We start from the raw sequence: 144,179 nt of genomic DNA, 5'->3' as shown, positions 1-144,179 counted from the left end.
AGATATTGTCACCTTAGTAAGAATTATTTCATGTTTGAGTTGTTTTTAATTTCTAATATAGCCTTTTAGCAAGAATTTTTATTTCATTCTTTAACAAAATCACAGTGATGTGATCTGTTTTCTACTGTCACTGATCATCTCAGAATTTGGTTTGAACTGAGCAATACTTCTCTGACTACAAACCACAGCATGTAGAGTTGATTCCACTTGCTCAAGACGACTGATGAGATTTACAATATAACCTATGACAGGAAACAAAATGGCTCTTACTTGAAAAGCAGCCCTTAAATCTTCTCTTATAAAGTTACAAAACCTTCCAATATCACCATTTACATGAAAAGCCATACCACTTCTTTTCATTTGTAAACAAATCTATCTAGGAAAAGGCAACAGACCTCATTTCAGGGAACATTTGCTATTTGAAAAAGTTGGAAAATAGAAAAGATGGCAGAATTGCCGTGTTTGCTTCTTAACGTCGCTGCGCTTCTCCAGAATAAACTGGGAATAAGGATTATGGCTGTGTTGCGCCTGTAAATAGTAAGAGATTACAGAGCCTATCAGTTTGCTTGTGTGAAGAGAAACTGATCTGAAGCTGTGTTCAGGAACTGGAGAGCAGCACTCTCCTGCGGTTTTCTCTGTAGGTGGTTGGGACCGAAATAGAGCCACGGTTCCACTCTTATCGAAAGCAGAAACGAGAGTATTTCAGTGGATTCTATGCCCAGCCTTAATCTCCTGTGGGGAAATGCAACTCTCTTTGCCCACCCACAAACACAAACACGCATACACACACACACACACACACCCCAACGTGCACCCAGAGATAGTGGCATACATGTTCACCTCTCCAGACAGACACTTGCCTCTCTCACTCTGTGGGTGTAAAGTTTTCTCTCTGCAGCCGACTCTCCTGAGAAATAAACACGCTTGCTCGCGCGTGTGCACACGTGCTCCGTATCGCGCCTCCCAGATGCTGAAACGGCTCCAGCGTGGCGAGCCAGCCAGGTTGGATAAGCCTCTCTGAAAGCTGTGGACAAGGAGAGAAGAATCAACATTGTCCGCAGCACATGTCCCCCCCAACACCCCTCATCTCCACAAATGCAGGCTTGCAGCCTGTCAGAGATAGGACCAATTCCCAGTGTTTTCAATTACATGTGAGAAGGAGCTGGGAATTATTGAGCTGCCTTTCGGAAGGACAGAAAAATGTTAAGCGTGGCTATGGAGTTTCTATTAAGCTGTGCCTGATATGAGGGCTGGGAATTCATAGGGATCAATACGACTACTTTCTGCTTCCGTAAAGCTCTACGCGCTTTACAGATGGGTTTACTCGCAGCTGCCGTAGTAAAGTTCAGCACCTAGCAAACATATTCATTCCCCATCATTTTTGTTTGTTTTGTTTACATTTTGTCATGTTATAACCACAAACTTTACAGTATTTTACTGAGATTAAATGTGGTAGACAAATTTGGTATCATGTAGATACAAATACAAATACATTTGTTAGTAACCAAACTAACTTACAAACCGTGCCTCATTTTCCTTCAACTTTATAATTATGTTCTACTTTGTGTTTGTTCATCACATAAATATCCAAATAGTGTTTGAAATGCTACATCAGTTAACTTCTACTGGCGACATTTCTGAGGATTGGCTAACCAACTTGTGCTCTCTCGGTTAAACTTGCCCTTTAACTCGGGCAAGTTAAAGACCAAACGCGCCATCGTGTTGTGACCATCTGAGAGGTTTTACTGCACATGCAGGGAGATTAGTTGGGAGGGCATAGCCGTCATCAAGGCCAGAGATCACCACAGACTTCACCGGGAGCTGAGCAGTGTGTTGAGTTAGGTACGGCATGATCTGTCTTGTTTAACAATGAAAAGCAGATCGATCACACAGTTGAGGCAACTCCTTTAAAGGTCAGCTGGCCATTGATTGCTCAAGTTTCTAGCTACCTTTGACTGAGCAAGAGATAGAGACTCAGTTCATGCAGATATAGTGGTGTAGGTTTGAATCATTTGATCAAATGGTATGAAGAGCCATTTTCTCAAATGACCTAGTCCAGGGGTCTTCAAGTCCAGGCCTTACGACTTGCTGGTGTCCTGGAACTTTTAGATGTGTCCCTGGTCCCACACACGTCAATCGAATGGCTGGATTTCCTCCTCAGTGCAGTCAAGTTCTCCAGCGTTCTTCTAATGACCTGATCAATTCACCCAGGTGTGCCGAAGCACAGACACATCTGAAACCTGCCCTTAAGGTCTTGATTTGACAATCCCTGATCTAGTCTGTTGAGGTAGTGTACACAGTAAGGAGAAAGGGGTCTCAGTGCCTCTTTTCGCCTAGGGGGAACCCTGTGGCGATGTGTTTAGCTGCAGAAGTATAACCAAGATAGAATGCATTGAACGACTGACCAGAGACCCACAATCCAAACCAGGAGACCCTTTGATGCCCATGCTAGAGAATGTCTGAAGGTCTAAAAGTTGTCTTTGCTCATGAGAATGAATGAATGCCACTGTCTTCTGGCTGCTGTCAAGTGAAGAGCAGATGGGAAATGTATCAAACGAACAGTCATGAGGCGACGATGAATGGAAGGGAGTTTTGTTGAGATGCTTATCACGTTGTGTCGCACTCAAAGGAGAACGGAGAACTGAGAAGGGAGTGAAACGGAGTTACCACAGGGAGGGAGAGAGAGAACGGGAACAGGATGCAAAATTGGGAATGCAAGTAGAGTGGAATTCCCATGAACAAATCCTGCTTTCCCACTAGGCTAATTAAACTTTGACTGTAAGCGAGGCTTAATTACATCATCCAATTAGAGTGCTGGTTTGAATCTGCCCTTGGTGGTAATGAGCCTAAGTCAGAGGGAGCAAACAGACCCAGAAATGAGAAGGACTCTATTACAAAGCTGGATTCAAAGCAGAAAATGACAACGCGAATATGGACACATAACAATTTTTGGTAACACTTTATTTGACGGGTTGTGAATAAGACTGTCATGACACCGTCATAAACATGACATAACGCCTGCATTGACATGAATAAGTCTTCATGAATATTTATGATTGTTGTCATAAAGTGTCATTCGGTGAATCATGACACTTTTAATACAAAGTTGACATTATTCAAAATGTCTTTGTTATGACAACTTGACAATAACCAAGAAATCATGATCTGACATAAATTTGTTATAAAAGTATTATTGATTAAACTTTAGCTTTAATAACATAAAGCTACATAATTTTTGAAGTTGAATCAGTAATACTTTTATAACAAATTTAAATTTAAATATTAAAAGTGTCATGATTTACCGAATGACATTTTATGACAACAGTCATAAATATTCATGAAGATTTACTCATGTTTATGACAGGTGTCATGACAGTCTTATTCACAACCCGTCAAATAAAGTGTTACCCAATTTTTTCCCCAAAAAACTAATAAAGTGCCATTTACTGCAGCACACGTTTCCAATAAGCCTATTCATCCAACAACAAGTTCTGCTCATTACATCTTCCATGCCGTCTCCATATTTCACTTGATGAGTTTGCTCTACCTCCGCATGACCTCACTTTGCCTTTCTCTCGCCAACCTCACGCTACTTATCAGTCGTAGGACGTTGTAGACGCTGTATCAGTTTTACTCTGACAAGATCACAGCTTTGGGGGAGCTCCTCAATAATTCATCAGATGACATACCATAGAGACAACCCGCAAATGCTCTCTTTAGGTCGACGAGTGAGTGCACGAGATAGGGTGATAAATGAGGGCTGACCCCGGAGCGCTGAGCCCTCCAGTCCAGTGTGATCCCGCTCAATGAGTTTGAGTGTCAGTTATTTGTCAGTGTGATGCTTGGCAAGGAAACAGCCCCAGGTTTAATAAATGGGTTCCCCAGTTTGGATGTTTGGCGATGATCTCTGCATAGCAGGTTTCAGAAATGGTTCTCCTCCTCTGATCTTGGATGTCAAATCCAAACCTGCGACACAGACCTGATGTTTCAATCGCAGAATTTAGCCAAGAGAAATAGAACTTAAGTAACCAAACGTAATCAATGTGAAATCACCATGAATTAATGAAAAACGCTGTGTGTATTTGACAAATTCACAATAATTGTTTTCACACGGTTCTTGTTTTCAACCCTGATTCTGCCCTCCTGACGGAAAGAAGCAACAGTAAAAGTCCAAAATGAATATATAATGTAGAGTACTGACCAAAACGGCCCGTAGCTCATATTCCATCTGTGAAATTGTACAAAGTCAAAACATTTTCTGTCTAGATTCCTGAAAAATAACTTCCATTTGTAGTCAAAGCTCAAGCTGTAATTACTGAAAACAAAACTCTTGACTGATCTGTATTCAGCCACATGTGTGTGTATTGTCTATGTTTAGATAAAAAAAAAACGTGCAGGAAACGATCCCAGAACTCATTTAAGCTATAATTAAATCCAAATCCACATCTGTAGAGGGAGAATTGCTTCTTTTTTTCTTTTTCTTTTTTTTTTCTCCTTGCGTCGCTGCTTTCCCAGCGGGAAGTCCTCTCACTCACCCTTCAGACTACCAGGGAATGTGTTTGCATTTCTCTCTAAGAACAGAGAACGCAGACTGTCCAGAGCTCCTAATTTTAGTCATTTCTCTTTTAATTAGTTTCAGATCTCTTTAATTTTTCAACGGTGAATTAGCTTTACAGTTTCTCGCTTTAAAACAAGAAAAAACAAGTTTGACGGGGGGGAATCAGCTAACAGGAGACACTGGATCCTTTTTATAAGACTGAAAAACAGAGCAGAGATAAAGACAGAATAGTGGAGAAATGGTAAATTATGATGTCTTCAAATCGGGCTGAGATTCTCTCTGCAGGTCTGACATGTTTCTCACTGTGAAATCAAATCCGCCCAGGTTTATAGAGGCAATCCAGTGGCTCAAACGCTATAGGGGCTGACAGGTGAATTTCATTCCCGCAAATATGTAACACCCTGCAAAACACTATATAAAGTCAGGGGCATTATTTAGTAGTTGTTGTTGTTGATGTTGCTGTTTTTTGTTTTTGTCTAAATAAATCCCTTTTTTCTGAGAGTGACAGCTGCAAATGCAGACAGCTTATGGAACCCTCACGTCTGGTCATAATTGCTCCTATTATGGTATCGTTCCACAGCAAGCGAAGTATCGGGCTCGGACATGCTGCTGGATAGCCCATCTGATCATCTAATCAAAGCCGAGTTACAGAATGCTCAGCCTCCAAACACCCCCCCCCCCCACCCCCCCGCTTTTTTTTTTTTCTTTTTATCTAAATATTTCAAACGCGTGCGAGCAGCGCGTCGTTATCTGCAGCACGAATGTTTTCAAGCGAGGGACATTAATGCATCAGAGTCCGTCTAGGCTGGTCTCATTTTGTGTAAATAAAGATGGTAGGTGAGTCACGCTGGGCGTTCAGGCGGTGCGGCATGAGAGTAGAGATGAAAAGGGAAAAAAAAGTTTCATCATGTGGCCTAAACGTGAACCCACGGCCTCAGCAGCTTAAATCAGTGGAGTCGAGCTCAATAAATCAGACAGAATATCTGATACTCACTCACTTCTAGGCCTAAATGACAGAAACAAGCAGTCACTGGATACATGAGCTGTATTTTCAATGCTGTTTAAATCAGAAATGCCATCAGGAAAACTGTTTACGTCCCGTACATACACATATATAAAAACTCTGCTCTCACTAGAGGTGTGTGACACTTCATATTTTGATATTAATCCAATTCCAAGTAAATTAAAGGTCAGAATCACTGATATCAATACCGATATGATACTTATTGAAGTATGATACATCATCAAATTTTGGACCTTTAGGCGTTTGTGTGTTTTTTTTCTTTTAATACTTTTTTATTATAATATGTTTTAAACCTGAGAGAAAATCACCAGAGGTGTGCGACGCTGTATATTTTGGTATCGATCCGATACCAAGGAAATACAAGGCCGATACTGATATTAATACTGATACGATAGTGGTTTAAAAATAACATACCATCAAACTTCTGACTTTTAGATGTTTGTTTTTATTTTTTATTACTTTTTAAGGCCAGAATTTAGATAAAGTTTATAAGTGTCTTGAAAATATTTTAATAACATTAACATGATAAACAGAGGCAATAGAAAAATAACAAATTTAAGTGCAATAAAACTATCTTATAAGAGCAAATCTAAGCACAATGGGGATTTTTTTTACAAAAGAGTTGAGAAACTACAATACAAATATAAAATAACATTTCAAGAGGGAATCTGAAACTGAAGTATCTGTCTTAGTAGCTAGTATTGATCCGATACTGCCTTGGTATCAATATTATCAATATGTGTGATTGGTCCGCTCAGATTTCACATTTCGAGTCACTACGAAGCAGCTACCCTGGTTCTTGGCAGCTTTCATTGGGAGCACATTCACAACACGTCAACCTCAGGTCAACTCTCACCTTCCTGTGAGGGTTAGCAGGAGAATCAGAGATGCATTCAGGGGACCCAAAAGGTGCACAGCCAGTAGACATTGTTGACTGGTTTAAAATACTGTGTCATCAGGCTCAAGGCAAGCAACAGGAAATGAAAAGATGGTAGACTTGATAACTGCCTTGCCCACTTTGTGGATGAGGGGTGAGATTCATTATTTTTCCAAGTAGCGCCCTGGCCTGTCAGTCTACTTAAGCTGACGCCATAAGGCCTCGAGGCTTCACCGCTGACTGAAAGCACAGCAGAGCGGTGAGACGGGTTTGACGGAACAATCTCTCACTTTCGACAATCATGTGCAGGGTCAACATTTCATAAGTTGCTAAATAATGACTGCACGCTGTGTTCTTTTTGGTTTGCACATCAGCCAGGAATAAGCTGAGGAACAACATCCCCCGTACAGCCAGAGGATTATAGTGCTGCTAAAGCCTCACAAGGTCATCCACCTGCAATGTCAGCCACTCTCACAGTGGAAGTAGGACACGGAGAGAGTGGAAGTAACTGCTCATAATGGGACTGGGCCCAAAGCAGCTGAAGCTGTAGCGAGTTGCACTTGCAGCACATCTGCCACAGATGGCGGCGTAAAGATAGCTGAGCTGGTTTCTCCTCACACATCGCTTTCTTTCTTTGTTATGAAGAATAAAAACTACCCGTTTAGGAAGTCCTCCAGAATCCTCTTGTTCCTTAAACGTGCCACCACGCTCTGCTGTCCTCCAGTCGTCACGGCGCAAGCACATCCCTCAGACACAGAGACAAAGAGTGGAGGGAGATAACCGTAGCATTGCCATGGAAACTAGACTTTAGAGCAATGGCAGCGAGAGAAAAAGTCAGAAAGTTCTAGATTTACAAAGTCCTTTTTCCTTCGCAGCTCTCGTGTTTTTAATCATGTCTGTTTTTCTTTCCGAAATGTAATGTTACATGTTTTGGTAGTCATGGTAACTCAAATGCATTGGTTCTTTGAAATTATTTGCTGAAATGTGACTAAAAGCTTTATGGGTGGGGGTGTTTGAATGTGGATGAGTTAACTAAGGGCCGTAGAGGAACTCCTACAGTCCCAGAACCCCTTTTCCTTTTTACTCATGCTCGTTTCAACCCTGAACTGCCCTTTCCAAAGCCTCACCCACAGAGTTCCACTCATTCACCCCACCAATCAAACAAAGAGCCTGAGCCATGATTTTATGCTGTTGATGTTGGCATTATCTTTGGTCATGTTTTGCTCTTACCTTCCCTTTTTTTCTCTCCCCAAAGATGTGATGTAATTTATTCCCGTCTGCCATGTTTTATGACTGTTTCGTGCTCTTTGACCCTTATATATTTGCCACTCTGACCAAAAAAAACAACTTGTATTCATTTTACTGCTTTGTGCTCTTATGCTTCCCGATATGTGTAAACAGTTATTCTGTCTGAAGGATTCACCTTTGGTGTTTGTCCTTCTTCATTTTGCGCCCAGTAATCTTTCTTTGGTGCTTATTTCACTGTGGGCATATGACAGATTAATAGAAGGAGTTAAACAAACTTTGGCTCATTACGAGCTTTTTCTAACCATTGGTGGCGGTTTTAGAGGAATGGTTTTAGTGGGGTTAGGGCTTGAAGAGTTTATGTTTTAAAAAACTGACACTTCTTTTGGAAAAGTTTTTATGCCTTTTGAACTTTTTTCACATTTTCGCACATTACAATAACAAACTTCAAAGTATTTTATTGGATATATGCCAACACAACGTTGGGATTAATTACAAAGGTGAAGGAAAAGAATGAATTGCTTAACACTTTGTGCAATTAAGAAAAACAAGGGGTAATTGTATTCAGGCCCTTTGCTTTACCTCTGAATGAAATCAAGTGTAGCCAAGTACCTCAGTGTAAATACAACTGTCTGTGAAGCCATCAAAAGACTGTTACGGGTAACTGGTAAACAAATAGAATCATAAAGACCAAGCTAAAGTCATAAATTATTTGTGTTTTTGATTAAGCTGAAAATAGAACATACTCTAAAAAAATAACTTCATGTGGAAATAGATGGCAACACCGGTACTCTGGTATGTGTGGTATAGGCATCAATAGGCATCAGTGGAAGAAATGCAAATCTGCCGGAATGAAAACTGAAAACATGAGTTCAAGGTTAGGTTGTAAAACAATATCCCAGGGTTTAATCATCTCATAAGAAGCTGGTCAAAGTGAATGGGAAAATAAATTCGGCTAAATGTAGGGTAATACTTTTAGAGGTAGCAAAAGACTTGACACTAAAGCCCCTTCTATGTTGTCAAGTCTCACTAGATAGAGACATTGACTGGCTAACGCTGCCAGGTTGGGTGTTCTTTACTATGTGGGTGTGGTCGAGACTCCGATGATGTCATTTTGCGCGACCAGTTTCTCCAAAATCTCTCAATGTGTTTGTTTGTTGTTTGTCCAGTTGATGCTGTAAGAGCACTTTCGCCACAATCGATAGAAAAGTTTGGACCTCAACGTTTTCTAATGTTTTTGTCGATTTGCACTTCGCCTTCTTGACAACTACTACTGTCTCACTGCGCACTGGTTGAGTTGTTGCTGTTTGAGGAGGAATCAATAGGCCAGTCAATGAATACAGTCTGCAACCAATAAAATTGCTTGTGCTAGGTCTGGCTTTGTCTGGATAGATCTGGGTTGAACCAACTCAAAAATCAGGGAAGAATCGCACAGTATATGGAAAGGGAGACTAATCTAGATTAAGGCTGACTGGTGAAGAATTGATTAAAGCCATGCTAGTGGAGAAGGGACTGAAGGCAGAGGGTCGGCTTCCAGGAAGACAAAAACCCTTAACATAAAACCAGAGCCACTATGGAGTGGTTTAGATCAAAGCATATTTGTATACCCAACCAAAGTCCAGATCTAACTTTGAAACTGTTATTGACTCAGTAGGGCTCAATATAAATCCACAAGAAATGTTTTTTGAAAATAAAATCAAAAAGCATGTTTCACTTTTCTTGCACTTCAGAATTATACACAACTTTGTGTTAAATCCCAACGAAACTAAAGTTTGATGTCGCAATGTAAAAAAAATGTGAAAAAGATCAAAGTCGATAAATACTTCAGCAAGGCACTAGATGTTTAACTCCCTGCAACATACTCATTTGTAGTGAGCTTTGAAAGTTACGCCTTAAAAACAAGACTTCTGCAGTGCCTTGTTTTGACAAATGAGCCATAGAAACCACCGTGCCAAGAGGGGGTGGGAGAAACGGGGAAAATATTCTCATAAAGTAACATTTGGGACAAGAAAAGGTAGAGGTCAGTGAGTAATTCAAGAACGTATGCCTTTGCATTGTAATTCATTCTAACACTAGAAAGTAGTAAAAGAGGTAAAGTGGGGTGGTTGTTTATTACTATCCGAGAACAATCTTACACAGCTTTCTTTTTGTAATTTTTTTTTTCATGCAAAAATCATGCGGCCAATTTGTTGATGTAAGTGACCTGAACCTCGTGGTTTGCTATCTTACTTAACCACTCACAGCAGAAACACCTGAGTGCTAGTGTAGGTAAGACTAGAAAGTTAGCAGATTACAACAGAATTTGTAGTGCAATAAATGTTAAATTTGTCAGTGTTGTTTGTAGCTTACTGATATATTTTGTTAGTGACGTAACACATAGGTCTGTCCAGACTAGAGAGGCAGATCAGGACAGATACTTTCTTGTATTTTGTACAACACACTGCAGCTCAGATGTAGTCAGTACAGTCTTCTTAAACAGAAAAGAATAGACAGACATAACTAACTTCATGTTAAGATGTAGAAATTTATGCTGGCTTTCCTATTTTCATTTGAACTGTTCTGTTTGATTTGAACTTAAGGCGGTGTCTATAAGGCGGTCTTTAACACTCTGTTTCTTCGTTTTCTCTTTCTTGTCCTAGGAGGTGAATTAGTGTTGCCCATTATAACGGTGGACTCCCTAGACCCCCCCTCTATTGCCACCCACTACCCAGTAATTCCCCCACCCCCCACCACCTATCGCCCTTTCCTCACCCTGCTTGAAACCACCAAAGAGTCCGTCCCCATGCCCAACGGCCGCCCCCCTTGCCCCTTGGATCAGGAGGATTGCGAGGAGACCATAGAGGTTTCGGGTTCGGGGGAGATGACAGAGACGGATGACGAGGACTATTATAAAAACTCCCCTCTGGTCACTGATAGAACTGTCCTCCCTCCTCCCCCGGCAGTCGAGGGCGGGGTCCAGAACCCCCGAGACCGCCACTTCTCTCGCAACCCCAACTCCCATCGCCCACCGCTTTCCTCCACCCCCACTGCCAACCCCGACCAGCTAGGCCCCCGCGTCAAACCGGCCGCTGGCGGCAGCAGCAGCAGTAGCAACAATATCCCCGCTGGCAAAATGAACACCCGGGATCAAGTGCTGCTGCCGCCGGCCCACCCCTCGTCAGACCCGGGCCACCGCAGAATCCCGGGAATAACATACCCCCCAAATTTCCCCCATGTTCCCACTCCAGATCCCACGTCTCCAGAGAGAGGCCTCCCCGGCGCTGTGGAGGTGCAGCAGTCCAGCAGCACCACGGGGATGGTGGTGGGCATTGTAGCGGCGGCAGCGCTCTGCATCCTTATCCTGCTCTATGCCATGTACAAGTACCGCAACCGAGACGAGGGCTCCTATCAGGTGGACCAGAGCCGCAACTACATCAGCAACTCGGCCACGCAGAGCAACGGCGCTCTGGTGAAGGAGAAACAGCCCGCCACTGCCAAGACGGTCACCAAGAACAAGAAGAACAAAGACAAGGAGTACTATGTGTGAGGAAGCGCCGCCGTCACACTCAAAGACAGACAGCAGGTGCACTTAGAGAAGGAAAGAGATGGGAGACGGAAAAAGACGGAGGGAGAGAAAGCAGCTTTGGGGTAGCGGCAATCACACACCAGCTGATTTGGTTAAAATTCAGTATTGTAAATTCAAACTACAGCAAAAACAACATAGAGGCGTCATTGTCCTTTGCACGCCCTCTTGTATTCGTTAAAATGTTAACTGATTATGGCGGAATCTGGCACACCCACTTTTAGATCTTCATAGGTACAGTGCCAACAACCCTGGAGACAATGCTGATAAATCAGTGATTCCTTGGTTTAGCATTTTAAAATCTTAAGTACTGTAAATATGCACCATGAAAGGTATTGGCCTATAATACATTTTGAGTGGGTAAAACTTGAAAAGTCATTTGCAAACACCAAAACAGAACACACATTAGCATTGTGCTAGCATTCCTGGAACAAAATTTACCGCCATCTTACAGAAATACTTAAGTCGTAATACATCTGGGAGTTAAGAAACACCTGTAGTCTCTCGCGTCTGAACGGGTCTCTCTCTCTTTTGCTCATTGGCTGGCGCTCTCTGTTTCTCTCCTTGTCTACGGTGCCTAGCAGCCGACGCAATGCGAACTCTGCCATGTTTCAAGCATGTAGTATTCATTTACGAAAAAGAGATAAACAGTTTTCCTTTCTGTGGAGTTTAAAAAAAAAAAAACGGGGAAAAAAAAATCACGATGACTGACGATCATACCGTTAAACGTAGCAACTATGTGAGATACCATCGAGCTCCAACCTAACGGATGCTAACTTGTACGTTTAGCCGCCAAAAACTCGTGGCCAAACCCATTTGGCCCATCTTTGTTCCAGCAGATATATATCGTGTGTTTCAGGACGCCACAGCGCCCCCGAGTGGGCCAGCAAAGAAACTGTCATGTTCTTACAGTTACTAATCACAGAAAAAAACTCCAGCAAACCAGATGAACTCTGTTCTATATAACTATAAATATATGTATAGACGATGCAGAAACTTATGGACCTAAAGCGTGAGCAAGTCTATAAGTAAGTTTGCTGACAGAGCACAAGGAAGATGGACTTCAGGATTTTTTTGACAACACCCAACTCCCTAATCTTGACAACCCTATCCCTCTCATGAACAGTGTGGCTGATGAAACACCCTATGGCAAGATTCAGCTGCTATCTTTTATTTCCTCCCTCCTCATTTCGGAATAAATGACAGACGTTTTAGGGTAATTCCGATTACATTTTTGCGGGAGTTCCAATGTGGGGGAGATCTATTACAGCAGAATAAAGACCACTTTTTGTCCTTCTCTTGCCTTACTGGACTGATGGCAGCCAAAGGGCAAAACTAACTTTGTGGGAGGAGTATCCACAAGAATGGCTAGTCCCTGGAAGATGTACAACTGAACTTTAGTATTCCAATTTTCAACTCTATAAAAAAAAGTAAACTGAACCATGAAAAGAAAATTCCTGAAACAAGTTTGTGAAATGTCTAAATATTTGACTCTCATCCCATTACTGAGACAGACATGTGTTTTCCCTACTATCATTCCTGTTTGAGGAAAAAAAAATGTCCTGGGATACTGAAATTTCTATGTATTTTCTTTTGGTAACTGAGCAAATGTGATTTGGGTTATAACATAGCATTCCCGATTTCCATGGAAAAATAAGATCCTCTTTTATTCTGTTTCTGTCATTGTTCATCTTTTGTTTCTTTTCCTTTTTGTGTCCTGCATCTATTCCTTCTACAGCAGATTGTCCATCTGTCAATCTTTTTCTTTTTTCCACTTGCCAGGTTCCATCGATTTTCCCCGTCATGTTCGTCTGGTTTTTCTCCTCCTTCTCCATTTCAGACATACTCCTCCCAGTATCTACCTGTTCTTTCTAAATGTTATTGTAAAGTGTTCCAGTGAGATGACTCTAAATATGTGTACATTAACAGAGGGAATACACTTGGTTATATACTTCTTACTCTGTGTCATGTGTTCTTTATATTGTCTTTTGACCCTAATTTCTGCTAGGTTTAGCCTAGGGGTGTCCTAGTCTGAGCCTGATATGTGCTTGGGGTCCTGATTAAGTTTCATCACAGTCCCAAACTGTAATTCGGGTTCAAATTTGATTCTTTTTTACTGTTCCCAGTGAGCTGAAGAAACTATTTATCTCTCCACGTCATACGACCTGCCTTTACAGAAAGGGGAGAAAGGGGACGGAGGGATGGGAGTTGTCTTATATCCAACATTGAATTAATTGATTTTACTGAGGTATCAGGTTATATATCACCACCAGCAAATTCCTATACTTCTATAACTGTGATCACTGTCAGGAAATCCCTAATTCAAACTGGTTTCCAGTTATCTGCCATTGACTTGAAACCCTTAGCTTTTGACAACTACCATGTTCTAAAGAAAAAGAAACGTCAAGTTGCATAGGTTTAGGCATCAGTGGACAAATGAACAGGAAAACTTCAGTCATGAGTCGTTTGTTGGTACCGAGGCTCACCAAGGTTTGAAAGTTATCTTCCTCCAGAAGGTTACTTTCCTTAATAACCAGGTGGTGTGGACATGTAGCTATAGCTCCTCTTGTTATGCTTGTTTTACTCAAGAAAAGGCAAAAAAATAGCTAAAGACAACAATAGCACTGGAGCTACTAAACGTACCAGCTGTTCATTCAAGTATTCACTCAACTCTGCGCTAAGAAATAACAAAAGTATGGTATTTAGGGGTGCAACAAGATCTCATTGCACGAGATCTTGCAATATTGAAACATCACAATATTTCTTGCTGAGATTACTGCGATCTTGTGAGCATTAGCCAGCTGCGGACGTCATGGCTTCGCTTGAAGAAGTTGTAACAGAAGATGCCCAAGCTACTCTTAAATCATTAGTTTGGCAGCAGTTTGACTTTCCAGGAAGAACAATAAATGGCAGCAGAGCGACAGAGAAGACACAAGCCCTGAAAGTAGTTCGGATGCCAAAAGAGGCAGAAAGCATCTCTATAACGACCGAAGGCTGGATGTGTAGGGGTATGTAAAGTTGATCAAAAGAAAGACATCAGTTTGTTGAGTTCATGGCCAAATTGATAAAAATGCAGAATAAAGGCCTTTTTGATGCATCAATTTGATCTTGAAGTTTTCTTGAGATCTCGTCCCATCTCGTTCAATTTCTCGTCTTGTGAGTTTTAGATATCGTTACACCCCTAATGGTTTTAATAACAAAACTGTAACCCAAAAGGTTATACAATTTATTTGTCTTTTGTGTGTGAATATTGTGCTACAGTGAAGCTGAGGTACTTTTTACCCAAAGTTATCACACGGTAGGAGAACGATGCCAGCCCACGCCTTGAAGAGAGACAATGCAGTAGCACTGTAAGGCTTCGGGGGACGCTTCACTGACATGGATCCATTTGTTCCTTTATAAGCCACCTCACTGATCAATAAAGGTTTTCACCTTTATCTCGCAAGGTAATATTTCTATCCCAGTGGAAGAGTTTTCTTCCTTGACGACAGCACAGCCATGAAAAGGGTAAGAGGGGTCTCTGAATGCTGTGATGACTGACGGTAATTGTATATGTTCTTCAGATTTCAGCATAGTTAACACCACCGTTATCACAACACTACATGAAGGACCATCTCTCAAAAACTATTGAATCCCTGCAGTGGAGTTTGTAGAGTCTAGTAAAATCAATACTAATGTTATTCTGAGGCCACACAGAGGCCAACCTGCTCACCTGTGAAGAGTCTCCTAGTGCTCTCACCAACTCCAGAGTTTTTTATTTTTATCGTATTTATATGCCATGTTTTATATATTTGGTGTATTTGGGGCTTAGAGACACAACCGCCTGCAGACAGCTAAAAAAGTTGGGAAACCTTGGGCAGTTTGTGAAATGGCTGCTTGAAAAGACGAGTGTTTTGTTGATGACCATCCAGAAACCACTCACTGTAGGTGGTTGTGCAGGAGGCTCCACTAATGCTTTTCGAATATGTACTGTTGTATAATTGCGAATCTGTTTGCAGCTAAATTCACGTAAGAGTGTAAACATTGAGTCGGGGGTTGGGGGGCGTGGATAATTAGATAATCTCATTATCTAAGAACAATTTTGTGCAGAAAATATAATGAACATGTTTTGGATAGGCCATAGACCTAACCTAACCTGTTCAAGGAAGCATAATAGGTCAACTTTAAAGCCGACAAAAATTGTTTTAAGAACCTGAAACGTCAAGGACCAAAGTTTTTATTATTATTATTCAGTGTTGGTATACAAAACGAACCGTTTCCTGCTTTATGTATTTCTGCTATCACACTGCGCATGATCCCTGAGGATGCGCCGTCTTCAGACCCCTGATGGAAAACGCTTAATTCTCCATATTGTCTCAGGCAGTCAATCAGCTTGATAAAGCGTGTGGAAGCTCCGGTGAAGCATGCTTCTGTTGCAAACCTTCCAAGCAGTTCTGCACATCGAGCAGCATCTCCAATCAAACACAGCAAAGGCTGCTTTAAAAGGACAGAGGTAAGTGCTCTACACTTATCACGGTGATTTACTCGCGCTGCGAACACTTCAAGGGTTTCTGCTCTCCAAATACCACTTTGTCATTCTAGGTCTTATTTGTGGAGCTATGAAATGCAAATAACATGCATTTGTATGTACTGTCTGTGCTTAGTTATAGTTTTTAAATGCAAAAAAAAAAAAAAAAAGAATCAGATGGCGGTAATATCCATCATTTGAAAATTTGTCGTTCTATGACGACAAATTTTCAGCAAAGGAAAATTTGACAAAATGTTCAGTGCAAATATCTTCGTAAACGTGAATGTGTGATGTGAAAAAAGAATACATATATTTTGATGAAGCTTGAAAAACCACCTCATCCTATCTCAAAAACCTTATCAAAAAATGTTTCTTTCTTAAAATTGGCATGTTTCCATTTATTTTTGTAATTTCAATTTGCACAATTTCACGGTTAATGGAAACTCAGCTGGTGATGTTTTTTCACTCTGCTCACAAACCATCTGTCTTTATTGTGCACATTATTCTCTTCTAAGGAATAGATCATCTCCTTTATCGTTGAGATGTAGATGAACTGTAGTCCTGACCTGGAGAGTTGGCTCCTGTGCGTTGAGCCGTCCTCTTAGTTTCTCCAGTGTAGAGTTGTGAACATTCCTCGCTACACTGGACTGCTTGTACCAAACACTGATCTGGTGTTCGGGTGTTTTGTCCTCGGGGTGAACCAGTCTGAGAGTGCTACCAGATTTAATGTCCTGGTCTATACCAAGGCCATGGCACAAAAAGACAGCAGCTGCATGTCCATTGACCATGGAAATGGACAAATTCATATTACAAAAATAAATTTGCTTAATGGAAACATGCCCATTTTTAAAATCCTCACATTTTGCCATACAAAGTTTTTGTGGTTTCCGATGCGGTTTTTCGGACGTATCCAAACACTTTTTTCGCATCACGAGTCATGTGACCAACAGCCGGATGTTTCTACAAAAACAAGAAGATGATGACAGGAAGTGGTAGGAGGATGGTGGTTGGTTTTAGTTTTTTGTGTCATTAGAACATTTTGAATCCACATCTCTTCTGTAAAATCAGCAACTACAATAAAAAATTATTTTTTTTAAATGCTGCATTTGTAGCCGCTCCCAACTTAGTAAAAGTAGCTTGTCGCTCCACCGCCTGATTAAGCCACCAACATCTTCTCTGATTGGCTGATAGATGATGAGCTCTAGCACCATGGCTGAATTATGAACATATCTCATGTAGCTGTTTACGCCTGTCGCTGCCATAACTTTTGATGGCTTATCATAATTTTTTATTCACGTGATTTTAATCTCATTACTTATTTAATGGAAACAACGCAATTGCCAAATAGTGTTTTTTAAACATTAGCAGAATATAGACAAAGATTTAAGCACATTTGTAATAGAAACACAGAAACTGCCTATTGTTGGGCCTTTTTATGACGGGTTAAACTAAAGGAAGTTGCTGTGCCAGTCTATCTATTTTAAGCGGCGTACTCAGGAGAATAAAGTCGAAACATGCAGTCGACTTTATTCAACTTCATTCCAAGGTGCTTATTAGAAAAAGCATCTCATTCCAAGAACCACATCACTGCTAAAACTAACAAGACAGCGAGGAAAATGTGCTTCCATCTTAAACTCTGTTTGTTTTGTTTGTTTGTTGGGCTGACATAAAAAGAAAGACTTCAGTCGGTGACAATCTGACATGTAAAATGTCACCAAAGTGAAAACTTAGACTTTAAAATTCCCCCGTTGCCTTTTCACTGCTATCTGCTTTCTTCCAAGAACCTGCATGAGTTCAGTCTATCCAAAGCTTTCCCAGCATTTCTGCTAGAGCACAAGTAAAAGAACGGCTAAGAAAATAAAAAAAATTAAATTTGTAGAAATAATACAGTAATCATAGTATTAAGAGGATAAAGTCTTAACGTTTAGGCCTGTTGCAATAAGCAATAAATCGCGTGATAAACTGAAACACGCTCAATAATTTCCGTGTTCATGATTTACTGTTTTTCTCTTTCTACCAACAACCAGATGACAAAAGTCTTAACCCTCCTGTTATGTTCCGGGTCAAATTGACCCATTTTAAAGTTTAAAATTTTTTTTAATAGTTGGAAGTATTTTTTTTGCATGAAACTTTTTCTATTTGTCTTAATAGGTGCACTCTACATATAAATTGAAAATTTATTAATTTTACACATTTGTACCAAGTATACATAGATACTGTTCGGGTCAATTTGACCCGGCAGTCAAGTTAAAGTGCAAGAAAATATACAAAAATTTCCATTTTTATGTTTCCTTGCAGCTGTGAACCATATTTCACCACACACACGCAAACACACACCACCACACACACACATGCACACGCCGACACACACAAGCCCACTTTCTCACCACTCTCTTTACTTCACTAGGAAACTGCGAGAAAGCAGAAAGTGTTCACACAACTTTTGACGGGAATCTTTTCTGTTCCTGTGGACAAACTCCACCCACACTGAGTGACACTCAGCAGATGTGGAGGAAAACATAAATAATCTCTGCGTGACTCATTTATCTTGATTTAAATCAGCGGGTCAATTTGACCCTGAACAGTATGTGTGTCTCAAATTCAATTATAAAGATCACCCATTGAAAAAAAAAAAAAGTGCAATATACATTTTTTTTATCAAAGATCAATTTCAAGGAAATTATAGTTTTTTTGTGTCTAGGTTTTTTTCAGTGGACATAAAAAATTGTATTTAAATGAGTAAATAAGCAGGTTGTCGTCATTGACCCTTTATTTCTGAGAAATAAAAAAACACCATTGCACAAATATTGATTGAAATGGTTAGTATTGGAGTTAATAATCAGATACAAAAATGATTTGGAGGAATTTTTTGGTTTCTGACACTATAGCATGATTAAACATTCCTTTACCATCATCAACATGTTGTAATGTCTCCCTTAAATTGGGGTGGAGAGAGTCGTTCTGTAGGAACAGCAGCATCAGAGGCTTGGGGGGGGGAAAGAGAGCAAACCGAGAAAGAAGGATGGCTGTGTGCTGGGAGGCGCTGTGTCGTCCCCAGAGACGAGAGCAGAAAGAGGAATGTTGGCAAGCTGTTCAGCATAACGAATGGCACCGCACACCATCTGCACCACGTATTGATGAACCCAGGGACTAACTTTAGTTTGGGGAGTTTTATAGCTCTTTTCTTTTTTTCTTTGCTTGGTTGTGTTTGTTTTTTTGTTTTTTCTTAAAACTTACTCAGTTTTAACAGAAACAGTTCCAAGGAGATGTACAATAATCGGCACATTTAGGGATGTAAGATATGCAAAGTTCGTCACCCCGAAGCGGAGGCGGGAGTAAAAGAAATCACACAAAAAAAGGTACACAACCCTTCTCTGCTCCTTTTTTTAGAGGGCTTTCCTCCTCATTTCATCATCCGATCTTCAATCCTGCTGCGAGTTCCATTTCCCATTTACTCACCGGCCTGTGAAATATGAGCCGCATGCATAGATCACACCACAATGAGGCCTGGCCAATATTCCCTTGCAGAAACTGATAAATGCTCCTCCTTCAAGCAGATTTTTATTTTTTGGGGGGGTTTTGTTTCCCCCTGCTCTCTCTCCTCCACATTAATCAAATCAGAAAGTGGAAGAAAGGTTTGTGGCATAATTTTCCTGCAGGCAAGAAAGTTCAGTTGGAAACACTGAGGGCAGAACTTTTGCTTTCAGAAGGAATCCGATATCTGGGGTTAGACAATCAGCGGTGATATCGTCTCAGCGGCCGCCTCGCCGTTTCGAACCGTCGGCGCCGCGCCCGGCTGCCCGGCTGTGGGTTTTGGGTGAAAAGCAGAGACGACGCATCATCTTCAGACTCAATTTGTTTATTTGACTCTTCGGCCACCAGCGGAAAGCTCAAATGAGCTGCAAGGCTTGCCTGTTTGTTTGTTTGTTGTGAGTACGTTGTTCTGGGTTTAATTGTGTGTGTGATCGTTCACCCCCAACCCCCGAGGCAGCATTCCTGACAAACGGGGGGGAGGAGGTTCCCTTAGGAACTCACATTGATACAGCTTAGGTAGCAGGGGGAGAGTTTTAGGCTACGCACGCTTACAGAAACACCATTTAAAGTAAATCCTCAGACAGCTGAAGACTGAGCTGGCATCATGCTTCAAAGTCTGCAAAGGTATTGATCCAGAACAGTGTTGGCTTCCAGACAGACAGAAACTCACTGCAATGTTTCCGACCACTAGAGATGTCATGAGCTCCTGTCGTTTTCTGCTATTGGTCCCTTTATACTGGAATTCCACAACATTTACAATCTACAGTGACGTTTCTACCATCATTCTTAAAGTGGAAAATCAACTTTTTGAGCTTTATATCATGTTATAAAGTAAACTACTCAAAAACATGCGTGGGGTGTTGCTTGAAGTCTTTCATGCATGTTTGATAAATCTTGGAATATCATTCAGGGGGTGCCTCAAAGGTTTGCTCTTGCAGTGCTCCGCCCATTTCCCCCCGAAAGCTCCGCCCATTTTCCCCAAAGCTCCGCCCATTTCCCCCCAAAGCTCCGTTGTTCTCATAACTATTTCCCCCAAGTGCCAGTCTCCACCTGGTGGAACTATTCATCAGCTGAGCTCATTATAGGAGCTGCTTCTCAGCGCAACGCTGGTAAAACGTTGTTACAGGGTTAAAAGAGGAGGCATGTTGTGATGACTTCCTTAAGGTGGAGTTTCAGAAAGAGTTGGAGTTCTTAGAGAGACGTTTAATCAAGGCATTTAATCCGGAAGTAAAATTTCTTTTCAGTCATATTTGACATATACAGCACTTTTATAACAACTAAAGTTAAAATATCTACTTGATTGTGCTGTAAAGTTACACTTCATGAGTGGAAAACACATAATAGTGACCCTTTAATAATAGCTCAGTTGTTCTCATATTGTTGCTGACTGTTGTTCTCTGTTGGAGTAATATTTCCTGATCAAGCCTTTTCTAACATCCCACACAACACAATAACTAATAAAAGTATGTATGATGTTGTATCAGCTCAATATTGCTATTTGGCCAATACTCAATGTTGCGATATCAATATCGCATCGGAAGTGAATAAGTTGCATCAAGACGACCCTAAAAAAAATGTTTGTTTTATAGTTAAAAAACTAAGAATGTACATTTAATAGGTTTTAGACAGATGTCAAACTTTTACAAGAAGTCAATAAAACTGTTTTCTTTAAGAAATATTATAGATTTATGGAAAATAAAAAAGGACAAGTAGTGTCCAGGCTGCACTAGGGTCATTCTAGAGAGAAACAAGACAAGGAGGAGTAAATTTCCACCAAAAAACTCTGAACTTTTCACAATAGTCTTTTTCTAGAAAAAAAAAAACACAACTTGTAATTTGCTGAGTTTGAAACGTCAAAAACTCAAAAAATTTGCTAGAAACAACTTAAAATTTTCTGAGATTCGAAAGATAAAAGATGTATATATATATATATAATCTCTATTTACCATATGCCATGGTAGTCTGTAACAAAAATAAATACCACGACCAAATCAGTCCTTGTCTTAGTAGAGTTTTTATCCTTACGTTTCAAAACATTTCTCAGACCTTTGTTATTTTTGTCTAAAGTTATTTGGGGACCTCAAAAGTAGCAGACCTCTGATTTATCCACTGCGACCTGACCAGTAGTAAATTTTGTTCCAACAGAAAATTATGGCACATATACACACCAGCTTGAAATGTAAACACTTTCAAAATGAATCACCTTAAAACAAGAAAACGCCAGACGTTTTGCTCGGGTGTGACAAAGGCACAGAAAGCCGAGCAGGCCATCGTCCTTCAGCGTTACAAAGCCGTAATCTACTTTTAAGTGTCCAGGCATCCAAGCTGTCATGTGCTCAGGGACGCCATCAAGGTAAAACCGCAAGAAAACGACTCGTCCGAATAAAAAATCCACAGGTAGAGCAGGGAGATTAGGCCGAGAAACAGCTGCAGGCGGTTTCTGAAAAGCTTGATGGGCAGACGGAGTGGCGTTCAGTCCTGACGGAGCGGGAGGGAGGACAGGCGCTGAACGGATAATCAGCGCCGCGGCACGGCGGATTATCAAAGGTGGAGATCATTCCAAGATGGAATTTTTCAAGAGGAGGGTGAACAGGTAAGAATTTCCCAAAGACATTCTTTCTGCAAAAGTTTAACCCATCAGCCAAACTTAACATCCTTCCATCGAAACTCAACATATCTTAAATGTTTGTGTTATGGTCCAACACAAACTGGTGCACATACATTGTTTTTGTGAACCTTTTTTTCCACCAAACAGTCTAAAAAGTGTGGTGTACAGTTGCATTCATCCCAGACTCCGCCCCCTAAGTCAATACTCAGTAGAACCGCCTCTTCCTGTGATTCAATTTTCCGAGTCTTGCTGGGTTTGCTCCTGTAGTTTTCCGTATCTGCAGACGAGAATTTTGGACAATTCTTTGCAAAATGGCTCCGACGAAGTTTGTTGACGTCAATTTTCGGGCACTGCTACAGATTCTTTTTAGGAGTGGAGGATAAGGCAAAAATACGTCAGAATTTTAATTTTTCATACAGGAAATTCATTATTTTTTATCAGTTTACCAACAAAAAAATGCATAACAGAGTGTAAAGCAAAAGATTTTTTTCAAATATCACATTGAAATAAACTGAGAAACTGAAGTGCTTTCTTATTACTGGTTGTGGTTTTGCTTTGGCAGCTATCCTGTGAACAAAATAAGTAATGCTTTAGCTAATCTTTAAAATGAACAGTGATGGTTCGAAGTGTATTGTAGTATTTGTTGTGTAAATGATTAGCCTCTGAGTGGGTTCAGGCCACCAGATTCTCCAGAGAACTGAGCATCTCTCCAAAGTTCCAGTTGGGTCCATTTATTGATTCAGAAGCGGTGAGTAAACTAGACACTTTAAGGTTTAATATTCAAGATTTAAAGCCAGGTACTGAAATGCATTTATAGCATGGCACTGTCGCAACGACCCCCACATGTGCTTTTACAAGGTTTTGGTAAAAGCACCAACCATCAGTTGGTTTCGGGAACTGACGGTCTGACGGAACAAACCCCCTCCCCCATTGTCTGACCATGCCATTTGCTGTTGGTGGGTTACATTACCGATTTGGAAGCTTTAGTCATTTTGTAAAATGCTTGTTAGCACATAAATGTTTACCCTGTTTCATGGAAGGTTTATTAATCTGAGGATGTATTCGGTTATAAAAGATTCCCTGACCTGCGTCCTGTTCAGTGTCGTTCTAACATGGACTAAAAAAGGCCAAAAACATCTGTTCTTACATGTATTTGTGGTTTCAATGTTTTGCCAGACAAAAAAGTATTTTAATTAAAAATAAAAAAGATGAACAACACCACTAAAATGAACTTACTTTGCAATATGTATGTGATTTTTTTGTGTGTGTGTGTGTGAGAAAATTCAGCACATTTATTTTTGTCTTCAGCGTAAACGTTCCCATTTTTAACGTTTGTAGTGGCAGAGAGAATATTTTTCATCACTTTATGACAGCCTTACCAACACTCTCTCCCTCCTTCCATCTTCTGTTTAATCTGTCAGGGACAAATTACAGCCTTTCAGCCTGAATGCACCGGGCATTCAGACAAGCGGAGATACTGGATGCTGTTTTCATTAGGCTTCAAAAACACCATTTGAGAGTCAGAGCACAATTCATGGTGTAGAAATGTACAGTTGTATCTAGTAATGGTTGGTAGAGGTGGGCGGATCGATCCGAAATATCAATAATATTGATACTAGTGTGCTAATATCGATATTTTAGCTTGAGATTCCCTCTTGAATTGTTTTTATTTTATTTTTGTAATGTACTTTCTCAAATCTACTGTAAAAAATATTTAGTTTCAATTAGCTCTCACGTTATTTTTTTGCGCTTTATTCGTGGAAAAAGTGCACACAAATTTGTTTTGTGTTTCTGATCATGTTAATATATTATTAAAGTAAGTTGTAGACATACGTAAAAAGAGATTGATACCAAAATACTGCAGTATCACACACCTCTAATGGTTCAAATATTCATAAAATATTTCTTTCATGTATTTTGCTGTCCTATTAAGTATAATCAGATCCCAGAATACAGTAGTCAAATGAACCAGAGGCGCTGGTAAGAAGTTACGCAGACTAACCAAACCATTCTAACTATTCTTACTTAACATTAGAAACTAAAAGGTGTCATTGCAAAATACCTTCAGAAAATTGAAACAGTAGGACTTGGATCAAAAGTTTGGGGCTTCCTCTGTGGAGCTAAATTAGGACCATAAAGTTTGAAACCACAAGAACAAATGTTTCACTGAATAGAAAAGATTTGAAACTGAAAAAGAAAGTTCAAAATTACTTTTCAGACTTTTTTAAGTTTCATATTTGTTTTTCGGTTTCCACTTTTTTTTTTTGTTGTCAATCTAAAGTGTTTTAGTTGCAAGGTTTTTGGCTCCAATTTAGCTCCATACACAGTTGCTGATTGAGGCTTGGCTTGAGTTTTTTTTTTTTTTTTTCAAATAAATTGGAAAGTAACATTTCTAACTTTTCCACAGGTACAGGCTCCAGGAACATGTTGATCCCTAATGAATGTGTGAGTGGAGTTTCTTACTGTTAATGTGATGCAGACACACAGCCGTCACAAACAGGAAATGCGAGAAGCAGGAAATGAAAAGCCGTCAGCCACGAATCCCAGGGTTTTCACCGGGCCGCGGCGCTTCGTGCCCTGGCTTTTAGAAACAGACCCATCGCTGATGTCGTTGGTTCGCATCTACCTGCTGCTCCTTCCTGTTCAAAACAGCAAATAAATAAAAAAAATAGATGCAGCCAAAAAAAAAGTTGGTGACTTTGAGCTTCCCGTTTTCAGCCAAGAATACATTACAAGTTCTGCGGCATAAATATTCAAGCGACTGATTCATAATCACAGTGTTGTGCAGCAAATCTTTGGTTATGTCACAGGTTGGACACAAGAAGCTGATTGGTGTTGATTGGTCACTGTATTAATGGAAATCTTTAAACATGCGCCCTGTTGCGTTATGATATAAATATTGCAGAGTGTTACACGGGAGCAGCTTAGTGTGCGGAGGAGGAGTTGAGCTCAGTCTGGCCAGGATGTTACATAATCTGAATTTCTCTGTCTTCATAAACTGGAAGGTTATTTTACATGGCGTGCCAGAAATGAATTTAATTTGCTTTTTGCAGCTTATTAAGGACTTGATGTGTGCGAGCTGTAAGTAAGTATTTAGGTCTTTCAGAGAGATTAGAACCAAAACCTCCTGCAACAGGGGTGTCCAAACTTTTTGTCACGTGTTGAATCAAAAGTGTTCACAGGGCAAAAAATGAACTAAAATCAATCAAATAAAGTCATCTAATATCTTTTTTTTTTTTTTTTTTTTGTAGGAAAGGATTTTATTCATTGGAAATCCAAAACGTGGAAAGGATTTTGCAGGTTTGTTGCATTAAAGTAAAAGCATCTAATTTTCCAATTCTTTTACGGTCGATTGAATAAATCTAGTTTCAGTTGCAGAGACAGGATTTGGGTGACTTTCTTTCAAAACGCTTGCTGCATTTAGCCAAATTTAACAAATAAAGTAAAAAGTGATTTGAGTATAGCAAAGCCGACTTTTCAGTGAAATCCCCTGATTAACGTAGTTCTACGTTTTGTGAAAGCCTCACAAATACCTTGTGAGTCATCTCATGTAAGTATGAGATTAATCATTTCACTCTGACTAAAAATAAAACATTTCACAAACAAATTTGTACCCTTCATGACCTGCAGTTCAAAAAAAAAAAAAAACAATCCACGGGCTACAAATGGCCCCCGCGCCTCACTTTGGACACCCCAGCTGAAGAGAGTCAACGCATGGAGCCTTTTCAGGATGAACCTGCATTCAGGAAGCATCTTAAGAGAGATAAACACTGATCTCAGATCTGCTGTTTCTCTGACTTCAGCCTCATATTTTCATTTTCCTCCCTTATTTTCATACGCCTGTTCTCTCTCGCCCCCTTTCTCTTCCCCTCTCTCTCACTCTGCTCAAGAAGCGTCACGGTGTTTAGACTAATTGACAGCGCCTCTTGGGCATGACACAAATAGAGCCACAATTTACAAGTCAAATCTGTATAAGGAGCGGAGCGTGAATGGAAGGGGGCCAGGAAGAGCTTGGAACGCAGAAGGGCGAAAAGCTGGAGCGTAAAACCGACCATAAAATGTTGAGTGGAGGCTCTAAAAACATTTCTACCGGAGCTGGGAACACATATGAGGAACCCTGCGGCTGCCACTGTATTTAATTAACAGTCCTTATCCACGCAAATGAAACCTTGGCACACTATTTTAAAGATTTATAAGCACACAAAACAGTGAATGCAAGTCCCTACAGAGATGGAGGGTGAAGTTGTAGAATCCATTTTGTTGTGATCCGGTGGTTTTCCACCCTGGACCTCAGGAACCACTTTCATGTTTTAGGAGTTTCCAGGTGATTACCAGGCCACTAACGGCTCGCCGAGCAGGAAATGAGCTGATTTGATTCGTGCTGCGACGCATGAGGGTCATTGTGGACAGAAAAAGAGTCAATTTCAGGGGGCCGGAAATTCCTAATACTTTGATGTTAATCTCAGAAATTTTCTAGAAAGAACCTTGGAAATTTCAGAGTTCCAAAAGTTAAAATTTTTCAAACCTCAAGACACTTTCAAGCTTGTTTTCTTTAGCAAATTTCTGAGACTAATCTAAAAATTTCTGAGTTTTTTTTTGCTGGAAATTCACTCTTCTTTTCTTTTGTTTTGTTTTAATTTACAATGGCTGTCAAATATTTATTCCCTGTTTGCACAACAACGTTTTCAAGTGGAAGTGGAAAGGTTTGGTTGTGCTGTTCCTTTACAGCAACAGCAAATGTTTTCTAGGACAACGGCACAGTTCGAGAGCGGGTTCCAGCAGGGCCGGCCCAAGTCTTTTTGTGGCCCTGAGCAGATTTTAATTCAGAACCAACGTTTAACGTTTAACCACCACATACTTTATCATTCCTAGGTTTTCAAAGTGGGGGGGCTGCGGTGGCACTCAGAAAGTTCTAGGCAAGATGAGGGGAAAAATGTAGTCCAACACAATTTCAAATCATAAATTGAAGTTGTTTTTATAAATGCAATCTGTTTTTCATCAGAAGTTAAAATAACTTGGAGACAGAAGATAGAAACAGTCTTCATTGTTCCACATAGGAGAAATTCAGGAAAAGATATTTTGCCATATTCATTGATATGTTACCTCAACCAATTGGGATGAAATCCAATGGTTGGCTTGATCGTCCTCTTAAAACCCGACATGCGCCTGAAGTCATCTGACCATGTCTGGACTTCGCTAAACGACAAACTCACTGCCAAACACAAATATAATTCAACAATGAATACTAAACAGCTCTCTGGAATACTCCGAGTGATTTATTCATTTAAAAGGCTTATATTCTGGCTGCTCTCTAAAAAGAATTAAAAAAATAAACCAAAGGCCTTGAACATTTCAGATTTGACTTATCAGCTGAAATCTGTATGGTGGAAATTTCTCGCTTTTCAATAAACCCACTGCAGGCGTCGCATTGTGAATTTTGTCCTTGCAAATCCTGTTTTTTTGTCTTTTTTCTGTGGAATGTAACTCCAAATTATTTTTAGAAAATCCAATTATTTGCTGATATCTTTTTTTTTTCCATAAATATAATCGAAAATATTAGAAAGAAAATGCAGCTTCAGCTGTAATGTCCAGGCGTAATATGCTACTTGACTGGCTGGCATTTGAAAAAAATACCAGCATATCTGGCAATTTGTCGGTGGAGAGAGTTCAGTCTTTGCTGATGCGAAATGAGTTTATTGAATACATTTTTACAGTATCTTGACAAATACTGACTCGTTTTCCAGACCAAAAATAACCATCACCTAATTTCCAGAACGTGTCTGGACGGTTTATTTTAAAGGTCGTAAAATATCCATCCAGAATAATAACAGAAGCCATGTTGATGTCTTCTAGACTACGTCTGTGATCCAATCACGTAAAAAGGCTCGTTTGAATTTTTCCTTCTTTTTCTGAGCACCGGTATGTTGGTTTTTTTTTTAAATTGCCTTCCCATACAATGGCAAGTATCACCTCCGTAATAATGAAAATGGCGGCAAAACAGTGCTTGTTTTTTTATAGTCATATTTGCCTGCCCATACGAAAAAAAATCATAAATGTTACGGGGAAGTGTTGCATTTTGTATTTTCTTTACCTGTTCAATCATTGCTAGGATGTTCTTTTTAGAAAGTTGTTGATTCTATCAGAAGGGTCTCAGCTTGGAGTAACCCACACACACACACACACACACACACACGTGCTCACACACATTTTATCATTAATTATGCTACTTTATCTGCTGACCGTGTTCACACTGCACTTTCCACCCTTATGCTACCTTGAAGGCAATACCCCGTCTTCAACTATCAAAGCTGATGGAGACCTAAAAGTGTGACGTTCGATCCACAAGCTGTTCTAATGAATCCCTTGCTGTAGCTATTAAAGGAGCCTTTAAAGAAGGGTGGAGGGAAATAGGCAAGATAAAGATGTGAAGAAGAACTGGAAAGTTCAGGCAAAGAAATTAAACGAAAACCAAAGTGTTGCGACGTAACCGTGCCGACTGTGGTAAATATATACATGCATAAATGCTAAGTACAGTCACGCTGTCGACAAGATGCCAAGGAAAATGCAGACACGCTTGTTTGTGATAACTTCAAACCAAAAGCATTTTAAAATATCTTCTTAAAGAAAGTTTAAAAAAAAAAACACAACTGAAGTAAAATTTAGAATGTTACTGAGTGCTGAGGGAGTTACTGTTATTGTATCTGCTAGCTTACTGCATGGATACAACAGTCTAGCTGTATAAATCACATTTCTGACACACGGGATGTGGTCAACTTTAGTAAAATATTCAATTCAGTTTATTGTCGTCTAAAAATAGATGCTAATGGTTTTGGATTTAGAAACTTTACCGCAGGTCAAGAGCTTAACTTAGCAAATATTTGCGGATTCTCTTTCGTCACAAGCTGGAGGACCCAGTTCCTCATGAACACTTCGCTTGATGACATCAGCTGACTAAGGTTACAGACACTATGTCAGAGTAAAAACCATTTATAAAACATTGTAACAAACAAATGACAAGCAATCATGGCGCACGCTACGGCGTACCTTAGCTAAACTGTAGCTCGTTTTCACTCGTTTGTGACTTTCGCGAAGTCCTCAACGTTCACTTTGCGAACCTTACAGACGGTGAAGCTCATGTCAAGTTCAGCCTTCCTGGGAATTCAGTTGGAAAAACAACAAGAGTCCAGATGTTTGCCTTCAACACAGATGGGGCTGGTTGAACATCTCTTTCATTTTTGTAATTTTCTGATGTCATCGGGTTTTTTTTTGGTGTTTTTTTTTTTTTACCAGTAACGTCAGAACAGTCAATTCCACTGTGGGTGCAGCTGGAATAACGACAGGCAGGACACCAACAACAGCTACAAGGAAAAGTTGTATTTTTATTGAATCTAAGCAAAAAAAAAATCAATTTCTTAAGACCCACAACTTCACACAGCAGTACTGCAAACACACTGCTCTCTCTTTCAGCAGCTAATCTGATGGCTGAGAATCAAAACGGTGAGCTGGTGCTTGAAGTTTAAGACTCTTTGCCAGAGAAGAGCCTTTGTGACCTTCTGTAGTTGAACAGACAAAGTAAACCACAAAAGAATTGTTTTCAAGTCGTTGCTTTTTTTTTTTTTTGCTTTAGAGGGAAACAATCTTAAAAGCAGATGGGTCCTGATACAGGCTGTGGCTAGAAAGCAGATTAGCTTTCCAAACTTAAAGCAGAGCATCTTAAAACCAGACACTGATGTTTCTGAAGAACTTTAAGTCAGTAAAGCTTCTGTATCTACAAACGGCAAAGTATTAAACAAGCCAGACAAGATCAACAAACATTATTTGATTAAATATTTGCAACAGCATCCTGGCATTCTCAGGACAGGTGGGGTATGTAGCCCTCCAACGAGTTCTGGGTCTTTCCCAAAGTCTCCTTCCTCTGGGACCTCCAGAGGGGATCAGCTGGGGGGCATTATAATCAACTGACCCCTTTCGGTGAGGAGAAACAGTGGCTCTACTTCACCTTACCTTGACTTTATCCCTAAGGCAAAGTCCAGCCACCCAGGATAGTCACATCGGACTCTTTGATTCAGGATCTCGTTCTTTCACCTATGTTTTAGGTGAGGGTCAGAGTGTGAAACACATTTGTGTTTCACACAAGAGTCTGAAGTAAGAGTCTTTCTCACGTTTCTGTTAAATATGTTTTGCACTTGTACTTCAGCTGCGTAGGAGAAAGGTGCTTGAGGTTATTTAGATGTCTTTCAGTTGCTCTTGGAAAGTTTGCCTCTGGACTTTTCTGTCTGAAATGGCTGTGTACAAAATGAACTGAGTGAATTTGTGTATAATATACAGTAGCTTAGCGAGTGTGTGTTTGTGATGGCATGGATTAATGAAAGAGTGGTTGTCAGTATAGCAAAAATATCTGACTGTAGGGTTAGAGAGGAGAAGGAAGATGATGAATGAGCAGGTAGCTGCCTCCAGACCTCTGCTGCTGGAATAAAGCCATACAAACACAACCGCATTTAGCCATCAATCTGGCTGTCTACAGATCACACTTTCCAATGCGCGCGCACACGCACACACACACAGAGTACACACACAGAGTACACACCCACAGAAAGGCTGGAAGAGAGAAAGCATGGAGAATGGGGGACAAAAGATGGAGAGATGTTAAAGGGAGGACAAACATGTTGAGAGATTGCCAAAATCAGCAGGCCTGTGAGACGGTTTGCCTTTTGATGATTGTGTGTACTCTCCGCCATCTAGCCGCAACTATTTTTGCCCAGTTACCATGACAACTGTCATTCTAGTGCTAGTGTGTGTTCAGGAAATGTAAAGCCAGCTGCTTTGCTTGCAGAAACTGCATTGTCCACACCTTTCTGGAGCACTGCCCACCCAGTTGTGACGTCCACAGCAAAGTGAACAAACCCAAACTTCCCCCAGCCTCCACCGGCGCGAGATAATCATTCATAGTTTGGGATTATTCATGGCCCCAGTTATGTGGAACAAATTAAGGACACATAGAATGACGAGGTGCTCATTAGGGCCTATTCCAGATAGGGTTCCATTATGGAGCGCTCTAATTAAACTGCTGGCGTACCGAAGCTGCATCCAGCTGACCTCACTGCCTCTGAAGACAGTTCATCTCCATCACGCAACCAGGATCCACTCATCACAACCCTGCACTCTATCTGTGCTAATTAAGAGTATGTCTATAGGATTGGAGAGCAGTTTAGTTTTGCACATTTATGCACAAGATGACAGACACGGTTACTCTAAAGAATAAAAACTGGTGCATTTCAGAAGTACATCATTTGATGTTCAATACTTACTTCTTACCAGTTTCCAGGTACAGATTTTTCATGAAACGTGGAGCGTTGGGGCATAATGGCTTTGATCTCGGTCCTGCAGAGGCTAGTGTACACGTTTATGCTTACTGACTTAATGAAGGGGTCCAGTTCAGATGTTTGTTGTGGATCTTGTGACCGGGTATGTTGTTGGGGCTGTTGCAGGAGCACAGGACATCTGATTCTCCGATAAACAAAAGAGAAGCTGGGTCCGCATTTTGGGTACAAAGTCAATGTTGTTTCCTTTACTGGTTGGACTCGACTGGTACTCTCCCTAATGATTAGGATATTCTAGGGTACTCTCCCTAATCACAAATCCTACTAGTGGAGCTCATGAACAGGACTTTGAAGTGTAGTTGTGAAGAAGAGGGTGTCTGGTACAGAAGCAGACACCCTCAACAAGCTTTGTCTTGTTGCAGATGATAGGACTAGAGCAGTTTTACCTGAGAGTTGGATATTCTGAGTCTCCACCTCAAGTATCCTTTTGGTTTGGTTCAGAAATGATTGTAACGTTAAGCAGGAGATAGTTAGACTAACTGATTGGGACCTCACCTGCACTAAAGTTGTCATTAATGTTGTGCTGATGAACAAACTGATGCAAAAAGTGAAGAAGACATCAGTGGAGGTGGTTTGGTCGTCTTATCAAGATGTCTCTTGAGCCGCCTCCTGTTGGAGGTTTTACGGGTTACGTCCCACTGAAGGAAGCTCCTGGACACACCCTGAACTCACAAGTATCACTTTCCACAGAGTGGAGACTCAGGTTACCCTGCTGGACCTTTTACCTTTGTTACCCAATCTTGGATAAGCAGAAGACAATGGGTCTTGTACACCATCTTCAACAAAAGCTTCAAGGATTATTGCAGTATTTTGACTAATTCAAAGTCCTAAAATTGGATGAGTTATAATGCAGGAACTTCTCAACAACCTTTTAACAATTTATCTGAAAGATTTCCATCCTGGAGAGTGCTATTGTGTTTCTTCTACTCTGTATGTGGAAGAAACACCTACAGAGAGGCGTTTCTCTCTAACCCCAACAAGCGCCGGTGTGTTAGTTATATACAAAGAGGTTTAACAGCTATGGCAGCACCTGCTGTCTCTATGTTTTGGCTCCACTGTGTTACATAAAAGCAGTATGAATCCTATCTGAGTATTTATGAATAGAATGAGCGCGTGCTGTGATCCAGTTAAAAACGGTCCTGTTGTTCCATTTTGGCTCAGTAAGAGGCAACAATATGCTTATCAGACTACATCAGGTGGAGAATCAGTTGGTTCGTGTTGCTTAAACTTGACTGATTCAGAGAGAACTGTCGGAGTTAAATATTGAGCATTACAAAAACCTTGTGTGGCTACAGCATATTATTTTCACAGTCAAGTTTTAACGCAGAAAAAAATACATCTGCAGCTAAACCACTTCAACAATTAGCATTATGATCAACATCAGTCAATTCGAATCTCAGCTGTAATAACTTCCATCATATAAACGCATTATATGATGGCATTTAACAAAGAAGTCACAACTGAGCAAGATAGATGACTTTCGTCTTTCGTACCTGTTATGTGTGACAGACGTCAAATTTGTCACAGTTGTATTATCTGTAATTACAGTAATTACTGTAAATGTATCTTTTGATTGGTTTTCTAAACAAATTTGGCTGTTAGAGTGTAATCTGGCAATATTCAGTTGCTCCAATGAGAGAGGGGCTTTTCCTGGTCACCAGACAGATTCCTTAACCCCTTATGGACGAGTGACGCTAATTAGCCTCATACTTATTTTGATAGTTGCCTGTTTTCCAACGTCATAAAGATGACGACAGTGAAAACGTGCATAAATCTGAACTACAATTGAAGGCTGAAATAAGATTCACATCCTTATTCGCTGTTGTCACAATACAGCTGGCAACATTTGACACTGTATTGTGTCGAATGCAGTGTTAATATGTAGTTAAACAGTGTTACAAGTTTAACTATATGTTAAACTTGTAACAAGTTTAACAGACAAGCAGCCAACCGACTAAAATCTCTTTAGGATCCTGTCTGTCAAACTGCTAATTATAATGTTCCAGTTCGTGTGCTTCAACAAATCATTGAGACTCCAAGAAAGAACACCAGAGATGAACCAGAACCTCAGGAAAATCCACTTTCCATCACCATCTCACACAACTCTGGATACCAACGTTGAGAGAATCTGATAGATTTTTCCATCAATAATGTGATTCTTAAAAAAAAGAGCTTGACGTATAGTGGACTATTTTTAAAGGCTTGGCCTTCAAGTTCTGTTCCTATACTGTATGATACTGTAACACATTGTCGTGATTAGGTTCTGTTGGACAAAAATGAAGAAAATAGCAGTAAACGTCTGATGAAGACAGCCAGAAAACCTGGAAAACCATTGATTGGGATTCTCCTTTTTCATTATTCAAGCCAATCTGGTGTCATTGCAAATATAAAGAAGCATTTCACCCTCTACGAACTAATAGAGGCTGGTTTATATGGTGGAGCAATACAGGAAGTCTGTAGTTCTGAAACTTTAAATTACTTCTGTTAGTTTATAAATCACTGAACGACTTAGCACCAAAGTACATGAACAACCTGTTGGTTTAGTATGAACCTTCCATGTTCTTGTCTTCTTTGCGTCCCTAGAACTAGAACCAAGCATGCAGAAGCAGCATGCACCAATAATCTGGAACAAACAAAACTAACCCTGCAAAACTGCCAAAACACTGGTTTCTTAAATGTAAGAGTAAAAACCAATTTGCTTAGAGTTACCTAAACAAATTGTGATAACTGTAATTACGTCAATAAACGTATTTTATGATGCCATTTAACAAAATGTTATGTTTATTGCTTGCTTCAAAATACTGCATTATATTTTATGACGTAAAGCACTTTGAACTGCTATGTTTCTGAAGTACGCCGTACTAATAAACTTGACTGGTGCTGAGAAAAATGCGCATTTGAAAGATCGGCAAAACATTAAATCTATAACCGACGTACACAAGGAGCAGCATTTAATCAATTTATGAGGCGAATAATAACAAAGAGATGAAAGATACCTGTGTCTTCTAACTAGAATATAAATAATAATAATCAGTAAATAATAATCAGTCATGTCTAAGAGTAATTGTACTGAATGATTTGTTCATTTGCATACAAAGTGTGGAAGATGGTTTGAATTTATTTGTAAATGTAAAAAGTCCAAAGCATGAGTCCTCTGAACATATAACGGTGTAATATGATGAGGGAGGAGAATTAATTGGTGGTGTTGAAGAAAAAGGTAAACACACAGGTGTGCTCATCACATATAGATATATAGAATATATACAGCCAACAGCTCTACCAATTTATTATCTCCTAAGGGGGATGAATGGACTTCCCGGATTTCATTTGGATAAGAAATGAGGCACAGCAAAGAAAACCTATCTGTCATCATTCCGGCGTGCTCAGGACAGCCTATGAATGGCTTTTAAGAACACCATTTATTACGGCTTACTCTCTCCACTCCCTCGTTCCTCTTAAAATGTTCAATTGCACCTCCACTGGTCATGAATCAAGATATGGACTCACAAATCCCAGAGGACTGAGCCTGAGGGAGAAGAATTAACCGCACCGCCGGTCCTCCGCAGTACAGAAGCTGCTGCTAATGATGTCGTTCTCTTCTGCATTTAATAGAAAAAGACTTTCTTTTGTTTTGTTAAATATATTTCTCAATTTTGCACGTTGAAAAACTGCGACGTTCTGCCTCTATAAACTTTTCTATAAACTGAACCATTTTTTTCACCGCGTTGGAGATTTGAGCTGCTGTGTTTCTAGTAGCTAAGAAGCTAGCCAGCTAGCTGGTTAATTAGCCCGCTTGTTAGCGGGCTAATCCTGGGAATCTTGGGGACTTAAAGATTCCTCACAGCCCCGAAATGTCACAACATCAGAGAATATAGTTTTTGTATACTAATACATTAATATATTATGGTCTTTCCAAGATGGAAGTGGATTTCCACCAGATTAGAAGAACCGTCTTGGTAATCATGTGAAAACCATTTTATGACCCTATAAGCCACAATGTTTTTCTAGTCATTTTAAAATCTTCTTCTGGTAATATTGTAATTTGATTCTGTTAATATTATGACTTTATTCTCATAATTTCAAAGGAAAAAGAATCTCTTAGTTTGACCCTAAAACTATAAAATTGTGTTTTATTTTTGGGACATTGTGCACTGAATCTTTTAGAATACAAATTACAATAGTCTCCATTCATATTTAATTTTTTTTTCTTTTTTATTTTTGTTGGACTTTTCAGCTTAAACCCACTTTTTTTGTTGTTGCTAATGTTTCATTTTCTTCATTATTGACATTGGCATTCTTCTATTGATCGCACTAATTGATATTCTAAGGTCCAACAAAGGTCATTTAACAGCAGATATGAATTATCTTGCCAGATTTTTTCCACTCGATTCCCATCATTGGCTAGAAAAATAGAGGCCAGTACCGTTGTTCCACAATCCTCTTCCCTCCAGCCCAAAGCAAACTGCAAAAATGAGCAAAGCAATCAGGGAAACGGTGAGAACGCTGCGATGCTTTTGAAGCTGTTATCAAAAAACTAAACTCTATTTTAGATGATTTCAATTAAACCTAAGCCTTCCACAGCCTGCTAAAAGAAACCTGCAGCATCCAGTGGGATTTCTCCCTTCAGTGTTTGTCAGGCTGAATAAGCAGCAATAGTTGCTGTCTCTGCCCATTTTCGTCACAACAATGAAGCATGTAATTGTTCTGTACACATGCTTGAAGGCCAACAGCAATATTTACCCTGCAAACCCTTCTCACTCGGAAGTCTTTCATGCATGCAGGCGCACATTTATTTATTTGGGGCTCCCTTGTTGAGGGGCCACGAAGCAGCTCAAAACTCATTTGTAACCCAGTGTTGGACCGACCCAACCGGACCGACGCCAATGTTTTAACTCAACTGTGTTGGGTTGATGGTTTGACCCAACACATTGGGTTATGGCAACTAACCAAAGGTTGGGTTAAATTGACTTGGTTAAATTGGTTAAATTGACCCACAATTGGGTTGAAACCCAACACCAGGGTTATTATTTTGGGTAAAAAAAAAGAGATTTATTTATTTTGAATTTCACTATATAAAAACAAGATTAAAAACAATCTGAATTTAAAGCTTCTTTTATTTCCACGTGATATAGAGCCAGTAGAATTCATTTACAAACGTTACAAAACATAAGTAAGTTGTTGCAAAAGTATAGACTGAAATCACTTCAACTCATTATTTGGCTACAACTCCAGAAGTATCTGTTACTACACGTTTTACATTTCATGTAAGAAGTCGGGTTTTAAAGCGAACTACAAGTAAAACTTTCAGCCATTAAACAAAAAATACTTTTTTTATCAACAGTTTAGCATTTTTGCTAAATTGTATGAGGACATGCAGGTTCTATGTTGTTGCATTTTGTCGACGCGCCACCAGGTTTGTCCCAACCTGATGGAGAGGGAAGACAGAAAAAAACAGGCCATTAGTGATGCACTTATTTAAACAGTAAACAATCTGAGCTTGATTCAGAGATGAAGGCTGGATATCAATGAAACCATCTGAACTTCCAGGTTGATGGGTCTGAAACTCTTCTCCCAAGTGTGTAAGGTGGAGCAGGGAGGAGCTGCAGGGCTACATTATCTTCTCTATCAAACAGTAACTTTTTAGTTTTTACAGTAACTAAAAAGCAATTTAGAAAACTTTTCTTCTGAGCTTCAATACCTTGAGGGAGCAAACTCGTGTTCTTGGTCTTCGTTCAGAACAAGGAGTTTGGGTTTCGCTTAATTCTCCCGAAGGTCCTGGGTGTTTAATTACAAAATCTGTCAGAAAAGACAAAAACACAAATCATACTTTAAGAACGACTGAATTCAACCTTGTAGCTGCAAATAACTTGTAATTAACCAGCGATTTCAAAAGTTCAGAGTCATTTTGATGGTCCTAGAAATAAATATAGCACTCGCTAAAATAAAATGACACATATCATTTCATTTACAAGTAAAACTAACCTAGTGCTAAATAACTTCCAGCACCAACTTTAAGTAATAATAATAATAATAATAATAATAATAATAATAATAATAATAATAATAATAATAATAATAATAAAAAATTAGCAAACATTAACATTAGATTTTGTCTGACTGAATTATTTTTGCTTTTAACTCGTTGCCAAAAATCAGCGGGAGTTTGAAAGCAACATGCCGGGAGACGGTCGTTCTCTCGGCTTAACGAGCCTTAACGATAGTAAAAATATGTATTATGTATATTTTTTTATATCATCACCTGCAACAATGGCCTAAGTAAAAAAAAAAAATTTTTAAAAACTTGGCAAAAAATTACTTTTTTTATTTAAATAAATTTATTTTTCATATCTTGATCTTGATTGGATGCCTTTGTATGAACTGAATAAGAATTTCTGAGGTGATGATTATTTTTCCAGTGAGCTTTACCCCCCATTAGCCCCCCACTTGGGGACACCACTGGCAGGCAGAGCCAAAAGGTGCGGCTAGACAGTGGAAATGTTTTAAGCGGCGGCTAATCTTGAATATTTTAGGGTTATATTCAAAATCAGACTTTTCGGAACATCTGAGATAAACTTCACACCAAGCAAGTGTGTAATTATTTTTTTCCTTCTTCTTCAAAATATCGGAGGGAATTAAAGAGATTAAATAGCACGTTTGCACGCTGCCCTTTCTTTACGCCATGATAGACGCGCTACTATGATGAGGAGCAAAGAGCACAGATTGTGTAACGATTCAGTCCTGCCTACATTTTCCTTTTGTCTGTAATTTCCATGATCTCAATCTGTCATTCAGCGCTCCTCCGTGCCGCGTGCTGCTCCGTGCTGCTGTGGGAGGGAGGAACCCGCGCGCGCGCTCTCAAAACATCATTATTCAGCCGCGCGCGCGCAGAGTCAGCTGCCTCCGACCAGAGATTCTCCACATGGGCAGAGAAAAGGGAAACACGCGCTCAACCCCCCTGACCTGACGCGGCGCTCACTCCAAACCTCCCCGCTGAATCCACGGAGACGAAAAGAGCAGACCGCAGCGAAGACAAAACAGAATAAATTAGTACACTAAAGTCTAAAATGACTATGCGGCGCACTCTCACACTGCCCCCTGGTGGATGGAGCTGAAGAAGCAGAAGTGAATGGATCTGCACGCTGATGAATAAATGCAGAGATGTCTTTTTTTTTCTTTCCTTTTTCGATTAAAAGGAGGTTTTTCTTTCAAGTTACATTGGCATTAAAATTAACAATCGCACTCCTCTGTTAGGCTTAGGTCTTCCTCCCTGAGTTTGAACTCTTTGGCTTCAGCTTTAGCTTGTTCATTGCTACAGGGAAAGGGGGGCATCTTTGCTTCCGGTGTCGATTTGCCCTCAGCCAGTCTTATCAGACACCCATTTTTTCCCACTCTGGTTCTTTCTCCTCAGAAGCTCTTAGTGTAATTTGGCTGGTGGAGCGCACATCACACCAAAATTGCCTCTTAACAGATATAAAGTCAGACGAGCTGCACCCTAAGAACTGTAGCCTGAGATTCAGTTGTGCAAAAACTGTTAACTTTATCAGATAATGGATGGATGATTTTAAGTATCATTGCATCTCGAAAGTATTCACATTTTTAACTTTTTTTTTTTTTTTTTTTTACATTTTGTTACTGAGCTGTGTATAAAGGTGATGTGAGCGGGAGTGAAACCTCAGTAAAAATCCAGTTGTTCAGTTAGGGAACAGACAGTGCTAACGGTGAAAAAACTGTTATCATAAAGACCAAGGAACAGGACAGGATGTCTTGAAGAAGTTACAAACACATATAAAACCCTTTAGCTTCTCATTCAGTCCAAGACAAAGAAGAGCATCGATAGACACGTGGAAAACACAAAACCTTCGAGTATTTTTGCTTCGTTTTTCGCACAAATATTTTAGTACACTTGAAATAAAGCAGAACTAACTTTTTTAGTCAATAACTCCCAAATATTAATGAAAAACTACTACTTCCACCAGCTGCGTTTCCATTACAAATGTGCTCAAAACTTTGCCGAAAAACCCAGTTTCGCAATCACAATTAAATACGAAACAATTAAAATCACGTGAATAATTCTGTTCACGCGATAAGTCACTAAAACAAAACGAGCAGCGCTGTCAGTCTCCTACTGCTTCCAGTTGTTTTCTTCTTCGTGGTTTTCCCCAGTAGCATCATCCTGTTGTTGGTCATGTGACTTGTGTGATGGAAAAAAAAAGTGTTTCCGTTGCAGTTTAGGACATAAACTAATTTCGATATGGCCAAAAATAAATAAAAATCACCTCATCCTAGTGCCAACCCTTTTATAGAAAAACAAGAGTTTTTTTTATTTTTAATTGGTGTGTTCACATTGAGCAAATTCATCTTTGAAATGTCAAATTGCACATTGGCACTGGCAGATTATTTCAATTATAACATGGGAAAAATGTTTGGTTATAACTCTTCATTCTTTAACTTCATTAATTTTGTGAGGAAGCCTCACAAAATTATTCGTACGGATGCAAATAGAACCCCAGGCCTCGTTTTGACTCGAAGCCAGGACGGCTTCTTTTGCTGCTTCTAATGTGCAACAGGAATAAAACTGACATTGATAGAAAACTCCTTATCAGTGAGAATAATTGAATCAAAAGGCTTCAGTTTCCCATGAAGTCAAATGAAGATACACACTGAATGATCTGGTTGTTTTGTTTTCACCCCCCATCAATGGCTTTTATTCCTTCCCTGATTTTGTAGGCCGTATTCCTAGATGGCAATGCCAGGATTCATTGGCCTCAAATAGAGGGAGATTGCTTCAGAGAGCATGATTCTCATTTTAACCCCTGGATTGGTCTCCGCAGAGTCGGGACCTGAACTCCACGGAGAATCTCCGGGTACAGACATTACACGGCCGTCTGGCTTTCTCACAAGGACTTGATTTTAGAAGATTATTGGAGGAACTGCAGAAGGCAGTCGCTTCTTCTTCAAAACGGAGGAAACGTCTGCGCTTCATACGCAAAGTCGGTGGCCAGAACAAGCTTAGAATCCCTCCAAAAAGAATCAGGATGGAAATGTTGCAACCCAAACAGTTTTCATCTACACAATAACTCCCTGAATAACCAAAATAATTTGTCTCTATTTCAGTTTTTTTTTGTTTTTTTTTTAACTGCTCAGCTGATGACATTTTAATTCTGCTGTCTCTGGCGACACCACTGCAAAAGAGACATTAAAGTCAGCAAACTCCCCACAGGAAGCCAACAGCAAGCTGGTTTTTTTTTTTTTTTTTTTTAAAAACCAATTAGAGCCTGTTGGTATAGATTTGTTAAACACAAGTTTGTAAAATCTATTCAAAGTTTCCTGCAATAAACCCTTTCCAAGAGCTTTGCAGAAATTGCTCAGTATAAACAAACCTGTGGGGTGTAAATATGGGCTCAGTGTGGCATTTGGCAACAGGTGGGCCTGTGAAACATGAAAAACAGTTTTGTAATTCTTACACATTAGGGGCGAAAAATCTAAGAAAATCAATTGGCAGATTTGTTGACACAAAATGACAAGCTTCCTAGAAATGTAGTGGAGTCAATTGTGCAATATTTAAATAGTCAAGTAAAGATAACTCAAAAAATGTGTCAGGCAACACTAAAGATTTGACCCGAGTCAGACATTTTTAAAGACAGTCAAAAGACGCATTTGATGCTGACCAAATGTGTGATTAAAGTTATCAAAACATGTTTCTAAGAACATGTTATCGCTACGTTTTCTGGCATTTAGCAAATGGAAATAATTTTAAACGAGAGACGTTTGATCCGATTGAACTTCAGACAGTTAGAAAAAAAAATGTGTTTGCATCGGGAAATGGGAAGATTATTTGTTTTACGAATTACTGAATTAAATAAGCATAATCATATAAGTATGATAATATATCATATATACAGTACAGACCACAAGTTTGGACACACCTTTCTAATTCAATGGGTTTTCTTTATTTTCATGACTATTTATAAGGCAATAAATCCCACTTATTAACCTGACAGGGCAGGTTGACCTATGAAGTGAAAACCATTTCAGGTGACGACCTCTTGAAGCTCATCAAGAAAATGCAGAGTGTGAGCAAAGCAGTAATCACAGCAAAAGGTTGATACTTTGAAGAAACTAGAATATAAGGGCTATTTTCAGTTGTTTTACACTTTTTTGTTTAGTGCATATTTCCACATGTGTTATTCATAGTTTTGATGCCTTCAGTGTGAATCTACAATGTCAATAGTCATGAAAATAAAGGAAACTCATTGAATTAAAAGGTGCGTCCAAACTTTTGGTCTGTACTGTATATATACTGTATATATATATATATATAAGTATATAAGTATGATCATATAAGTTAAACTTCATCATACTCCTTTTCAGACTCACAGTCACCAAACAAGTGATGTACAGTATTTATTTAAGTATGTATACATACTCTATATATATACATATATATGTACGGTATATATATATTTGTAAGGTATTGTATTGTATTTACAACAGTCTTTTTTATTATGTTTTGTTGGTGAAATGTCTGTTTGAAATAAAATTACCATCATCTGCTTACCCGAGGGTGAGATCTGCCATATGAAGGCTTTTCAGGTGGTTTTATTTTTAGCATTGTGTGTCAGAAATAAAAAGAGAAATTTGCAAATTACACCGTATATTGTTGTTTTGAAGCACTTCTTTTTCATGAAATGTTTAAAATTGACTCTGCGTTCCTCTGAAATTGGAAGTTGCTTTGGGTAAATCAGGTCTAGTCAATGCATCCAATGCAGCGGAGGGCGCATGAATCTGTGCTGATAGCGTGCGGCGCTGCAATGATAGCTTCATTGATTTCTACGTCGCTGCAGGCTCTCCACACCCAGAGGCTACAAACATTCATGCTCTCTCTTTCTCTCTTTTTCTCTCTCTCTTTCTCTCATTTTCTCTCTCTCTCTCTCTCTCTCTCTCTCTCTCTCTCTCTCTCTCTCTCTCTCTCTCTCTCTCTCTCTCTCTCTCTCTCGTGCTCAGATTATTCTAGACAAACGCTTTTGTTTTTCCTTCAACGTCTTCCTGCTTTATGTTCCTTCTTTCTCTGGCTCCTGATAAAATGTAATCAATTTCGGGGCCCCGTTCGGAACACTCTCCATGAGGAGCATAAACAACTAAATTACTGGAGGCGCTGATTTTTTTTATTTTATTTTTTATTTTTTTCTTACTCCCAGCTCAAGCTTCGAGTTTTACTTTTGTTTTGCCTTCGGCCTGTAATCAATTTCCAAGTAGAAAATTAATAGGGACGGAAACAATTCTCCGGCAGAGGGAGAGATAAAAAATTGCCCAAAACTTTTATCACCTCAGCAGCTTTGTGAAGTCCTGCCGCGGTTCATAAATGAAAAGACTCACATAATTTCCCAGCCCTTAAAGAAAAGCATTGAAGGTATTTTTGCATTCTGCATTATAGTTGAGGCCCCTAATGTTCTGTCTGATCATCAGCGTCCTCTTCTGGGGGATTCACGCCGATCAGCGGGGGTCCCATTAGATTGCTGAATTGCTATGAAAAACATAGCAAACCTCTGAGGCTGGGCTGAGTGAAAATCTCTGCAGGGGGTCTTTGATTTTTAACCAAGTGGTGGACTAAAAAGTCCTATCTACCCCAACTCAAATCATTTTCTTGTCAGTCATTTTAAGTTAAAATTCTAAATCTGTGGTGGCGCAGGGGGTTAGCACGCCCCACGTTTGGAGGCCTTAGTCCTTGACGAGGACGTTGCGGGTTCGACTCCCGGTCCCGATGACCTTTGCCGCATGTCTTCCCCCCTCTCCTCACCCTCCTCCCTGTCTGCCTACTGTAGAAAAAATACGAGCCACTAGCGCCGCAAAAACTCTTCGGAGAAAAAAAACTAAGTCTGTCTTTTAGTAAAATATAGTAATCAGTAATGCAATTACAACTGCAATATAATGGTTACCATGCGGCTATTTTGTTAGTTTTAACCTGATGTATTAAATTAATATCGTCAATCTATGATTGAAGATATTAATCATTGATTATGATTTCTAAGCACAGAAATCAAGTGATTTCGTGTTTGTTTTAAGTGGCACATAGTGGCATTTTGTAGAATAATACCTCAGTTGTTAGAAAAAGGTTATATATGTCAAATATGACTTAAAAGAGATTTGGCTTCGTACTTTGAAATTGGGCCTCTGTCTCTTTAAACCCCCTGCCCTTTCTGAAACTCCGCCTTCACGAAGTCATCACAACACTGACCCTTCGACAACGTTTTTAGCAGCGTTGCACTAAGAAGTAGCTCCTAGGTGTTCCACCAGGTATTTGCTAATTGCTGCTGGCTAGTCTGAAGGAACTGAACATCCATAAAAGAATCAAAGCAACAAGCTAAAAAAAACATCCATTTTACATAATACTGTGTTAATTTCCAATTTTCTTTCATAATTTTTTAGAGTTCTACTGGAGATGTTAAAGTTCATTTCATTTGTTGGTTTATTTTTGTTAGAGACATTTTTGTGATGTCTAGTTCCTAGTTGGGTAATTGGATCACATAATTTCTTTTTTCAGTGTGCATTTTCTTATTCTAAAAAACAAGAAGATGCCACACTTAATCACCCTGTTTCAACTTTATAGTAAAATCCACCAGATTTCTAATTAAAATGTAGACTCATTTCAGAGTTCTTGAGACACTGCCCCCTAGTGTGCAGGGAGAGAAACTGGCATCATGCTAAACAGTGGATATGAGGTGATTTCCCACATTATCCATTATTAGTCGTTATCGTGAGTTAAAATTTTCACGAAAATAAAATGTTTGTTTTTTGTGGCGCATCTGTATCTTATTTTGAAGGGATGTGTAAACGTTACCATAGCGAACGCGCTGGCGTTAGGGCAGCGGTCGCCACGAGATGAGTGGAGTTGTAAGTCTTAAGTCTGCTTCACACGATTTAAGGATTGTAGGCCGATTTTCCAAACTTCTGTGACCACGCAGGACACGAGCCGATGCAACGTTTCCACGTTTCTTGACCAGGACTCCACTTTCAGACGACACAGATTCATTCACAGAGAAGGCGAGCAACACCTCGTCACACCGAACAAATGTTTCCTGAATTTTTAGCAACATCAAATAAAGTTTTACAATGTTCACCAAAAACTAACTTGTGTTAGCGACTGTTAAAGTCTCCCAAGCTATTTAAATTCCTGTCAAAACTTTGTAGACGTTTTTTTTTCATGCATTTATAATCAATAAATGAAGGACTGTATTAGTGGATTTTATTACATATTATTTTCTTATTATTTGGTGGAAGCTTTACATAAGCCCATTGGGCGTTGGCATCTTCCTGCATTGTTTTTTTCTTTTTTCTTCATAAAATTAAAAACTAAAAACTGCAGCTTTCCCATTCATTTCCAATCCACCAGCAACTTCTGTCTAGAGTCCATGGAATAGTCGTTCAAAATACCAATAAAACAAATTACATGGTTTATGACAAACTAGAACTGGAACTTTTATGTCTTTTTCTCTGACCGTTCCCCGCCGTGTTCCTTGGGATTCATGAAGATCTTTGGTCTCTCCATTCTGTGAAAATCCTCTGATTCAGTTATGAAACAAATGGATTGATGCTGACATTACAGACAATACAACTATTCCCATATAAAATGGCCTCAATTTGTTTCAACTAGATGTGATTATTTGGTGTCAGAGCCAAGGGACCAGGATCACCTGAAACTAAAACAGTAAGAGCAAAAAAAATAACCATGAACCAAAATTTATTTATTCTACAGAAAGAATAAATCAGTCACCCTAACACTTTTAACCCCCCCCCCCCCTCCTCAACTCCCACCAAGCCCAATTTCAATATGGGGAGGGGAGGAGGCTGGTTGGTCAGTGTGGTAGATTTCTCAAACACTGACATCATCATCATTCCAAAGATGAATCAAAACTCTGTGATGTCACAACTAGAGTCATGCTTGTGATGTCATCAGCACTGTATGTATGTAACAAACTGCTACCTTCTTGTCATTGCTTCCTGCACTACTGACGAGTTCAGACGTACGCAAAGCGCTTTTTATAAACATGTCTAGGGATATTTACTCCAACAGTGAGAAAGCTGAACAAGGCTGGGTAGAGAAGAGACCGTCTCCCATTGAAATGCAGAGAGAGATCCAAAGACTTGGATCTATTTTGGAAAAGGAGAGAGCGAGGTTGTTTGATGTGACCCAAAAGCTGGAGACCACCCAAAAAGAACTGGAGGATACAAAGATTGAGCTACAGACACAGAGAACCATCAAGAAGATTTTTATGCAGAAGACATTAGAGTTAAAGGCAGAACTAGACACAGTTAACAGTCCAGCGACTCTCAGCCCTGCTGACATGATGCAGCTGAAGCATGATGATGACAAGGAGAATTCATACAGAAACCTAAAGTGGAGGTATGAAGCGGATGTTTCTGCGCTAAGACAACAAAACAAGGATTGCCAGCTCGAAATAACTCGTTTGAACGAAGCACATCTGGAAAAAGCCAGGAACGACCTTGAGCTCATCAACACACTGAGAGCAGAAAAGGAAGATCTGGACCAGAGAAGAAGAGAAGAGTTGTCTGTCCTGCAACAACAATCCAATGAGACAATAATACATCTAAAGAGTATTCTGGATCTGGCTACTATTGCTTTTGAGGGACTTAAAGCCAGACATGAAGTCGAAGTTTCTGGCCTGATGCAGCAGGCAGACATTTTTAAGCAGGACAGAGCTAAAGACAAGGAAGCTTCCTCTCTGAAAATCATGGAGCTGGAAGCTGAGAAGAAACATCTTATAAAAGAACTAACTGCCTTCCAGAAACTGCACTCTGGCTGTGAGAAGAAAAAAATGAAATCGGATCTTCAAGATGGAAATGAATTTGGACCTCCAGGAAAAAACATGGCAAAGTGTCAAGAAGGAAATGAGGAAGACACAAACAGCATTTCTGACTCTGCAGCCAAAATTCAGGACCATCACTTAGAAGAAACACTGGAAGAGGACATAAATGTTCCTCATGGATCGAACAAGGAGGCAAATGATTTTGTTGTAGAGAGAGAACCTGAGGCCACAGACATGAGAGACAGCTGTGTGGCAAACCAGTCAGAGGAACCAGTGGAGGCAGCGGGCAAGAAAACGTCCGTATGGAAGAGGATACAGGACAGTTTTAAGCTAAAAAAATCACAACAGAAGAAGAGCAAGAAAACATCATAATAGAGCAACTAGGAGAAAATGTCTAGTTAATTTCTGAACCGTTTGCAAAACCCCAAAATAAATCTCTTATTTTAGACCAGAAAAAAAAAATGGCCGTGGGTTTTCTCCGGGTGCTCCGGTTTCCCCCAGGATTTCAAAAATGATGTAAATTTTGGTGATTGACTATAATGAACATTGTCCTCAAGAAAGGTCGTATTAATTTCTAGAAAACTGAATTTGCAAACGGTTCAGATTGGAGAAACATAATGTCAGGTGAGAGTTGCTCTCCACAGGTTTCTCTCCACAAGTTGCTCTCCATAGGTTGCTCTCCACAGGTTTCTCTCCACAAGTTGCTCTCCACAGGTTGCTCTCCACAGGTTTCTCTCCACAAGTTGCTCTCCACAGGTTGCTCTCCACAGGTTTCTCTCCACAAGTTGCTCTCCACAGGTTGCTCTCCACAAGTTGCTCTCCACAGATTGCTCTCCACAGGTTGCTCTCCACAAGTTGCTCTCCACAGGTTGCTCTCCACAGGTTTCTCTCCACAAGTTGCTCTCCACAGATTGCTCTCCACAAGTTGCTCTCCACAGGTTGCTCTCCACAGGTTTCTCTCCACAAGTTGCTCTCCATAGGTTGCTCTCCACAGGTTTCTCTCCACAAGTTGCTCTCCACAGGTTGCTCTCCACAGGTTTCTCTCCACAAGTTGCTCTCCACAGGTTGCTCTCCACAGGTTTCTCTCCACAAGTTGCTCTCCACAGGTTGCTCTCCACAAGTTGCTCTCCACAGATTGCTCTCCACAGGTTGCTCTCCACAAGTTGCTCTCCACAGGTTGCTCTCCACAGGTTTCTCTCCACAAGTTGCTCTCCACAGATTGCTCTCCACAAGTTGCTCTCCACAGATTGCTCTCCACAGGTTGCTCTCCACAGATTGCTCTCCACAGGTAACTCTCCACAGGTTGCTCCCCACAGATTGCTCTCCACAGGTTACTCTCCACAAGTTGCTCTCCACAGATTGCTCTCCACAGGTTGCTCTCCACAGGTTGCTCTCCACAGGTTGCTCTCCACAAGTTGCCCTTTGTCACCAGTGTCTAGATGCAGTCAAGGTTGTGATGGGATCCGTTTTAGTTGCCTTAGCGTTGCGTCTCTGCTTTTTGCAGATGTGACGAGGTCCTATTGGCTTCAACAGCTGTGAGCAAATAAACTTTGTTGTCGGCCTAACAAGGCGAATGCCTGAACTGGAAAAGGAGTGGCCCTTGCTGGCCTTTGGTGGTGCTTGGTGGCCCCTGCTGGCCCTTGGTGGCCCTTGGTGGCCCCTGCTGGCCCTTGGTGGCCCTTGGTGGCCCTGCCCATTCAGATTTCTGGCTCCCCACAAGACAGACTATGAAGATACGTTGAACTAACCAATAGCATACAAAGCTAATGCTGATGTTACACCAGTGAGTCACTAAGGAGAGTCTTGAAGCTCAACACAGATGGACAGAGTACAGAAAAGATGTTGCAGTTTTTTTTACAAATAATCATGTAAGTTGACTGATGTTGTTGTATCCACAAAATGTTGGCTAGATGATGACTAGTTAATTCATACCAATATATCATGAAATGCCTGTTAACATGAATATTAATGTTGCTGTTAACACATGTAATATTCCTTGATAGATAGTTGTTGCCAGGAATAAACCCAGTTCTCTTTATTTTCTTTGCAAAAGTTGTTCTCACTGTTGCTTTTGATATATTTCAAAGAAATGTTTATTGTCACAACAGAAGGAGCAAAGAGTCGGAGAGGAGACAACAGACCAGAGGTCAGCAGCAGGACCATGATGTAGGATCTTCTGTTACCTGAGAATAATTTGCTTAAGACGAGCAAATTATTACTTATTAATAATTTATTTATTACTAAGATGAGTAATAAGCAAATTATTACTTACCTTAGTAATAATCTGCTTATTACTAAGATGAGTAATAAGCAAATTATTACTTACCTTAGTAATAATCTGCTTATTACTAAGGTAAGTAAGAAGCAAATTATTACTTATCATGAAAATAAGTAATAATTTGCTTATGCCTTAATTTCCACCCATACAAACACAAAACCAACACAATGCTTATGACCCACACAAATACAGGCTACAAGCACACAAATGTAGACATGTTGTGTGTCTGACCCACACAAAGACAAACACACACAATGCGACACAGCCACACACACAAACATATATTCCTACATAGCCTATTTCTTACAAATTACACTAAGTTATAAAAATAGTCAAATAAACCTTACCTAGTAGATATGAACTCTCCTCTTGCCGGTTCTCAGGCTCAGATTCTGTCTGTGACACCCAGAGGAGGTGAAATGATCTGTTACACAAAGAATTTGTGTAACAGATTTTTAATTTGTGTAAAAGTCTGTTACACAAATTTTTTGTTCAATTTTTAGCTTCACCGCACAGTTCTTCCTCGCTCTCTCTTTGGTTACCTAGCAACTTAGTCATTCTTTGGTTACCTAGCAACGGCCTTTTGGGTAACTTGCGCAGCAGCAGTTTCAGGTTTGTCCTCTGTGCCTCATAACTGGAAAAAAATTTAAAATAACAAACATGTGGAGTGAAAACTGGATAAAATAGGACATTTCACGCCACCAGTTTGGTTGTATTTTGGATAATTAAAACAAAAGACTAATAAATAATTATCAATATTAACAATTATTGACAGACTTTTACTGCTATGAGGTTTTCAGCTTTATTGTCCAGCTTACATTCAATAGAGATCTAAAAAACTCGTTTCCTTCCTTTGTGACATGACGTTGACAAACGTCGCTCTTGTTTATAGTCTGATTTAATGTCACACAGAGAGGAAATGCATGTTTCATTTTATGTAATATCGTCAAAATACAATATGTCCTTGGAATTCATGCGACATAATTGAACACTGTAAGCCTTCCTTACGGTGTACATGGTACTTTCTGCTATAATGTAAGGCCTTCGTGAGGTTTTTCTATGTTTGCTATATCTCATTGTGAAATATCTGAAGTGTTATATATATTTTTCTTTAGGACAGAAAAGCGTCACAGACCTATGATATAAACAGAAACTTTCCGTAAGTAGGAACGAAAGAAAACATGCATCCAAGTTATTTGGACTATTTCTGAGTTATGATGGCGTGGTGAGTCATCTGACAGGTTGGATTGTGTCTCTTTTGTGTTGGTTTTCTGAACGGTGCAGGACTGTTTTCATGTGCAGTTCCATCTCAACCTTACACAGACAGACGTAGACATGCAGCGTATAAATCGATTTTCAATCAAACGTTTTGCACCAAAGAGTTGAGAATAAACACTGAGGCTCTTTACTGTACTTGAAATGTTAAATTGACATTTGTGACTGTATACGATACAGACCAGCAAATATTGCAGTAAGCATATTGCTGAGGGAACACAAAAGAAATCTCCCCCTCCCCCATGTCCCCTAGGGGCCGTGGGGGGACACACGTTACACCTTTCTTGAAACACTAAACACTTGTAGGTAAGGCAGAAGCTGCATTGCCATTAACCATAAAATTTTGCAAACTGAAATGACAAAATGAATGTGCTTAATTTAGATTATTCTGTGCTATCAGTTTAAAACCTGGGTTGTTTGTCAGTTCTTTGTTTTTTTGTGTATGTCTTGTTTTTTTTTTTTTTTGTGATTTATATTTATTAGACCAGATTAATAGTCAATGAAAGTTTCACTAAACAGATTTATTACATTATTTAGCTAAATAAAAAAAACATATTGTCCAAAACATACCTTCTCATACCCAGAAGAAAATCTTTGGGAGCCACTGTTTTAAAACTGTTACTGAGATAAACATGGCTAACCTCTTCTCTTCCACAACTTTCATCACCTCGGAGAAGACGCCGTGGATCTGCAGCCATTCAGCATCCAAGCTGCCCTGAAAACAGGGATGAACAGTGGGAACATCTGAAAAATCCAAAATCATGTCCAACACGGCAGCAGCGTCTGCAGCTCACCTGAAACATTTAATATGTTCAACTCGAGACTTTCTCCAGTCTAGAGAAAAGATCTCCAGGTGATCATATGTGGCATCTGAGGTGTCAAGATGACACATTTTCCCACAATTCTTCAGCGTTGAGAACTCTTGGTGATGTATTATTACTATTGTTATTATTTCTTACCGTCCAGCCGACTGTGTGTTTTCTGACAAGTTTCGGTTTGTTTTCTTGGCCATTTCCTGACGTGGCAAAATTTACTCGAATTGCATGTTCCCTCGTCTTTCCCATTTTGATATCTGACTAAGATTATATTATTGATTAAAGTGACTGATCACCTTGGGAAAGTAAAATTCAGATTACAAAAATGCTGCGGATACATTCATTTCATAGGAAATGTTAAAGGAAGCCTAAGAAAAAAAATAGTGCGGCACGTGAGATTTTGGAACTGGAAATAACATTTGGGAACATTTACAGAAAGGCTGAGCTCCTCTGATCCTCAAACTTAACATTTAAAATGTTTAGTTTGTAAATGAAATATTTATCCACAAGCTATTTTACTGTGCTGAACTTGTTTTTTGTTTTTGTCCTAAGTATTGTGAGACTATTTGTTGTGTGACATAATAAAACAGAAATGGGGGGGGGAGGAGGGAGGAATAGAGTAAGAGTAAAAATTCAAATCATAAATGAAAGAACTCGACAAGAAATGTTCAAGTGTTCGCCGCTGTGCTCCTCATCCTCGGTGTCCATGGAAACAGGAACCTTTGAGACGTGCTGCAGGGTCAGGCGCTGGCGAGAGTTCGTGCTTCACGTCTTCTTCGACGCCCGTCGTCCAGCTGGGAGAAGAAGCTGATGGAGGAGGGACGGGGCCGGAGGGACGTGCAGCCGCCATGTCTGCGTGAGGCCCAGCGGCGCGCGCTGAGCTAATCAAACAGGTTGACCTGTCCGCGAGGAGAGTTAGCGGCCTGTGAGCTCCAACGGCTTGGTTTGGACCGAACGGTTCCCTGTTTGCCTTTTAACATCACGCCAGAGACAACACAATAAAACATGGTTGTTTTATATTTAAAACATATATAACCTCAAATCCTCCCTGCTCGAAAAGTAGGTAGTATTAACATAAAGATAAAGTCAATATTTCATCTGCAGTGCAGTTTTATTCATAAACGGACCAGTCGTCTGCCCTGACAAGGTAACAACACGGTGAGAAAATGAATAAACAGTATGGTGGTCCAGAATGTCATGTTTTGGAGGACACACACTTGTTCAAATCTGTCATCACCTAAAGCTGCGAGTCTCACCACTGACTCACACTGACGCAGAATCGCTGAACCATGATGGGTCTCAGTTCATAATGTTTCAGCTGAAAGGCTAAGCTTACCTAAATATTTCGCTTCAAACTAAATATTAGCAAGATACTCCGTTTTAAGCTAACTCTTTAGCTAGTTGATTATAAGTCCAAACTAAATATTTCGTTTTAAGTAATTATTTTAGATTTAGACTTTACATTAAAAATGTTTAGTTTGGAAATGAAATATTTCTCCACCAGCTATCTTGCTAAATATTCAGTTTAGACCTAAACTGAAGGCAAACTATTCAGCTTCAAACTGAATATTTAGCTTCAGTTTGACAATATTTAGCTTGCTAACTAAATAGTTTGAACCTGTGACATTTATAAATCATTAAATAACGTGGTAAAAAAAAAAGTGAATCATGTTTTTTCCCCCCTCATATGACAAACCTAAATTATTGATGTTAAATTTTGCCTGTTTCTTTACAAACGGCACGGAAGTTTCAAATCCAGAGACAAAGTTGCTTCTAAATGGAAAATGTTACTGTTTGTGTGAATTGGGATGCATTTCCTACAAAATGAACTGGTTCTTTAATCTACAACAGAAGCAACAAAAATAACAAAGACAATATTTCAACCTAAAATCACATTTGTGTTTCTGGCAAAAAAAAAAAACTCAGCAAGAGATTGATTTTGCAGTCCCTTGACCACAAGCCTCTTCTACTGGGCGAATTGTGATTTTGAGTCCCCAGGAGAAAAAATGCGGAACATCTCATCCCTGTGCTAAGAAATCTGAATTTGGGAATGGAAATGTTGGTCAGCATTTGTCAACGTTAACCTGGCGAACCACGTAGACCAAATCCATGCGTGTGTTTGCTTTTCACTTCTTCTTCTTCTTCTTCGGCCTCCTTTCCCAGTCAGTAAAACGTCTTGCTCCAATCTCAGATGTCTGTCAGAATCAGGCTTCTTCACCTCGTTTCAACAACACATCAAACACAGACACAAACCTCATGCATTAATATTTAATAAAAAGAAAGAAAAGCCACTTTCTTGGCGTGATGCGAAAAGTGCTATTTCCAAACAAAGTAATTGCTGCGACAGATAATTATGAGGATGTCATCAGACGAGCAACACATTCGTTCCGGCCTGGGACTGTTGGTGCGACGCCGGAGCGCGGGGAGGTGTCCCACTCTGTCATTGATGTCCAACATGGCAGTGAAGTGCCGAACAATTGTCGCGGACCACACCGACAACAGCTCAAATCAAATCGGCAGCAATTTCACGCTGTTTTTATGTTGGAAGAACGGACGAATCGCAAAAGCCTCCCAGCAACAATAAAAGTCGCAGGCGAGTCAGGAGTGTTATGTTTTATTTGGTCGTTTCTTTCTTTTTTTTTTCCTCTTTTTTTTTTCCAGCTTTTTGTTCCTCTCCACAGGTTAAAACCCATTATAATAATCATAAGAAATAAAAACACGTTCACATACTGCATACAGAAATAATACTCTTGACGCACAGTAAAAACAGTTGATTCAGGCCCAGCCCAGTGCAAGATTTCACACACACACACAAAAAAAATAAAAAATAAAAAATTGGAGAAGAATATTTGAAAAAGCACGAAGGCCTGCGAAGTCTTTAACTCGCTGGAGCAGAGATGGTCAAACAGTTACAACAGTAGGCATGATGTACAGGCAGAAGGAGAGATGAAGCATGTTTGTGGTCCAAAAAAAGGAAACAGGAGTTCTACATAAAATTGGACGTTTGGGTGCCTCAAAGAAACATTAGGCTGAAATGTTCGATTTTAGGCGTGACTTTACCGAAATAGCTCAACTTTGAATCCTCAAAAGGCAAAGAAGCTCTTTGACTGCAGAGAAAATATCTGACATTAAAAATGAAGGAACAGAAGCAGCCAAACAGCGTGCCTCGTCAAGAGTCCAGTGAAAACCTAAAACAAGCATCTGGCATCTTAAAGTAGACTGCGTCAGCGGCCACCTCCAAAGAGTCTCTATCCAGTGTTTAAGAAGGTGGCCAGTCATAAATGTCCTTTTTGACCGCCGTATGGAAAAACCGTGAGCAGGGAAGTTAAAAAATAATTTAAAACAAAACCTTTAGAGGTCGAGTGTGAAACATTTGACTAGTGAGTCACGGGGATTTGTTCCAACCAGAACCTTGCAAATTGCATCAGTGGATCATTGGGAGTTCGGCTCTAATGAACACCTGAAAAGAGATCACCCACTGCTAAATACTCTCAGGCTTCTGTTAATTGCTTTTAAAATGCCTTACATGATAATAATTGGGATGATTAGCCAGTAGATAAAAGGAGCTAGCGCTCAGAGGAAAAGCGGTTCCAAACTTCCTGGCTTCCTCTCGCAGGAATGTGACCAAGCTTTGGTCTGATGAGAGATTTCCGCTGTTTGCTGGTCACACTCGAAACGTAATTATTGAAAGCGTCAAAAGTGATTTGAACGCCGAAGACAACCTGAGTGCAAGCAAAAATGCTTTGTGAAGGGAGGATAAGGAGGGGAAAAAAAAGAGAAGCCATCAAGTCCAACATTTGGGGAAAAATCAAATATTTCTTAAATCGGGAAAGTTGTTCTGTCCTTGGCAGCAACTACCACCAACAGGATGTCAAGTGCACCATTAAGAAGTCCTAAATATACTTTTTTTTAAATAAAGGTCTTAAATCTTGTTTTGGCAAATGTAAACTCATGTGGGTGTGTGTGTACATATATATATATTTTTTTACTTGTGTGACTTTTCTGTCAGGCTAAAGATTAGACATCTTCATTGAGGCAGTGGAGGCTACCGCTAGCTAGCTGATAGTTTGATAGCCAGCTAGCCAGCCATCATGGGTAAAGTGCAAAGTTACTTGCAATTTGTCATCTTTTCTAGAGCGCCACAGGCCTTAAATTTCATTCATAATGGTCTTAAAAAGTCTTAAGACCCTGATCAAGCTTTCTGGAATAACCGTCAGTTTTTTTTGTACAGAAATTCTCTTTGCTGAATGCTTGTAATTCAGCCACACTGGGAGATGATAATTATTTCATACAGTCTTTGCAGCTGAGTGAGCAGACGTTTTCCATTAGCATTTCAAACCAAACCGACCGAAAAGGACAGGGAAATACTTTTTTACAGTCCTTTTAAAGATCGAAAGAGATTTGCTTATGAACTGTGATCTGTATCGGTTTATCAAATGGACAAGAGAAACTGCGAAAAGATCATCTATCTGTAGGAGCAAACGGTAATAAATCATTTAGCGCCTCCATATCTAAGGGCCGATCAGAGTTCATTCAGCCAAATTGATTTGCAGCAGGGCTGTACCGTACTCTAACCCCCCCCCCCCCCCAGAAATTTACAAACTGAATAGCTTTTGCTAGACAGGAAGATGACAAAGGTAATTGAGTGTCAGTAACTAGACGGAGCAATAATCACGAGCAAGCGGCCGCATGCTGTTGAGTTCAATGAGGGAAGCGTGTTTGAGCCTTGGACTTGATAACCTCGCCGAAATCTGTGTTTATTTTCCAGACGCGCTGTGCTCTTGGAAACCAATCGGCCTTCCTTTCGCGGCTCCTATTCATTTTGTCTTCATTGTTATTGGAAGAGAAGGGGGACAGCAGATTGTGACCTTGGGTGCCCGCGCCGAAAGAATTAGAAATAATATTCACAGTTTTGTTCGGAGGGCGAGCATTAAAGCTTCTGCACCTGCTGGCGATCTCTCGCGGACGTGGGCTTTTTGTCCGCCCCCCCCCCACCACCGGGGTTCCGCCGTCGCCGAACGGTCAGCGAGAGGTCAGATTTAATCATTCGGTGCCGGTCTAATGGGGCCAAACAAAGGTTCCGGCCAGGTGTTTCACTTTCAGAAACGCTAAATAATGTTTCTGGCTCAGACAGGAAGCTGAGAAGCAATTGGAGCAAGCCAGAAAACCACACGTTTGGAACATCCATCCGATTGACCGCAAGCAAACAAAGGAAACTGCCAGTGATGAATGGAGAGCCACTGTAGGAGCTAAATAATAACTAGCTTGCCAAAGTAACAACTGAATTGAAGCAGTTTGAAAATAAGTCTTACTGAACTGCTTCTAATTTTCCCTGGAGAAATGCAACTGTTGGGGAAAAAATAAGAACCTTTTAAGCCAAGCTGCAGAAACCTGCCATGTTTAAGAGCACACTGTTCTTCCTCAGCTCTTTAGAAATTCAAATGATCTATTTTATTTTCTCTACCTCACTGACAAAGGTTCGTGTGGGGTTTTTTTTTGTTGTTGTTGTTGTTCCACAGCTTGGTTAGTTTACCTCGAAGGCTTTAAATTAATATATTTCCTAATTCCATCACCTTCCTACCATGCTGTTGCAGTTCCATATAGCACATTGATTTATGTCTATTTTTTTTTTTTTTTTGACAAAGAAGTGAATTGGATTGTGTCTGCATGGTTCTCAGAAACTAGAAGATGGGAACACACAAACTAGCTGCCAACACAGACAGATTTATCATTCAGATTCAGCCAGGAAAAAACCAAAACAAGAAAAGGAAGAATTACACAGTGGGAACGGATAAATACATTTAAGTAGATGTGCTCATATGTTTTCAATAAAGCTTTTTGGCTTTATCAAAAATAATTAAGCCTAGTTTAATATTTTTAGTTTTTCTCATGTATGCAAATCTAGAAATGAGCACAAACCTCAATTTAAATTGTGACGTATAGCGGCCATCAAAAAATACACAGTGGGACGTTATGCATAAATCAAACTAAATTTGGTGATATTACAGTAATAATAAAGAGCAAATTGCTACTGCTAAGTCAATCAAGCTAGCTAACGAAAAAAAATGTTCAGCTAACTTTTAAAGTTTCTTCTATTGATCTAGTTCAGTTACTCATGTTTTTACTAAAGCTTTACTTTATGGTTTAACTGTTGTAAGTTCAGGCTGCTTTCATTTTTTTTTTTTAGTTCTTCTGTTCAAATCTAAAACAGAACATATTTGCCAGTATTGGATATGTGCATAACATATATTGGTTGAGTATCATTGTACCAAAAAACTAAATATAAGACTTGTTATGTTACATTAAGGGAAATACTTCAACAGCATGTGACAAACAAACTAAACCTAATTTTCTCTCAAAAGTGTCAAAACACAAATGTGATTTTCTATTTAGGGCAAAAACCACCGAAGCTTTCAGTCTCAGTATAAAGCAAAAGCCTTCAGCTGAAATCCACTGATCTGCTCAGTCTTCACGCACTTCAACAAAAAGTGTCCAATTAGTGTTAATGGTGGGAGAAAAGCTAGCCAATTGATGCTACACTCTCCCATTAACAGCTATGGACCAAAATCAATACATTGTACGTCGGCTTCAGCACCCAAACAGGTTCTTGAAATGCAATCCGGCGTTTCCAAATGGAAATTCCAATATAAGATAAGATCAGATAACTGCACCAGCTAACTCAACGTCTCAATCAAAGTAAACAGGCAAAAATAAGCAGGAATGTGAACATGATCCAACAAACTAACTTTGGATAAAATTAACCGAGCTTTCATTTTGTAACAGTCAATTGTAACATTACTGCGAGTAAGGGGTCGGTGCTTTCTCTACTGATTTTCGTCAGGTGACACACTGGCCATCTTTGCGTTTAGTTATTACTGTAAATGGTCCGGGCATGTCTTTAAATGAAGTTTGTCAAATGGGGCCGGAGGGACTTGACTACCTGTCAGCTGCACTCAGGACAGTGACTTGTGGTGACGGACTGCCTGCTGCCTATACGCGCAGAGACTCATCAGGACTTTCTTGTGGAAGCGCAGGTTGTCAGCTCAGGGGCGACGAATGGCAGCTACGCTTCTTAAATCTGACAGCCAAAACCAAGAATCAGACATCCCTGTCAAAGACATCCTGAATAAAATGTGTCAAGCCTTTTCCTCACAGCTAGCAAATTAGAAAACCAAGTTCGGGGAAAGCGAGTGCAGGGAGTTTTTTTTTTTTTTTTATGTGTGTGTGTGTGCAAAAGCAAGCGCTTATTCATTCTGGGTCAATCCGCAACAGAAGTGATTACCAGAAGGAAAAACATTCCCCCCTCTGACTGCAGGTAGGAAAGTAATCATCTGTGAGAAGCACAAGAGACTCCTTTTATTTCGAGTCATATTTTAGGGTCCTCAATTATTAAATAGAAAACGACGAGAAATGTTTTCCGAAACCAAATCTCTGAAGGAAAAATTCAAATCTAGCCTCGGCGGGTTGCTGAATGACAGCTGGAAGAGGATACTTCACACAGGAAAACTAGCGACTGAAGCAATTTCCCCAAACATTTCAATCATCTCAGATTCCTCGACGCATGTTTTGATCAATGAAAACAGCAGCCGCCCAAAGGTAGCGACTATCATAAGGTGGCACTTGCTTTAGCGTGTTGACATACTGAGGCGAGGCATTAAGTATTCACTTGCAATCAAAGTTCCAAGTCTTTATATTTTGTCTGCTTGGTTCATTTTAGCTATTTATTTTTAACTAGTTAGTAAAACAAAACATGTTTGCTTTGGGAGTTGGTTGGTTCTTTCTGTTGCTGTTTTAGATCTTTGTTTTGGTCAGTTCATGACCGACTTCTCTGTTATTTCAATCCATACCCTTCAAACTTAAATCTGAAACTGCTGCTGAGCAACTTATTCAACGGGTTGTATAACCGGTTGAATAACTCACTCACTTTCTGGATAAAGAGTGAGTCAATCGATGGCGCCCAACTTTCTTAGCTGACCTACAACCTCTGCCTACATCCCCCTGAATGCCGTTTCAGGATGGGAGTTCAGTGAAATTATTAAAATGCTATTAGACGTTTTTTTTTATTGATATTGTACACGCGTCTACTTCGATATCATTATTGATTTATTGTCCAACCGTATCTGCTCATAGTCTAATGCAAGGAAATTCGGAGACTCGTCTAGTTGTTGTATCTACCAACTTCCTTTAGAAACTTGTTCATTATTGGCCCTCTTCCACTACTACCTACTCATTATGGCTCGACTTGGCTCCTCTCAGTTTGAGTCATTCTCCACTAGAATTGGGGACCAGCTTTCTGTGGGTGGAGTAAAAGGCAATCAGAGTCTGAAAAACACCCCAACCTGATCTGTATGTGACGCAAGCGCAAAATGTCTGCACCTCGTCCTTGGACCACATTGTTGATTTCAGAGTTGCCATTGTCCTTAACGCTCCAAATACGTTCACTGGGTTTATATGAATCGTAGGTCTGATTCTCCTAAGGGCGTTGCTCTCATGACGCAACTAGTGACCAACACCAGTTTGACGTCGTGTTTTCAGCCACATAGCTGCTACCGGTGGAAAACACTTGGAACTGTGTCGAGTCTTGCCGAGTTGGCACTAGTGGAAAAGGGTCAGTAGATATAGATCAGGTGTGATCTAGCTAGTGAAGGACAACGAGAGAGCATCCAAGAGGAACACATTATTGGCAAGTGGGGTGCAGTTGCTACAACTTGGTACCATGCATCTCTCTGTTTAAAAGGTCAATGAAATGTTCTACATCGTCTCTGTGAAATGAAATAAGTAAAAAAAAGAAGCTATGTTTTGCAGCTCTAGATGAAATAGGAAATTGTGGGTACAAAATAACTAGGAACCATTTGTCATGATGATCGTTTCTTTCAGCAGCCATTATGGCGTACCATTTTGTGGCTACAGACTTTTCATTCTAGGGATAATTGTCTTTTCCTAACTGGCAGCCATTTAGCAAATCTTGTGGCCGTTTAAGACGGCTTTAAAACTTTCAGAGCTGGGAAGCAGTGGGACGGTACATAACTTGAAATCCCAGTAAATGATTTGGACCAGAACAGAATGTTGTCAAAAAGAAAACAATTGCTCCACAGTTAGTAGACTCTGCCCTAGAACAAATGCCACTGTATTTTTTCCCTCTCCCGCCCTCCGGCACTACATGGGTGTTACAGACCTGAATGCTCCCCCGATACCAGGACTATTCGTGAGAAAATGCCCCAAAAACGAAGACGGTAAGGAGAAGTCAAGGGAGAAGTGAAGAACGGTCAGGTAAACAAGATGTGAGGAGGGAAGGCTGCAGAAGCAGAAACGGCGCAGTCAGCAGCTGTAGCCGCTGGCACGGAACAACAAAAAGGAACGGAAAGGGAGGAGACCCCAGCTCACACGGGCTCTGAAACTTCACACGTTCAAAAAAGAGAAAACAGGACACAACATGCATCTGGATGGGAGCCGACGCAGGAAGCAGACCCACTTCTGGCCCAAAGCACGGCATCGCCAGGGCTAATTAATTACCCAAATATCTGATCACTTTGTTGACGCTGTGCTACCCCCGCCCTCATCAGGAGGCTCAGAGGTATCTCAGGGGTACACAGGAGAAAGTTATGCATAAATATAACTCAGTTTGGTAATGACTTTACATTATTTAAAGAAAATAAACAGTTTTAAAGCAAGAATCCGCTCTGGCAGTTAGCTGAAATTATTATTACTAAGTCTCTCATGCTAGCTAACAAAATTATTCTTTAGTTAGCTATTTAAGTTCAGTCTTAACTACTTATTTGTCTTAAATAAAGCTTTAATTTACAACTTACTTTTACTATTTCAGCCAGGTTCTTTTTCCCCCCCATTTTTCTTATTTGTGCTCAAATCCCATCTAAAAGAGCTAGTACAGCAAAAAAAAAAAAAAAAAAAAGTGACCAGTACTGGATATTAATGGCAACGAACATCAGTTGTGTATTATGAATTTAAAAAATAAATATATTATTATTATTTATACTATTTTATATAAAGGAAAATACTTCCAATAAAACTGGTGATTTTATTTGAGCTTTTCCATGAATGTATTCCGGTGACGCAGCCGGTCAGAATCTTTCTCATACTTCAAATTATTTTTAGCTAATAGGAAGACTGTCGGCTATAAACCAGTGGGTCTCTTTCAGGCGCTCGCTTGCAAAACAATCGTGTAATAAAGAGGCCATCTTGAAATAGAGGCTGGTGTGGATCGTCACTCTGATATTCAACACACTCCTGAGGATAAGACGCCTTCGCTGCAGCGGGAAGTTCAGCTCCAGGTGCAAATTAACATTTCCCACAGCGCTTTCACAGAAATCCTATGAAAAGTGTCTGAGCACGTGTGACGCGCAATAAGATGATCCAGGTGTCAACAGGAAGCTACGTTTTGTGGGAATGATTCGGAATAGGTGCAAAGCCTACACAACATTAATGTGGAATGCAAACGGGATGTAAGACTTTGATGAGAACGATTGGAAACAACAACAAAAAACGGACCTAAAGCAAGAAGCCAACCAAAAACAGCCAGACAGGCTCGGATCAGATGTAGCAAGAATCAACTAATCTGACTGTGTAACTTGGCCTAAACGTCTCAGCTAGTTGCCTGGCAACTCCACGGTGGCACATGTAGAGGAGCGAGTTGCAGACAGCAGGATGTTGAAATGTCTGAGAAGGCCAAGCTAGGAAACACATCAGGGTGATTTACATTTAGGACTGTATGAAAAAATGGAAATGAATCTGAAATGTTTGTGAGGTAAATATCAGTTCAGATTAAGCAAGAATCTTCCTAAAGCTTACATTTCTTGAATGGAGGTTCTATGAAGTTATTATTTAAAGCTTAAAGGTGCCATTTTGCAACTTTGTAGGAAAGTTAAAAAAAATACAATAAAATCATTAAGTTATTTTAGCTTATGCAGAGATGTTAGCCTTCGGTAAGCAGCAACAGGATAAGGCCACAAAACAGACTCCCAAAATCAGAATACTGAAAAAAAAGTCATTTCAGAATTTCAGAGAATTCTTACGGAGCCCTCTAGGGGACATGGGGATTTTTTTTCTTTTGCGTTCCCTCGCAAAACGTTTGCGTTACCTCGCAATACTTTTGCGTTCCCTCGCAAAACTTTTGCGTTCCCTCGCAAAACCTTTTCCGTTCCCTCGCAAAAGTTTAGCGTTACCTCGCAATACTGTACTGGTCAGTTATGCAGCATAATTTAATACTGTAAGCCTTTCCTACGGTGGGCGCCGTACTTTATGCTTTAATATAAGGTTATGTGAGGTATTTCCATGAATTTTAATATCTTTTTGTGAAATATCTGAAGTTTTATATCTTTCTTTAGAAAGGCACCACAAACCTAAACAGAAACCTTCCGTAAGTAGGAAAGAAATAAAAATACATTATAATTTGGACTATTTCTGAGTTATTATCGCGGGTAATAAATCATCTTACAGTTTTGATTGTGTCTCTGCTGTGTTCGTAGTCTGAATGGTTTAAAGAGCTGCTTTCAGTGCCGCTCCATCTTAGCCTTAACAGACATAAACATGCAGTAATAAATCGATTTTCAATCAGTGTTTTGCACCAAGCAGTTAATAATAATAAACAAGTTTTCACTGAGGCTCTGTAAGAGCCATATGAATGAAATAAGTAATTATTGATATGACAGGAGCAGCGGCTTTGACACTTGGGTGTGTCGTGGGAGTGACGTCACCAGGTATGAATGGGAAGGATACTGGCTTTGTGTGTATTAGGAAGCGGTGAGCGGGGTGGTCAGTCCTTGCAAAGTTTGGAGCATAATCATCAAAATGGAATAAATTGATAATTGTGACAGAACAAAGAAAAGGTTTGGAGTTGATTGATACACGGACAGATGAGATTCCCCGAGATAACCCAGTGCGGCCCTTTACCATCATTAGTTTGTCGTGTTTTTAATAATAAAAACTTGTTAACAGTAAAAACTGCTTGGTGCAAAACACTGATTGAAAATCGATTTATTACTGCATGTTTATGTCTGTTAAGGCTAAGATGGAGCGGCACTGAAAGCAGCTCTTTAAACCATTCAGACTACGAACACAACAGAGACACAATCAAAACTGTCAGATGATTTATTAACCGCGATAATAACTCAGAAATAGTCCAAATTATAATGTGTTTTTATTTCTTTCCTACTTACGGAAAGTTTCTGTTTATATCGTAGGTTTGTGGTGCCTTTCTATCCCAAGGAAAGATATAAAACTTCAGATATTTCACAAAAAGATACTAAAATTCATGGAAATACCTCACATAACCTTATATTAAAGCATAAAGTACGGCGCCCACCGTAGGAAAGGCTTACAGTATTAAATTATGCTGCATAACTGACCAGTACAGTATTGCGAGGTAACGCAAAAGTTTTGCGAGGGAACGCAAAAGGTTTTGCGAGGGAACGCAAAAGTATTGCGAGGTAACGCAAAAGGTTTGCGAGGGAACGCAAAAGTATTGCGAGGTAACGCAAAAGGTTTGCGAGGTAACGCAAAAGTATTGCGAGGTAACGCAAAAGAAAAAAAAATCCCCATGTCCCCTAGAGGGCTCCGTAAATTCTAACCAATATCAGAATTGAGGTTGTGTTTTTTTTTTATCTGAATTAAGAAAAAAGGTCTGAAATCAGATTAATCTCACAACTCTGACTTTTGCAGAACTGACTCAAATCTCAGAACTTTGATTTTTTTTTTTTTTTTCTTAAAACACGACATTTTTTCAAATCAAAAATTGGAAAAAGTTAGAATTCAGACATTAATCTCAAAATTCGGACGTTGAACTCAAAATGTCCACTTTAAATCAGAATTTTCACTCAAATCTCAGAATTCGGACTTTTTTCTTAGAATTCAGAATTTTGACTCTAATCACAAAACCTTCACTCAGAGATCTGTTCTTTTCCCTTACAGAAGCAGCAGCGGAGAGAATTTCGCAATGTGTCCAAATCAAATATGTTTTTTTTTTTTCCTCTACAAAATGCCAGAATAAGTCATGTAGCTGCTTTCCAGTGAAAAAACGTGAAAAGTGAATTAAAATGTTAAACCCTCGGCAGGAGCTGAGTTGTGTTACTTGGAAAATCTTCCTAAGAGCTGCACCCAGAACATCTTTAAACGGAGAACTGCACCAGCATGAAGTTCTCTGAACCGGATTCAGATTCTAGGAAAACTGCAGACGTTCTTTAAATGAAGCCTTCGAGCATTTAGCAAGTTCTATGGAGAATATCGTTTAACTCCCATAATAATAAAATGTATTTGTGTTCCCACCAACGCCTCTGCGCGCCGCTCTGCATGTGAATCCCTGCTGCCTCCGCCCGGCGCAGCGCTGAGCCCAAAAACCGCTTATTTGTAAGCACCTTTTGTCCGAGCGCTGGGCGGCATTCTTTGGCAGGAGAAAGGAGGGGTTGGGGGGGACGGAGGGCTCCCCGTCCCGCTTCCTGTGCCGCCGCGTCGCCTGCCAGCCCAGTGGATCCGTCCAATCCCTGGCATTTCCCGAGGAATGTGACTGGAATGCTTTCTACTTCTGGAGGGGGGGGGGGCTACGCCCAGGTCGCGGTTTTCGTCTTGGATTTCACGAGTGGCCTAGAATATCTACCGAGTGGATTCTCCCATAAAGCAACAAAACTATAAAAAAAAAAAAAAAAAAAAGCTTTCTTCTAACAATGAGACACAGACGCACACTCACAAGCATTTGATTTTCTCTTCTTATTTCTCCTTTTCTTACACAATCTGAAAATTTAGGTCAAATCTTGTCTAACGCACCGGCTAAACGGTTCAGGGGAACCTTTAAGAGATATATATATATATATATATATATATATATATATATATATATATATATATATTAAAAACACTTCACAAAATAAGGCACTCCAATTTTCTTTCATTGTCCTGACTGCTTTCAGTCTGTAGGATGAAGCTGTAAAAGAAAAAAAAAATAGGCCTGATCCACCTCTGCATTGTCACAAGGCTTCAAAGCAGAGGGGGGGAGATGAAAGCAGCTGATAGGAGCAGGATGACAGAATATCAAGATGAGGCTGCCGATCTGGATTCTGCTCCTTCAAAGGGACAGCAGTAACACAGACGAGACCCGGGGAAGAAAAATAACAAAGGAAAATGAAATTGGCACCAGCCGTTGGTTCACAGGAAGATATCCCACAATCCATTGTATCACCTTTTCCCCTGGCTTTCTGCTCTCCAAAGCACCAGGCTGGGGTAGAAAGAAGAACTACTTCCCTCAGAAGAACTGCTACCCTCAGTGGGATTTTAATTTGAAAGGTTCCAAGTTTTCGTCCCAACAAAAAAAAAAAAAAAAAAAAAAACCTAAACAAAAAAACAAAAAAAAAAAACACAGTAGTGAAAATGGTCCTGGACTGAATTGCACTGGCACCTGATTGAAGTTGCCCAGCAACCGCCACCTTCTTCAAATGAAACAAAATTGGTGTCAAACGTTTGTGCTGCAAAAATCTTCATTTGTGCCGGCATCATTTTAAGGATATAACTAAATGTTTCCAGAGGCCAACAAAGTCGACCAGCTACTCCACATTTACAAAATCAAACAACATAATGGTTTCAATCGACTGGGTTCCATTTGTGCGGCATTAATTTCTGTTTGTGCTGCTATGATTTTTAAGATTTCTAGGTCACCAGACGTCTCCCACCGAATTAACGGCAAATGTTTCCAGATACTTTCTGAGGTCATTTAAAGGTTCCCCCGGCTCCTGCCCTCACACTTACAATATCAAAAAGATTCTGTCAAATTTGGTGCTACTAAAATTTTAGCTGCACAAACACATAGCACATTTCATTTATGTCAGTACAGTTAGATTTTGTTAGTGTGTAGGTGGTAGGGGCAGGTCGATCTTCAGAAACTTTAAAAAAAAAAATCTTTAAAATTATAGCGGCACTAACAAAAATTTGTGCTGCACAAGGGAGCACAAATGGTTTGAGACACCGTATTTGGTTTGATTTTGTAAATCTGGAATGGCTGATTGACCTTTGATGACCTCCAGAAACATTTATTAACATCAATTAAAATTTGAGCTGCACAAACGTAGCACAAATGTTTGACACCAATTACAATCAATTTGAAGGAGTTGGGGGCGGGCTCAACCTCGCTTAGGTATTGCTGGGATGCATTCCATATAATCCACGACTGGGAAAGAGATTTGGATTCAGAAGCGATCGTCTCTGAGTTGCGTTGGCGACTTGAAGGGCTTGAGCCCCAGCGTCCTGCGGGGGTGGGCTCTCTCTTTGGTCACGTCCAGAGGCTTGCCGCAGGCCGCCCAACCCAGGTCCATGAAGGCCGGGTCCGCCGGGTTGATGGGTGCGATGCGGAACGAGGGCAGAGTGGGCGAGCCGTTGGTGGAGCACGGGGCGGATCGGGAGGTCGGGAACGGAGTGGAGAACGGGTCGAAGGGTGGCGCACCGTCGGAGCTGCTGGAAGGGTCCGCCTTGAGGGCAAAGGGGTCGCAGTCTGGAGAGGGGAAAGGGTCGCAGCTGGTGAAGGGGTTGGTGGGCGAGGGCTGGTAGCCCAGGGCGTGGCTGTCTGAGCGGATGGAGCTGCGGCCGCCTGCTGAGATGGCGCCACCCGCCGAGATGAAGCTCCAAGGGTCGATGCGGGGCCGGATGGGAGACGGGCGTGGTCGGGGGATGACGCTGACCTCTAGACGGCGGGTTTTGGGGCTCCATAGCGCTGGGTTGGGGTGGAGAGCGTAGGGTACGGAGGTCTTGTCCTCAAAGTCCAGTGTGTCTTGGCATAGGGGGAGATCTAAAACTAGAACAAAACAACACACCAGTGTTACGCTTCAATAGATTCCTAGATAAAAAGAAACTTTCCACTTGCGTTAAGTGTGGAACATCAACATGAAAATTATACATGACATCAAAAATGCTTTGCTAGCAAAAATCTGAAAAATGTGATTTGCATTTGTATTCAGCACTGGTGGGCAATACTAGCTAAAAAGTTAGTTGTGCTAACCCTAAAGCACTAATCATAAACATTAGCTCTGCTAGCACAAAACAATTATGCAAACATGGCGTTTAGCTGAAGCTAATGCTAACGTGCTAACTTCAGTTCAAATTAATGATACAACCTTCAACAACAATCTAATGATGACATCATTTATGTTCTATAATGGTCTCAGACGTTGTGTTTATGTTTAGATCTTGTTCTTTATTGTCCGTGTGTTATTTTGATCCCGGATTTTTTATTGTTTGAAATAGTTATTAGCGAGAAAACACAAAAAGAAGAGAGGCGACATAAACAGCTAACTACTTGGAAGAATTCTTAACAGTCGATAACAAAACCTGAAAACAGATGTTAAACTTTATTCATCTGAAAGTTTACGCATTAGTGCTACAGAATTTATCTGGAAATTGTAATTTTGGAGAACCTATGTGCGTTAAATGCACATATATATATATATATATAGCCGTATGCAATTAGCACATTAGTGGAGGTTTATACGCTGATAGCCTTAAATTAAATCTGTAATAGAATGATGTCATATTGCTGTAAGCAAGTGAATTCAGTTCCTAGTCCTGTTCGGTGAATTCCTCAGGTTTGTCAGTGAACAAATATCCTCCAGACCAAGGAGCATAGCAAAAATGTCTCTTTAACCGGATCTAATGGTTGAAGTGCTCTACTCAAGCCTCTCTCATCTGATCTAGTCTGTTCAAAAACCCTTCAGAAAACAAACCTGTGCAGTGAAATTGATCAAAAACAAGAAGATGAAAGAACACAAAAAAAGAAAAAACAGAAATGGAGCAATTACAAGTGAGGAATGTTGATGTAATTAGTCTCAATTAAGTGTAACATAGTGCTGTTTAACTAGTTGACAGAGCTGCAAGAGCAGCAGACAAAGTGTAAATTGGCGCTGACAAGAACATTAAACTCAGAATAAATCACCCTGAGTGAACATTTGCTGTTTCCAAATGTGACGCGTCTGCCAAATGGCATTATTTACATCAACAGTTACCCTCAAAGGCTGCCGAGCTTTTCAGCTGACAAGAGCGAGCAATCAGGAGCCACACAAGAGCAGCAGCGTATTTTAAAAAAAGAAAGAAGAAAGTGAGAAAAGTCCTCTGAATAAACATCTCTCTTTCAAGCGCACGCTGCCAGGCAAACCATGTGGCAGTCTGTCGCCTGCGTCATTCCAGTCAACAAGCATATCAGGGTTGTTTAGCTAAAACACACTTGGTTAATGATGTGTGATGTCTATTTTTTTTCTTGTCTTGAAATTCAGGGGTTTCCCCCCAATTCAAATTTAAGACTTTTAAAGGCCACTATGAAGGGAATTTAAGCCCAACAAACTTCGTCCAGCCAACTGGCGATAAACTTGTACTCCACAATCATGAGCTACCACAGCGGTGGCATGCTAGCCTCAGCCGTCTCCAGACACACACAAGGAAGAAGTCTGGGTGCGGCTAAACAGAAAAGTCCCACACGAAAAAATTACATACAGTAGAGTATACGAGATTAAATAGTTCTTCTTGTCAAAACAAAATTTAAAAACTGTCATCATATATTAAAGGCAAACTCACTTTTCACAAACAATTTAAGACATTTTAAGGCCAAACATTTAGATACATTAATTAAAGACTTTTTGCGAATGCGAGGGCACCGTGTAAGGTTTGTATATGTTTTTGTGATATGTAGTTCAAGCGACCAAAAGGTTTGGAGAACATTCGGACCTGTTTTCAACACCAGGGTGTTACCAAAGGGGGGCGCCAAAATTGGGTCGCTTCCATTGAAAACGGGTGTAAAGAAAATCGATGCAGCTGTCTGAAATACTACACCATGCACATTTCCTTGGAGTTTTCATAATGTATTTCATGTGTTTTCATCACAAAAGATAAGCCTGCAAATCTGCATGAATTTGCATTTATCTCCCTTTACAAAATAAAATCCGGTCAACTGGAATCTGCTAAAATGTCAGTATAAATCCAGATGTTCTCAGAAGGCCTCATGGATTTGCCTGATTCCAATTTTGGCCGATACCATTTTATTTTTTTTTTTGTCAAAAAAAGGAAGGAACTTCACAATACTCGTAGTCAGAGAATCTGAATACAAATGCATGCTTCACTTTTCATATTTTTAACTGTAAAAAAAAAACATTTTGACGATGCATTATGTTCCTCCTACTCCACAGTCATGAACTACTTTGCGTCGGTTTAAAGCTCGGAGAGAAAACGGCGAAGAATGTGGCACAAAACGTACGCAGTGACGCTATTAAATGCGTAATGTGAACACAGTTACTGACACTGGCGGCGGTTTCCAGCAGACAGACTGCAGATTAGCAGTCTGGAATCTGCTACCCTTCCATCCAATGTGCTGCACTCATCCTGCGCTATTCAATGAAAGAAAACTCCAATCTCAGAAGAGTGAAAAAAAAAAAACAGCATTTACAAAAAAAAAACCCTGGTTGATAGCTCTGCTTTGCCAGTATTAGCAGTAAAGTACAGCGAGGGCCAGCTGTTACCTGAGATATGCAAATGGCTGCAGAGAAGCTTTGATGCTAATGAAAAAGCTCCTGCAGCAACGAAGTATCCTCTGTGCTGCTAAATGGAAACAAAAATTCTCACTAAAAACAAAGAATGATAATTCCGGGAGAACCGTGTGTGTGTGTGTGTGTGTGTGTGTAGGGTTTGGGGGGGAAACATTGTTATGCCACGGTGGTACGGGACTCAAGGTTAAAGCCGGAATGGGATTTGCGTGCGCGGCCAGGTGGAACGAGCTCGGTTAGGGGTTGCAGGTGAATCACTGAGCTAAATTAAAAACCCGAATCCGAAACCCAATCTGGGCGAAGAGCAGGTACTTATAGGAAGTACTCGGCTGATTTAAAATGGCACTTCCAATAAGAAGAGAGCTGGAGAAGACAAATTAAAAACAAAAAAAAGAAACAAAGAAAACACTAGTGAGAATTAAAACAGCAGAGGTAGACTCTAATTAATTTTAGATCAGGCTTCTGGATCTTCAGCAATGGCTCTTAATAACTCCGCCTTAAAATGATAAAGAATCAACTAATGTTTCAAATGTAAAATTAATAACAAATGCTGCTGTAAACAGCTTTTTATGTAATAAATTGATTTTCCACACCAGAAGTGTTTGGGATCGACTTTTTTTCGTTATTAAATTGGAAATCATTGTTCGTTTCTCGTTTATACAAAAGTTTTGTTTTTTCCTTATTTTAAAACCTAAAAACAGAAATAAAAAAATGACAACAAATTTCCTTAAGTTGATATTTATATTTACACAAAACTGAAAGTTTTTTTTTTGTTTTTTTTTTAACGAGGTCAAGGTTTTAAAATAATTTTTTTAAGTGGCTGGGCCAGACTTTAAAAAGAGCTTACAGGGGCAGTAGCCCAGAGCAGCAAGTGTTTGGGCGCTCCAGAGATTTATCTTTTAAATTTATATTTACAAATGCATGTTTTATAAACATTGTAGTCTACATAAAACTAACCAACGCGTATCGAATGAAGTGTTTTAATAATGTAAATTTTGAATACAAATGATAAGAGTAATTAAAAATTTGACTCTAAATTTAAAGTACATCTTTTCAAGATTAATATGTAAAGTTGATTACTTGCACCCACTGATGATCTCCACCAATGTGTTTTCATTCATATGAGTAAAATACATAGAGCACCAAAATAAGCCCCTATCCTTTTAAATCTGGCCGTGAGAGCAGGGCATTCTGGGTAAATAAAACCAAAACAAACATCTGTTGGTTTTTTTTAGGGTTAGCGGGAGAAATTACTTGTTGTCTTGTGCCATCGACAAAATCTGCTAAAATCTGACGCTGTCACATTTTTGTTTACATATCGTGAAGCAGAAAGTGTTTTCTTCAGAGGTTTTCGAAGAAGACCTATCAGTGGTTCTTGGTGCAGCATTCCCACAGGCTGGGAGGGGAACTAAACCAGGTGAAAATGTAACAAATATTGCAACTTTGATCCCCAATTGAACCGAGTCTACCGGACTATCAGGTGTGATATTATTTATGTGGCTCTCAAGGTTATAACGATAGCAGGTCTAGGGGGAATGGACCCACTGACCCAGCTGGGAGGTGTAGCTGGACCTCCTCCTGCGGTCGGGTCGGTTCTCCGAGGCCTCGCTGCTCAGCTCTCCGTTGCTGGAACCAGAACTAGCGGTCCAGTCCGCCGGGACAGCGCCGTCCTGCTGCAGTGGGGTCCCCGGACTCGGAGGGCTGCTGTGGTGCGTCTGCGGCGTCCGGGGGCCGGACCTTTCGCGAGGGTTGGGCGGTGGCGGCGTCAGGGGCAACGGCTTTAGCTCCTGGTACTGCAGGGCTAAATCCAGCAGCGGCTTGGGGAGCGGCTCAGACGTGGAGAAGGTGATGAGGTCGTCCACCACGGGGGGGTCGGTTATGAGCGGCCTGGGGGAGGAGATCTCCAGCTCGAAGGAGGAGCGTTCCTCTGAGGCTGGGGGGTTAGTTCGAGGGGGAACCCTGGGGGGGAAGTCCAAGCCCCGACCCAGCGCCACGGAGGACAAGAGGGAGCCACAGCCTAGCAATACTCGGTGCGTAGTCTTGACAGCGCCGCCGAGGAACCCCCTCTCGGGCATGGGGGAGCCGGCCGGGGAGTAGCCCCCCTCCTCGCTGCCAGAGTCTCCCTGGGAGGGGGGAAGGCGGAGGCTGTCCTTTGACAAGGAGCCTATAGTGAGAGAGAGAAAGTTTAGAGAAAAAAGAAAAAGATGTGAGAGAGAATAATGACTCCACGCATTTATTATTCATTCTGTTTCTAATTCACACTGCCAGACTTGGGTGAGTCTTAAAAGGGCAGTATTATGTGTTTCCAGGCACATAGTGCCATTTTAGCACAGTGAAGTAACTATGTTTACTTCAGTGGTTAGAAACTCAAATATGAGTTAAAAATTTGAGTTTGTAACTTAACGTCTTGAAATTGGGACTCTGTCACTTTAAAGCTTCCAGCTCTTTCTGAAACTCCGCCTTTGGAAAGTCATCACAACATGGCTCCCCTACTAAACATTTAACAACATTTTTACCAGTGTTGAACTGAGCAGCAGCTCCTACAATGAGCTCAGCTCCACCAGGTGTTTGCTTATTGGTGGCTAGTCTGAAGGAGCTGCGTTGGGGAGGAGCTATGTTCACTCAGGTGTTTTGCACAGTTCAATGGTTGCCATGGAGATTAAATGATTTCTCAAACATGCATAAAAGAATCAAAGCAACACTCCCATGTATGTTTTCGATGATGGAATAACAACGTGATGTAAAGCTAAAAAAAAGTCGATTTCACATAGTGCTGCCCAGAGGGCGGCGTTACCGTTCTGAGTGGAGGCCAAGGTCGGCGTGGGGGGGCAGTACTCCTCGAAGTCGTCCATGGCGTCTCCGTTCTCGTTGCTGTCTGACCCCAGGAGCTTGGCCCTCATCGATAAACTGGAAGCAGTCAGACGAGCAGAACATCTTAGAACGCCTAATATCAGTATCAGTCGCAATATTGGGGGGGAAAAACAACTTGGTGACAATGTGCTGGAGCCATAAAGGTAGACTCTGTTCAGTCTAATTCTATGTGTTGTTCTCTAAGCGACATCATGCTTATTCATTATATTTAGAATTTCTAATTGCACTTTCTGAACCATTGAAAGATGTTTTGTTGCAGTTTATTTTCACATGTTTGACTGTTTTTGTCAATTTCCGTTTCTTTATTGTTATTTTACTTTAGGTGTTACTCTGCTAATTGCAGTGACTGAATAAATTGAGGTTGTGTTCACGTGTTTGACCAAGCTTGTGAAGCTGTTGGTGTATTTAGCCGTGCTGTGCTGGTGCAGAGGTATCAGATACATTTGTAATTCAGCACAGTTATGTCTGTGTTTGAAAACAGAAGAAATATTTCAAGTCAATTCAGCACTGCTCTTCTGTATGAGTATCGTACCAGGAGTGAAAAAAAGTGGATTGTGCATCCCCAGTTTTGATGTTATTTATTTATTTCCTTCATTTACAGTTTAAAATCAACATGTCACATGGTGATGTAAACAAAAGTTTTGAATGAAAGTTTGTGATCTGGAATAAGGAGCAAAGGGAGGATTTCCGGAAACAGTCAGTGATGCAACAAATTAGAAGAGGCCTCTGACTGAAGACCATTATTTCATCAGGCTTATGACTCTAGCAGACACACCGACAGCTCAGTTTCCAGGCAGCATCCATTCTGATTGATGGAAGAGAAGGTTCTTCTCTGTCTGCAGTCACAGAGTTTCACTTTTAACTCTTCTGTGATTTGTGGCTGTAGTTTAGGGTTGTTGTTGTTGTTGTTTTTTTTGATATCCTGGTTGTAAAAACAATACCTTTTGTTACTCATAGTAACAAAATAAAAACAAACTAAAATTCCTTCCAGCTGCACAGCATCCAAAACCAGAGGGAATAAAAGCCTGAAAAAACAACAAACCAGAACTAACATAAAGTTATTTCTATATGCAGCCACCATGAGCAGCACAGCTCTAAAACCGTTTTATGTTTGTTGAAGTATGCAATATGTGATTTTTTTTTTTGTTGTTTAAATACATATTGTTAAAAAAGAAACGAGCAGAACCAAAGTAGGACGTTAGTGGTTTAAAGTCCCGGCAAACCTGCTTTCCTGGGGACTGAGCCGCAGAACCTTGGGGCTTTTGGGACTCTTTGGGCTCTGGGGCCTCCAGGGTGGGTTCAGCCTCAGGTCTCCGTTGGACTGCTTGTGAGACGGGGTCTCTAATGACCGGACCGGGGTCAGACAAAACGCCCTGCTGTCGCTGGGACTGACTGAAGAGACCGAGAGAGAGAGACAGAGACAGAGGACATGAGATGAAATTAATCTGCACTTTTCTCTCATTTTGCTTTTGTATTTCCGAGGCCGACGGTGACACTCAACTTTCAAACTGGTCAGAACCACACACGGCTCACAGGAAAGGGGGAACTGGTGGGACTTGAGCTCTAAGAATAACTGAGATTGCATCTGCCGAGCTCAAGTGACACATCACAGCTCTCCTCACACCAACAGGTCTGCGCTGCCAGCAGTGTGAACAGCATACAGTAACACAGTAACACAGAGGATGTCTAAACCAGACCGTCTGCAACAGCTGTCACTGTGCTAAAAGTTTTAAAGGGACAGAGTTATGTGTCTTCCAGGCACAAAGTGCCATTTTATAGCACAATAAAGTAACTATGTTACCTTCAGTTGTTATAAAAAATACATAATAATTAAAAAAAAAATCAAATACGACTTCAATATTTAAGGGCTTAAAATTGCACCTCCGTCTCTTTAAGAAATTCATGCTCTTTCTGAAGCTCTGCCTTCAGAAAGTCATCACAACATGGCTCCTCTATTAATCCTTTAGCAACGTTTTTACCACTGAGAAGTAGCTCCTACAATGAGCTTAGCATGTGTTCAGCCAGGTGTTTGCTAACTTCTGCGAGCTAGTCTGAAGGAGCTGAGTGTTAGAGTGCAAACCGAGTTTGTGTTTGTGAGGCACAAACTCTGAAACTGCAGCCTAGTTTAGGAGCTTCGTCCACAAAGGTGGAGCTACAGTAGGTCCAACCAGGCGTTTTGTGCAGCTGAGTGGTTGCCATGGAGATTAGAGGATTTGTCAAACATGAATGAAAGAATCAAGGCAACACTACCAGAATGTTACATAATTCTGCCCCATAAAGGCCTTTCCAAGAGCTTTTACCCCTGTTGGTCTTTCCAATTTTAGACCTAAAGGGGGCGATAATGAGCTGGCTTTCTACAGCTTAAAAACACATTTTTGGTGTAAGTGCTGATTTACACAAATGCAGCTCAAAGAGTTTCTCTTTAAAATATGTAGTGTTTAGGGCTGGCCAATTAAAAACAAAACAAATAAAAAAATCTTATATCAAATTTGATTTACAAAAAAATTTTCTACATTTGTCTTCCTTAAAAAAAAGAAAAAAAAATTCAGGTCGACTCTGATCTTTTTTTTTGTGTTTGTTTTGCACATTAAATTCCAACTAAATATGTTTACATTTGTGGTTGCAATGTGACAAAAGTTGGAAGAGAGCTATGAATACTTTGGAAATCCACTGCATTTCCTTTTCTTAATTTAGTAGATACTAATTTTAGCTGCAGTTTCTGCATTTTCTTGTGTGCTGGGTTTTCGAAACGACACTTGTTAGTTTGTTTTCCTCGTTATGTTCACAAAGTGTGAAATAACACAATAAAAAAAGCAACAACAGAAAATGACTCACTAGCCTTAATTACATAATCCATTTAAACAACTAACTGAAACAGATCGTTTTCTATGCACTTCTTTAAACATTAAAACTTGTTATATGTGGAGTTTTAAAGCTCTATACAAACCTAATGAAGCTAAAGCAAACCCTTTCTAATAAGTATGAAGGGGAAAAAAGCATCTCCAAAAACACAAGTTAATATCAATTTACACTATGATGATATAACAAGCGAGAAAGTTATACATCCAGGTTAAATGGAGTGAGCAGCTGCCACTGTTTGATCCAAATTCGGCTGTAATGCGTAACATGATTAGCGCAGCACAGTTAGGAATCAAGCCAACCTCTGGGAAATCCGCAACAGTCTTCCAGTTCCAGGATGGGGTTTAAGTACAACTTCCGGAAGACCGACCTCCGCGCCGCGGTGCGACGTAAACAGAGGAGGAGACGGAACACCGAGCGAATTTTGTTTTCTAAATTTACAGCATGTACCCAGGGAGAGGTAAGTCCGCGCTTTTGCAACTCCGGGAGAAAGAAATATTGGAGGAAAAACTGTCATAATGGCAACTGCAGAGTACCTTTTTTTGTGACTCCAAAATTTCATTTCATTTCAGTAGCAGAAATGAAAAGGCTCAGTAGATAAACTGTGCTACATTAGAGGCAATCTGGTTGCCTTCCTGACGTGCGCCGATGCATGATTTAGAAAATTGACTTGGATGTTTTTACGTGGCTCCCATCATCATCATATTCCATATTTTTTTGTGCATTAGAGGTTTATTTTCCTCTCTCTCTTTTTTTCTTTGGAGATTCAATTAGTAAAAGGTCAGAAACTCTAACCTGATTGGTTAGAGGAGGATTCTGCAACATGTGGCTCTTTAGACCAAACACTGTGGTCAAAAATGCAAAAAAAAAAAAAAAAAAAAAAAGTAAAAATACATCTTTTTAAAAAGTTGTTTTCATTTGCTTTATGCAAGGATTTTTCACAAAAATGACACTAATAGAGTAAGGAATATTCATTTTTGATATAGTAACTTTGATAAAGCACATGCTTTCCATATTTTGGTTTTAAAGCATGTTCTTTTAATTCTTTTAATTTCCACATAAAAATGTTCTGTTCCTTTGGAAAAATCAAAAATATTATTGTGTAAATGTTTGATTTTCTTTATTTTAAACCTAAAAAAGAAACATAAAATTGTGTCTTTTTTTCCATTTAAATAAAGAAAAATCCTGTTGTTGATTTTGTTAAGATAAGCTAATTTGCTTGATGTAACGTTTGTGGCTCTAAACACATTTTGACCAAATGGCCCTCGGGGTTGTAACGATTGCTGTCACATTCGAAATAAAAAGTGAAATAACTAATAAGGAACAAAAATCTTAATCTATTTCTGCCCCAAACACACAGAAAATAAACTGTAGCAGAAATACTTGCTAGCTTCCAACATGTATCGCTGAGCTAGGCAGCTAAATTACAAACAGAGCTGACACATAAAAAATTTGGGCTGGTTTGAATTCCTTACTATCTCATTTGTCAGATAATGAAACAATGGAACTGATCTGAGCAGAGAAATAAAAATTCTCCACTAAAATATCCAGAGATGAAAAAAAGAAACTTCTGGCTTCTAAGATGAATATCTTCTAAACATATTTTAATGGCCGCCCCACTCATGAATTAGTAACTGCTGTTACAGAGAGTCATTTAGAAATTTTAAAAAAATAATCATACCACTTAATAATTAAGTGATAAGTCTATTAGATGTTAAAAGCACTTTTGCAGGTAAATTTTTTTTATTCCAATTTGTGCTGTTATATCAATTCCTTCAACTATTGTGTTATTAAAATTGTCCCTTTTGGAATTGTCAGAAAACACAAGAACACAAACAACATTAAAAGATCCTGGAAAAAAATGGAGCACATGTGTGTCTCCATTTTTCTGCACAGGAAATATAGCTGGATGGCTCCCCCTCCTGCTGGATTGTGGCAACTGCAGACAGAAGAAACAAGAGGAGGTCCACAGTTGGGGAAAATAAAAAAAGAAGTGCTGAACGGCTGAGGAAGTCGGATAATAATTGGACTGGAGCAGACCATAGAAAGGGGAAAAGGGTGTGTGTGAGAGAGAGAGCAGGGAGGAGAGAGGGCAAGAGGGAAATAGGGCAGGAAACTAGGGGTGGGGTGGGGAGGGGCCCACAGGGACACAAGGGGAATACAAAAGACGTGTGTTTAAGACAACATGAAAGGACATGGTGTTCACAAACGGAGATACTGCAACGCGGGATGCATGTAAAGACGTGATCAGAAGCAATCTGGGCAGAGGGAAAATAACTATACTCACGTTGGATTGCACGAAACCGTGGGCCGAAGGACGGCGAGGAGCCCGAACCCAAATCTGGAGAGTTCCGCCTCTTTTCCAGGCCTGGGGATGCCTGCACTGTAATTTTATGGATGAAGTCTGCACACACACACACACACACAAATTAAAATTAAAATATTCACAAAGCAGCTTAATACAATTCATGGTGCTGTTTAAAAAGTTGCTTCTTTTTTTTTTTTTTTTATCTGCCCGTTTCCTTAAGAATCTCAACAATTTCAGCTGATTTCCAACAGATTTTAGCTGCACTATTTTACACTATTCCTTGAATATTTGGCTTTTCTGCTTTTAAAAAATTCATACTTATTTAAAAATGTTACAATACTGCATGACAACTCACCGCAGAGATAATCAAATGAAAAAAAAACTCATCCAAGAGCCAGAGTCATTTAACTAGCGAGGCACAACAGTTTGTTAACAGCGAGAAGCAGCGATTCAAGGCGCTGTGGATTTTTGGATAGAAATCATAACTGAAAGATTTGTTGCTATTCTTAAATTATGTAAAAATAATAATTTACTGCCAGGCTACATCTACCAACTACCTAGCTAGCTAGCTACATCTAACTACTTAACCAGCTAGACAGCTGGCTAGTTTTCTAGGTAGCAAACTAGCCAGCTAGGTTTGCTACCTAGCTAGTTTGCTAGGTAGCAAACTAGCCACCAACTACTAAGTAGTAGGGAAAAATAAAAATAAAAATACTACTAAGTAGTTGGTGGAGTAGCCAATTTAAAAGCTGCCTGGTAGTAAAATATAATTATTCTGGAGGTAAAAAGTTTGGATTCAAATATGTAAACCGTTTAGTCTTCACATCCAATTTCAGGCTCCTTTCCTGAGACTCAGATTGAGGAAGTTTGTCCTTTAAGCGAGTTTATTTGCTCTAATTCATGTTCATTATTATACTCATTGAAACAATTATTTATAAAGCAGACCAGACCTTTTAATAGGAATCCAACAATTACTGGAGTGAATTCAAGCGGCGCGACTAACAGTTATCTTTCTGTGGATACCTTCAGCATGTAGTAAGAAGAGGGAACGAGACAAATATGCAAAACAAGCAATAAAAAAAATGAAATAATGTTATTCTGCAAAAGAGAAATGAAATTAGTAACAAAACAAAAGGTCAAGGGAAGCTGGCAGAAACAGTGTTGGCATAATGCGGAAAATTGACCATATCCAGATTATGACTTGGTCAAACTGGGTTAAATTATAAATTATATTATTTATAATTGGGGAAACATGCTACAAGGAAACGTGACTTCTGTTTTTTGACATGAGACAGTGGAGCATATTTTATAGTTCTGCACCACATATAATGTTGAGAGAATGGGACTGGGATGTAATTTAAATACCAGTAAATACCAGCTGGACGTGCAGGAACCTTTGGACTAAGTCTGTAGTTCAAAATGTTGGTCTTTTTCGTTACAACACCTAACAATTAAATGTATTTAAAACATTTTTGAGAATACTGTACATCAAACTACATACAGTTTAACATATTGTGTCTGAAACTAATTACTTCAAGTCAAAAGTGCAAGAGGAACACAAGCAGAACAAACGCACAACAACAACTGCCACGCACAGGAAATGAAAAAGCAAAAATAATAAAAGGTTTCAGCGCGATACGGCTCGCAGGAAAACAAAAACATCGACTTTAGGGGAAGGGAAGGTATCTAAAAAGAAAGAGCCAAAGGCATTGACTGGAAGCGCCAAAGTGAGAGAGGCCAGTATATCTATGGACAGGAAGTGTTGAGGCGTGGTTGGCTCACCCTCCCCTCTCATCAACCCCTACACCCCCACCCACCACCACCACAGCCACCGCTGCATCACCGCCCTGCTGCTGCCGCTGCTGCTGGGAAAAGAGCTGACCACAACACACAAACACACCGACAGGCACACACAGACGGCGCATTTACGCATGCATGCTCGGCCCAAAATACACTCAGACTCGCATTGAAGCACTGGATGGTAACTGCTGCTGGCTGCGTGACTCTGCCGCAGCAGAGGACACATCAGCCGAAGCAGTCGGGTGAGAATACTGGAGAAAACTAGGGGTGCCCCAGATTTCCTTCATTTTGGGAGACCGCTGATTGGCCGATACTTAAAAGGGCAGTCGATCTTACCCACCGATCTTATCTACCTCAGCAAAGGTCTAAACATCAACCACTGTCTTGTTTTGCCTTGGCATGACAGAGGTTTGACTGATGGACCTGAATGTCTGCAGTTAACAATAGTCACCTCACTGTTGCCAACTCAGCAACTCATTGTTTTGTCTGAAATATTACAAACTGGTACAGTTTGTAATAAAACAATGACTATTGGCCAAAATCAAAATCAGCAGGTCAGGGTACCTTAAAGATCGGTAGTCAACCTGAAAACTGCCATCGGTGAACCCAGTGTGATATAAGTCTGACGGGCCTCCAGGCTTTACTTGCCCCCACCAGGCTAAATATTATTTGATCATTTTAAATAGGTTTAAAAAAAAAAAAAAAACAAGTAACAGTGACAGTAAGGACGGATTAAGCTAGGTTTATAGTTGACGCACTGATCTGGGCACAAAGTGGTGTGCCCCTTTGTGCACCATCAAACTATCAATGCACCTGCTCTTTTGAATTTTTGTAACTTTTTAACATTTATTAACACAAAAACACGTTGTGCTGTTGGTGGACAGCTCTAATGCCCCTAGCACCAGGCTTAGCAAGGTTTCTAGAGAAAACCGTTGCTCAAAGCGATCAACGCATTGTCGGGACAGTCACGGTTCTAATCCCCCGCTCACCGGATTGACAAGCAAAAGAACCCTTATTTGCAAGGCGATTCAAAGTTCGAAGCTTGCGTTTTCAATCAAACCGAGCCCTAAAAGCCAAAAAGCACACGGAGACGGAAATACCTTGTGGCATGCTGATCTTCTCGCCGTTCTTGCTCTTGAGCTTGTGCTTCTTGAAGGTGCCCTTGCGCTTCTTGACGTTTGGTTTCTCCTGGTTCTGGTTCAGGTGGAGGATGAGGAGGCTGAGCTCGCGCTCGAACACGTCCTGCTCCCACTGGGCCAGCTGCTGCTCGCGCTGCCGCAGGAACTCTTCGTGGGACTTCTGCTCCAGGGCCGCTCGCTTCAGCTCCTCTTCGCGGCACCGCAGCTCCTGGTGGAGGAGGAAACGCACCGCTGCATCGTTAGGGTCATTCTGCAGACTACACTGCTTCAGGAGGGCAATGGGCACACACTGGATTTTATTTAGGGGCATCAGTGTAATGCCACACTTCCAAAGTTGTCTGAAAGTAATGCATCATTTTGCTTCACATTTATACACCAATTAAGCCTAACTGCCCTGTTGGTTTAGTTTTTCCCATATTTATATATTGAATGTCACTTTGAATTATATGTGGAAAATTCACCTTTTGTGGATTTGTCCATAGGGCATATCTAAAAACATTTAAAAAAATTTTTTTGTTGAAATAGCTAGCCGCAAAGCTACTTGGTGTGCTGTTAGCCGACGTTTGCTAAGCAGCCAAATGCTAAGTTCAGTATCTTTACTTTAACAATTCATTGTTGCTTTTATTGGTGCCTCAATATATTTTATTTGTATAATATTCATTTTAGAATTGTTTTATTTTATCCTTTTTTTACCTGCACCAGTAACACCTGTATATATGTATTTACAGCCACACGAATAGTTTTTCAGTATTTTTTCTGTGTACTCCGGTAGCCAAGCAACAATATTTCATTGCCAAATTCACAATTTAATAGACACAGTTTCACTAAAGAGCACACAACAACATCTATTTACTTCAAGGAGCTTACACTACACATGGTGTACCTCTATTCATATACATTTACTTTACAACAACTGACCTAGCTTGAATAAGACTTAACTTCATAATGTTGTCCAGCTTTTCATCATTGCTCTTCCTCAGACTAGAGAAAACAACAAGTAAAGCTTTTAAACTCTTTCTAGCTCTCCTTCTGGACTACCGCTGTCAGGAACGGTCTGAAAAACAGCCTGAGCTCCCAATAAACAACGGCTTTACAGCCTCCAATATATCCAGAGGTAACGTGTGTTCTTCATAAAGCCCAGCAACAACATTACCGGCTTAAACCGGAGCTTTTGCTTTTAGTCCGACGGCGCTCACATTAAAATGCCAGCTCAGAGGAGCGGAAATATGCGCCGTTCCGCCAGTAAACGTTCAAGGCGAGGCCCGTTAAACGCCAGTCCGAGAGCTCGCGCAGAGGCCATCATTTTTAGGTTTCATTTGATGTTTTCAGCTCAAAATACAACCAATAACCGACGCTTCCATCATGAGAAGAGCTGCCTGTCTCGAAGGAGTCGTGCGACGAACCGAAACATCTGTATAAAAAGGAACCATGAAGCTGAAAAGGGAATGTAGTATAAAAAAAAAAAAGAAAAAACGTTTGATATGTGAACTGTAATATGGCTGACACTTCTGTCCCGACAGAGAAAATCCAGTAGGACTTTCAGTTTTCAACACATGGAAATAAAATATTTCCACAACTGAAGAGAATATTGTCAGGCAAGTTTATTACCAAAATGACATAAGTTGCAAGAATAAATTTGTAGATTCTAGTCAGTTCTTGTCCCATTATTTGATATTTACACTCAAATATTTCCCGTAGCAGACTTTTTAAACCGATGGTCAAATTTTTTCAGGCTTCTTCAGAGAGAGTCTGATTGATATGATTGATTTTAGCACGTATAAACATACTACTATCAACAAATTGCATTTTTGTAGTACATAAATACACTTAACTGGGTTCTCAGTAGGGCTGCTAGTATATTATGATAATGACAGTGATGTGATCTGCAAGTAGGCAACTAAAAAATTTTAATGTCTTTCTACTTTAGGTACACGAGTAAGTCCTCCAAAGTGCTTGTTGTACTAATAAGATTAATTAAATAATAATTAACAAGCGTGCCTTTCTGGCTTGTATACTGCAGTTCTTATTTTTGAACAGTAGATGGCACTGCAGGCAAAATCTGCTTATATTCAATAACAGGCAGTAGAGGAAGAGTTTCTACAGGAAATGCATTGCAAATGCTAACTACAAAGTTTGGCCTACAAAATGTTACTTTTTAACTTCTTTTTTTCTAATTTACTTTAACCATTTTTACTATTTTATCTTATTTCTTTGTTTTTTTCTGTTTTTTTAGGCATAATTTAGTGATAAATATTCTTCCTGTGTTTTAATTCAGCCATGAAATCAACATACTTTCAGACTATCCTTTGCTGTTGTGCCTCTGTCAGGACATCCTGAAATGGAAAGTACACACCAGGTTTTTGGCAGCAACACAAAAATGAATAAAGCCATATATGTCAAATATCCACCATATTGTGAAAACCACATTTTAGTCCTTTATATGTAGGAATCCAGAAAAAAATTCTAGATTGTGACTCAGTGTCAATGTGTCCGATCCATAAGGGCAGATCTATTCAGTCCAATTCTATACTTTGTAATCTGAGCGATGCTATCCCTTATTATTCATCTTACACCCGTTTAGAATTCCAAATTGCACTTTCTGACCCATTTAAAAAAAGGTTTGTTGCAGTTTATTTTTACAAGTCTGACCAAGAAAAGTGGTAGTCGACCTATTGTTTTTAGTTTCAGTTTCTTAATTATATATTTTACATTGGATGCTCTACTCCTAATTGAACTGACTGAACAAATTAAAATTGCGTTGTTTTTACAAGTTTGAGCAAGCTTGTGAAGCTGTTGGTGTGTTTAGGTGTTCTTTACTGGTGCAGTAACTCGGTACATTTATGTCTGCGTTTAAAATAACAAAAAAAAATTTTTTTCGTCGTTTCAGCACTGCTTTTTGCATCGTATCAGTATCGAACGATACTAAACGTCAGATATCAGTATCGGTATCGAAAGTAGAAAAAGTGGATCGGTGCCTTCAAAAGGCCAAACATTCTTCCCCTCCTTATGATGTACCACCAGCTAATGCGTCAGCGAGGCGCTAACTGAAGTCTCCGCCAACCTCTTACCTTCTCTTTGGCCCGCAGCTCATCAAACATGTCCTGGATCTCCAGCTTCCAGTCATCCTGCAGCGAGTGAAACGACTCCTGCGGCATCTCCTCCTTCACCTGCTGCTCCAGGGTGGTCAGCTGCGTCAGGATGGAGGCGAAGTCGGGCCGTCGGTGAATGTCCTGGTCCCAGCATTCTGTCACACGCAGACAGGCAAGCGTGTCAGTAACAAACTGTATCGCGCATTAATGCCCAGAAGACGAGGGAAACGCTGATAAGCCTGAGAACCCCAGATCTGTGTTTGACCTCGGCTTGTCGCAGCTGCCTCCTGAAGACGGTATAGAGAACCTGAACGGTTTCACTTCTTTTTCTCCAGAAACGAGGAAGTCGCTCGCTCATAACACTTCGACTCAACAGCCGTCAGATCCGATTTTTATGACTTAAATTAGGCTCGGTGACTCATTGACACGGCTGGTTCTGCACTGGAGAATGTCTGATGGAGATCCTGCCGTGCCTGTGACTTTTATTTACAAGCGATCCAGGCGTCTATGCCAGCCGATTCCACGGATAAGCTGATCTCTTATTGGGAGGGTTCGGCCTAATTAACCTGCTACGGGGGGGCTTGGCATCATTTGCTGTAAAACTTTGGGCACAGTAATAATAAAACAAATCCATTAATTAAATAATCATCTGGGGGCCAACAGTGACTTAGGGTTGTTGTTTCTTTCTTCAATAAAGAAAGATGACAAATAAAGCATAAAAAAAGTATATTATACCAAAATATTCAAGTATTGTTTCTGTTAAAGAGAAGAAAAAATTTCACAAGCCATATCCAGAACGCACTTCCTCTTATTTAAAAAAAAACAACCTCATTGACGAATCTGTTTTCTCTCTTTTAAGTGCAGCTTTGTGGAAATGACAAAAACAAAATTGTGTGATTGTTGTAATGATGAATCAATCTCAAACAACCAAACGGGGAAAAAAAAAGCCCACCTGACATGAGCTGAGCGAAGGGTTCGGGGCAGGTGGAAGGGATGGGCAGGGTCAGCTTGTTGACGGCGACTCCGTAGGCGACGGCAAGACCATCGATCCCTTTGTAGGGGGCCTCCCCAGTTAGCAGCTCCCACAGCAGGACACCGTAGCTGGAAATGGGACAAAAGAAAACCAGTTTGCTCAGAACAACGTTGGACCAGTAAGGGTGCACCGATTGCAGGTTTCTGTCCGATTGCCAATTACGAGGTTCAGATTTTGCCTGATACGGCTTTGTTTTGTTTTTTTGTCTGAAACGTTGCTAAATATGGTAGGTAAGATCAGTGGATAAGATCAGTTTTACATGCAATCGGCCAATTACTGATCTGACAAAATTAAGAAAATCTGGGCTGATTTATCAGTGCACCAAAAATGAAAAAAAAAGCTAAACTCAAGAATTGTAGAATATATCTCCTTCAAAAACTCTTATTTATAAAATAGATATATTTGTAGAGTCGTCGAGAGATTAATTCTCTCTCTGCTTTGTTGTCCTCATGGAGCCCTCTGGTACTGACATTTTTTGATGTAAGCAAAATCTATTAAAGCCAAAGAATGTTCAGCATATTTTATTGTGAAGCAGGTGTATAATTGTGAAGTGGAAGGAAATTTTCTTTGGAAATAATAATAATAAAAAGACTAAAAAAGAAAAAGTGGCATTGTTTTCACTTCTAATACCCCTAAATAAATGACAAGATAAATAATAAGGAAATAAATGTGAAATTATGTACAACATCTTTTTCTTATCTCAGATTTTTAATAAAATAATTTACATTTTTCGCATTTCTTTTTCCAAAACTCCCCCTCCCCATTCTTATTCTTTTTTTCTGTAAATGAACATTAATAAAGACGATTCATGAACATCCGACAAACTATAATCCCACTGCGGCACATCTAAGTAAAGGCCACAGAGAAAAGCAAAATGAGTCCTTGGAAAATCCCGCTCGACAACAATTCCAGCACAACAGGAAGAGCCTGTGACCCGACAGATACTACGGCTGAAACAGGAAGTGAGGTTGTAGTCCGTGATGTACACGGAGTGGGAGGAGACTGGCGGATGTAATACGACTCCTGGTTCAACGACTCCGGTGCTTCTATCTTGGAAGAGAAACTGCTGAAAGATAAGATGAACAACAACAACAACAACAAAAAAAACGATAGCCTGACCGCTCTCCACACAAACAAAGCTCTAAATGAGGAAGCGGCTGACTCACGCTCACACCTGACCCACTCAGAGCCAAAAGAAACCGTAGGATTGGTTCTTATTAAAGAGAAAAGGAACAGAGAAATACAACAAATAGACAAATGACATAAGAAACTAATTGAGAAGTGTTTAAAAAAAAAAAGCTGCAGCTTACTTAATTTATAAAGATGTTTATATGAATAGTGACTAATGGCATTATTGAGAAAGCGTTTAAAAGCATTAACACCTCTCAATTATTATTTTAGACATAATCTGTGTCATATTTATAGGTCCATTCCCTTTTGAAAAGTACATCTTAAGTGGTTATTTAGACTGTAAATGTTAGCTTCTGTGGTAGCGTCGAAACAGTTTTCGGCGTATTTGATGTGTGACCAATTAAAATAGGCAATTAGAAGCACCTTTAGAAGGCTTTTAGGTGTTAAGGTATTACAGTCATTCACAAATTCTAAGGGTCCACTGTGTAATAAAAGGCAATCGTCACCACAACATCAGTGTGTGCAGTGTTTAAATCTCAAAGGCTTGCATGAGCGCAGAACATTTCAATTGTCAGTATATTTGTTGCCAATGTATTCAGCCAGCTGGACTCACAACATACTTAAAAATCCAATGTCTGGAAACTACTGGTATTTTCAGATGATAATGGGGGAAAGGTTCCACGTCTAGAAGGCATTGCATCAGTGAGATGAGACCGCCAAGTTACCTAGAATGTGCTGTAGTTGTCATGCCAGGCCACTATGTGGCGCTGTGATTTCAGCATGTCGTCTAAAAGCGTTTGACCATCCCCGTCTCTGATGAACCAAGTGCTTACCTAACATGTTCTGTGTCACAAGAAGAGCTAAACTGAAAAGGCTAAGTAGCACATGCAGTACAACGTTTCATATTGGCTGCTTTTCCACTGACCGTATAATTGCGCAAATTGGAATTATGAAAATAAATTTGCTTAATGAAAATATGACAATTATAAAAAAGCCCAATTTAGTTACCTGAAAAACTAAAGTCCATGGGCTTTAGTTTTTCATCTCTATCGAAATTAGTGTATTTTGCATAAATACTTTTCTTGCATCACACAACTGGATGGACAAAGGACCTGACAGGAAGTAGTAGGAGGAGAATGATGGTACGGCATGTTTAATGATTTATCACATGAATAAGCTTATTAACGTATGATTTTAATTGTGTTTCTAATTTAATGGAAACACTGCAACTGCAAAATTGTGTTTTCCCCCCCCCCAACAATAGCAGAAAATATACAAAGTTTTAAGCACATTTGTAATGGAAACGCAGCTATTGTGAGAGAATCTGATCACTGATCACATGTAAACAAACGTGTTACGGTTTCACTGAAAATCAGCTCAGTGTAAACAAGGCCTTATGTTTTAAGTGGCAGAGATACAAGAGTTCACATAGAGAAAGAAAAAGCTAATTTTCATCAGCATTCCAATTAAATATTGTCCTAATAACCTAAAGAGGTTGAACCAAGCCTGCAGTCAAACGGAGCGATCAGCCACTAAATACAGAACAGGTGACCAGCCAACCATGAGTTACGCCTGTCTATTCCATGACAGTGTGACAACATCTATTTTAGTCCCAAGCACACAACCTGATAACACCATAGACACTGGGCTCGCTCTTGTGCAACCGTGATAAAACCCCGTCATGACAAACTGATGCAATGGAGCATCATGCTGGACGAACCACATGCTTACACAGCACCAACAAGTCACGCATGATGAACACAAACAGACAAACGGGGAGAGTTTCTTTTTTGAGCGCGCACAAAGGCTTCAGCACTGTGTCTTCAGAAGACAAAGCGTGGCGTAGAGGACTTGGATCACCCACACCGTCAATTAGCCCTCGCCGGGCCCCGACTGAGCGCGCTCTGCGGGCCCCGCTGAGAGGAGAGCACAGGGCCGCCGCCTTTTTGTTTTTTATTTAGTTCTTTAATTACAACTTCCACACGCTGTGTGACTCCGCAGAAGAAGAGAAGAGAAGAGAGAAGAAGAAGAAGAAGAAGAAGAAGAAGAAGAAGAAGAAGAAGAAGAAGAAGAAAAGAAGAAGAAGAGAAGAAGAAGAAGAGAGAAGCAGAAGAAGAAGAAGAAGAAGAAGAGAAGAAGAAGAAGAAGAAGAAAAGAAGAAGAAGAAAGAAAAGAAGAAGAGAAGAAGAAGAAGAAGAAGAAGAAGAAGAAGAAGAAGAAGAAGAAGAAGAAGAAGAAGAAGAAGAAGAGAGAAAGAAGAAAGAAAGAAGAAGAAGAAGAAGAAAAAAGAAAAAGACGAGAAGAAGAAGAAGAAGAAGAAGAAGAAGACGAAGAAGAAGAAGAAGAAGAAGAAGAAGAAGAAGAAAAAGAAGAAGAAGAAGAAGCAGAAGAAGGAAGAAAAAAGAAGAAGAAAGAAGAAGAAGAAGAAGAGAAAGAAAGAAGAGAGAAGAAGAAGAAGAAGAAGAAAAGAGAGAAGAAAGAAAAGAAGAAGAAGAAGAAGAAGAAGAAGAAGAAAGAAGAAGAAAACCGGCCTCGTCGGCTCGCACCCAGAGGTGGCCGTCGGGTTCCGCTCCGAAAATCTGGAGACAAGCAGCCGAGGACAGATGAGAAAGAATACCAGAACAAAGATCGGCCTTTGTTTTTTTTTCTCCAAAGGAAGGCTGCCTTACTTTGCTCTGCAAATGCAGACGCGTCGCCCCATTTTCTCGCTGTCGTCGCCCCATTTTCTTGGTGTCAAGACAGAAAGAAAGAGACAGTGGATAAACTAAAAAAAAATTTAAAAATGGGGAAAAACTGTAAACTTATACTAATTAGGGGTTTTCTTTGATAGCTCCAGCATATCTAGATTCTGTTTAGACATTCTTTTGAACGTGTCCTAAGAAGCACAGGGAGGATAGGGTGACAATTAAAGCAAAGCATATGAAAGTAGAAGTTTAATCTCGGCAAACAAATCTTGAAAATGACTCATCGATTTACAAAACTACAAATCTTTCTTCCTACTGCCAAGATGAAGACTTTGTGTTTACGTCCATCCAGATTCCAGTTCTAAAACACCACTTTAAGAAATCTCAGTCATTATGATAAACCCTAAAGCCATAATCAGCAGATTCCAGTTATAGTGTCTAGATGTGGCTCCACACACACACACACACACACACACACACACACACACACACACACACACACACACACACACACACACACACCAACACTAAGCTATTCCCAGATAAAGGGCCGCGGTCAGGTCTGGTGTGAGGCCTCCTTCTCTGTCTATAGCAGAGACAATGGGACAGTGTGCAGTACACATGTCTCACAACAAAGCACAGAGCAGGCCTTTGAAGGGAACGCCGTCACATGGTCACGGTGGCCTTGTTGTAATCCATCACACTGCCTCTCCTCTTCATCAACAAGTCTCCAATTACAACTTCTATTTTTTTTTTCTCCTCCTACCAAACCAAAAACTCCACTAGTTCAAGCCTTACAGATGATTGAAAGCCGTCTGTTGTACACAAACGAAAACTTGCGAGCTCCTTCGCCACTTCCGCAAAAGTTGCTGGGACATGCTAGCATACGCCTTGCAAAAAGTATACAAAGTGTCCATTGGAAATCTAATTTTTTTTTTAACATTTTTGTCAAGCTACAAGCACAAAAATTGAAAACCCGCCAGCCTAATGCTGGGTTCATAACTGCGCCTCTGCGTGTTGGCGGGCGCGTTGTAGCAGCGCCGGCGCCTCCGAACTTTTGTAAATTTTGGGGAGAATACTGCACCAACGTACGCATGAACTATGAAAGTCACAATGCTTTTAAAAAAAACAGCTATATAACTCAGTCTGCACTGTAAGAACACAAAATCGTACCAGGTACTTTTGGTCTAGTTTCTAAAGCAAATATCTTAGAACACATTAAATATGACAAAACTAACTAAAAACTTTTCAGCAAGATATTGGAGCTTATTTCAAGTCAATAATTCCTTAAAGTTCATGAAAACCCACTAGTACCACTGGCAGTTTATTTCAATTTGGGAATAACGTCACGTTGTAAGGAAAATAAAGTTCCAGAAGGACTACATCATCAATATTAAAAATATATATATATTTAGATAAAGCAAATTGCTATATCTTTCTGAAAAGTTGTTTGTGAGTTAGTTATGTCTTATATCAAGTGTACTAAGATATTTGCACAATAAAACGGTGTCCTTAGGTCTGAAAGTCTCCTAAAACATTCTTCTTGTCATTAAGGTTTTAAAAAGGGGAAAGCAGGCGCACATTAAGCATCCAACAGACACCTAACCAAATATTAGCTTAAAAATGATAATTTACACTATTGAAAGTGTAAGTGGTTCCAATGATATAAAGCCAAAGTATAATACAAAATTCCTGCCCAAGAGGAGTCCATGTAATGTTTCAACCATAAGTGTAATTATGCTCACCTCCAAACATCGCTGCCCTTGGAGAAGGTCGAGGACTTGATGACCTCCGGGGCCATCCAGGCGTAGGTTCCGGCCGTGCTCATCTTTGTGGTCTTGTGCCACTCCCTCGCCAGGCCAAAGTCAGTGATCTTCAACGTCAGCCCCTCCATGCATTCATTCTCTATTGGCTGAGCCAGCAGGACTGCAGAACACAAAGACGGGGTAGGTAGGAAAAGGAAGGAAGCAAAAAAAATGGTTTGTGTTAGAGGCATTGTGATCTTAAATTTTGATAAAACAGACAACTTCAGAGAGATTTTGTCCCGTAACAGCAGGTAAAAATCAAATGTGGCTGAGATTCTCCTTCAGAACATGGATTCTCTGTTTCTTTCTCACTTCCTCTTCCTCTTGTTTTCAGCCCACTGTGATCCAGTCAGACACATTTCAGCAATTCCTGCGTCACACTTCACTTTCCTGTTGTAAATATATTCGTCTTCGCCCGCCAAAATTCGTCAGTGCTCCTCTACATGGAGCGAGGTGCTTCCATTGTAAGCATTGAAAATACAATGCTAAGGAAGTCATGTGCGTTCCTGGGAGCAGGCTAGCTATGCTAGTCACACAAAGCTAGTCACACATTTAACTTGCAGAATTCAGATGACTTCTGTATCATAAATATTTTTATTTACATATGGACACTTGGCAGTAATTCTGATATTTTGTGGTGTGCATTGCAATCAGCATAAAACGGAAGTCATTACAAAATTACCTGTTTATTTTTGGCTGCAAATCTATGATTTCATGCCGTTAAAACCTTACAAACACAAATATTGCTCTGACAATGAAACTTAACTATAGCAAAGCAATTTTATTTAGACAGCACTTTAAAACCAACCACAGCTGCACATAACAGCAAACTATAAAGATACGTCATAAAAGATTAAACAAATACAAATACAAGGTCACGCAAAGTCTTGTCCCTTTTGAATGCCAAAGAATTTTTAAAAATTGGTTTTAGGAGGAGTTTTAAAAGCAGAAGAAAAAGATTCACTTCTTCATTAAAATGATTATATCACAGTCGAGGCCCTGTCCACTGTCAGCTAATCAACCAACGCCGATTAACAGGGTTTTTTTTAAGTTTAAGAAAATTCAGATTATGAACTGTTTTGATGAAAAAAATAGGGATAATCTTGTAATGCATTTTCAAAACCTTTATCATCTACAACACTTATTTTCCTTTTTAAATAAAACTATATTTAAAAAAAACTATAAAACCAGTCAAAGTAATGATAGCAGGTCAGAAAAAGAAAATTTTAATTTCTATTGATCACTGTATTATTTTGGGGGTTTATTCTGTTCCCGTGTTTGGTCCATGATGGGATGTTTCCAGTCCCTACAACATGCTTCAATGAGACAACATCAAGATGATATTCTCAGAGGTTAGCCATTTTTTTCTAAACAATCATAATAAAAAGATGGCTACTGTTAAAAACTAAACATGTCTCACATTGACAGCTGTTTTAACCGAGAACGTGCTCCGCACTTGGGCTCAGGAGGCTCTGCTCCCTGGACAGATCTCGCTGTTTGGGCTTAGAAAGCTTCAATACTATGGACAACCTTTAAAGCTCTCAGCTTGTTCAATAAAGACTCACAAAAAAGACCCTGAAACACAGGGGTTTCTCTTAAGCAACAGTTATTTTGAAACTCTGGGAGAGATAAGGACGGTGTTGAAGAATTCATCCCAAAGGACAAAATGATAGATTTAGACGGAGAACACAAACACGAACGTCGATATTACAATCAGAATCCTTTGCACTAGAAACTGATGACTGAGTCACAGTTAATAAATTAAAACTTTAGGTGCACAGCTACAAGTTAAGGTCTAAACTTGCTAAGAGTAAGCGTGTTTTCCTAAAGCAACCCACACTCTGTGTGTGAGGGGGTGGGGGTGGGGGGAGTGTGTGTGATTAGCAGCAGGTCAGGATCACTGATCTGCTTGTTTCCTTATGCAGCCTGTTGCTAAGTGGCCTTTTACAACAACTACTTTAATAAATCAGAACGTACTGCAGCCGATTTCCGGTAAGCTTCATAGCACTGAACTGGCATGTTAACATACGTCATGGACAAAGATTAGTGACTGGGTAAAATTTAAACCTTCCACAGAGTCCATGCCTCCAGTAAGCAATCATTTCTCAGTAACAGAGCTCAGACTCTCTGTACAAAGCAAAACGTAGAACAAGGGGCTCGTTTTCACCAGACTAACCCCCAAGTATCACGGTGTGAAAACACAGCAGCATTATAAACTGTAAATTTGTAACCATCATGCTCCATGTTTAGTCAACTGTCAGTTTGTCCAACACCAAAGCAAGCAAAGGGGCGTAGAGCTGATCCTTGATGTTCTGCCTCCTACAGCACACCTGTCTCACGCCTCTTATGCATGTCCTGCACCACAATAATAACAAACTTCTCTGCCACTACAGACCTCCTCACGCAATATCACAACTCCTCTATTAGCGTCATACACTTTCTCTATATCAACAAGATCTAAAATCTTGTCCGACAAGATCCAAGATCAACAAGAGCAACATAATCCAGCTCCCTCTGGCCTTCTCTGTACTTCTGCATCAACAGCCCTAAGGAAAAGATGCATCTGTAGTACTATTTCAGAGGAAATGTTTGCTTTAAGGATGCTTTTCGATGTCAGTAAAAAATATCCTTCAGGAGACTTGACCTTAAAGATGTGCCGATGATCAGTGTTGTGCAGTCCTGACAGGGCAAGTCTCAGTAGAGAGTCTAACGCTGAGGATGGCGGTTGCTGCTCGACATTGATGCTGGATCACATGTCTCAGAGCAAGCGAGCGAGTGGCGTCTTTCTTCCTCTTTGCTGACAGACTGGTCATCGTTCAGGGCACGACTCGCTGTCAAACTCGCAAAGGAGAAGCAGCAAAGAAAAGTATCACTCATTATAGGGAAGTAGGACTCCAGCTATTTGGAGTCACTTTCCACACTTAGCGCCTTTCCCCGCTCTTCCTCCCTTCCTTCCCATCCCCCCCATTTAGACTTCAATGGAAAAAAAAATCGATTTTGTCCAGACTCTCTTCACACATTAATATGAGTTTCATCTTTTCTCGTTGCATCTCTCGGACTCCCTTTGTCTCCCTTGTTGAGGCATCCTGTGCTGCGCCTCATAGCCCAGAGGCAGGGACTTTGACGTCACAAAGGAATGCATCACAAGAAGTTGTGTTGTCTGCTGTGTTTGTGGGAGCGTTGAGGGGCGATGAAGAGACTTGGGTCTTTCACAATCTAATTTCAAGGCCAATTTATGCACCCTGTTCCACTGAAGGTGCAAAGGCAAAAGATTAATGAAGGCTTTCAGTCAGAATAAATCAAGATCTTCTGGTGGAGGGGATGAGGAAAAAGAAAAAAGGTCTTGATCATTTGCATCCCCCTTTACATCGGAGTCATGGGTTCTGTGCCCTGCTCTTTGGGTTGGGGGGAGTATAAAACAGAGTCACCCCACCACCCAGCTTTCACCACTACCCTCGCCTGACCTGTGTCATGGATTTTGGCCAACTGAAGTGGCAACACTATACATTAAAAGCTGAAAGACATATTTTTTAAGCCTTCCCCAGTGTTTTCTGAACTTTGAGCATAAAATAAGCCATGTTAGTTTTGTAAACACATGTTAGGAGAGGTCACATGAGTCCAGAAAGTCAGACAGGAAGAGATCAGGATGTCAAAGACTGATCACCCAACTGTTGTTTCCTTACAACATCCGGAGGGGGAAAATATTTTTAAAAAGAACACCCCTCTGTCCACCATAAAGATGGCTTGATGCTGCTTTGACTGTGAAAAAGTATGTTTTGGTTTGCCAACCATGTCAAAGAAGCACTTTCCACTTGACGATTTTTAGCCAAGTTACCAAAATTTGGACACTACTCACTTGAAATGCTAAGAAAAATACATTGAAGTTTCTCCTTTTAACCACTGCCATATTTTTAAATGTTAACAAGCTGGTGTTGTTTTGTGCATGGATGCTTTTCAGCTGAACTGCCGATTCAACTCTTTGCAGTACCACCAATCAAAGCGCTCGATGTCAATCGCTGAGTCCAAGGAGATCAACACATTTACTGCTGTGAACGTTTCTAGGAAGTTGCATACAGTGGCCCAGCGTGTGAGAAAAAGATGCAGCTGAAGAGTTAAGCATGAGTGCACACTGACAAACAGAAGAAAAAGTGACGACCAAACCCCAGAGGTGCTCTGGTGAGACAGCTGAAGCATCAAAAACAGCAGTCGGTCAGTGACTCTGGCGGTACATCCGAGTCTAATCGTAAAGTCTCAATAGAGGCGAGAAAGTATCTTCTTATGTACACCTGTTCAGTAATACAAAAGCTTGTAAAAAAAAAAAAGGGGGGGAAAACTACCACTGATGCATCTTAAAGCGACCCTAATAGCAGGAAGCACGTGGTCTACCTGGTCTCCGAACTGACACGCATGCTTCTGCAACATCCGCGTGCAGCCGAGAGGAGAAGCAAAACACACACGCGAAAGCATTTCAGCAATCTCAGCACACATACACGCCGCATTCTTCCCCCACTTCCTGAGCAGAGGGAGAGGAAGAGAGAGAGAGAGGGAGAGAGAGAGTGCATCCACAGTTCAGCCCTTGTTCGCCCCCATCCAGCCCTCCCCGCTCCCACCGTCCACCGTCGATGGCGGCTGCTGCATTAGTCAGCTGCTTACTGGACGGCATGTGGCAACGCACTGTGTCCAAATCAGCCGTTGACCCAAATAAAAACGAAATGCCGCTGACATCGTCAAATCAGCACGGGGAAACTTTTAAAGTGCAAAACAATTCCAAAGGTCCACGGCGGAAGATAAGGTGGTATTTTCTTTGTAGAAAGGATTTCCAAAATTTCAAATGGCATGTCCAATATTGAGTCATTATACGCTGTTTAAGAGATTCCACCTGCATCCTCTGTTATCTCCCACATTCCTTTCATTTTGGGAAAAAATGTGGGAACAGTCTGTTGTGTGTTTCCCAGAGTGGTAAACAGAGACGGAAACCTGCCGTTTCAAAAGAAGGGGCGGCGAGCAACAGCAAGTATCATCAGCAGATCAGTCTTGCCCAGACAGAACATCGTCCTGATTGAGAGGGGAAACCAACAATGTCACCACAGAGAAAACACCGTGACACCATCTCCATGGCAACGGGGCCTGTGTTTGGTTACTGTTTGCTGCACGGAAACAAGGGAGCATCAGTTATAGAAGGGCCTCATACACAAACGCGGCCCAGACGCAAGCTTGGTGTTGCTGACTCAAACTAATTACCGCTCATTCCTAGAAACACTCCGAGTCAGAGATCCGGCGAGTGTCTTTGGTTTAATGAGCCAGCTGAAACGGCACAGAAAACCACAACTTCATGATTAAATCTGACTTTAACATGAGCAGACAGAAACTTTTATATCTAAATGTTGAGGTTTTTTTTAACGTGACAACCCCTGATATTTGAGGTAACAATCAGACACCTCTTATTTGAGCAAACGCCAATTTTTGAGATACCAGTCCAGCTAAATTTTCCAGTATGGCTTTTTTATGCAACATATTTGTTTACCTGTGCTTTGCTGAAAGGGGGGGGACTTACCATTTCTTCCCTTCTCTTTAGCAAAACAACAACAAAGGTATTCCGTTTCTAGTCAAACAACATACCTAGTTTCTCGTTTTCTCTTCACAAACTCTTGTGTAATTTTGGCGAGGCGCTAAGGAAACTAAGGCGGGGCGCTAAGGAAAGAGCGGAAACCTGTTGGAATATTCCTCTTGCGCCAGGCTTGCTAGAGTGAGAGGACGAGTTTGCTTTGCTTTATCTATCTGCATTCACTGTTAGATCACAAACTCCCTAAAACCTTTTGAACTCATGCAGTCACGTATTGTAAAAGCCCAGTTGCCCTTGTGTGCATCCGAGTCAGCTGAGGTCTTGAGTGATTTTATTTTTTGGCTTGTATTGTGCAACATCCCTTGAACCATTCAGTCTCTTACAAAAGCACTAATTGCCATTTATAAACCTTGTTCAAACCATAGTATGAGGCAGCTGCCAAGTTGTTGTACTTGATTACTGCAGGTTAGCCACCGGAGGCCCAAACAGAGCCACATCGCCTCGCTACATAACTCCTTATTAATGCTGTTTTCCCTTTGTTTTTTTATCCTGATATTGATCTTACTTTCACCATTTACATGTTGTTTGGCAGAGGGGGGGCGTCCCGGATATCCACTGTGATAATTGGGATATTTTTGCGTGCCTCCTGACTGCTGTTCAACAATGGTGCAAATGTAGTAGAGCTGATCCAGAAGGAAACTTATTTTTCAAAAATTATATAATCCTAAATGGGAAATATCAGGTACAACACAAAGTGTTTTTTTTTCTTTTGTTAGCCATGATTTTTTGTAGTTTCATGTTAATGTCGTAGTAAGTCAGTCCAAAAACATACAGTGGCTTTTCACTCAATAGATTTGTTGGGCACACCTGTACATTAAGCTCGGCTAAATACAGCAATGGTTTCAGAAGAAAGTCCTTGTTGCTGGGAGTAGACTAGAAACATTTTCTGGGTAGAAAAATAGAAAATTCTAATCTAAAAGTTAGGAACTTATGCGCCTTTCTTTAATTAAAACAAGACTCTTTTTACGATCTACAATGATTTTCTGCTTTGTTTTATTAAAATATTACATTAAAATATAATTTAACACTGATCATGTAAAAGGAAAAGAATTCAAAGTACTGTTTTTTTGTGTGTGTGTTTTTACTTTGAAAAATAAATATGTCCCTGGCATACTTTCACCGTTCCAATTTTGACCCACAGTCCAAAAAGTTTTTTTTGTAGTTTCTCCCTTTACACCTTTATTTATACAGATAACTCCCATTTACGTGTTTTACGTATACATATACTGTACATACTACACACAAATTTACAACATGCTAAAACATGTTAACTTGTTAAAATCCATCTAATTATATTGACAAGATAGAACTAGAATAAAAGCCTTTAATTCAATTACCCTGCACAGCTTCAGGTCCTGTTGTAATTAGTTTCAGTTGCCTTTATATTTGTCAGTATTAAGTACCAATGTCAGATAAAACAAAAGTGACTTCATAATGTCAAAAACAGCCTGAAGGCAATCAAAAACAAGGGCAAAGCAGTTTGCACGACAGCAAACAACTGGGTCATCGGCATAGAGATGTACCAGATGCATTAGGCAATTTTATTTATAATTAAAATTGCAGAGTGCAGGACCCAACTGAGAGCCTTGAGGCACACCCTAATTGACGTCAAGATAACAAGAGGAACAATTGTGGAGTTTAACAGCTGCTTCCCACCAGAGAGGTAGTTTGAAAACCAGCCTATGGCCTAGTCTGAACAGCCAGTATCAAAAAGACTGTGACATAACAGGCTGTGATACAGTGCCAAAAGCTTTTTGAACATGTTTTAGTAGATAAAGTGGTGGTAAGGTAGTTCAGTGTTCAATAAACTGCAAAAAAGTGCTGTCATTGCCAGAACTGTTGTCAGCTGGAAACAACGTTTTCAATCAACCGTATTGTTCAAATGGATACAAGTTGAAATATGCTGCTTCTGAAGGTACCAATGTTTGTTGGATGTTATATACGGTTAATAGAAAGCAATAAATCTCATTATTTATAAATCAAGGGCATGTTGCTTGTATATTTAGATTTTGTTTCATCCTGAACACAAAATAGCTCAGCATTAACAGTTCACACAAACACTCTTCCATTTTAAATCCTTGTACGATTCTCAAGACAGTTTGTCCCATTTGTTTTGAAACGACAGAAAAAGCCAATTTACTGCAGAGCTGTGTAACATAGTCTGCTCTCCCTGTTGCAAATTAACAGATTAAAGGAGTGTTTTTAACTATTTTATTTAAAGAAAATTGTTAAAATAATAACATACTGTCTCAGATACAGTACCCTCCAGGACCCTCGGCAGGGTCCTGGAGGGTGCATGGGAGTTCGCCCAACCAGTCTACATGTGTTTTGTGGACTTGGAGAAGGCGTTCGACCGTGTCCCTCAGGTAGCCCTGTGGGGGGTTCTCCGGGAGTATGGGGTACCGGGCCCTTTGATATGGGCTGTCAGGTCCCTGTATGACCGGTGTCAGAGTCTGGTCCGCATTGCCGGCAGTAAGTCGGGCTCGTTTCCGGTGAGAGTTGGACTCCGCCAGGGCTGCCCTTTGTCACCGATTCTGTTCATCACTTTCATGGACAGAATTTCTAGGCGCAGCCAAGGTGTTGAGGGGATCCGATTTGGTGGCCTTAGGATCTCATCTCTGCTTTTCGCAGACGATGTGGTCCTTTTGGCTTCATCAGATCGTGATCTGCAGCTCTCGCTGGAGCGGTTCGCAGCCGAGTGTGAAGCGGCCGGGATGGGGATCAGTGCCTCCAAATCCGAGGCCATGGTCTTGAGCCGGAAAAGGGTAGAGTGCCTTCTCCGGGTCAGGGGGGGTGTCCTGCCCCAAGTGGAGGAGTTTAAGTATCTCGGGATCTTGTTCACGAATGGGGGAAGAAGGGAGCGGGAGATCGACAGGCGGATTGGCGCAGCGTCTGCTGTCAAGCGGGCGCTGTACCGGTCCGTCGTGGTGAAGAGAGAGCTGAGCCAGAAAGCGAAGCTCTCGATTTACCGGTCGATCTACGTTCCCACCCTCATCTATGGTCATGAGCTTTGGGTCATGACCGAAAGAACGAGATCGCGGATACAAGCGGCCGAAATGGGTTTTCTCCGTAGGGTGGCTGGGCTCTCCCTTAGAGATAGGGTGAGAAGCTCAGTCATCCGGGAGGGACTCAGAGTAGAGCCGCTGCTCCTTCACATCGAGAGGAGCCAGTTGAGGTGGCTCGGGCATCTGGTCAGGATGCCTCCTGGACGCCTCCCTGGTGAGGTGTTCCGGGCACGTCCCACCGGGAGGAGGCCCCGGGGAAGACCCAGGACACGCTGGAGGGACTATGTCTCTCGGCTGGCCTGGGAACGCCTCGGGATTCCCCCGGAGGAGCTAGAAGAAGTGGCTGGGGAGAGGGAAGTCTGGGCCTCCCTTCTGAAGCTGCTACCCCCGCGACCCGACCTCGGATAAGCGGAAGAAGATGGATGGATGGATGGATGGATGTCTCAGATACATTTTCAATTTATGCAAAAAAAGAGGCAACATCAAGTATTTTGTTATTTATATTTCTTAAAGATAAACCAACTAAAACCTGGAACAGCATGCCAAATCTTTACAAAACCTCACCGAAGGCAAGAAGAGAAGCCCAGCCTGTTCCGACCGAATCTGTACGGCGAAGCATCGCTTTGATATTTTTATCTGAATATATGCCTCGCCTTTTTAAAATGAACTGTGGTCCAGGCAGCAACACTACGTGGTTTAGGGCAAAATCTGAGTCCATCAAAAGCATCTAAACTGTAGCGCACAGAGCAAAATCTAGAGGATCACCGCCTTGCTCAAGGCCGTGTGGCAGAGCTGAACATGCAAAATCATAGTCACCTTTGAGACCCAAACGTCAGCGCTGTGCCTCTTCACTCTGCACCTCGTTTAATGATCTCCTCTCCGTGGACGGAGCTACATCTGGATCTGGGTCTCCATCTCTCAGCACATTCTTCTCTACGGCATCCATCCTCACCTCCTCATCTCATTTCCAACTAGGCTATTCCTCCGACGGCAACTTTATTAGGTACGTCTTTTGATTGTTAAACACACACACGTAAATCTGACAGCCACACAGGCCAAACTAATTGAAAAATCTGTTCACCTCCTCGCCTGTGGTGGCGCTGCACCAACAGCTACTGAAGGAAAAGACATAAAAACCTCCGAAGGAGATATGGACGCAACTTCCTTCTTAACGAAATGTAAACAAAAGTGGTGTCGCATCAGATTTTAGTGGTTGTAGGATTTTTCCTTTGTCTTTGGTAAAAGACCACGAGACATTTTTCCCTTTATCGCTAGACTCGCCAGTTTATTTTGGTTCCATTTACCCGGGGTTTTCGACGGACAAGAGTTTGAACAAACTGAACTTTCTAGATAAACTGACTAGAGTTGATTAAACCGGACTAAAACAGGGCTGGTGTGAATGCGCCCTAAATGTCACTGCGATAGTTCCCGCTGCGCGTGATCCCTTTTACCTTCTCCCCTCTTCCCGCTGCACTCGTAGGCGAGAGCAGAATCCAGGCGGGGTGGAGTGGATGGGGCGGGGGGCTTTCCCCAGGAAGAACGGGCGCTTTGTCCCATGAGGCGACGAGGCGATGGGCTGACAGAAAGTCTGGCAACCCCTGACCAGGCAGGGGAGTGAGCGAGTGGGAGAGGGAAGGAAGGAAGGCAGAGCTGCGGGACATAATCATAGCTGAGAAGATGTCAGCTCACAGCGAAACTAGCACTTGCTCTGCTGGAGTTTCCACTTCGCTCCACTAAGTTGTACTCTGAGTGCCGGGTGGTGTTAAGCTGCCTCAGGGAGTTTAAATAGAGGGAACAGGGACAAAATGAGTTTTTTTTTTAAATAAGCAGAATATTTTAGAGTCAATCTGATGTTACCCTGGTGGGGGGAAAAAAGTGGGAATCAAATTTAAATAATTTTCATATTCGGTCTGAAATCCTTGAGCAAAAAAAAAAAAATCTGGATCTGTTGCAGAGTATCCGTCTTGTGTTTTCAAAGGGAGAGAGAGATGGGGGGCGGGAGGGGAAATCTTGTTTCCTGTAAGACCCTCTTTGTTCAGCTGCTTGTTTGGTCTCCTCTATCTAGTTTGCCAATTTAAGTGTGGTCTAAATCCATCACTCAATGTTGCCCCGTGTTTAACGTGGCCAGTTCTGACAAGTGAGCTTTGTTTTCTCTGGCTAATGAATCCGGCCCGATCTCTCGGCTTCAAACCATTTCTGGACGCATCGATCGGATCGGAGCCAGTTCTCGTGGACAGGCAGGACGAGCAGGAGTGTTTATAGCAAGGAAGCAGAGCAGGTTGAGGTCGCAGTTCTCGGATGTTGTTAGAAATCGGTAGCGGGCAAAAAAAAACAACCCAAAAAACGTTGAGATTCAGGAAGGAAAGGTGGAGGGAAAGAAGTACAGAAGGAAACTTTCTTGTTCTCGCCATTGCGACCACCAGAATTCAACATTTAATCAATACACAACATAGTTTCTTGTTTAGAAGCAAGTCACATGGGTACGCACCATTCAAAACAACACCTATTAGCAAAGTGAGAAAACAGATGCAGCGATTCCTCAATACTGAGAGTTCAGCTGTTGGCCAACACTAATGTGTGAAACTGATCTCTTCTTCCAGTGCAAGCTTCTGAAAATGAGCTTCTGTATCCTTTTGCTCTGCCGTGAAAGTACTGGCTGACAGACCTGCCCACCGGGTCACGTCTGAACATGCACTGTTTGCAATAGTCACCCCACTGTTGCCAACTTAGCAACTTTGTAGCTATGTATTTAGTGACTTAAGAGGCAAAAACGAAGAAAGAAAAAAAAAAAAAGTTGGTCAAAATCAGAATTGGCCGATCAGGACAGTTGAGATTTTATAGTCGAGGATACCGACTGTCCACATTTCTTGTGTTAAAATCCTCCTTTCTGCACAATCTGAATAGATACAAGCTTCCTAGCATGTACGCCACTCTACACTGTTGGCGTAAAATCGTTGACCTTTGCGTGAATGTGTCTGACAGTTTGATTCTGCGCTGACCTCTGTGGGGGACGTTCTGGACCGGTAAACTGCATCAGCCAAAATCGGAAACGGCCAGTCAGACTTAAAAGTGGCAGTGACCAGTAAAAGAAAACAAAACAAACAACAACAACAAAAACTATAAAAATGAGTAAACCACTGAAAGAAAAAAAAAATGAGTTCTTCTAAGCACAAACATTAAATCCCATTTCCTGCTGTGTTTCGCACTTAAAACAAGGAAACAGGAAGCAGTTCACCGAAGCAGCAACCAGCATTTAACTCTGAGAATGAACTGCAATTTATTTTAAAACAGGTTTGATGGTCAAATCAAATAAGGAAGCATTGGGTTGCGTCAAACCTCAATGTTCAACTGGTTTTAGTACTTACCTTAAGATCCCTACTTAGTAAAAGAAAGCATACGTGATGACTAAAACGTCAACTTTTTTTTTTTTATATATAAAACAAAAGCCAGATAAATATAAAAACAACTGGAGCTTAGAAGACTTCTTTTTCAATATTAGGATTTTTTTTAGCTATACTTTGTACATTAAATACTGTGGAATCAATCTTACAGACAGAGACACAGATCACATAGAAAAACAGAACCAACTTCTATCCTGCTTTTTCATCATAACCATCATCCAAAGCCTAACCGAATGCGCACAAAGCAGGACTGTGTCTGGGTAGCCACTTCAACACTGTCAGGAAGGGGGTTATAAATGATTCGCTCCACCAGGTGAAAGTCTGTGTGTAAGTAGTCATTTATTAACAAGCCCCCCCGAGCTTCTGTGTTGAAATTTAACCTTCATTAGGGTCGCTTCCTTACAAAACTCCACAAAAGGGCGGCTGGGAGGTCTGCCACTGGCTTGACCTAGAAGCGAGGCAGTGATCAGAGCCAGAGCCGAAGTTCTGATGTATGAAGTAGAGCTCCGTGATTGAAATTTCCCCTCCGAGAAGTACTTGTGCAGCTTGAGGAAGTGCATCTTTTGAGCATTCCTGTTTGCACTTCTACTTCCAACACGCAGAGACTCCTCGCCCACCTCAAAAGAATGGGTAAAAGAACTATAACGGAAGACCGCTTCCAAATATTTAAAACCTTCAAAATGTTACCGGCATGATGAGATAAATATTCACCAGAAATACATTTCAGGCCCCTTAGAAGTCAGAACGACTGTTTATTTGCGAGAATGCACCGATCTGAAAAACTGGACCTATGTAGACAGCCAATATTTACATATATTACATACTGTACATTACTTAATTGTTTTGACAATGATGATTAATATTTTCTTAATTTCGTTCCTCGATTTTGTTTAAGCACATCATAATCCTTTTTATCTGTTAATTTGGCTGCATGTGGTTTTTATTTCCTTTTTATTTATTGTTATTGGTTGTTGTGTTTTATTTTGGATATTTAAAATATCTTCCAGTTCCATCGTGGAGTGTTCTGCACAAAAAGAAAGTTTTTTCAGAGGGCAAACTTTTTTTTTCTATGCCTTTTATCACTATGTGACCTAAAAATGGTCTTTAAATGACAATAGTGTCGTTTAACTCAGTGATTTCGGGGTCAATTTACCGTCCAATAAAATGTGTTATTTTGAAAGGCCTAATTGTTAGCCTAGCTACGACCAAGTCCACATCCGTTTTCATGATATTGTTTCTCACAGGAACAGCCGAACAGTGTCTGATTAATTCTGACCCCACAGTCAAAAAAGTAGTGAGATTAATTTCCAAATGAATAGTTTCAACATTTTTAACTAAAAAAATAAAAGTGTTTTGAGTGTAAGTGAGGAAGAAGATAGAGGAATAGGACATTTTTGACATTTAAAAGTGATATTCAGCTTTAACACTGGGTTCTGGTGATGTGATAGTGACAGTTACAGTGCCTTGAAAGAAAAAAGTATCTACTTCAATTTAGGTTGGTTTTTTTTGTAGCATTCAACCATTTAAAAAAATATTTTAAGTGCATTAAAATAAAGGAAAGCAAATGTGAGTTCCTTTTGGGATTGATCATTCTGAATGGAGCTGAATTGAAAGTTCCAAACTAACAAACTATTAGCAGAAAAAACCCATTAATTTAAAATGAAGGTTATGCTTATTAAGAGGGGGAGGGGGCAGTTATTCCAACAGCCCCCAGCCCTGTGTGAAAATATAGTTTCCCGTCTTGGTAAAACAGGAATGAACATGTTCTTGTTTAATTTCTTTAGAAACTACAAACCTAAAAATGATAATAAAAAACATTCTTCACATAGAACCTGTCCAACAACATGGAGGAGGCCAAGAGATCTTAAACAGCAACACGTCATCACGCCTTAATCTATAGAAATTCAAGAACATCTTAAAAAGAGCCATCCGTCAGTGTAGGAAGGGTTATGAAATTATTTTAAAGCCTCATTTGCTCAGTTGATGTCAGAGTTCATGACTCAGCAATAAAGACTGGTTGAAAAAAAATCTTGATGGGGAAACTATTATTTGAACTATTAGGAAAGTGTGCAGCATTTCAGAAAAACAAAGAATTATATCAACTGTGAAACACGGTGTGGGGGTACTTTGCTGTTTGCCAGGAGTCATAACTCATAGAGACATTGATTCTGCTTTTTAATCAGAAAGTGTTCAAGGAGAGTGTCTGACTGCAAATCTAAGGTCATGGGTCAGAAGAAGCTAATCTCTACAGTCATCCATATCGCCGCTACTGAAGGTACAGTCAATCGGCGATAAGAAAAATAAATGGCTCTCCTGGACTGGCTGCTTTGTAAATGCCAGCCAGTGCCATGTAAAGTAGCATTGCATCCAGGCATTTAAGCTCCCCAAGTTGAATTTCAATTTAGGACATTTTAGATATGTTCTGGAAAAATATGTGAATTGATTCATTTTCCGCAAATAATTTAGAGTTACGTTCCACAGAGACACTTATGAATTAGTAAATCCTGAAACCGCAAAAAAAGCCTGGGTTTACTGTAGCGCTAAGTAGTGTTCCACTGTATTAAAACATTTTATGGTACGTTTGGTGTTTGAAGTATTCAAATAAGCAGCTATAGCCATTTTTAGAAGGGATCTCAAGTATTCACAGATTTTAGCAAGTAGCGGACGGCTGTGGCCCGTGGAGACTGGAGTTTTTGTAATGCTAACCTCGCTAACTGCTCTAACTGGTAACATGAAGATGCTTAAGTCAGATTAAAAGTAAAAAAAAATGTCAAAGACTTGGTTTATTGCTTAATGTCCGCTCACGGACGAAAAGCTGAGACAAATATTCACAGTGCAGCAAAAATCTGTAACAGTAAGTCAAATTCTTAAAGACAAAAATAACCAAGATCATAAATTGGACAGAAAATTATGATGGCAGTATCTCGAGTGTGGGTTGGTACAGATTATGTTACACGTGGGATTTATTCTTTTTAGTGCTTCATTTACTGCCAATGTGATTTGCCCTGCGCATAATTTGAGAATACATTTCACAACCTCTAATTACCTTAAGCAACCTTGTGTACTTTTGATCGTCAAAGGAACCCGTCGCTACATAAGCTCAACATTTAACTTGCTAAATTTAAACAGTCATAAAGGGGAAAAAAATGCTTAAATATCTTGTATCAAGAACATAATACAAGCAGGGACAGCAATTCCCTACATGCATGCAAAAAACAACACACACTATTGATGTTTTGCTGGGGTTTTTTTAGTGCGTGACACCGTGGGACACTGGGGGCCCTGAATGAAAACATGCTGGTAAAGAGATGCATCAGATGTTTGTCCACTCGCGGCAAAAAAAAGAAAAAAAAAAAAAAAGGCTGTGTTGATCCAAGATCTATCTGCGGCTTCTTCCTGAGAAAGAACTCTCTAAGCGCCGGCCCAGAGAGTGCTTAGCTTGGCACTTTTCCCCCCCGCTGGTATTTCTAACTAAAGCTCTCTGCAGAGTTTTATGTGCTGTGGTGTTGCATATAGCTGGTTTTGGGTCTATGAAGGCTTAGTGCAGGAATAAAAAAATAAAGTAAAACACACAGGGTGAAAAGAGCACAGCTGAACCTGACGGGTTGTGAAACGCAAGGACGAAGAACATATCGCAGACTGATAATCTATTTCTGATTAGAGACTCGGTGGCCCATAGTTTTAACATACATAAAGACTGTTTTTATGTCTCCTAATCAAAGCAAAGATAACCTAAAAGCCAGAGCTGGTTCCTTTGTCATAAACAGATGCAAAAAGAAGGTTTTAAAATAGGAATGTGGTGCTATTTTATAGCACGATTAAATAACTATGTTACCTTCAGGTGTTAAGAAAAAATGCTGTAAGTATAAAACATGACTTAAAATAATTTAACTTCATAAAATAACGCCTTGAAATTGAGCCTGTCTCTTTAAGAAGCTCCTGTTCTTTCTGAAATCCCCTTTTATTAAGTCGTCACAACATGGCTCCTCCATGGTTAACAGCGTTTTTACCAACGTTGCACTGAGAAGTAGCTTGTATAATACGCTCCGCTGATGTGCAGGTCCACCAGGTGTTTGCCATCTGCTGCTGGCTAGTCTGAAGGAGCTGCCATCACTGTCATCTTGAATTTCAACATGTATTTTCAAGCATTTCTCTTTATGAATTAGCTTCACTTTATGTTTACTTTTTTTCTTTTTGCTGGAAGGTTCCTTGTGTTTAAAGGAAGTTGCCGCCATGTACTTATTCAAGATGACTCGAAACAAGCTACTGGTTTCGTTGGACGCCTTTTAGCTAATCATCAGTGCACGCTGTGTAATCTAGTGAATGTGACTGTGCTGCATTATATCAAGGTTAAGAGTCTTAGCTTTGATACATTTATTTAATAGGGGGGGGGGAATGGTAGGGTGCATCAATTGCAGTTTTCTGGCAGATCGTTGATCTTTAAAAAGCCTGAAATGTCGATTCCGATTTTGGCAGATGCCAATTTTTTTTGGTCTGAAAATTAAACAAGATAGTTGCTAAGTTGGATACATGCCTAAGTTGGTTTCACATCCATGTATTGGCTAATCACCCAAAATTAAGGAAATTAGGGTTGATTTATTGGCCTTCCAATTTACAGGTGCACTCATCACTTTTTAATACTTTCAATCAAGCAGAGTCAATCAAGGGTAACTTGATTATAGCAGTTATTACTATGTTATTGGTGATATTTATGTATTAAAATGAACCATTTGTTGTGGTTTTCAATAGTAATGTACTGATGGGATATTGGAAAACGTTTCTAGGTCGGGTATCGGTGACAATGTGTCCGATCCACTGGGCAGATCTGTCCAGTCTAACTCTAAGCGACATCATGCTTCATTATTTATCTTACATTACACTTAGAATTCCTAAATGCACTTTCTGAACTATTTGAAAGAAGGTTTGTTGCAGTTTATTTCTACATTTTTGACCAAGGTTGTCAACCTACTGTTTTTCGTCAGTTTTTCGTCAGTTTCAGTTTCTTTATTACTCGTTTGACATTGGCCGTTATTCTCCTAATTGAACTGAGTGAACAAATTAAATTTGTGTTGTGTCAATATGTCTGACCAAGCTTGTGAAGATATTGGTGAATTTAAGCGTCCTGGACTGGTGCTGAGTCATCAAGTACATTTGTAATTCAGTACAGTGTGATTTAAGTCAATTCAGCATTGTTCTTCTGTTTCGGGTAAGATATCAGCCGCTACTAAATCTCAGATATCTGTATCGGTAGTGAAAAAAAATGGATCGGTGCATCCATAGTTTTCAATTGGGCAAAATGATTTTTGCTGTTCTGCTGTTTTTCACACAAGTATAACTGATATTATAAGGTTCATTAGGTAGATTATCTGCTTGGATAGAGTCTAAAATTGACCAATTATAGTTTTAAAGCAGCTCTTTAGCTTTATAGATGTGTTTATTTTTACAAATGAATATGCTTTAAAAAAAAAAGAAAATCTGTTTTACTTCTAAGAAAAATGTCTTTTTTTAGGGCCCCTCATTGGCAGTGCGCATCAAAGGGACTTTAAAGGGATTCCAGTTCATGCAAAGTCTCAAAATCCCACAGAAATAAACTGTAACGTGCCAAAAGTACAACTCCTCTGCACACATCCAGACACAATCCTGTACTCTCTTCTCTTTGTCCATGTTCGCTGGAATTCAAGTTATGGCCCTCTGGCTTCGACCCAAGCGCCCCCACAATGCACCCTCTCCAGCACACTCCTGTTTAATCAGCATCTTCTGCTGGTCATTAGCTTCAACAGCAACTCTTGGCTGTTGTTTATGAGCCCTGCGAGGATAATGACTTTGCACCTCCATCCATCACTGTGACAGATGAGCCCAATTATCCCAAAGTTCTCTTTTTTTATGCTGCGCTCGTCATTTTCTTAACCTGTGGTTTTCGATTGACCAGATCACAACAACAACAACAACGACAACTAAAAACAAAACGTTGCAGTCGACTGCATCTTTTAATATTTCCTTTACAAGTCGCTGCCATGTTGCAAAGCAGCTCACTTGGGGATACAAATATAAAAGAAAGGAGACAAAACGAGCGTGACGGATTTATGAAATAAAATGGCACCTCAAGAAAGAAGAACTTGCATCAATATTCTGAGGAACTGACACCTCATTCAGAGGCTGTTCTTTTTTCTTTTTTTTTTGCTGAACTACAAACCATATCATTCAAGTAACTCTGTTTTATTTCCTTTAAAAGATCCCCCTTCGATGCTCCTGCACTCGTTTGTCAAACCAATCAGCAAACCTATCAAACAAAAACGACAACAAAAAAGACATTGTCTTGGTGAGATCCCGCCACCCCCACCAATCTTTCTTCTATCCTTCCTCCAACACAACAGGATGTTGCTCAGTGACACAACGGGGCTACGTCTGTATGGAGACATGTAGAGGCAGGCCGGGGACAAAAGCTCAAGAGAAGAATTAAAAAACAAGAGGCGGTAGGAGAGCGATATGATCTCGCGGCGCACACAGAGAGGGATTGTGTTGGAGCTGGCCTGCCCCATATACAAACACCATATTATTATAATTCCCTGCTTCTTCTTCTTCTTCTCCTGCACTGCAGGAGATGAGTTTTCATCTGGGAGAGAAACCCTGACAAGGGGAGGCAAAGATAAGGGAGGGCGAAGACGCCTGTGATGACAATCATGTCAACGATCTGACGACTGAGACTGATGCATACGGAGGAGAGGAGGGATGTGCTGCATAATGCCCTCCTCCCCTCAAAGTGTGCAATAAACACAACTCGAGTCAAGCGGGTTAACCTCACCAGTCAAAGCCGTATTTCTCAGGAAATGACAGAACTGCACAACGGTACAAGTAAGGAATGATAACACCATAGAGACGACCGCTGTGAACTATAGATGGAAGATAGAAACTGAAGGTAAAAGTACTGGAACAGCAAAGAGACGTGTTCCGCCGACATGCCGCCTCCTTAAGGTATCAAAGTCTGAGGGATGAGTCCCAAAGGTGCTGATGCGGAAACATTTCCTGACCTTTGCTCGGCAGCAAAGTATTCTTGTCCCGTTGACGGCTCACTCGAAGACCTTGCGGTCTCTATCACTGAGGCCTGCTTTTGTCGGCCTGCAAGTCATGTGATTGGGCTACTGCAAAAAAGCATTAGCAACCCACAATGAAAAATTGTGAGGGCCTTGAGCAAGGTCCTGCAGGTTTATGATAGTTCCCTGGTTCAACAAACATAAAATCACATGAACGACGCTTATTTCAATCAGCTGAGGAACGTGACGATGTTCTCTTGAGTAATTGAGTCATTCAGTTAGTCCTGCTGGAGCAGTGGCAGTACCCTCCTCATTGTCACCCATTTTTCTGACACTCCCTTCACTCCATTTGTGAATTTCTTTCTGGTTTTAAAGGTTAGGGTTAGCGTGACAGTAAAAAATGTACAAACCAGAGAAAGATTGACAATGACACCTAGAACTTGCTTTCAGCCACCCACACCAACAAGTGGGAGAAGGGCAGACCTGCATTACACCATTTTTTTTCTGGATTTAAAACCAGAATTTTAAAACCTTATAACTGGTAACATTCATTCGTTATTGCCATGACAGGTTTATAAACACCTAAAGGCCTTTTAGAAACCACTAAGGTCCCTATGATTATATCCCTAACCTTAAATCCACCAGTTAGACACAGATGGGCAGACCAGGGTGTTATAGTTGAAAGACTTTAAGGACTTACTGTTGTTGGACTTGAGATCCCGGTGGATGACAGGGACGATGGCTTCATTGTGCAGGTACACCATTCCTCTTGCTATCTGCACGGCCCAGTTGACCAGGACGTGAGGCGGGATGCGGCGGCCGGCCAGTGCCCGGCTCAGTGGCCCACCCGAGGCATATTCCATAATGAGGCATAGGTTGGGCTCCTGCAAGCACACCCCCTTCAGGGCAATGATGTTCTGGTGGGTGAGCATGGCAAACAAATGGGCTTCCTGCTTCACATTCTGCGCCGTCACGCTGATGTCCTCGTCCGGGTCTTGCCGGGCCGCCTTCACAGCCACCAGCTCGCCCCTCCATGTACCTCGATACACTTTCCCGAAGCCCCCAACCCCAATCACCTCCTCCAAGCTCAGCTCCCGGAAATCCACCTCCGCGGGATCGACGGTGCCAACCACGGCATGGTTTAGCTCCTCCACCACGCTGGTACCTGGTAGCTTGGCATATCCACTAGGCTTGAAGGAGCCGTAGTTGGATGGGAAGATGCCCACCTTGTTGTTGACCTTACCTGCCCACCAACCCTCATCCCCAGATATCTCAGAGTCCTGAGAGAGAACCTCCACCAGGTCACCTTTACGCAAGGTTAGCTCATCTTTACAGGAGGCCTCATAGTCGAACAAGGCCGTCCATACAGGGTTGGTGAAGTTCCCTTTTTGGGACTGATCCAAGTTCTTCCAGTTCGACAGCGAGCTACGACTGAATATGCTCTTCAGCGGCTCCATGGAACCTCCACTATATTGCCTGACTGGATTCGACTGCGCACTCCAGGGGTCTGAAAATAAAGTACAAAGGAGTACTTTATTGCACCTTGCTCCCTTTCCTGTCTTTGTTGTTGTCTCATCAGGGACCAATGAGGTGTGTTCAAAAGTCAGACCAACAGGTGGGCTACGCAAGAGGATTCAGGGACAAATGAAAGCCAAATGTCTTCCATTTGTTCTGGGATTAAACTCAAATCTTTCCATTTTGGCAGTCCTCAGACGGTTTGCTTTTCGTAGCATTTATCAAATCTCTAAACGACAGCAGTGATTAACTCTCTGAAAGATTGATGTGGTGTGTGGTTTCCCCGCACATGGTTTGAGTAGATTATCATCTCATCATCCTGTGTTTAAAAGACTCTGGAATCAACTCATTATGACTGAATTTGTCCTCCTTTCCCCTCCTCACTCAGAACAACCACCTGTTGAGCAGCAAGTCCGAATAGTCAAAGTTCAAAATTAATGTTCAGGAATTATCCCGCTTACAGACAAGAGTCCAAATCAACATTTCCCACACACTTGATAGTCCATATTGGGTTTTTATGTATTTTTAGCCGTTAAGAGCAGTGGCCACCATAAGCAGGAAGCGCTGAGAGGAGGAGAAGAATAGCAGGAAAAGGAGCATTCAGTCCAGCCAGCCAGTGTTTTACGACCAGTTTCAAGCGCTGACAACTGTTCATTATTTAAGCCCGAGGACCCAGAAAGTGCACCTGAACGCAACACTGCGGTGACCGCTCAGGAAATCCCGCATTCCCGTGCGCCACAACATCCATGCTGGCTGTGTTATGAAGGCGCTCATACACAAACTGCGAGCCGCCGACTCTGGGAACAGGAAGAGTTCTCCAAACCTGCTTGGCTTTTCAGTCCTGAGGAGGGGGGGGGGGGAACCGAAAGATAGAAAAACAAACTATTCCCGTTAACTTTAGTTCTTGTTGGGAGTTCAGCGCCGAGTCCGGGTCTCTTCGGGGCTCCGCTTCATAACGACGGTTGTCCAGACTGCGGAACTGTTCCGTGAGAACTTCTTACTCCGTTCCTCTTCCTCGGTCAGCCTTCAGCTGCCAGCACCTCGGACCACTCCAACGTCGCTGCTTGCAGCCGCTGTGCCGGAGGGTGGGGTTTCAAAACTTTTCCTCTCCCAACAGGAAACAAAGTCAGCTGACACTCTTCCGCCAATGGGGACTAAATGAATACAAAACTTCCGATTTCAAAATAAGAGTTCATCAATACGGGCCTTGAAGCCAGGCGAAAAGTAGAACGGCGGCACACTGCCAGGCCTAAAACGCTTCCGCCATCTTGTGAGTGGCAAGTTTCTCTTTGAAAATCAAGTTTCCTTTTAAAAGAATTGAAGAACGTTCAGTTAAATTTGATAAATGTTATGAAGTAAAGCTTATTAAAATCTACTAATTACACCGATATTACTGATAATTAAAAATTAAGAGTTCAACCAATTTGAAACATAATATGTACTTACTGAAACCAAATTTGCCTTAATTTACCTTCGAAAACAGACAAACCACTTAATTAAATGTTTATTCAGCTGAAATGAAGTGAAAAAGAATATTTATCACTAATTTGTTCTTATTGTTTGTTTGCTTTTAACCAATTGGTTGGAGCCATTTCCATTGAAATATTTCATACTGAAATCCTTGTTTATTCACATCTCACATATTTAGTGACACATATTGCTAAAAACACAATCTGACTGAGACTGGGTACTTTTGTGTAGAAGGGAATGGTTACTTTTAAAGAGATCCATCCCTCCATTTTCTAACACCCTTGTCCCTAATGGGGTCGGGAGGGTTGCTGGTGCCCATCTCCAGCTATGTTCCGGGCGAGAGGCGGGGTTCACCCTGGACAGGTTACCAGTCTGTCGCAGGGCAACACAGAGACATACAGGACAAACAACCATGCACACACACACTTATGGAGAATTTAGAGAGATTAACCTAACAGTCATGTTTTTGGACTGTGTGAGGAAGCCGGAGTACCAGGAGAGAACCCACCATGCACACGGAGAACATGCAAACTCCATGCAGAAAGACCCCGGCCGGGAATCGAACCCAGGATCTTCTTGCTGCAAGGCAACAGTGCTACCAACTGCCCCACTGTGCAGCCACTTTTAAAGAGAAGGAACACAAAATTGGAATTTAAAGGGCAAAAACCCCAGCTATGATTCCTTAAAAATTGTTTTTATTTTGAAAAGTACACCATTAGTGCGTGTTTGTCCAGTTTTTACACCACGTGTTGAATAATAAGCTCTCTGGGGAAAAAGGCTTAAAGCAATTTAGAAATCGGGAAGACTTACTCATTTGAACCTTTAATGTTTGGTTAAACTTTAAAGAACAGAATGTCCTAAAAGATATATATTGCATTTGAAATATGCCCCAATTTTTTGGGGTTATTTCTGAAATATGTTGAAACTCTTTCATGCATTTTATTTTCCTACACCAGTCATAAAAGCATTATTCTCATTCCGCTTTTTTCATTTATTGGGATTTCTTGGGATAGCTCAAAGAAAATTAACACCTTTTAAATTGGGCCACTGGCTCTTTAAAAGCTCCTGCACTTTCTGAAACTCTGCCTTCAGGAAGTCATCACTACCTTGTTCTTCTTGAACGTTTTTCCACCAGATTTGCAGAGAAGTAGCTCGCACAATGAGCCCAGCTGATGCACAGTTCCACTAGGTGTTTGCTAATTGCTGCTGGCTAGTCTGAAGGAGCTGCGGCGGCTGGAGGCAGACAGAGGCTTAGTGAGGTGGAAGCTTGGAAACTGCAGCTGAGAGGAGGAGCTTTGTCCTTGAAGGCGGGGCTAGGTCCAACCAGGCGTTTTTGCGCAGCTGAATGGTTGCCATGGAGATTAAAGGATTTCTCAAACATGCATGAAAAAAAATGAAAGCAACCCTCTTGGTATGTATTTGATGAGAGAATTGCATGATGTAAAACTCAAAAGTTGATTTCACATAATAAAACATGACACGTTGAGAAAAAGGTATAGAAATCCAGAAGGGAAACATTTTTATAGCACTATTGTTATCCAGAAACTTTAATCAAGCACATGCATATAAAAACTGCATACAAATTTAAATGTGGAACATGTCTTGTCGACTTGGTGCCAATTCTTCCATTTATGGCAATATAAACTTTTAAGTTTTCATGCAAGTTTGTTGATATCATTTTAGCAAACAACCAAACTGAACAACAAACTTAACGCTTAAAACAATAAAATACACGTTAAATTAGACAGTCGTATGGTGAAGAGCTGAAACAAGGTGCATTTGATTCAGGTCAAAACATTAGAGAATTTCTTTTTCGTTTTTTCCTCCCTCACATTTCCGCTTGTTTTTAAAAAGTGCAGACAGCCTAGAAGACAGTAGCTTGATGGGAGCGGATGGGAATCAGAGGGGCCACCTTTGGCCCCTGTTGGCTGCTGTGTGGAAACAGTGCGCTTCCTTCTGCAGGCTTGCCTTCCCTTCCCTCCCCCGTGCTGCTCTTTGTCTGAACACCAATCCTAAAGTCAACCACCCAAACTCCGATCCCACCCTGCTCCGTACCACACACACGCACACAAACGAGGCTCCTCCTTCCTCCCAGTCCGCTGAGTCAACTCTTGTGCAGGAAGGATGCAGTTGTTTTTGCGGCACCAGATCCAAGTCGCCTCTTTGGTTGGGTGGTAAAAAGCACGGGGTTAACCAAACAAATATGGCAGTGGGAAGAGGAAATGGGCTGAAGACGCTCCGAAGGGCAAAGTGGGAGCCTCCCCCACCCCACCCCCCGCGACGCTCCAACACAGCAGCTCTCCTCCCAACCTGTGCTGTCTTGCACTTAATCTGATTCAAATACCCAAGGAGGAGAGGCTGCCGATAAATGCTAGGCATTGTCTTCCAGAGGGCCGCGTGAGTCACGGAGCGTGAAGCCGCGTCCATGGAAACCTTTCCGCGTTGCAAAATTCAGGGAGGAGGCAACATAAAAAAATTTTTAAAAAAGAGGGAGGAACAAAAACGGAGCCAAGGGATTACAAATCATGTGATGTGTTGTTGTGAAACGGGGAAATGAAGGAGGAAGCAGTTTGACGACTCTGCCAGAAGATGCCACAGGGTTTCACTTTTCCACTTCCAGCAAGTGAACCAAACATCCATTTCTAAAGATGGACGCCTCAGCTGATAGCCCTAACTAAACATATCTGCCTTAACATTGTTTTTTTTTGGGGGGGTGGGGGGGGGTTGTGCATGTTGTTATATTAATATAAAAACAAAAGTTTAAATAACCACGCCATGAGTTCCAAAAGTTTTAACTATTTGGCACGTTGCTCCATCACACTGGAAAATGGAAATACACGGAGCAACAGAAAACTAGGTCGTGATTGGTGGAAGAAGTTTCTCTTGGAACATGACTTGATTCTACACTGCAAAAACAAAAACAAAAACTAACAAAGTATTTTTGGTCTAGTTTGTAGACACATTGGTGAACATGAAATGAGACAAAGATCACTTACAAGTAACTTTTTTTAGGTGCTTGTCTAGAATCAATAATTGTTTGGTATTTATTTTAAAAAAACCTACTTGTTCCATTGGCCGATTATTTTCACTGCTAATGTGGGAAAATTATCTGAACTTTTAAACTATACAACCACATAGAAATTTAAGAAGAAGCAGGTTCCGGTTGTTGGGTGTCTTGACTCTCTAGCGTACGACTCAGGAGGAACATTTATGAACACTTTTTTTTTTTGCGGTTAAATAAAAAAAAGAAAAAAAACTTCAACATTTAAGCAGAACGTAACGTGAACTTGTGGGGGTTTTTTTTTCCTTTTCACGACAGCGAAGAAACCCCAACAGCTGTCTGTTTTTCTTTTTAAATTGAAATGTGAACTTTATTTCACCCATACAAAATAAAAAGAACATTAAAAGTTTACAATACAGAGTAAACTGTCTCGCAACCATTTTACAACAATCTCGGCGAGGAAATGGGAGTTCCGCCTCTGCGTTCGTTTAAAATAAAGAATCTAAAAGAAGGAAAAACGAATGTTAAAGACAGAGGAGCGAACGTTGAAGGGTGTGGCCAGAAAAAAAAAAAAAAACTTTAAAAGAAAAAAAAACAAAAAACAAACAAAACATCTGGTCCAATGTTCATTGTGTATTTTACAGGCAAATAAATGTATGGTAAAGTGAAATAATAAAAACACACTCAGATCAAAATCTTTACACCCTGCTGATGTGGTTGAAATCAATTTTGAGTTTAAAGTAGAGACTAAATTTGAAACGAAAGCAAACCGCGGGGTGCAAACAAACCGTAGGGAAAAAAAATAAATAAAAAAATTCACCTGCTTTTCTGTCGTCTTGAGATCAGGCGCGACTGAAACGACGCAACTGGCGTCTCAACAATCGGCTGAAAGACGACACCAAATACACGCTTCAGAACTCAGCTGGGCTGGCCATCAGCCCGAGCTTTAAAAAGGTGATTTTTCTTTGGGTCGGAGGAACTGCGTTTGTTTTTATTATGCTGAGAAATTTTTGAAGAAAAAAAAGAAAGAAAAAAAAAGCGCAAAAAGAAACAAAAAGCTGTGAGGTGAAATAAACCACACCTATCCTGTCTGCTGAGGCTCACCGTATTATACTAGTCAAGACCAAAAAAAAAAAACAAAAAAAAAACTAAACAGCAAAGACCTAGCTTAAAAAACAACCCCCCCCCCCATCTCTACATTAAAATAAAAGCTTTTTTAAAAAAAAATTAAAACACCTAATGTACAACAAGGTTTTGTCTCTTACAGCTTTCTTCTGTCAGCAGGCTGCGATGAAGATGAAGAGTCCTCTTCTTCACTGCCGCAGCAGCCACCAGGGGGCCAACTTCATCTGGAAATAATGCTGGGTTTGTGTGTGTGTGTGTGTGTGTGTGTGTGTGAGAGATAAAGAGAGGATGTTGGTGGGGAGGGGAGGGAGGTAGCTAAGAGTCATAGTCTTCATCGTCGTCCTCCTCCTCGTTTTTGTGCGGCGCGGGCGCTGGGGGGGGCAGAGCGACGCTCACCATGGAGGGATGAGGGGCGAACGCCATGGTGCCCTGGGCCGGAGCCGGATTGGCCGCTGTCGCCATGTTGCCCGTGTTCCCGAACTGGGAGTGGGGGTTTGAGCTGGGAAGGGGAGGGAGCACAAGCAGAAAATGTATGATATAGGCCGCTGAGGGTGGTTCCAAACTCTTTATGTTACATTGAGTTTTGTTTAGCAGTATAAAAGACAAAGAAGGTTCATAAAATGCATGCTGCACTTTTCAGGATTTTTTTTTTTGGAGGGTAAAAATATTGAAAAATGTACAGCTCTACATTCCTCAACATAACATGCTAAGAAACGTATCAACCATATGGTTATAAGAATAATATTAAAAGGGGTGGGCATTTATCGTATCGCTTATCGTGATCAATTCCTTATCGCAATAACAATTTTGATTTCTTGTCATCATGATGAATTCCATGTAACGAGGTTTGAAAATCCCCAAAACTGTCTGGATTGTTTTCTCCATAACGCCTCCCCTGAACAATAGTAATAATTATACAGAGCACACATCAAGACTCTTTACAGGAATCAAGCAAAATGACATCTTCTTGTATCAATCAAATGTGGAAAAGTTCAAGAGGTATGAAAACCTTTGCACGGGATGTGGCTAGTTCAAATATGTGAGCATCATTAGAGAAAATTGTCTTCTTTTGTCTCTTCCTACCATAAAGAAAATCCTCATGTCTAAACTCAACAGAAATGGGTTTTTTCTGATTCCAGTGGGAAAACAGCACCCTCTACTGGTTTGGGATTATAATGTCACTTTAAAAACTTCTGAAATGATTCCAACCCTGTACGTCCAAATTCGTACTTCTAATGGAGGGCTTTTAGTAGCCATAGAGACCTGACATTATTTCTGCTTCAAGCTTAATAAATCATCTTTAAAAGTTGAAAAAAATGTATATTAAAAGCACTTTAGTTTAAAGTGCTTTTAATTTAAGCACCTAATTACTTCACCTGAAAGCGGTTCTGTCATTCGCCTCCATTTTGTTCCCTGTCTGGTCACTCGTCTCTACCTTTTCCAGCCGCTCTGGGCTGCGGGAGTGACAAGCTTTCAGACGACGCACGCCGTCTTCGTCTAATCACCTGTGGAACATGGACGCAGCCTGCTGGTTTGTGCTCGACTGGGAGCCGTCGTCCTCGTCTCCGTACGTCTCGCTGTCTTCGGAATCTTCCTGTTTTCACCGACATAAAAAACACAAAAGTGTGTTGTTGCCGTTGTTCCTCCCAACGCTAACACAAAGCCTTAAAACATCGCTGTTTAAATCATCTCCCACCTCTTGCTCCGACTCTGTTCCAGAAAGCTTCTTGTCTTTGCTTTTGGAGCCGGCTCCCCCGTTCTTGCGACCAGATCCTGGCTTTCGTCCCCTAAAAAAAATTTTTTTTTTTAAAGTAAAAAAAAAGGTTTTATAATGAAAAGTGAAGGTAGGTGCTGCTTCCAGGAACTTTTTTCAAACAGTTCAGTTTTCAGTTTGTGAACTCAGTAAATTAACTACTTTGGAACACTAAAACAACAAATACCTGCTTATTAAAGAGAAGTTACTTCACAACATAAAGTCAGAAAATTTTTACATTTGCAGTTTAAAAAAAAACACACAAAAAAAACATAACTAAAGCCATATTTAAAGTGTATTTAATCTTATTTCGAACCCTGTCGGAGTTGCTTTGTGGAAAAATGTCAACCAATCAAGTTTAACAACTGTAAGACATATTTAACATATTATGCTGATATTTAATTCAATCCAAAAGTACATTTTTTTAATCCGAAATACAAATTAAAAAGTTGTCGTAACTCATATCAATCAAGTATCTTCAAAGAGCCATTATGAATGGCCATGCTGTGGGCAGAAAGGGCCTCCAGTAGCAGTCAGTGTCGAAACGAATAAGACGAGGCCCCTAACCCAAGACGGTTTCTGTACGACAGTCATAACATGCTAACAGATGGGGTCATAGTTCAGGGAATGAACTGTGTCCAACAGTAAATTACAGGAAAAAAAAACCTTGTTGCTACGGTTACACATTATAACAACTGTCCAAAAGCAAAACAGGAGGGAATTGTTGTCCTTAACCAAAAAGATAACAGACAAAAAGAAGAAATCAGAACTAAAGTAACAGATAACGTGCTAACACCATGAGGGGGCGCAATTTTTTATTTATCACGAGTGAATGGTTTTTGACTCTATAGTACTTTCCCTAACTCTGAGCAGTCTGTTCTGTTGACCCCGATAGAGCATTGGCTCCCTGAACTACCTGCGAGGTACTTTTTCTCCTCCGGCCTCGGTGTGGTTCTCCTCGCCCTCGCCCTGCATGTCCGGCACCGTCGCCACCAGGTCTTTGAGGAAGTCAAACTGCTGCTCCAGCTCGATGCACTGCTTCCTGCCAAAAACAGATGCGAGGGGCTTTAAAAGAGAACAAGCACTAGCCTGCAAGACCTACGGCAAACCCGTTCCGAACGCAGTAACTCACAGGTGAGACGTCGTCATGGTTTTGGCGTTCCTCGACTGGGTGACCTGGCAGGCCTTCGTCAGCAGCGACTCCAGGAAAAGCTCCAGAGCTCTCGCTGAGGCTTCGCTTCAGGAAAATAAACCGCTGCAGGTCCCAATCCGTGGTTTTTGTCGTCAGTTTTTTGAATTCGTTCATGAAAAACTTTTTTTTTTTTTTCATGTTTTCAATTTAAGTCAGAATTTGAGATTAATATTTCACTGCTCGAGTTTTACATGAACCGAAAATCATTCACCAGGTATTACTCTGATCACGTTAAAGCCCATCATGTTTCCACTATTTTATATTTGAGCTTAAAAAAAAACAACAACAAAGTAACCCATCATGTCGTTTGTAAAAATATTTTAAAAGCCGAATGTGTTCTGAAAGCATTCCCTGGAACAAATGAGGTGAAAATAAAATGAATGAAAAGCAATTTTTTCCCCCCATTTTTTAAACCAAGGCTAAAATTGAAAAATATGCCCTTTTTCGTACCCAATTCAAAAAGCAACACAAACAAAAAAGGGGGACTTTTTTATTTCTTGATTGTAAATTGAAAAATACAGAACAGAAAAATGTTTCGCTTTTGGTTGTTTTGCTAAACATGAACGTAGCTGTATATATGGATTATCATGCAGGAGGATGAAGATGGTAAAAAATCATGCAGTCTCCATAATAATAAATTTTGTGCTTACTGTATATATAATTTTGAAAACATAGAAATTGTAACCCGAGTAAACAAACTACACTCCCATGTGCAAATATGGGCAACAGTGGGCAATATATGCAGTTGTGGGTATAGGATATATAGATGTGTTGTCTTTTTTCTTATGTTTAATTATTATTATATGCTGTTTTGCTTTCTTCTTATTTTTTCTCTGACATTTTACTTGTTCGAAATAAATAAAGATCTCATAAAAAGAACGAATGATACACAAACTCAGGGGTATGTGCTTTAGCTAAAATTATTCTAGCTAGTGTAACTGCTACATCATTCAACAACACGTAATATCAGCAAAGAAACAGTTTTCTGGCGGTGGAAAAGTTGCTTACTGCCAATTAGCCTTCCTTAAGGTAGACTTAAAACGTTTGGAGGCACACTATCAAATATCTCGCATTCAGACACCTTAAGCCAGAAGGATACAGATTATAACGGGAACTGCTGCAGCCACCTTGCCTATTTCTTCATCTGTCTGCATGATCTTCTTAATCCTCGCCTGGAAGAAGGACAGATCTGATGTTATTTCCATGCAAACACTCAAAGTGTTCAAATGGCTACATTTGAGCACTTTGGGCGGATAATTTACTACGGATCTTAAGCAGAATGCGCAGGATGCACCATGACACCTCATGCACTCACAGAAGACGTACAAATAATAACATCTCTAAAAAAATTCAGCCTGGGTTAGCTGCACATGCTAAAAACAACGACTCCTGCAAGCTAACTTGGGATAAAAACATGAAACATATGTTAGTTAGCTAATTCAGAGAAACCTACGACTTATCCGTAAAACAAGTTTGACTACTTTAGCAAATACTTTCCGCTAGCTCTTTGGGGGGTTTTTGGGCTTTCTGGGCAATAAAAGACACCCGAAGTCCCTCAAGTTTAGCTACAACAAATAGCTTCTCATTTTCACTGTTAGCTAAAGTTAGCTAGTGCTGACGCCGGTAGAAATAGAGCTTTCAACTCACCGGAGGGAATCTGGCGTTGTATTTCTTCTTTTTGCTGGGCATAATTAAATAAACTTTGTAGCTAAAGTAAAATAAAATACAAAAACGCTCGGAATTATAAGCCTACACCATATACAATCCTCCTCCAGTCCCGGCTAACTTGTTAGCACGTTGTCGTCAGTCGTGTCAGTTTGGTTCCGCAGGGTCTCAGCGCCGTCAGTCTCAAACAAACAGAGTCTGTTCCTCATTTTTCTCTGAAAAAAAAAATCGCATTCTACATTACGATATGGTAGCTATAAATCATAGAAATATAGTGAAGGCGTTATACAGTTTGTTTTTGAAGTTGATGTTTTTATGCTAAATAAAAAATATTTCTCGATAAAAAAAAAAACAACAACCCCGCATTTTTAAAAATTATTTTGTAATGAAGCGTTGAAAATGACCAAATATTTTAAAGGAATATTTAACGTTAATTGGTTGGAAAAAAAAAAAGAAAAAAAGGAACATATATTTTGGTTACAACAAAGCTGCGTCATCAAGCTTGAAGTTGGTTCTGAATCACATCCGCTTAAAGGGCTACGTCACATTTTTTTGAAAAACTAGATTTTCTTTTTACCAGTTTTGACAGTCGAAAGTTGTTTGTTACAACTTTAATGAGGAAAGATTCACAAAAATACAACATAATTTGTGAAACTAAAAGGAGAACTGCTTCAATGTCTTTTATTTTCAGTATCATGTAGACGACATTATAGAAGGGTTCTAATTAAATCTTAAAAACTACAATATTTAGATCCGTCACACCAGTTTTGCATTTCTCTCAATTTTTCACACTATTTCACAGCATACTGCTGCCACCTCTGCGTTTTGTTTGCACTATTTTCTGTCGATTTGCATGCAGCACTGTTTAACTTCCTGCCTAGAGTCCTGGGTTGCACTAAACAGGACTTCTTATGACTTTCTTCTTTTTCATAAAGGCCACAAATATAGAAAATTATTATTTTTCTTACAGTTCACAACGACTTGCTGATTTTTATGGAAGCCTTTTTCCACCACAAAAGAAAAAAAAATAAAAGTTCTACTGGAAGTTTTAATATGGGTTTTTAGACAATTACATTTGGAGGTTACTAAGACAGAGAAGACGTGAAGGCACTGTAGAACAATTCAGACCAAGTTTGATTCATCTAAATCTTTTAAATATTATATGCGATCAAAAACTCCAGGCCTATTAAAACACACAAATGTCCCTTTATCAAAGCCTCAAATCAGAAGCTAACTTTAACAACATCGCTGCGCCGTGGAGCGGAAGAAGAGCCACACTGGCTAACAGCGTGAGCTACAGCAGGTAGAGTGACTACATTTATGCTCCACGTCTCATGACGTGTTCATTCCACAGACTGCGTGTGGATTTTATAACGCCTGTTGCGTTTATAAGTTACTTGTTAGTCTTTGTTGCTCCTTCAAAATTCCTCAAAAAAGTAGTTTTTCTGCTCGAAAGTGGCTAGCTTAGCGGGCTAGCCTCAGCAGGAGGGCAGAGGTAATTGTTCATTTCTCCTCCAAGCCTTATTAGACGGTGTGGACAGAAAACGTTGGTTTGGACGTTGTTGCTATTTAGCAATTGTTGGGGGTGTGGAATACGGGCGTAGTAAAACAAACTGTAGTACTCAACAGCTGCGTCTGCTCTCCCCACTCAAGAGTCGTTCTTCAGTCGTCAGCGCACACTTGACGGCATCATGGAGGAGGAAGCCCCCGCGGACGGCGAGGGGGAGACCCCCCTTTCCGCAGAGACGTACGCCGCCGAGGCCATGGCTGCGGACATGGACCCCTGGATCGTTTTCGACTCCAGAAATACCCCCAGGTCCGAGTTTGACGGCTGGCTGGAGAGCAACAGACCCTCCCAGGTGTACCGGTTTGGGGACGAGGACAACGGGGTCAGTAGCGTGGGGTGGATAGCCGTGGTGGGTCCCAACCACTGCCCGTCTACAGGTGACGTGACTGGTCTCCAGGAGAGCTGGGACAAACTGCTAGCCAGCTCCCGGCCTGTCACCTTCCAGACTGTGAAAGAACTGGCCCTCAACCACGGCGTGCTCTCCGGAAAGTGGCTCATGCACTTGGCCTCTGGCTTCAAGCTGGACCACGCGTGGGAGTGCGTGGCCAGAGCAGCCTTAGAGGGGAAAATCTCCCTGGTCAAAGTGAGTCCTTACAACCCCAAGGCGGAAGGCAAGCAGGTGATCTGCGCCTACAACCAGAACTTCACAGACGAAGGCGAAGTGGTGCGCCTGGACTCCTTCATCCGGGCCACAGGCGTCAAATGCCCCCTCTCCTACAAGCCAGACGTCTACACCTACCTGGGGATCTATCGGAACAACCGCTGGAAGCTCTGCCCCACCATCTATGAGAGCAAGTTTGACTTGGAGTGTGTGCCAAGGCGCTCGCACATTATCAACAAAGTCACAAATCTGGAAGTAACATAAGGAGGATTAGTTGGGTGCCTTTTTCCCCACGGACTGATTTTAAGACGAGGCCTTTGGGTGAACCTGTGCGGTAATCAAAACTGATCGAGTTTGTATCTCAACTTCTTCAATTTCTTTTGACTGGCACATTTTCTAAGTTCTACCAGGGGTGATTGCTTTGGATAGATTCCATTCAGGAATAAAGCACTTAAGGGACTGGCTGGATTGTTTGAGCCCTCTGCATGATTCAGGAGGTGATTCGAGTTATGAACGGAACTCATTGATTAGAAGGAATTGGTTATTTTTTTGAGCTTTAAATTGTGCTAAGTACTGCATATTACACTATTTCCAAATAAAACACACATCTGAATAACCTTTTCTTTACACGCTTGTGGTTTTTATTGGCAAAGAGTGTTTTGAATCGGGACAGTCATTAATTACAACAAATTACATCTTTATCCAATATATGCAATGTAAAAAAAGAAAAAAGGCAGAATAACTGGGAAAAAAAAGCATGTTATTACTTAATAGTTTTTACATAAGTTTTAACCTGGTTTTTGCTGCAGGTTCTATAGGGTGTTAAAAACAACCTGACCCATGACTTCACCAGAATAAATCCTGTTTAGTAAGCAAACTCTTAAATCGCTTATATCATATTTACATGTAGACCTTCATTTGGTTTCTTACCACATTCAAATGGTAACTTCAGTGAACATAAAAATTAGGGATACACAATATATATATATATATTTTTTTACATACTGGTTCCGCAAGTAAAACTGGGCTGATACAATCAATGTTTTGGCAGGGGATCGTAAGTGGTATTTGTTTAGTCACGTGACAATAGCTGCATTTCCATCCCAAGTGCGCGCAAAACTTTGTAGATATTCCGCTAATGTAAAAAATAAAACATTTGCAATTGTGGTTTTTCTATTATGTAAGAAATGAAATTAAAATCACGTGAAAGTGTGTTGAGGTAATAAAAAAAACAAAAAAAACATGCCACACTACCATCCTACTACTTCCTGTCCTCTTGTCCTTTTTCCAGTAGTAACATCCATTGTTGATCACATGACTGGTGAGGTAAAAAAAAAAAAGTGGTTCCATTATAGTTCTGCAAAATACATTAATTTTGATACAGCCATAAAATTACTTCATCCTTGTGCAAAATTTATTTTTTTTGCTTTTCTATTAAGCAAATTTTATTTCATAATTCCAATTTGCGCAATTATATAGTCAATGGAAACACAGCTATTGATGATGATGTCAGCAGTGTGGTTGTTGAAAGGGTAGGAAAACATATGTATAGTATCAATTACCAGCCATAGCAGTAATATAAATATCGGCATCGACTGTGTTTTCATATCAGTGCATCCCTAATTAAAAATCAAAGTTAATTGAAAGTGGTATTGGATAATAGCAACACTGGATTTGCATAGGCTTCCCTCTAGATTAGACTACGGTACATTCTAAGGAGTACCAGCCTGTTCATTTTTCCAACACAAAAAGCAAGATCAAACACTTCTGTGAAGTAGGGCTGGGCGATAAAATCTAATTTTATCAATCAAATTTTGGGGGTTTTGAAGATTTAATTTGTGGAAAATCTTTTTTTTTTTCTTTCCCCCCACCAATGCACTCCTTTTTTATAGTTCATAATGATGACAGCACCCACACAGCTCATCTTGCTCAACAAGCGTCTTTTACGGCTTGTATTTATTTGGACTTTGAATTCAGGTCAACTGCATGACGGGAATATTAGAAACCTGGCCACCGTCTTACTAAGCATTTCCGCTCCATTTTCACCTCCCATTCACTTGGGATTCCACCGGTAGAACTTTGACCGGGCCAACCAGCAGACAGGAGAAGTAGTGGACGACTGTCGTTTTTCTGAGCCGTTTTAGAATTACAAATAGTCTGCCTGTAGTTTTAGGGGTGGCACCGGAGGAAGTGAACAAAGTTGTTTAGTCCATGTTGGCCACGTCTCCAAATATGGAATTAATGTTAAGATGGTTAAGCAGAGGATGGTTGCTTACAGCGCAGGCAATTTCCGGAAGCTTCATAGCATCGAAACGGTGCATAACATAAGACACGGACAAACGTTAGCAATTAGTTTAAAGTTTAAAACTTCAATAGAGTTCATGAATTAATGAAGCAATTGTTTCTCGATAGCTGAGGGTCCGGTACTTCTGGACAAAGTGAAGCGTAGGAGAAGGGGATGTTGATTTTTTTCAGGTTAGAATATTAGGCCAGAATTTAAAAAGATGTTTTAATTCCGAAAATAAGGTCAAAGTATTACAAGAATACAGTTGTATCAATATGAGAATAAAGTCAAAATAATGTGAGAATAAAGCGATAGTATCACCAGAGTACAGTTGTAATATAAAAAGAATGCAGTACTAATTTTATGAGAACTCCTCCATTAAAAATAAAAATATTCAATAAAGACTATTGAGCCTTTTTTTTTTTAAAGTTATACCTTGGCATCGCTGTTTTTTGGTTTTTTTTTTTTTAACCCAAATTCAAATGATCAGCAGCAGGACATTGAAACAGTTCATTTTGAAGAAAACCGCGCTCACTGAAAGGCTCAGGTTAGATCTCGAAGCCTTTTTTCCCCCTCATCAAAAGGACTCTTTTTTTTGTAATTTTAGTTCTGGTTAAATTGTGTCGTTATTCTGCTAATACTTGGTCTGTTTTCTTGTAATTAAACAAGAAATTTAATTTCAAATTTAATTTCAAGCCTCATCGCCCAGCCTTACTGTGAAGAAAATTATTTTAGCTACCAAAAATTATTCCACTGACAGTACAAAAAAACCTCAAAAAACAAGCTACACATGTTCTATTCAGAACAACCTTACTGACGTATTCGTCAAACGTCTTTACTAGGCATAGGCCAGCTTCATTGGTAACCTTAAACATTTAGGTTTTTTTAACTGTAAAAATGTTTCCAACAAACCGAAGTTCCTGTAGGTGCTGCCCCCACCTGTTGCTGCACACTTCCAGTCAAGAAGAAATGTTGCAAAGCAAGGAGATTGGTGGCCATTTTAAACAAACAGTTGAGTAAATACCATGGTATCATGGTATTTTCAATTCAAATTTAAACCACTGTGACGACCTCATGTTGACCCACACCGAGTCTTTACTAGAGGTAAATCATTATCCATGTTTGTTTTCAACGAGCTGAATAAAATCAAGACGCGTTCAGTCCTGTGGTTTCTCATTTGGTAATAGCATTTCTATGAGTTTGTCCACAGGGAGAACTTTTGCTACCTTAAGCCTCTTCGAGCCTTTTTCAGTCCAGCATCCTTTATTGTGTCTGTATTAATAAGTGAGTCTTTAGGGAAGAGATTTACAAATCGTCTTTGGGGGGGAAACAATTAAGTTGGGTGTCCTGACACAAAGCCAGCTTGGCTCCCGCTGTTAAAAATGGAGATGAGGCGGTCTTCGTCGGCGGACATCAGCACGTCGAAGTCATCCAGCACGGCGGGCTGCTGGTTGATGTTGCTGCTGGACGCCAGGATGATCATGTCCTCGTTCCGGAGCAGGTTGGCGATGCTGTTGGGGTAATTCATGTAGGTGCTTCCTGGGTTGTTGACGTGGTCTGGGAGGTTCTGGGATGAGGAGCCGTTGTGGGACGCAGCAGCCGAGCTGGAGAGGACTCCATGTTGGGAAGATGTCAGCATGGACGCGGCAGATCCACCCTCGCTCATTAGGCGCGGGTTCAGAAGGTCCTCGAATTCATCCATGTTGAGGCTGTCCAGGGTGCCTGGCACCGGAGCGTCGGTGAAGTTGGAGAAGTCCGGGATCTCGTCGTCCACCAGCGGGGGGTCTACCCGGAACTGGGACTCCTGCAGGGGGAAGGTGCTGCCAGTCTGTGGGGCGGCGGCGCTTCCCTGAGGAGCCGCGGACTCCTCGGCCATGGGGGAGGAAATGTTGGGGAAGAACTCGTGAAGGTCGGACAGGTTGACGGTGGAGTACTCGTTGTTGGCAGCGGTGGAGGCGGTGGAGGAGGAAGGGGCCGACACGGAGCTCATCGTGAAGGTCTGCACCGGGTTGGTGGGGCCCAGCTTCAAGCTCTCCATGATCTTCCAGGTTTGGTTGGTAGTCGCCGTAGAGATGGACGAAGATGCCTCAACCTTAGGCTGGACTGAGAACAGTTGTCCTGGTTGATTGTATGAGAAGGGTTTCAACCCACTGGCAGAAGGCGCAACCTCCGCTGCTGGAAGAAAAAACATCATCAGTCTTCTGGCCGAAAACAACTTCTAAGATATTATTAACATGCAAGAACGACCAGTACTACTTCACAGATTAATGTCAGGTACTGGAAAAGGTAGTGCTTTGCATGGTATTCAAAGAGAAATTTCTGCAAACATCAACTTTGAAGCCTCGTTATATCCATTCATACAAACATGTCAGTGAACAGTTTAAGAAAATAATTTAAACAGTGCTACAAAGCTACATTTATGTTTTAAATTAATATCTTTGAATGGAGTGTTTTAATATTTTTTATCATATTGCTTTTTAAAATTGTTAATTGTACCACTATTAGCCATTCCTTGTAACTTGCTGTTAATTATATGTTCGTCCATGTGTGTGTTTTTCTTTATTTTCCCATCACCAACAGATGAGAAATAGCCTTTTTGCTAAGGGAAACCTTCATTGTGCATTTGTCCCTTATGAAATAAATTAAAATTTATGAGTGGAGGGACTCAGTAAAAAAATTATTATTGAGTTAATTCGAGGGTCTGTAATTAACTAATTGCAATTAATTGCATTTTAAAAAACCATATTGAGAAAAGAAAGTTTCAATTCAAAAACACTTTTTGCTGCTATATCACAGGGCCAATATGTCTATTTATTAACGAGCTCACAAACGTACAATAAAGATATTTGTTGTTTTGAATCTGTTATCTAGGTGGTCCAGACCATTCATGGAACTTCTTTGGAAATGTGGACTTTAGAAATGTGGGCACTGACATTAGCATTGGGAATGTCTGTGCTGCTGCTGCTGCTGCAGCACGTTTAGCATGTTTCAGGCTTGAGTAGCTTCGCTAACAGGCTAACTCGTTCCAACACAACAGTAGTCGTTTCCAGCGTCCCATCCGATCGTTTTTGAAGAAAACAATTTACTCCCAGTGGGCTAAGAGAAGAGGCTTTGTCGCTGTTTGCGGATGTCAGTTGTGCATCACATTTACTGGCGTACCAGAAACATTATATAAAGGTTCCGGCTCAAGATTTTTTTTTCTATGCAAAAAAAAAAAAAAAAAAAAAAATTGCTTTAACATTTTAGCACATTAAAATCTATGTAGTTAATTAATCAGATTTAACGTGTTAAAGTCCTGGCACTAATATTTAAAAATGTATTTATGTCTGGGCCATTTTACCATATAAATGTATTTTGACATGAGCCGTTCCAGAACTACGCTGCTTATGGTGGAAGCATGTTGGAGAAGCTCTTGTTATGCTAGTTCTAAATTTTGTACACTTTTCGTTTTTATGTTAAAGGTGTTGCATGTTTGGATCTCGATTCTTGGTGTTACATTTTAACCTTTGAACGGTTATTATGATGTGTAACCGTGGCAACAAGGCAATTTTTTTCCCAAGTGGAAGCAGCTGATTAGCATCTCAAAAACTCAAACAATACATGAACTATGGCCCCAAATCCCAGAGGAGTTGGCCATATCACCATAGACACAGATTTAAAGAGGAGCGGCAAAAGCAAAGGAGGTGGATTAGCAATGCTCGCCAACAATTGATGATGTCATCAGAATATAACCAGGATATTATTATGTTAACATTGTTTTATGTCTTCCCTGATCAAATGAATAAAACCGACTCCGGACAACAAGTGGATGAGACTAACTCACCTGCTTGTGTGTTCATTGAACTCAGTTTAGCTGCAACTGGTCTCCGTGCGAGGTTTATGTGCCGTCTGTCTTGTGGAACGGACACTAGAATTTTACAAAACATGCTTGTGAGTGGAGTTTCAATGTAAGCATAATGATAATTACAAAAAGAAGGCCATCCAGGCCATAACCTACCAGTTGATAACATAGATCCCAGCTTCAAGTTCTGGAACATGTCTCCTGTACGCTTTCTCTTCTCAGACAGCCTGTATTCATCTGTAAAGGGATCATCGAAATGGCAAATTGTTAGGTTTCATACATTTTACGTGATTTTTTTTCAATTATTTTCAAGAGCCTTTAAATAAACACTCTAGTCTGTCACCTGGGTCAGCAGGTAGGAACTGGAAGTCCATCGGCTCGCTGACTTCACGGTCAGAGGGCCGTCTGAGCTGCATCTTCACCTTAATGGGCTCGCTGAGGTTAGTGTCGCGATAGGGAGGCGTGCGGAACACAATGGCCACCTGCCGGTGGACGTCAGCCTGAGAGAACGTGCCCTTCCCCTCCCAGGAGTCCTGGTAGAACCGCACCTCGATGTCCTCTGCAGGAGGACAGGCAAACCGGCAAGATTTAGAAAACAAGGGTGACCAGGAATTGATTTGAGACTGACACAAGAACAGAGTGTAGTGAGCTTCATGGAATGGATTCTATGGACTTCTGGTTTCTGCAGTGAAAAATCTCATTTCCCACGAGTCTGGGTTGGGCAGTTGCTAGGGAAACTGTAGTTTTCTGGCAGCATTTTGGCAAGTGTGAAATTTGGAGGCCAGAGGGTAACAGTGGGGTTGGGTTTGGTTTTTGGGCTTGGGGCATTGCTTTTTGGCAGTTGGGTTTGTTTTTGGGGGGTATGTGGCTCGGATGACTTGAACCTCCAGATCCACAAAAAGCACTAGACTTATGGCGATATTTTGAGCAATTTCTATTCTCCTGCCTCTGTGGGAACAGTTTGAAAGTGAGTCCCTTTCAGCTTAAACATGACTTTACATCAGTACACATAGAAATGCCCAGCTTGTTTACGAATAGGCGAGTTTGGTGTGGAGGAACTCGAGTGGTCTGCACGGAGAGCTGATCACCACCCTCATAAAACTCCTGTGGGATGATTTGAGAGTGGAGACAATGAGTCAGGCCATCTCATCCAACATCAATGTCTGACCACACAAATCAGCTGTTGAAATGTTGGTTAAAAAAATATTGACAACAGCTTGTGGGTATATTAAAAATACAATGTCATTTAAGTTTATAGGAAAGGGAAGTGATCCAATTCTTTTGGAAATATTTGGTCATTTGTAAAGAAAATTTGCCTGAAATGTTGGTCTCTAGTTATGCCAAGCTGGTAGATGCTTGCATATCTACCAGCCTTGCTGCAGTAGTTGCAATAAAATTAAACGGTACTAACTCATAAATGCACAAGACTTTTCAGATTTTGAAAACCATTTGTCCTTTTCCCCAACTTCAGAACTAGGCACTATGTATTGGTCTATCCCATAAAATCCCAATAAAATGGACCAAAGTTTGAACTTGTATGGTGATAAAATGTGGAAAAGTTCAAACGAGTATAAAAATGTCAGTAAGGTAGTGTATATCTATATCCGTACATAATTAAACCCATGATTTACTATTACAGGAACAGATTTTGTTCATTTAGATACAGTGTCACTGCTTTGTTGTACTCTAATCCTACAGAGAAACAAAACCCTGCAGTCGCAACATGACTTCATCTGAAACCAGAAGGTCTTTCAAACGGAAGTGTAATGCTGCAGAAAAGTTATTTTTGGCCATAGACAGGCACGCCAAAGAAGTCATCTGATGACTGACAGGACCACAACTGAACATTTGCAACAAACTGCAGTGGCAGCTCATTTTGGGCACTCGAGATAAGTCTGATATCCAGTCACACGACCGTACGCCTTTCGCTGTAGAAACGTTATCAGATGTTTTATCTCCTAGATCAGGCGTGACGAGCGCAGGACTTGTGGGCCACATCCGGGTTGGCCAAGGTATTTTATCTGACCCGTACGTGTAATGTGACAGGCCTGCAAGCTTTTTACGATTTGTACTCTTTCAGAAGTCCTAAAGAAGGTTCTCCACTTTTTTATGTTTTCTCCATTTTGTTTGGAATGGCTAAACCGTGGTTTCCTGGAGTCTAAAAGTGCTAAAAATGATTTTGTGACACTGTCCAGACTTATACCTTTCAATGACTGTGACTGAATTTCTGAATATTAGCGGTCTTTGAGATTTTATGGCCTGCTTCACGTTGACAGAAAGGCTCTATTCTTGTGAATTGTGACAAAAGAAAAAAGCAAAAATGCAGCAATTCGTGATTCATGGTTTGAGTCGATTTTACACTTAAACTAAATCATCATTTGAAAACAGCTTTTTGCATTTACGCAACCTAAAAGCTAATATTTTTTGGTTGACACGAAACATCTGTGTGCTTTTCTTCAAACGAGGCAACAGACCCTGACTTCCTGTGGGTGCGAGCAGTTTTCTGCCTCGCCGAATTGTATGCCTCGTAAGCCACATCTCTGCTTACTCACTTCTGAGTTCTATTTACAGACTACTCAGTACGAAACTGTAAGTTAAAAGCTGTAGTAATGTATTCAAATGTCAGACAGCACAGGCACCTTTTTGCACTTTATCGCAGAGGAGGAAGATTTCATCCCCTCCTCTGCAGCTGCCGGAGTTACGGTTCACTCTGCAGATTTTCAACTCGGCTGTGTTCGGGGCTCCTGAAAGACAAAAGAAAAATAATTAAAAATTATTAGTAGTGAAACAAAGATTCAGTAAAGGATTGCAGCAGAGAATAACTTGAGTTTACTGCACGAAAATAGGATGTGGCTAATATGGAGATCAATTCTTGTCAGTATCTTCAGGCTGATGAGAAAAGTCGGTAAGCAAAGAGGAACAAAGAGCGTCTGAGGCTGCAAGAAGGTACTCTGATAAGTCGAATTTGTAATAATCGCCCGTTTCCTCGTGAAATTACGATCACTATCAGAAAACATTCGAAGTAAGCTGCTGACAGTGCTGCATCGTTTATACTGAAGCTGAGAGGAAACGCTTCCCTCTGAGAGAATTTCAAAGGTTTGCCCTACATTCACTTGACAGACAAAGTGTAACTCATAGATGAAATTACATGGGAATAAAATCAAATCTATTCACTGAAACAAAAGTAAATGAAGACATTGAAGGCTGTCATCAATAGTCTTAAATCGATTGATCAATTTAACATCATTTATGTTGACTGAATCTGATTGCAAGTTACTTTTCAGAACCGTTCTCTGGTATTGAAAATATATTTTTCGCCTTCTTAATTATTTAGATTGGGGGTGAAGTCGATATCAGAATACGTTAATGTGTAGCAGTCACTGTAAAACAAGGTTTTTCTATTACCAAGTTGCAGAGGTGAGTTTTTTCCGTATCAATTTCTTTCATTATAAAGCTAATGAATCACTAACAAAAGTTGTGTGTCTGGTAAATTTTTGGTCAAAACAAAGCTTGTTCTTTATTTAACGAAGTTACTTTCAGTGGGTAGCATAAACAGAAATTTTACTCAAGTAAGAGTAGCAATACTTCATAATAAAGTTACCGAAGTAAAAGTAAAAAGTACAGCGTAGTGAAAATACTCCTAAACGTAGATTTTTCCCAAAAAGTTACTCAAGTAAATGTAGCTAGTTGACACTTTAACCAAGCGTTAGCATCTTACACTAGTAATTAGCATTGTTAGCGTGGCTGGTGATTTCTGGGTATATTTATTTTCTTGATGCCACTGTTTCCACAAGGGTGCCAACATTTCCAAATCCGGAATGTTTTAAAACAGAGCAACTTTCTCCGTATCCGTACCTTGTTCAGCCTTCCTGTTATCCGCTCAAAGTCTCGCTCTCTCTCGCCAGCAGCAGTTGTACAGCTCAAATGTATAAATTTTGAGTTTCCTTCCAATTGATCAAACTGGTCCATTCCAGTGAATAGATTCTAAATGTTTGTCAGATTTTTGGTTGTTGGCCAACCAAAACCCTCTAACCCGTCAACCAGCCACAGACTGTCTCCAATACTTCTGAAGTGATTTGAGTTGTGGTGCGGTAGCTACTAGCAATGATCAGTCCCTCCAGTTTGGTGGAAATTCATGCAGAATCAACAGATTCCAACGGTTTTTTTTGTCTTTATTCTGAGTAATTCTGAGTTTATTTCAATTAGGTTTAAATGACCTCTAACTACCACCTGCAGGTGGCAGTATTTTATACTTCAACTACACTGCTGCCTCAGCCAACTTGAAGTCTAGTTATAGAAGGTGATCAACACGTTGGTGAAAATTACTGTGCCTTTTTATCTTTTTTTTTCTTCTAAAAGTAAATTTTGGAACGTCTAATGAATAAAAAATACCCTTGCCAATATTTCTAAACTAGCATCTCAAAATATCTCTTTACACATTGAGGTTAGGCCAGTGAGACTTAGTGAAATGATAGATGTTGAGTGTTCAGAATTAATTTACCATGATTTTAACTTTAGACACCATAGGGTTGGGCCTAAACATTTCCCCACTTTTGCACAAAACCAACTTTTCCATCTAAGTAAATGAGCTCTTACTAAATTTTAATTTTCTCTCTCTCTTTATTTTTGCCTTAGTCAGCCAATAACTGGCACACAAACAGTTGAGTGTCGTGTTTCCAACTCACTGTTGTCAAAGATGGGCTGCGAGACGACGGGCGGCAGAGGAAACATGTCCCCTGTGGGAAGGGTGATGGACGCCTGGAAGCAAAGTCGCACAGAATTCAGGTCAAACTCTTCCTCCCACACCTTGGGCTCAGGAACTGCAATCAAAACAGAGAAAGGAAAAGGGTGGGGAGTGTAATCACACAGCGCGGCAGTCTGACTGAGCACTGCATCCTGTCAAGAAACAGTGGAACGCTTGAAAAAAAAAAAAAAAAAAAACAGAAAAATTGGCGTCTCAACAGGGTTTGTCCCAATAAAACGTCCTGCTAAAGTTATTATTCTGATTTGCATTTCAATTTGCATCTGTATTATTATCATCAGTCTAGTTGGGCGCTAAGGAGAGAATGCAGCAACTTAAAAGTAGAAAACGTTTGACACTTACTGCTGAAGGGGTTGTTGCTGGTCTGCAGTCTGCAAGTGATGGCCTCGTTGACATCCTTCTTCTTCACACACTGAATGCCCAGGTTCTGAAAACTAAAGGGCAAATACACCAAGTTTTATTAAAAGGACGCCAGAGCTCCATGTTTTGACTGATTGGGTATTGATCTGTGTAATTACAGATATTGGTAACACAAGTTTTGGTTGTTTTTCTTTTCTTTTGGCTTTATTTATGTACAGTTTTACATTTTTTACAAAAATTTTCCCTTAATATCTCCTTTCTGGGAACAATGCCGAGCAGAATATTTTAAGACCTTTTAGAAGGTTTGTCAGAATTATCAGACTCTGTTCATGTAATTATAGTAAACATGGCTGCAAAAATCAAAAACCTAATTTACGCAACATTACTTCATAATTGCATCTATTTATTTTAAGGGAATTTTTTCTTGCTTAAATTATAATATTTTGTATGCTGTTTGGTTTTAGAATCTGTAGATTTTTTCAATCCATTTTCAAGCCTTTTTAAAAAAAAAGCATTCTATATTTGCACTGCTTGGACAGCAGAGAAACCTTTATTATCTGCATTGTCTTAAATTGAAAACTGTATTAGGAGAAAAACAAACATTTCTGTGAAAAAGCAAAGAAATCCAACTGGGTTCATCATCTTTAAAGCAGGAAATTTAAATATTGGCCAATATAATATAATACAATTGTAGCTTGTTGATCTCTACAATTTAAATGTGTCGAGATAAAAAAAAATTTTTAAAAACCCATAATGTCCAACTTCCTAGCCAAATATAATTTTAAGCAGAATTTTATTGCATTTTTTTTAAAATCACAATTAAGTCACTGTTGTTATAGAGATAAAATGAATGACAAGAACAAAATATGACTTCTCTTTTAGGTAACTGTCAGATTGTGACTGTGTGACAGAGCCATTATTACCCCACAAACTCAAATAATGCTTTTGAAAAACATTCCCATTTGTACTACGCTTCTTTAGGACACAGGTCACATAAAGAAGTGTGATTTGTACCACTAAACTGTTCATAGTACCTGTATTTTTAGATTTATTGAACTATCAGTGGAGAAGATATCAAAACTAACAATCTGGACAAAAGGATGAATTGAAATGTATCGCGGGAACAATAAATCAATGTTATGATAAGAAATGTATCACGATAAATAATACACTTATCAGCATACCCCTAATTTCCATTAATGACTGAGTATAAATAATTTCTGATATTCCGCCGTTTTCTGTTTTTCAAACATAATACTCCTTGCTCATTGCCTTATCTTTTGGGAGAAAACTGTGTCCATTCCAATCAGAAACAAACTTCTTGGTTGAATGAAGATTACACTTTCATGTACATTTTCATGTACAGGAATAATTTTAGAACTACATCTTGTGTGGTTCCACTTCATCATTTAAACATGAATAATATTTCTTAAATTTCACATTTTTATCTTCTGGTATTTTTTTTTTCCTTTTTTGTGGCCCCAACATATATTTAGATATAAAATAAAATAATTGTTTTCAGTCATTTTGGTAGGAACACAATAAGCTTAAAAAAAAAACAAAAAAACACAAGACTTCCTTCATGTTCAGGTTCCTATAATCCTTTTAAATCAGGCAAACTTATAAAGCCCTTGTATAATGTTTTTTTTATTTATTAAATGACTAATATACCCAGTGGATTAACTCAAACCACCTGAAGTACATGCTGTTTGTTAAGACTTCATCACTTCTGTTTTAGACCACACTGACATATTTCAGTCTCACCAGGAAGACCGGTTTAATTATGTAACACAAGGCGTTGGCGTCAAGCAGTCAAACTTTCTGTTGACTCGCGTTTTTAAGTTCTTGATCGTAAAGAACACCTGAGAGCGCGTCGCTTCCTGTTTCGACGAGACCCTTTCCAGTAAAAGACCGTTTTAGTCAGGATATCAGACCCTGAAGAGGAAGTTCAACAGTTCCTAATGGGTCCAGTTAATGTTTTACTCATGTCCATGCAGAAGGTGGAGCTGGTAACTTTACTGATGAAATTTCTGAAGTGGATAAAGGGAAGATTTGGATGAAGTGCTTCTCTAACATGCAAGAAGTGGAATGTAGGTCATTTTAGTTTTTGACTAAAATGACCGAGAGCTGACTGAGAGCTGCAGTCACTTAGCAAAACAATCTATCTGGTTTTTCCTGTCCTTTACTTGTCGTCACGCTCTTTGAATTTACTTTGAAAACCATCCCTTATCTGCACGGCTGCTTGAATGACCAGAAACATGGAGGATTCATTCTGTAAACCGAATCTAAGGATCGACTAGCCCACCTGTGGATTCGTCTCTCCTGCAGGTCGGCCTCATAGTAGCCATGTTTGCAGTCTTTCCCAACCAGTTCGTGGGGGTGGGGCTTGTGCGGAGGGTTCTTTGTCACCAAGGAGATGCGGACCCGGAGCGGGCCGCTGTAGTTGTGAACCTGTCAGACAAAACGAGACAAATTTTCTGGTTGATAGAGAAAAAACAGAGCAGGTTCGATGGCTCTCAGTCATCTGATAGTAAATAAAGAACAGCCAATCACTGTCCTTTATGTGGAAACATTAAAAAAGGCAACTTTGATTTTGTTTTACAGTACGTCTGCAGATTTCATCAACTCAAATTTAAGACCCTTTTAAAGACCTATATCACGACAGAATTATACAAAAGAAAATTGGTTACTTTATGTGGAAGTGCCAAGCTGTTTTTGCACTGAATGTACGTAGCACTGCATGGGTTGGCAACATACGGAAGCAGGTGGCAAAGACGAACATCGTCCACTGCCGATAAATTACACTTAAATAGACACAAAAAAGCTAGCAAGCTAGCTAGCAAAGGTATATTAGCAGCTAGTTAGCGGTAGCCTCAACTGTCTCGAGTCTCAGAATGTAATGAAGACGTCTGTGTGAGTCAAACATTTGCCTGACAGAAAAGTCCCACAACAAAAATACATAAAACAGTCATGCTACAACAAAATAAGACCTGTGATTAATGTATTTAAGGCCAACTTACACAATTTCCAATGGATTTAAGACATTTTAAAGCTTTAAGTGAAGATACATGAATTTAAGATTTTTAAGAATGCAGACATTCCATTTTATGATTTTAGCCAATACCTTTTGTTTTTTCTTTTTTTCCCCTTTTTTTTTACAGTAGATGTAAAAATGTACAGTAGATTGTTTTTCTGATGAGCGGAAACTAACAAAATTCTTTCCCAACGTGTTCATAAAAACTTGCACAGACATGCATACCAAATGTCACTGTAGTATCACTGCATGTAATATCAATATTGCAAAAGGACTTCAAACTTAAGTTATTTCTATAAGAGAAAGAGAGGGGGCAGAAAAGTATGGATTTAGTGCATATCCTACTGTGTTGCAATATTTTTCTAATAGTGTGTAGCATTAATATTCTGAACCATGGAGAAAAAATATATACTTCCTAAATTAGAACTATGTGAACTACTTCAATGTTCATACATATATGTCGAAATAACATTTGTGTATTGAGGTCAAGTCAAGTGTCCAAACGTCAACCTTTCAGTCCAAATATGGACAAGTTCAGTTTCAAAATAGCAATGGTTTCTAAGCATGACAGCCTTTACTTCCCATTACACACCTGCCTTTTAATGGCCCCTGGTTTCACTGCCCACATGCATCTTTAGGGGTATTCCCAGTTTAGGCAACACATGAAAACATTAATCACATTTCCTGGCTTCCATTAGAAGCGTCCCCATCAGCTTTCCCAGGAACACTACTGGAAGTTTGCCAGTAGTGTTATTCTCAACGGGAAAACAGCTAATCATCAAGGCATCAGAGGCATGGTTACCTAGGTGACTGTAACAGCTTTTCCTCCTGGCTCATATGTTATTCATCTCTCAACCTAAATATGTACTTTTCTTGATTATTTCAATTATTGTTATCATAATTGTTATTACTGTGTGTTTCATCATCTCTCACAATAACCTTTCACACAGATTATCCCCTATATAAATGCAACAGGCAGAGGTATATTTGCCTGGCAAAGGTATATTTAATCCTTCCATCACACTGGGGCAACAAATGCTAAGCAATGTGGTGAGGAACTTCAACGCCCTGGGAATGAATGGGGAAGACCTCACTGGTCAAAATGCATCAACACAACGAATCTAATATGACATTTAAAAAACAAGCACTGACGGAGTATGGTGAGCCGTCGAGGCTCACTGCAGGAAAAAGACCTCCGGAGCGATCAGACAGCAGATAAAGCAGTGCACAACTACCAACACTCACCCGGAAGAGCACGATGGTCAGAAAGCTAAAGAAATAACTCAAAAAATTATTCAAGTCTTCGAGCTAGCGGTGTAAGACGCTGGTCATGCTCTCACTGTTGGACCGCCGCTACGCGCTACTGGTAGTAATATGTTACAGACGGAGCGCCAACTGGCAGTGAACACTCACACTGAACGTCTGCTTGAAGCTCCAGCACGCAAGTTAAACAAAAGAACAGAAGATTTTACATATGCATTAAAACTTTCCTTATGTCCTAACATCAGTGGGGAAAAATAAAAAATAAAAAAAATCGATCTCCTCTGCCTCCTTCTAGCATTCTGCAAAATTACTCCGCTCGGTCACAAACAGCAAATCACAACCAGCATTCATCAGCTAGCCATGCGCTCAGGAAGTTTTAATTTTGTTTATTTTGATACAACCTGCATTTAACTTTGAATGAATGTTTCCTCTTTTTCTTGACATTATTTAATATAGGCAGTGTAGTGAGATTTATCTGACTCATGTATAATTTAGGCTGTTTAGAGCCTTACTCTTTAATATTGTTTTACTGATTACAGGTTTTTCAATCGTCCTTTTGATCGAGTAGCTGCTGTATTCTGTCTACAAGTATTTGGTATGTTTTATGTCTAAATTAGGTGAATTTATTGCCAGATCATTTTTAATTTTTTTTTTTTTGCCAGCTCACAAAGCAGCATTTATATCTAATGCAAAAAAATCAACAGCCAATCCAGGTAACCGGCAATAATCGGCCCTCATGGGTGATCGGAATCAGCAGCAAAAAACCTGATCGGAGCACCCCTAATACAGACCAATAGATCAAGCTTTTTTAAAGATCGGTGACTGGTCGAAAAGCCGTGATCGGTGCGCCCCTACAGTCAAAGCTACAAAGAAATGGTTTAGATCAGAACATATTCATGTGCTTGAACAGGCCAGACATAAATTCAACTTGATCTACAGGGAGACTTGAAAATTTGTGCCGACTAAAATTCTCTTTTGAGTCTAACCGAGCTTTAGCGATTCTACAAAGAATAAGTAAAATCGGTTAAAAACATTGACTCAGAGAACCGAATACAATGGCAATGTGACAATTTGCAGATTTTATTTGTGCAAACCACTGAAAACTATCCAACGCTCCACTTCCATTCAAAATTATACTTTGTGTTGGGTTATCTAAAAAAATTTGAGATAACCCAACAATAAATCCCGTTCAGATTGAGAACCCAAGATGAAAACAGTAACTGTGCAGCGACAGGTTGGAGTCTGACTGGTAAATAAGTGAATTTTGTGCTTCATTAAATCGAAACAAAGCAGGAAAACATTGATTTGACCAACCTTGATGGCCGGGTAGGTCTTAGTGGTGTCGTTGCTTTTCTCTCCAGGAATGCTGCCAGCTGAGCGACCCTCACATTTATAGCGGAACCTCATCCCCCTCTGCTTCGGCTGCTCGATGATCTCTATGTAAGGGGTCGCTGGTTGGACTGGTGGGGGGGGGACATCAAGATAATCAATAATCAGTGTACAAACAAGACAAAAACGGTTGCAAGTTTTAAAAAAATAATAAAAATGGTTTCATACCTGGGTTAATAGGGGTCATGCCCCAGCCGTACACACCTGAGGGTGACAGAGAGATAGGGTTAGGTAAACTCCCAAGAGGAGTAACAGTTAATCATCTACATTAAGTGACGCACGACACAACCCGCCGCACAAATGACTAAAACACATTGGGGAAAAAAAAGCAGGATTCAGCGCATATTTGAGGTTTTAGTACGCGTTTGTCATTTGCGGTGCGGTCCGAGTGGAAATCTACCAGATGGCACAGCGACCAGGAGAGGTCAGGAGGCCGCCGAGATACACGGGCTTCCCAGCTAAATATAATTACTGCTCGTAAACCGCCCGCCAAAGATCCAGAGGCGCTGGAGTGAGGAAAAGTGCCAACAAGGGGGGGTGACGTGCCGACGTCTCGCATTACCAGATTTGTTGCTAGAGAGGAAAAAAAGCTGGCTCAACTCCGGTTCCTGAGAGGAAGGTGCAACGAGATCAGGTGGCCAAAAAGCTCCACCCTGCATTCATTTCAGAACCATGAGTGGGATGCTTTCCAAGCTGGAACTTGCCTGCTTTCTAGGGCTTACAAATCACTATAAGGTGGAGAAAATGCATGTATATTTTTTAATGTAACGCTTATAGCTTTATTTCCCTGCTTAAAAATAGACCAACTCAATGCATCCTATTGGAGATGTGCTATTTTTTTTAAATACATGTAAAATTAAAATTCAGGTCATTGAAATTATGGGAATGCAACTGTTATTTTTTATCAGAGTGGCATAATTTATGTTAGTTTCAGCTTCGTATGAAAGTGAAAGTAAATGTCTATGAGTGTGTGAGACCATATTGTCACACAGCGCACTAATATCATAACTGCTGAAGGTTTTTGGGGCAACTGGATGTCACTTTCACTTTAAGTGACCCAACATAGACGTCACTATGAAATTATTATTATTATTGAAGCAGTTTCGTATGTCTTATCAAGCCGAATATTGTCAGTTTGAATTTACGATTGAAATGAGAGAATCATAAATAAATCTATTTAATGGCCGCTCCACTGCTGCTGCATACATTTTTCCTCTTTTTTTGCCTTTCCTATAAAAAAAATAAATAAATAAATAAAAAAAAGGAAATCAGCTGGGCGGCTAGATGAAGTTGTACGAAATAAAGAGATTTTTTAAAATGAAAATAAACAAGCGTGGTGGATAAAATCCAGCCCGAATGTAAGCCGAAGAGTTAAATATATCAGATAAATGTATTTGAGTACGACTCATAACTTGCACTTCATCAGACTGATGGAGAAACATTAAGCTGTGGGACTTCTGAATGGAGTCTGGCAGTCAATCCTTTAGGACCGACCCACAAGGCCTCCTGGCAGAGCGACAGGTTCGAGGCCAGGTGAAGCAGCCACCAACAGGCTAAATAATTCAAACAAGTTCGTTTGAAATTTACGTGTCACACCCTTTAGGAAATTAATTACAAATACTAAACTTTAGGTTAAGAGTTTAGCTTTACTGTTCGAGAGCGACCGACTCCTGTTAGCGCAAACCCAGCGACAGCGGGGCTTTCCCTCTTCGCAAAACAACTACCCGTACAGTTTCACCTCCTGCCAAGCAGCAGGGCAAATAATGGCAGCTCAACTCACCGTCCATGGCTGCGTCCGTTTCCGCCTCACACTCCTCTTATCACACCACTTTTCCCTCACACCACCTGTCCTGTTTTATGTTGTATTTCTTAGCAAGAAAAGAAAAGACGTTGCAACAACGACAATGTGAAGTCGAAAAACTTCTTGACAGTGCTGTGCTGCGGCCTCCTTCGCCCCACCTACATAGTAAAGCGCCGGGGCAAGCGCTCACTCACTTTCCGGTAAAAGTAGCCTAGAAATACAGCGCGTACTTCAGAGAACAAAGAGCACCAGCTTCTTGTTTGCTTTTTGCGCAATGTCCCACTGTCAAAGTCAGCAATTGCGACTGAAATAGTCCCAGTTGTTTTGAGTAACTCCTCTGACGCATTTCTCAAATAGATCAAATGTGCCCATTTCAGAGCTGGTCAAACTTTATATGAGGCCCTGGGCCCAGCGGACACCCCAAACCACTGACCTTCCTTTTGGTATTGTCTAAGCTTGACCGTCTTTTTAAAAAAATATATAACACCTGTTTAAACTTATAACCACATTGTTCACTTGAATGAATGAACAACATTAAAGGTAAATATCTGACTTTACAATTTTATTTTTAATTTGTTTCACAAAACAATCCTAAAACAAATATTATATCTTAAAACAAATTTTAAGATATAACATTTATTTCCCAGTTTTGTAATCTTATCTAATACTGTGATGTTATAACAAAGAAACAAGTTCAAAGAGAAGAAAATTGCTAAACTGCTTCCTTAATCTGAATCCGAACAAGTAATGCTGGAATTAGCTTTGAAATATGACATTCTACATAACTTTAGAGTTATGAAGACTCTTTTTTTGTATTTTACAATTCAATTGGCGGATTTGTCTTGGATCCCATGGACTATCAAGGCAGAATTTAGTGACTATTCACTAGCAAACTAATAAGGCAAACTGCCTCTAGTTTCCTATCTATTAGACGGACAAGAAATATTGAGAAAATCTGAGTCTTGAAATGCAAAGAAGTACAAATAAATACCAAGTCTGAATTAGAGAATTATTCTATTTCACTTATACTTAGAACATGTTTTGATTTTTTTCGAGTCTACCCAATCTACAAATTTGAATCAAAGTGAGTCACGAATATTGCTGTACTTTATGTTCCAGATGCCAAGTAAAACCACAAGGACAGGAAGATGGTAGTGAGGTGTGCAGTATCAGCAAACAAGACATAGGCTAACGAAACACTTCACTTCTCATACATAGACCTTAAATCTTCGGATTTTAAATTATGTTCATCAAAAAAAAGTTACGTTCTAGCTTTGCTTCAGAGTTCCAAATGTGAAATACTGTGAAATTTAAAACTTTGATTTAAGATTTCAACTGATAAATGTTACAGTCATAAGTAAAGGCTTGTAGCTTATTCATTTCTGCCTCTTGTGGTCTGGTGTCACATTTCATACACTCTGTAATTGCAAATACATCAAAAATACAAATACAATAAATAGTTTTTTTTTTTGTATGCTTGCTTGTGAACTCAATCTTACTAAATACCTGGCGGAACAAATTAGTAAAGCAAAGAACAAAATGATTCACATTACATGGAAGATGACTGTGCCCAGGTCAATGTTACCTAGGACTTTTATTTTGAAAATAGGATTCGTGGGTTTCCGGCGCCGACTCCTGTGCAACTTGACAGCTGCTGCTCTTTGATTTTCCTTCTTAGTGCAACTCACCACCGCCCACTCAAACGGTGCGGAAATACCCAGATGACGCACTTTAAAGGAACAGAAAAATAAATTGTGAGTGGGCGAGGCAATAACAAGAGTGGGAGAAAGAGACCTGTATCCTTTTCCATCTCCGCTAGAAGCGTGCACTCATGGTTTTTATCCTCACTAAAAGTAGAACGTCCACCGAGATGTGTCCGCCTTTAACGAGTCAAACCTCTTTGGCTTTTTATCTCACTGACTAAAACGTCTCCCGACGCTTTAAAAGCTGTGCTCCAACCACCAGTATGTGGCATTGGTAGCAATGTTTTTAGCTACTAATGCAAATTTTCTTTCTTTAAAAAAAAAAAAAAACAATGAATAGGGGAATTCTGCCATCTCTGTGGCACTAAAACAAATGTGTGCATCACTCTGACCAGCAGAGGGCGCTGAAAGCCAAGAAAACGACTTTTTTTAAAAAGTCCACCATCACAACTTGTATATATGACGAGTGTAGTAAAACATCTGAAGTTCTATTTCGACAAGTTGATGGGCAACATTAAGAGTACAAGTGGTGCCCACATTTGACGCCCCTTTGAAAAACAATGGCGAGATCTCATGTGTAGATCCCTTCAAAAGATTAAGCAGAATGATCGATATGTGGAGTTTAATAGTTTGTTAAAGATTTCAGAATTCAGACACGTTCTTATATTGAACCATCTGGTTTCTACTCAGCTTTTGTGTAGTTCTTTGTGTACTGTTTTGTTATTTAGTATGTTGTTGTCAATTGTAAAAAAAAAAAAAAAAAAAAAAGGCATGCTAGGTCCATTTTTTTCTTTGTTTTGAATCTGAAGTTGTGACGATGGTATACTTTCTTAATGCTTAACGTATTTAAAGTTCAAGCTTAATTGTTGTAATACACACTAGAAAACTTTGAAACATGTTAGGCAAAAGAACTGGGGGGACAAAAAGACAAAACAGTCCGGATATACCAGTAAAGAAAACCTGGATAGGTGTGTGGGACACTAGTTCAATCTTGGACAGAAAGGCGAGTCTGGACGCAAAATACAATTTTCCAAGTCATTTCAGGAATTCCATCTTTGATTTCCGTTA

General features: G+C 40.3%; 5 protein-coding genes across 15 annotated transcripts in view; 2 read left to right on the top strand and 3 right to left on the bottom strand.

Moving 5' to 3' along the window:
* LOC102219889 (neurexin-2) overlaps window positions 1–13,224 on the top strand; it is an 813,998-nt gene extending 800,774 nt beyond the window's left edge. For 8 of the 9 annotated variants that reach the window (XM_023346052.1, XM_023346050.1, XM_023346051.1 and 5 more), the window contains one exon: window positions 10,344–13,224. In XM_023346052.1, coding sequence (XP_023201820.1) covers window positions 10,344–11,230 — 887 coding nt within the window. In that variant the 3' untranslated portion in view covers window positions 11,231–13,224. The remainder of the gene's footprint in view (window positions 1–10,343) is intronic. The other variant, XM_023346054.1, reaches the window with a different exon arrangement.
* Window positions 13,225–64,589: 51,365 nt separating this feature from the next.
* Window positions 64,590–111,399, bottom strand: LOC102230899 (mitogen-activated protein kinase kinase kinase 11-like). Its single transcript, XM_005800069.2, has 10 exons — window positions 109,486–111,399; window positions 89,666–89,846; window positions 84,025–84,173; window positions 83,052–83,227; window positions 79,945–80,191; window positions 77,024–77,140; window positions 73,101–73,269; window positions 71,801–71,913; window positions 70,556–71,170; window positions 64,590–66,275 (listed from the first exon to the last, which is right to left on the bottom strand). Exons 1-10 carry the CDS (start codon window positions 110,240–110,242, stop codon window positions 65,674–65,676), a joined length of 3,126 nt encoding a protein of 1,041 aa, XP_005800126.2. The 5' UTR covers window positions 110,243–111,399; the 3' UTR covers window positions 64,590–65,673.
* Window positions 111,400–115,113: 3,714 nt separating this feature from the next.
* On the bottom strand, window positions 115,114–120,804 carry drap1 (DR1 associated protein 1). Its single transcript, XM_005800068.2, has 7 exons — window positions 120,489–120,804; window positions 119,941–120,013; window positions 118,782–118,875; window positions 118,566–118,691; window positions 117,593–117,683; window positions 117,402–117,490; window positions 115,114–116,395 (listed from the first exon to the last, which is right to left on the bottom strand). The coding sequence occupies exons 1-7, from the start codon at window positions 120,528–120,530 to the stop codon at window positions 116,212–116,214; spliced, it is 699 nt and encodes a 232-aa protein (XP_005800125.1). The 5' UTR covers window positions 120,531–120,804; the 3' UTR covers window positions 115,114–116,211.
* A 179-nt stretch (window positions 120,805–120,983) lies between these two features.
* Window positions 120,984–123,295, top strand: c14h11orf68 (chromosome 14 C11orf68 homolog). Of its 2 annotated transcripts, none has more exons than XM_005800067.3 (2): window positions 120,984–121,809; window positions 122,160–123,295. In XM_005800067.3, the coding sequence occupies exon 2, from the start codon at window positions 122,198–122,200 to the stop codon at window positions 122,936–122,938; it is 741 nt and encodes a 246-aa protein (XP_005800124.1). In that variant the 5' UTR covers window positions 120,984–121,809; window positions 122,160–122,197; the 3' UTR covers window positions 122,939–123,295. The 2 variants fall into 2 exon arrangements, with proteins under 2 accessions (XP_005800124.1, XP_023201938.1); XM_023346170.1 differs by lacking the exon at window positions 120,984–121,809 and adding an exon at window positions 121,816–122,001.
* A 1,227-nt stretch (window positions 123,296–124,522) lies between these two features.
* Window positions 124,523–141,583, bottom strand: LOC102219636 (transcription factor p65-like). 2 transcript variants are annotated; one of them, XM_023346169.1, is made up of 11 exons: window positions 141,388–141,583; window positions 139,776–139,811; window positions 139,533–139,678; window positions 136,227–136,372; window positions 133,904–133,995; window positions 133,485–133,619; window positions 131,439–131,543; window positions 129,143–129,358; window positions 128,956–129,036; window positions 128,782–128,865; window positions 124,523–127,130 (listed from the first exon to the last, which is right to left on the bottom strand). In XM_023346169.1, exons 1-11 carry the CDS (start codon window positions 141,392–141,394, stop codon window positions 126,292–126,294), a joined length of 1,887 nt encoding a protein of 628 aa, XP_023201937.1. In that variant the 5' UTR covers window positions 141,395–141,583; the 3' UTR covers window positions 124,523–126,291. The 2 variants fall into 2 exon arrangements, with proteins under 2 accessions (XP_023201937.1, XP_014324622.1); XM_014469136.2 differs by having other exon boundaries at window positions 124,523–127,133; window positions 141,388–141,582.
* Between the last annotated feature and the right edge of the window lie 2,596 nt (window positions 141,584–144,179).

Source organism: Xiphophorus maculatus, chromosome 14, assembly GCF_002775205.1.
Source record: "Xiphophorus maculatus strain JP 163 A chromosome 14, X_maculatus-5.0-male, whole genome shotgun sequence".
NCBI classification, from domain to species: domain Eukaryota; kingdom Metazoa; phylum Chordata; class Actinopteri; order Cyprinodontiformes; family Poeciliidae; genus Xiphophorus; species Xiphophorus maculatus.
The sequence above is the reverse complement of the archived record's forward strand: the minus strand, read 5'-3'. Positions and strand labels throughout refer to the sequence as shown.

Coding starts and splice junctions, on each gene's coding strand:
- drap1 (XM_005800068.2), bottom strand. CDS start 120,530: ATGCCCAGCAAAAAGAAGAAATACAACGCCAGATTCCCTCCG. Junction 118,876..119,940: donor AGCAGTTCCCGTTATAATCT/GTATCCTTCTGG, acceptor GCGAAGCCTCAG/CGAGAGCTCTGGAGCTTTTC. Junction 116,396..117,401: donor GCTGCGTCCATGTTCCACAG/GTGATTAGACGA, acceptor TCCCCTTCCCAG/CTCAAACCCCCACTCCCAGT.
- c14h11orf68 (XM_005800067.3), top strand. CDS start 122,198: ATGGAGGAGGAAGCCCCCGCGGACGGCGAGGGGGAGACCCCCCTTTCC.
- LOC102219636 (XM_014469136.2), bottom strand. Junction 129,037..129,142: donor GTTCCTACCTGCTGACCCAG/GTGACAGACTAG, acceptor ATCCCTTTACAG/ATGAATACAGGCTGTCTGAG. Junction 128,866..128,955: donor GGGATCTATGTTATCAACTG/GTAGGTTATGGC, acceptor GTAAAATTCTAG/TGTCCGTTCCACAAGACAGA.
- LOC102230899 (XM_005800069.2), bottom strand. CDS start 110,242: ATGGAGCCGCTGAAGAGCATATTCAGTCGTAGCTCGCTGTCGAACTGG. Junction 89,847..109,485: donor GGATCTCAAGTCCAACAACA/GTAAGTCCTTAA, acceptor TGTGTTCTGCAG/TCCTGCTGGCTCAGCCAATA. Junction 84,174..89,665: donor AAGGGCAGCGATGTTTGGAG/GTGAGCATAATT, acceptor TCCCATTTCCAG/CTACGGTGTCCTGCTGTGGG.